Source organism: Rhododendron vialii, chromosome 4a (genome assembly GCF_030253575.1).
Source record: "Rhododendron vialii isolate Sample 1 chromosome 4a, ASM3025357v1".
Lineage (NCBI taxonomy): Eukaryota > Viridiplantae > Streptophyta > Magnoliopsida > Ericales > Ericaceae > Rhododendron > Rhododendron vialii.
The window spans coordinates 36548253-36691722 of record NC_080560.1 but is presented as its reverse complement, the minus strand read 5'-3'; the positions used below and the strand labels follow the sequence as shown (position 1 = coordinate 36691722).

The 143470-nt window shown below is 39.2% G+C and overlaps 9 protein-coding genes, 2 long non-coding RNA genes, 1 other non-coding gene and 2 pseudogenes across 17 annotated transcripts; 11 read left to right on the top strand and 3 right to left on the bottom strand.

Annotated features, from left to right (window-relative positions):
• The first annotated feature begins 1157 nt into the window (after positions 1–1157).
• Positions 1158–2105, top strand: LOC131324128 (uncharacterized). The gene is made up of 3 exons (XR_009199237.1): positions 1158–1573; positions 1653–1716; positions 1803–2105. It is a non-coding gene; the product is annotated as an uncharacterized LOC131324128 (long non-coding RNA).
• Positions 2106–2155: 50 nt separating this feature from the next.
• Positions 2156–3563, top strand: LOC131324127 (uncharacterized). Its single transcript, XM_058355956.1, has 2 exons — positions 2156–2981; positions 3083–3563. The coding sequence occupies exons 1-2, from the start codon at positions 2493–2495 to the stop codon at positions 3272–3274; spliced, it is 681 nt and encodes a 226-aa protein (XP_058211939.1). The 5' UTR covers positions 2156–2492; the 3' UTR covers positions 3275–3563.
• A 188-nt stretch (positions 3564–3751) lies between these two features.
• LOC131323969 (uncharacterized) lies at positions 3752–6913 on the top strand. The gene is made up of 11 exons (XM_058355802.1): positions 3752–3996; positions 4121–4214; positions 4289–4384; positions 4467–4565; positions 4658–4792; positions 4880–4987; positions 5101–5170; positions 5289–5312; positions 6285–6348; positions 6411–6500; positions 6760–6913. Exons 2-11 carry the CDS (start codon positions 4212–4214, stop codon positions 6911–6913), a joined length of 843 nt encoding a protein of 280 aa, XP_058211785.1. The 5' UTR covers positions 3752–3996; positions 4121–4211.
• Positions 6914–31625: 24712 nt separating this feature from the next.
• On the bottom strand, positions 31626–33819 carry LOC131323968 (uncharacterized). Its single transcript, XM_058355801.1, has 8 exons — positions 33331–33819; positions 33056–33229; positions 32772–32946; positions 32295–32646; positions 32077–32170; positions 31907–32002; positions 31727–31825; positions 31626–31643 (listed from the first exon to the last, which is right to left on the bottom strand). Exons 1-8 carry the CDS (start codon positions 33817–33819, stop codon positions 31626–31628), a joined length of 1497 nt encoding a protein of 498 aa, XP_058211784.1.
• LOC131324126 (uncharacterized) lies at positions 33411–34986 on the bottom strand. Of its 2 annotated transcripts, XR_009199236.1 has the most exons (4): positions 34739–34986; positions 34596–34659; positions 34201–34509; positions 33411–33966 (listed from the first exon to the last, which is right to left on the bottom strand). XR_009199236.1 is itself a non-coding variant. In XM_058355955.1 (3 exons), the coding sequence occupies exons 1-3, from the start codon at positions 34921–34923 to the stop codon at positions 34285–34287; spliced, it is 474 nt and encodes a 157-aa protein (XP_058211938.1). In that variant the 5' UTR covers positions 34924–34986; the 3' UTR covers positions 33979–34284. The 2 variants fall into 2 exon arrangements, 1 of the variants encoding a protein (XP_058211938.1); XM_058355955.1 differs by lacking the exon at positions 33411–33966 and having other exon boundaries at positions 33979–34509.
• Positions 34987–40298: 5312 nt separating this feature from the next.
• On the top strand, positions 40299–40407 carry LOC131324954 (small nucleolar RNA snoR100). Its single transcript, XR_009199535.1, has one exon. It is a non-coding gene; the product is annotated as a small nucleolar RNA snoR100 (small nucleolar RNA).
• Positions 40408–64417: 24010 nt separating this feature from the next.
• LOC131323966 (uncharacterized) lies at positions 64418–80188 on the top strand (annotated as a pseudogene).
• A 6920-nt stretch (positions 80189–87108) lies between these two features.
• Positions 87109–99820, top strand: LOC131324123 (1-aminocyclopropane-1-carboxylate oxidase homolog 1-like). 2 transcript variants are annotated; one of them, XM_058355951.1, is made up of 5 exons: positions 87155–87356; positions 91521–91617; positions 93079–93658; positions 97535–97856; positions 99317–99820. In XM_058355951.1, the coding sequence occupies exons 3-5, from the start codon at positions 93108–93110 to the stop codon at positions 99578–99580; spliced, it is 1137 nt and encodes a 378-aa protein (XP_058211934.1). In that variant the 5' UTR covers positions 87155–87356; positions 91521–91617; positions 93079–93107; the 3' UTR covers positions 99581–99820. The 2 variants fall into 2 exon arrangements, with proteins under 2 accessions (XP_058211933.1, XP_058211934.1); XM_058355950.1 differs by lacking the exon at positions 91521–91617 and having other exon boundaries at positions 87109–87356.
• Positions 99821–105465: 5645 nt separating this feature from the next.
• On the top strand, positions 105466–109511 carry LOC131324124 (1-aminocyclopropane-1-carboxylate oxidase homolog 1-like). Of its 2 annotated transcripts, none has more exons than XM_058355954.1 (4): positions 105466–105637; positions 106851–107404; positions 107819–108140; positions 108894–109511. In XM_058355954.1, exons 2-4 carry the CDS (start codon positions 106854–106856, stop codon positions 109155–109157), a joined length of 1137 nt encoding a protein of 378 aa, XP_058211937.1. In that variant the 5' UTR covers positions 105466–105637; positions 106851–106853; the 3' UTR covers positions 109158–109511. The 2 variants fall into 2 exon arrangements, with proteins under 2 accessions (XP_058211937.1, XP_058211935.1); XM_058355952.1 differs by having other exon boundaries at positions 105467–105637; positions 106825–107404.
• A 12-nt stretch (positions 109512–109523) lies between these two features.
• On the top strand, positions 109524–114837 carry LOC131324122 (1-aminocyclopropane-1-carboxylate oxidase homolog 3-like). Of its 2 annotated transcripts, none has more exons than XM_058355949.1 (3): positions 109524–111061; positions 112191–112512; positions 114288–114837. In XM_058355949.1, exons 1-3 carry the CDS (start codon positions 110487–110489, stop codon positions 114414–114416), a joined length of 1026 nt encoding a protein of 341 aa, XP_058211932.1. In that variant the 5' UTR covers positions 109524–110486; the 3' UTR covers positions 114417–114837. The 2 variants fall into 2 exon arrangements, with proteins under 2 accessions (XP_058211932.1, XP_058211931.1); XM_058355948.1 differs by having other exon boundaries at positions 114250–114837.
• LOC131324125 (uncharacterized) lies at positions 114466–116585 on the bottom strand. The gene is made up of 2 exons (XR_009199235.1): positions 115389–116585; positions 114466–114519 (listed from the first exon to the last, which is right to left on the bottom strand). It is a non-coding gene; the product is annotated as an uncharacterized LOC131324125 (long non-coding RNA).
• An 8222-nt stretch (positions 116586–124807) lies between these two features.
• On the top strand, positions 124808–127581 carry LOC131324121 (deacetoxyvindoline 4-hydroxylase-like; annotated as a pseudogene).
• An 806-nt stretch (positions 127582–128387) lies between these two features.
• Positions 128388–132228, top strand: LOC131324120 (uncharacterized). 2 transcript variants are annotated; one of them, XM_058355947.1, is made up of 2 exons: positions 128388–130459; positions 132093–132228. In XM_058355947.1, exon 1 carries the CDS (start codon positions 128437–128439, stop codon positions 130456–130458), a length of 2022 nt encoding a protein of 673 aa, XP_058211930.1. In that variant the 5' UTR covers positions 128388–128436; the 3' UTR covers position 130459; positions 132093–132228. The 2 variants fall into 2 exon arrangements, with proteins under 2 accessions (XP_058211930.1, XP_058211929.1); XM_058355946.1 differs by having other exon boundaries at positions 132050–132188.
• On the top strand, positions 131949–138773 carry LOC131323965 (uncharacterized). The gene is made up of 9 exons (XM_058355798.1): positions 131949–132578; positions 133359–133680; positions 133765–134008; positions 134128–134424; positions 134531–134587; positions 136030–136207; positions 136490–137059; positions 137890–138211; positions 138297–138773. The coding sequence occupies exons 1-9, from the start codon at positions 132025–132027 to the stop codon at positions 138540–138542; spliced, it is 2790 nt and encodes a 929-aa protein (XP_058211781.1). The 5' UTR covers positions 131949–132024; the 3' UTR covers positions 138543–138773.
• The last annotated feature ends 4697 nt before the right edge of the window (positions 138774–143470 follow it).

The window sequence follows — 143470 nt, the reverse complement described above, 5'->3', positions numbered from 1 at the left end:
CATTTATTTCAGATAGATAGGTGAAGTAGAGTGGTTAAAGAGGACCAAGTTTGTCTTTGCTCCCTAGTTCATGAAGAAACCATCAAGTGCAAATGCATACGAGACAAATGACAGTGGTGGTTTGAGTGGACACTATATTTTTGTTGAGGAAACAAAGAACTGAGTGGAGAAACGATTTTATGAATAAAGAAACAGGTTTATGCCTCTTGTTTTTAACATAAATTCGTTTCAAGTAACCATTTAAATCCTTGGAAGTAATGAATTGTTTTGTAGCTTCTATAGGTGTTACTAGCATAATGGTAATTATCCTTGACCATCCTATAGGAGTCTACGACGTATAGAATTTGTTTGAGCTTACTATGGACATTCTTATACTCATAGATCAACATCGAATGTATTTAAAACAACATTTTTTTGTTAAGCAGTGTTCTAAAACAAGGAATTAATCGGCAATTAATCACCGATTAATAGCTGGTGGGGCCTATCCGATTAGGTTCGATTAACGATTAATCGCCGATTACTAATTAATATACACCGATTAATCGTCGATTAATCCGATTAATCGCTCGAAGGTGGCTGACCGCCCGACTAGCGCCGAGCGACTTTTAGAACATTGTTGTTAAGTAACCTAATTAAAGCAAGAAAGAGATGGGGTATATACATCACACTATAGTATGTCCTACTACACTAGGTACCTCAAGAGCTGTTGCTTAACATCAATTATAACTTTGTAAATGAAAATTACTTGGGATAACTCTCCTTTCTATTAGGAGCTCAGCAACTCATTTCACATGGGATTTCGTGACAAGATAGGAGATCGCCCAGATAGTGAAATTATCAAAGCGTCTTTCATACAACTTGTATTAGGGTACTTTGCATTCCTAGAGACGACTGGTTCCAATATTTATTTTCTTCTGGACAATGTTATTGATCATATTTTTGTAAATATTTCTTGTTCCCAGTTTGTATTGATGGGAGTGTTTAGGCCTTTTGTAGGGGGCATGTCCTTAGTTCTTACTGCTATTTGCTGTGTGGATGCTACTGTTGTCTCTGTTATGGCGGCTGCTGCTGGTGCAATCAGCTGCAAACTGTTGTTCTGCTGTTCTGTATTTTCTGTTTTGGCAGCTCCAATCTCATATTTGCTACAACCTGTTTTGCTATCACGTTGATGATATTTTCTGCTGCTGTTTCTGATCATTTACCTCAGTCCATGCTGATGTTTGCAAATCAAAGTAGTTGATCCCGATGTTCGAAATTGCATTGCATTGTCTTCTTCCATTAACAATGCAATGCAATTTGGCTAAGTCTGAAATAGTTTTGGCTGGCCCTAGGAAACTAAGACGATCTGAAACATATTTTTAAGATTTATACTTCACAGGTTGCTTATTATGGTTTTATGTGTAAACTTCTTCGTTTCATGTGCAGTTATCTCTATGATGGTACGTTCAAAGGCCAAAGCTAGGAAATCAGTAGTACCACCTATGAAAGTGCAGGTCAAGATGGGTGCAATAGTTCATGAGGGAAGTAGTTCACACTAGAAGCAACAGAAACCTAGTTGTTTCGCTGTTTATGTGTGAGTTTTAATAGACGATATTTCATGTCTTTTGTTATCCCACTTACGTATTGACCACTAAATCCTTGGTTAAATGCAGGAAGGATTTTACTCGAGGTGTAAAGAAAATATTTCAAGAAGACAATATAATAAAACAAACAGAGGTTAGGATTGAGGGATGGAAAGAAGTTATATTTTTTTTATCAGTACCATTTTTTAATCTCGTCTATGATATTCATTTCCTATGTAGGTGATGGCAGCCATGTCGGAATGGTGGCATGAGGGATACTTGCGAAAGAACTACGACAAAACCTATTATGGATCAAGCAGTGAGGAAGATAATGATGAGGTCGATGTGAATGATGAGGAATCGAGTGAACAAGAGGGCGACAATTGTTCGCCCCATCCAAAGAAGAAGAAGAAGAAGAGTACAAGGGAGAGTAAAAAGAAGAAGAAAGTGCCGGTATGTCAATAACTAATGATGCTTTGTACCGTGCTTAGGAGTTGAAATGCTTAATCATGGGATTTCACCTTTATGTGCATTTATGTCCATATAGAGGTAGTTATGCCTTTGAATATGTATACTATTTCATTGTGGTCTTATCCAATTTGAGTTGAGCCCCACTTTAACACAACTACTTAATTCATTACCACAAATCGCTTTTTGATTGTTTTAACATGTACATGTTTCATACTAACAAAATTACCACCCAATACCTGCTATGTGTGCTACCTTTGTGATAATGAAATTACTACCATGCTAATATAATTTTCCGTTTGTTTATACTTACAGCTTATTATAAAGACAAGGTGTTCCTTTAGGAAATTTGTTTCCTTGATTGGTGAATTGACTCAAGACCAATGTGATGCAATCAAAGCATGTAATCCATTCCATTCATTACTTCATGTGAAGTGTGGCCATCTGCATAGAGTCTTTGCTATGCATTTGGTCCAATGTTTCAATCCAGAAACTTGTAGCATCGAATTTAGGAGGGGCCTAATTGTTCATATTACCGAAGAAGATGTTGCAAGAGTTTTAGGGATGCCAATAGGGGACACACCCGTGCCTACGGAATGCCTTGAATTACACAGAACAAAAATTGAAGAGGACTTTAAGGGAGGTTTTAAAGGGATTGAAATCGTGAAATTGGAAAATGTGATTAAGGAAGGCGATACTGATGGGAAGTTTCATAGGGCTTACATTCTATTTACATTAGGATGCTTGTTGTGCCCCACCACAAAGGAAGTTGCGGGGAATAGATTGTTCCCTGGGGTGATTGCCGATGACCTTGAAACCTTAAAGACGTATAAGTTGCCGGCCTTTGTGTTGGATTGGTTGGTGAACGAGATTCGAAATTATAAGGTTCGGGTAACCAAAGGTCGTGGACGGAAGGCGGAAGGAGTTGGTGGTAGTCTGTTCCTTTTGATGGTATGTTTACTTAATCTTTTGTAACATTCTATTTAACACTTTCAATAACAATATTATGGTTTATGTAGGAAGTTAAAAATTATGACTGATTTGTTTTGCAGGTCATATATTTTGACTTACATCCGTTGGATGTTGAAATTGGGAAGGAACCTGAGCCTCCTATTGGCTTATGGACAAAGGAATTGATCGATATTCGCATTTCCAAAGAGGCGGAGGACAAGCCATTTAAGGATTATTTTTTTTCTCAATTCCCTCCCTATAATTTGAAAATTCAGGTGATGGTATTGGCTTAGTTTCAATATTTCATATATTCATGGTTCTTTTAGATTGCCTCAATTAGTTTTCACATATGCTCATATTTTGGTTTATCTTATACCATTTCAGATCTGCATTGATATGTACAAAGATTTCATGCGTCAATTTATGAATAACTTAAAAAGGTTGCATGAAATGGATGCTGCTATGGGTGAGCCTGTCGTTGGAAGCCCTGTTCTTCGAAGCCCTCAAGATGGTCCACGGGCAGAACCTGTAGAAGATGAAGGCCATTCGCCACAATTTAGTGGAAATTTTGAACTACATGAATATGAGGATCAGGGGGAGTGGGAAGAGGAAGAGCAGGGGGATCAGATTCATAAGGGGGACGAGGGGGATCATATTAAGGAGCAGGGGGATCAAATTCATAAGGGGATCAGATTCATAAGGGGGACGAGGGGGATCAGAATCATAAAGGGGAAGAGGGGGATCATATTAAGGAGAAGGGGGATGAGATTGAGGAGGAAGGGGAGGTGGGGGGGACATCCAAAATCATGGATGGGTCGGCGTCCTGTAAGCAAAAGTAGGAAGCGGTGGCGATCTCAACTGATCCCACAAAGAGAAAACATCGAAGAAACGTGAAGCCGAGCCCATCTATTAAATCTCCTTTTGTTGCACAACCCTTTGTCAAGACAACAAAATTAAAGGAAGAAGAAGAATCAGTCATTAACTATCTTATTAGGGGACCGACAAATGATTTAAGGTACCTTTATCTTTTTCGCGACATATCATATTACTTGTAAGGGACAGACCATCGGTTACATTTTTGAAACCATGCTATCTCTTTCCCGATTTTGGTATACTAACAAAATATTTTGGCACAAGAGCGAGGTGTTGATCCGTATTGAAGGGGCAAAGTGGCCTCTTACTCACAAGGAAGTTGCTCAATCGTTTAAACCGAGGGGCCTTGTGTGTAATATGGTATGTTCCATACTTCAATTTCTGTTATTTGTGTCATAACGTAGAATAACTGTCATACGCTGGACTACACGTAGGTTATGTACACTTTTACGGATTGGCGAATGCTGAAGGAAAGAGCCCATGCGACCAAGGCTCATCCATCACGTCACATTTTCTCTCCAGCCTTTGCGGTAACATATCCTTCTTATTATGGTTAAATTTTTTTGTTTTTTGACTTTATTTCTGATGTATTTCAAAAAAAAAATTCCCCAGTCCAATCTACTTGCAACTGAAAGTGACAAGTACAGCAATGTATTGCGGGATGATTGCGACCCTGATAAACTAGGTTATGACGTGTTAAAATGTGACATGGTACGTAACTAATCCCAATATATACCGTATTCCATTGTTTATGATGTGTGCCCCAATGTTATTTTGACTTAATGGTGGCCTATTATTTTCAGCTTTTCTTGCCTGTGCTTGAAAGTGAACATTGGTTTTGCTTGTGCATATCCCTTGTTGAGTCACGCGTTTATATTCTTGACTCAATGAAGCACGCGGGACAAAACTTGGATCAATTGGAGCAAGTTAACATTTTAGTAAGTTGTCGCTGGACCTAATGCATTATATCTTGATTGGTGCACTTGTTATTATATTTACAAACTTGTATTCAATTTCGATTATAGCAAAAGAATCTATTTGCACTCCTGAAGAAGAGACGTACGCGAAGTTCACGAAAAGATTCCCGCATATTTGAAGTTGAATATGCGGATGTGCCACAACAGACAAACTTGGTAGTCATAACTTCCTTGACTTGTGCAACTTATTTTGTCATTCTTTTGGGCGTTGTAGTCATGTCTTTCAATTTTGTTTTTGTAGCCATGATTGTGGAATTTATGTCATGAAGTACGTGGACCGTTGGGATGGTCGAACTTATCCTTCGACTGAACTTCAAGGAGGTCATATTCCAACCATTCGTAAAAGGCTTTTGCTTCATCTTTTCATGGATAAAGCAAATAAGGAAAGAGACTCCATATTAAAAATCATCCCTGGGCGATAAACGTAAGCATATTACTCTTACCTGTGTTTTTATAGTTAATGATATAATTGTTTGTAACTGTGAGTATATTGGGATGCTATTTTATTTCCAATTCTGAGGTCTCGATCTCGACTGGGATTAAGAAAGTTGGAAGTCCTTGCTGGTTCGAAGAATATGAAAAAAGGGGAATTCAAAGAAAAAGGGATCCTGAAGTAAATATGTTATTACGGTATTTGTTTTGAAGATGTTCACATTGTGTTCAAGAACCTCTGCATGGACATCTTATTTCTGCCCTTTTTCTGAATGCATTTTGCATGTTTGAAAGGCTGGAATATATGTGCGGATATGATTTTTAGCTAGGAAGTACATAGGTTTTGAAACCTTTAAGGTAGCAGATTTCTATGTTGTTTTAAACAACATATAGGGTTGGCTTTTATATATGACACGCTCCATCAAACTTGATTTCTGAACGTGTGTGAAAATTAGAAATAAACTTGGTGGGTACATAGATTGTCTACTATTCCTCATAGACAACCGTATCCCTTTGCAGTAGCACTCTGAGTGTCCCTTCCTTAGCTTTACGGTTGAATGGCCATTTACCTTTTATAAAATGATGAATCTAGATGGGATATCCATGTTACGTCGTCCTTTTACCAAACCCCCAATGTCTTAATGAAGATTTGTTTCGGGAGAATGAGCATTCCATTCCTGCTTAATTCCATTGAACCAAAGGTTCGCAATATTTATGGACCGAGCTAGGACCTATGTGCGGAACTTACATGAATCCCTTAATTAGGTTGACTTGTGAATGATAGTAGTTGCTTTGTACAGCCAATTTGAGTTCAGCGAATGTGTATGCAGATCCTATGCTATACCATTAGTGAAGTGAAGGTTGAGTTCAATTTTCATATTCCTATTGCACGAAACAATGGCACTATTCGTTTGTGTCCATCACTTTTCACGGGTTTCTAATTTGTCACACTTTTTATGGTTTTCGTTTTGTGATATGCTATTCTACAATTTTCGTTTATGTTTTTTCTTTGTTTCCCTAGCTACATGGACTCTCGAAGATGTATCATTTAGCCTTGTCAATATTTCATTGTTGGAGATTATGGGGTATTGGTGGTCAAATTCATGTAGTTGATACTCCTGTGGATTGTGTGCAAGATACTTTGAAGTGATTTTATGGGTTCGTGGGTTCCTTATTGTTCGTGGGTTCCTGATTTGCTACCCAAACGGAGACTGGGTACTTCTCCTTTGTCAGTTAGGTTAATGCACAAATACAAACCCCCCAAATACTACAATTTTTTGAGTTGTAAGGTGCCAGTACATGTGGATGTGGATGGGGACAAATACTACAGTTTCATATATTCTTTTGTCATAAATTGTGACATCTTATATAGCTATTGTCCCATTGTTTCTTAGTTTTGAGGGCAGTTATTTCCTAAAGTGTGTAGCTATTGCATTTACAATGACGAATTATATGTCAGTTTTTGTGCTGTATCAATTCTGTTACTGATGTTGCAGCTGTTTGCTATTGTATTGTGTTGTTGTTCTGGCTGCTGTAATGAATAGTAACTGCCTGTTATCTGCTCTTGCTGCTACTGTATTGTGTTGCTGTTTTGTGTATCCTGCTACTGCTGTTTCTGCTGCTATATCAGTCCGGCAGAATATAACGTAACAACTTAATTTCCACAATGGGCTACTTTATTTCATAGGAGCAACATATGTGAATTCACAAAGCAGCTGTCTCTGACAACAAAACATAAAGTTCTTGCATAGATCCAACAATAATACTACCACAATTTATAATTACTAGAATCAATGTATGAATACAATTACTCCTATTCGTCATCAGAATAATCAGATACTTCGAGGTCGGATGCATACTGTGGATTCCTCTTAATTTCTCTAATAGACTCTCTGGGGTCGAAGCCGTCCCTTTCAGCTTCCCTCACTTTCTTTACTATCTGGACTTGACGGATTCGTCGCTTGCACATTGCATTAATCTCGACCTGCAACCTTTCGCACACGTCGTTATGGAGACGGTTTGGCCTTCTTCCGGCCATCATCTGTGCTGACCGTGCTTTAGGAACCTTAAGTAGGTACTTATGACATTTCGCTTCCAACTTGTTCCTCTTTACAAACATGTTAGGCCAGTTAAGTAAATCAGCGGCTTCACCCTCAAATGAAGATTGGTTCCAATCTAGTTTGAAATAAGCATTTTCACTTGCACCGTATTGCAACAAAGGTTCAAAAAAATTTCATTTGCCACGCCTGTCGTATATAGCAAGGGTATAGTCCAATCTAGGAAGAAGCCGTTGATCTTCACGTGGACTTACCGTTGGCAGTGGCAGTTCACTGCCTGTCCTCGGCCACTTGTGAAATGAATGGCGCGACATGACCCCTCGGTACCCACACATATGGTTTACGGGCAAATCATCACAAGTCCTTGCTTTGTTGTCGGCCAACCAAGCATCCACAACAGAAAGCCGTGAATGTCGACGATCGTCCCATTCTTCCATCTCACTTGGTAGTCGAAAATGACGAAAATGGGAGTTGTTCGGTACATCAACAGGTGGGGGGTGTACTGGTGGCGACACTTCGATTGGTAATCCACCATATTCGTCTATCGATCGTTCCACAACTTCCCCGTTTGTGAGAACTCTCATAGTTCTTGTTTGAAGTAAACGATGCAGTTCGTGATCTTCTGCCGAACCAAAGGAAGGCCGGGTGTTTGGATGATGAACAGGTGGGGGTATACGTGCCCGTGCCCGTGTACGAGAACCATAACTCTCTCCCTTTTCTAGTCTTCTTCCAAAATGATAGTTTGGATCCATATTGTAATTGTTTTGAACGCTTCATCAATGGCCGAGCAAGTGTGTATATAGACAGGTAAATTAGGTGATTTGACCATTCAATGGCCCTTCTTGTCGTGTATATGGTGTCACTAATTTTCATACACAGGGCAACATAATTTCCTGACAGGGCCATTTAATCTCATAAAAGGAGCCACATATGTGGACTGACAAAGCAAGGGTCATGGGTGAGAAAGCAATAAGCTGACATGACCATTCACTGGCCCCCCTTGTCGTCTATATGGTGTAACTAATTTTCATACACAGGGCAACATAATTTCCTGATAGGGCCACTTAATCTCATAAGATGAGCCACATATGCGGATTGATAGAGCAAGGGTCATGGGTGAGAAAGAAAGCAATAAGCTAACATGACCATTCATTGGCCCCGATAAGAGAGTTGTAGTCAGATTCTCTGAGACCTATTGAATAGTTGCCATTGACCTTATTTCTCATAAATCGCAGACCTTGAACACACCAAATCGCAGAGCAACTGTCATGGCCCTAATGCAGAAAAGGGGAAAGGAAAGGACCTTTGACTGCCCCCCTTGTCGTGATTATGTTGTAATTCATGGTCATATACAGGGCAACTTCTTGCCAGAATGGGCAACATTATTCAACAGACAGAGCCACTTAAGTGAATTGACATAGCAACTTTGACGGGCCCCCTAGTTGTGAAAAGGAACATTTGAATTATTACAAAATACATTATTTTATGTGGCCTTATGTCCTCTATAAATGACAATACCACCTGGTTCAACAGTCCATAGCACCACATTAACTTGTTAAATTCCATCTACAGAACTCTTCCATATATTCAGAAGTTCGTAATGGAAGATTTAGAAGAAGCTATCGATGCATGTGTTGATGCTGAAAGGGCGTTTGGAGCTGATATCATTAACAACATCCCTGCATGCTACATGATTTCCGTGGGGTACAAAGTCAAACAAGTTTCCATCAATGTGACAGTGCCACCTTATCGGCTGGGGCATTTAGATTGGGTGCCACAATATTATAAAGTAGGAGTCCATGCCGAAGGTTCAATAGAAGAACGAGAAAATGCAATTCGAAGTATAATGGGTTGGAACGATGATGCAATACTGCCTTACCATTCAACCAATGGAAGCTTTGACATCGTTGTCTATTGTTGCGATATGCAATGGGACAAACCACTCCCTAACATCGAGGGCGTGATTTCAAATTTGGTTGGCATGGTTAACATGGACTTAGTAATTATTTTGGGGGCCCCATATCCCATTGAAACTCATCGGGAATTTCTAACAAACATGGGCTTCGTAGGCCAACATGCGGTAGGGGGGGCAATATTCGTGACCGGCAATGCATGGTTCCTCTACACAGGCAAGAACGTAAAAGTGGAAATGGAGGTGCATGACAATGAGTAGATCAACGTGACAATGACCCGTAAAGGTTATGAGCGCCACGTTGTGAATCTGCTACAACGGAAAATAAGGGAAACAAATAAATTGTTTTAGTATAAATGTAGTTCGTGTGTATTATTTTACCTTTAAGTTTTCAGGCTTCTAGTTCAAATTATTGTACGAGGTTGTTGTCATGGGTTATGTCATTAATTATTCCTATTAACGCAAACTGGAAGAATTTTCGAAACTGATTAATTTTACTCGCATTTGCATGTGAACGGAGATGTTGTCCAGTGAATGGCAGCAAAGGGTAGTTAAGCCAAGGTAGTATATGGAAGCCACCATTCACTGCCCCGCTTGTCGTGTATATAGTGTAACTTATTTTCATACACAGGGCAACTTAGTTTCATAAAAGGGGCATCTTATTTTCATAAAAGGGGCAATTTATTCTAATAAAAGAGCCACATATGTGCTTATTTTGCATTCTCAGGTTAAAATCTCCTGGCTTGGTTAAAAGCACGTTGTATTATGGCTGTAGCATGAATGGGGTTTTGTTGTTGCAATGTTGGTAATAATGTTTTGTTTTATATATTACCATACAAAAAATAAATAACCAATAGTTAAATTTAAAAGGGTTTAGTACAATGAAGTCGACACAATTAGCAAAGGGGGCAACTTTATTTCAGAGATGGGGATTTTCATAAAAGGGCCATCTTAATTTCATAAAAGGGGCAACATAATCTCATAAAAGAGTCACATATGTGGATTGACAGAGCAAGGGTCACGGATAAGAAAACAGAAAGGAGATATGACCATTCACTGGCATCTTAATTTCATAAAAGGGGCAACATAATCTCATTAAAGAGTCACATATGTGGATTGACAGAGCAAGGATCACGGGTAAGAAAATAGAAAGGTGATATGCCATTCAATGGGCCCCCTTGTCGTGTATATGGTGTAACTTTTTTTCATACAAAAGGCAACATATTTTCCTTACAGGGCAACTTCATTTCACAGATAGGGCAACACAATTTCTTAAAAGGGGCATCTTATTATCATCAAAGGGGGAACTTAATCTCCTAAAAAAGCCACATATGTGGATCGACAGAGCAAGGATCACGGGTAAGAAAACAGAAAGGTGATATGAACATTCAATGGGCCCCCTTGTCGTGTATATGGTGTAACTTTTTTTCATACAAAAGACAACATATTTTCCTGACAGGGCAACTTAATTTCACAGATAGGGCAACATAATTTCATAAAAAGGGCATCTTATTATCATAAAAGGGGGAACTTAATCTCATAAAAAAGCCACATATGTGGATCGACAAAGCAAAGGCCACGGGTAAGAAAACAGAAAGGTGATTTGAACATTCAATGGCCCCCTTGTCGTGTATATGGTGTAACTTTTTTTCATACAAAAGGCAACATATTTTCCTGACAGGGCAACTTAATTTCAAAGATAGGGCACCAAAACTTCATAAAAGGGGCATCTTATTATCATAAAAGGGGGAACTTAATCTCATAAAAAAGCCACATATGTGGATCGACAGAGCAAGGGTCACGGGTAAGAAAACAGAAAGGTGATATGAACATTCAATGGGCCCCCTTGTCGTGTATATGGTGTAACTTTTTTTCATACAAAAGGCAACATATTTTCCTGACAGGACAACTTAATTTCACAGATAGGGCAACATAATTTCATAAAAGGGGCATCTTATTATCATAAAAGGGGGAACTTAATCTCATAAACAAGCCACATATGTGGATCGACAGAGCAAGGGACACGGGTAAGAGAACAGAAAGGGGATATGACCATTCAATGGGCCCCCTTGTCGTGTATATGGTGTAACTTTTTTTCCCGTCAAAAGGAAACATATTTTCCTGACATGGCAACTGAATTTCACAGATTGGGCAACATAATTTCATAAAAGGGGCATCTTATTATCATAAAAGGGGGAATTTAATCTCATAAAAAAGCCACATATGTGGATCGATGAGCAAGGGTCACGGGTAAGAAAATAGAAATGGGATATGACCATTCAATGGGCCCCCTTGTCGTGTATATGGTGTAACTTTTTTTCCTGACAAAAGGCAACATATTTTCCAGACAGGGCCACTTTATTTCACAGATACGGCAACATAATTTCATAAAAGGGGTATCTTATTATCAAAAAAAGGGGAACTTAATCTCATAAAAAAGCCACATATGTGGATCGACAGAGCAAGGGACACGAGTAAGAAATAGAAAAGGGATATGACCATTCAATGGGCTCCCTTGTCGTGTATATGGTGTAACTTTTTTTCATACAAAAGGCAACATATTTTCCTGACAGGGCAACTTAATTTCACAGATAGGACAACATAATTTCATAAAAGGGGCATCTTATTATCATAAAAGGGGGAACTTAATCTCATAAAAAAACCACATATGTGGATCGACAGAGCAAGGGTCACGGGTAAGAAAACAGAAAGGTGATTTGAACATTCAATGGGCCCCCTTGTCGTGTATATGGTGTAACTTTTTTTCCTGTCAAAAGGAAACATGTTTTCCTGACATGGCAACTGAATTTCATAGATTGGGCAACATAATTTCATAAAAGGGGCATCTTATTATCATAAAAGGGGGAACTTAATCTCATAAAAAAGCCACATATGTGGATCGATGAGCAAGGGTCACGGGTAAGAAAATAGAAATGGGATATGACCATTCAATGGGCCCCCTTGTCGTGTATATGGTGTAACTTTTTTTTTGTAACTTTTTTTCATACAAAAGGCAACATATTTTCCTGACAGGGCAACTTAATTTCACAGATTGGGCAACATAATTTCATAAAAGGGGCATCTTATTATCATAAAAGGGGGAACTTAATCTCATAAAAAAACCACATATGTGGATCGACAGAGCAAGGGTCACGGGTAAGAAAACAGAAAGGTGATTTGAACATTCAATGGGCCCCCTTGTCGTGTATATGGTGTAACTTTTTTTCATACAAAAGGCAACATATTTTCCTGACAGGGCAACTTAATTTCAAAGATAGGGCACCAAAAATTCATCAAAGGGGCATTTTATTATCATAAAAGGGGGAACTTAATCTCATAAAAAAGCCACATATGTGGATCGACAGAGCAAGGGTAACGGGTAAGAAAAAAGAAAGGTGATATGAACATTCAATGGGCCCCTTTGTCGTGTATATGGTGTAACTTTTTTTCATACAAAAGGCAACATATTTTCCTGACAGGACAACTTAATTTCACAGATCGGGCAACATAATTTCATAAAAGGGGCATCTTATTATCATAAAAGGGGGAACTTAATCTCATAAAAAAGCCACATATGTGGATTGACAGAGCAAAGGTCACGGGTAAGAAAACAGAAAGGTGATATGACCATTCAATGGGCCCCCTTGTCGTGTATATGGTGTAACTTTTTTTCATACACAAGGCAACATATTTTCCGGATAGGGCAACTTAATTTCACAAATGAGGCAACATAACTTCATAAAAGGGGCATCTTATTATCATAAAAAGGGGAACTTAATCTCATAAAAAAGCCACATATGTGGATCGAACGAGCAAGGGTCACGGGTAAGAAAATAGAAAGGTGATATGACCATTCAATGGGCCTCCTTGTCGTGTATATGGTGTAACTTTTTTTCCTGACAAAAGGCTACATATTTTCCTGACAGGGCAACTTTATTTCACAGATACGGCAACATAATTTCATAAAAGGGGCATTTTATTATCATAAAAGGGGGAACTTAATCTCATAAAAAAGCCACATATGTGGATCGACAGAGCAAGGGTCACGGGTTAGAAAATAGAAAGGTGATATGACCATTCAATGGGCCCCCTTGTCTTGTATATGGTGTAACTTTTTTTCATACAAAAGGCAACATATTTTCCTGACAGGGCAACTTTATTTCATAAAAGGAGCCTTATATGTGGAGTGACAGAGCAAGTGTCACGGGTAAGAAAACGTAATGATGATTTGACCACTCACTGGCCCCAATAAGAGACTTGTAGTAAGATTCTCTGAGACCTATTGAATAGCTGCCACCACCTTTTTTGTCATAAATTGTGGAAGTTACTTTTCTCATACCACATTTCATCTGTATTCAAAGAATTAGTCATTCCCAGTACCGGTACCCACTTCGCATAGCTGATAATCATAAATTCAGTAACCCAGTACCAGTATTGATTTCGCAGATTAAATAATTTTCCAGGCTCGTTTTCTCTGTCCTCCTGGCCCAAAACATTCAAGTCACTTTACTTGTTTCACCCCACGGTCAAAAAATCGAACCCTAACCTCCTAAACTTGAATCCTCTCTTAAATCCCTAACCAAATCACTTAAAATCTTCCATAAACCTCCAAAAAAATTCGAAATCTCACTCATTGTTGAACACTAATATTGGCCGAAATCCAGGGTTTGAAGGTTGGGCATCTTATTTTCATAAAAGGGGCGACTTAATCTCATAAAAGGAGCCACATATGCGGAGTGACAGAGCAAGGGTCACGGGTGAGAAAGTAGTAAGTTGACATGACTATTCACTGGCCCACCCTTGTCGTCTATATGGTGTAAATAATTTTCACGCACAGGGCAACATAATTTCCTGACAGGGCCACTTAATCTCATAAAAGGAGCCACATATGCCGAGTGACAGAGCAAGGGTCACGGGTGAGAAAGAAAGCAATAAGCTGACATGACCATTCATTGGCCCACCCTTGTCGTCTATATGGTGTAACTAATTTTCATGCACAGGGCAACATAATTTCCTGACAGGGCCATTTAATCTCATAAGAGGAGCCACATATGCCGAGTGACAGAGCAAGGGTCACGGGTGAGAAAGAAAGCAATAAGCTGACGTGACCATTCACTGGCCCACCGTTTTCGTCTGTATGGTGTAACCAATTTTCATGCGCAGGGCAACATAATTTCCTGACAGGGCCACTTAATCTCATAAGAGGAGCCACATATGCCGAGTGACAGAGCAAGGGTCACGGGTGAGAAAGAAAGCAATAAGTTGACATGACCATTCACTGGCCCACCCTTGTCGTCTATATGGTGTAACTAATTTTCATGCACAGGGCAACATAATTTCCTGACAGGGCCACTTAATCTCATAAGAGGAGCCACATATGCCGAGTGACAGAGCAAGGGTCACGGGTGAGAAAGAAAGCAATAAGCTGACATGACCATTCACTGGCCCACCCTTGTCTATATGGTGTAACTAATTTTCATGCACAAGGCAACATAATTTCCTGACAGGGCCACTTAATCTCATAAGAGGAGCCACATATGCGGAGTGACAGAGCAAGGGTCACGGGTGAGAAAGAAAGCAATAAGCTGACATGACCATTCACTAACCCCCCTTGTCGTCTATATGGTGTAACTAATTTTCATACACAGGGCAACATAATTTCCTGACAGGGCCACTTAATCTCATAAAAGGAGCCACATATGTGGACCGACAGAGGAATGGTCACGGGTGAGAAAGCAATAAGCTGACATGACCATTAACTGGCCCACCTTGTCGTCTATATGGTGTAACTAATTTTCATGCACAGGGCAACATAATTTCCTGACAGGGCCACTTAATCTCATAAGAGGAGCCACATATGCCGAGTGACAGAGCAAGGGTCACGGGTGAGAAAGAAAGCAATAAGCTGAGATGACCATTCACTGGCCCCTATAAGAGAGTTGTAGTCAGATTATCTGAGACCTATTGAATAGCTGCCACCGACCTTATTTCTCATATATTGCAGACCTTGAACACACCAAATCGCAGAGCAACTGTCACGGCCCTAATGCCAAAAAGGGGAAAGGAAAGGACCTTTGACTGCCCCCTAGTCGTGATTATGCTGTAACTCATGGTCATATACAGGTCAACTTCTTGCCAGAATGGGCAACGTTATTCAATAGACAGAGCCACTTAAGTGAATTGACATAGCAACTTTGACGGGGCCCCCTTGTTGTGAAAAGGAACGTTTGAATTATTACAAAATACATTATTTTATGTGGCCTTATGTCTTCTATAAATGACAATACCACCTGGTTCAGAAGTCCATAGCCCTTTTCTTTACCCACTGGCCCCCCTTGTGGTGTATATTGTGTTAAGTTATTTTCGTACACGTGGCCGACATATTTTCCAGATGGGGCAGCTTTATTTCTTAAAAGCAAGCAGACAATTATTTTCTTCACCTATAAATTCATCACACCTTCTCATCACTCATCAAACAAAGCAATGCCTAGACAAGGAAATCTTCCAATCCTCCAACATGACATTGCTACAAGTGCACCGTTAGAGTTTGACATAATTCCAAGGTTCAATCACGCCCACCTTATTACCTTGAATTACACTTTCAACGAGCTTTACTTAAATATGCACCTCCTGTAAAAGACCCAAAGCCACCTAAAATGTTCGTCATGCCCAGAAAGTTAAAAGAAGACAGCCACGCACAGATTCGCACATCCAGCAAACAGCCAGTATTCAAAAATTCATAACTAATTGTGTGATTATCGGTTTTGCATGATCTTGGTACCGAAATCTTTGTATTAAAACGTACTTGAACAGTTATGAAGACACCAAAAATTGATTCCTAGCAGAAGAGCCCCAAAATGGCAGATTACCAGAACCCACGAAATTTTCAGCATTCACTAGATTTATTCAAGACTCAAAATAGATGATCAAACTTAATCCTTGCACATCAAACCAACACTTAACACATATAAATAAGACAGGAGATCCCTACCTCGAAGGTTAGAAGCAACCCCGAACATGGTGGAAACTTCTAAGCACTCCGATCGTGAATTTTCTTGGATGGATAGAAAGCTCTCGTCGCAAAGAACAACTTTAGTACTTGGGATTTTTCCAAAATCTCATTCGTAGTAGATGAAATCGAAGAGAGAAGGTGAGAGGAGAGAGAGCCGAGAGAGAGAGGCGCCGGAAAAAGAAAAAGGGAAAAGGGAAAGTGATTTCCTGCCCCATTTTTTTTGACTTATATAGCACAAATAGCACTTACACCCTTTCACTACTATTGTGTTACAGCAACTCCCACGACTTACAAGTCATCTCACATTGACCCAACTCATATCTTCTGCATTATCCATACTTCAATAATCCAAATACATATTAAACATTTAAAATTTGAAAAAATAATTATGGGTCTCTACAAATATAGATGAAACGTGGTATGAAAAAAGTAACTTCCACAATTTATGACAAATAAGGTCGGTGGCAGCTATTCAATAGGTCTCAGAGAATCTGACTACAACTCTCTTATCGGGGCCAGTGAATGGTCATGTCAGCTTATTGCTTTCTTTCTCACCCATGACCCTTGCTCTGTCAATCCGCATATGTGGCTCCTCTTATGAGATTAAGTGGCCCGGTCAGGAAATTATGTTGCCCTGTGTATGAAAATTAGTTACACCATATAGACGACAAGGGGGGGCCAGTGAATGGTCATGTCAGCTTATTGCTTTCTCACCCGTGACCCTTGCTCTGTCAGTCCACATATGTGGCTCCTTTTATGAGATTAAGTGGCCCTGTCAGGAAATTATGTTGCCCTGTGTATGAAAATTAGTGACACCATATACACGACAAGAAGGGCCATTGAATGGTCAAATCACCTAATTTACCTGTCTATATACACACTTGCTCGGCCATTGATGAAGCATTCAAAACAATTACAATATGGATCCAAACTGTCATTTTGGAAGAAGACTAGAAAAGGGAGAGAGTTCTGGTTCTCGTACACGGGCACGGGTACGTACACCCCCACCTGTTCATCATCCAAACACCCGGCCTTCCTTTGGTTCGGCAGAAGATCACGAACTGCATCGTTTACTTCAAACAAGAACTATGAGAGTTCTCACAAACGGGGAAGTTGTGGAACGATCGATAGACGAATATGGTGGATTACCAATCGAAGTGTCGCCACCAGTACACCCCCCACCTGTTGATGTACCGAACAACTCCCGTTTTCGTCGTTTTCGACTACCAAGTGAGATGGAAGAAGGGGACGATCGTCGACATTCACGGCTTTCTGTTGTGGATGCTTGGTTGGCCGACAACAAAGCAAGGACTCGTGATGATTTGCCCGTAAACCATATGCGTGGGTACCGAGGGGTCATGTTGCACAATTCATTTCACAAGTGGCCGAGGACAGGTAGTGAACCACCACCGCCAACGGTAAGTCCACGTGAAGATCAACGGCTTCTTCCTAGATTGGACTATACCCTTGCTATATACGACAGGCGTGGCAAACGAAATTTTTTTGAACCTTTGTTGCAATACGGTGCAAGTGAAAATGCTTATTTCAAACTAGACTGGAACCAATCTTCATTTGAGGGTGAAGCCGCTGATTTACTTAACTGGCCTAACATGTTTGTAAAGAGGAACAAGTTGGAAGCGAAATGTCGTAAGTACGTACTTAAGGTGCCTAAAGCACGGTCAGCACAAATGATAGCCGGAAGAAGGCCAAACCGTCTCCATAACGACGTGTGCGAAAGGTTGCAGGTCGAGATTAATGCAATGTGCAAGCGACTAATCCGTCAAGTCCAGATAGTAAAGAAAGTGAGGGAAGCTGAAAGGGACGGCTTCGACCCCAGAGAGTCTATTAGAGAAATTAAGAGGAATCCACAGTATGCATCCGACCCCGAAGTATTTGATTATTCTGATGACGAATAGGAGTAATTGTATTCATACATTGATTCTAGTAATTATAAATTGTGGTAGTATTATTGTTGGATCTATGCAAGAACTTTATGTTTTGTTGTCAGAGATAGCTGCTCTGTGAATTCACATATGTTGCTCTTATGAAATAAAGTAGCCCATTGTGGAAATTAAGTTGTTACGTTATATTCTGCTGGACTGATATAGCAGCGAAAACAGCAGCATAGAACAACAGCAGCAGGATACACAAAATAGCAACACAATACAATAGCAGCAAGAGCAGATAACAGGCAGCTACTATTCATTACAGCAGCCAGAACAACAACACAATACAATAGCAAACAGCTGCAACATCAGTAATAGAATTGATACAGCACAAAAACTGACATATAATTCGTCATTGTAAATGCAATAGCTACACACTTTAGGAAATAACTGCCCTCAAAACTAAGAGACAATGGGACAATAGCTATATAAGATGTCACAATTCATTACAAAAGAATCTATGAAACTGTAGTATTTGTCCCCATCCACATCCACATGTACTGGCACCTTACAACTCAAAAAATTGTAGTATTTGGGGGGTTTGTATTTGTGCATTAGCCTAACTGACAAAGGAGAAGTACCCAGTCTCCGTTTGGGTAGCAAATCAGGAACCCACGAACAATAAGGAACCCACGAACCCATAAAATCACTTCAAAGTATCTTGCACACAATCCACAGGAGTATCAACTACATGAATTTGACCACCAATACACCATAATCTCCAACAATGAAATATTGACAAGGCTAAATGATACATCTTTGAGAGTCCATGTAGCTAGGGAAACAAAGAAAAAACATAAACGAAAATTGTAGAGTAGCATATCACAAAACGAAAACCATAAAAAGTGTGACAAATTAGAAACCCGTGAAAAGTGATGGACACAAACGAATAGTGCCATTGTTTCGTGCAATAGGAATATGAAAATTGAACTCAACCTTCACTTCACTAATGGTATAGCGTAGGATCTGCATACACATTCGCTGAACTCAAATTGGCTATACAAAGCAACTACTATCATTCACAAGTCAACCTAATTAAGGGATTCATGTAAGTTCCGCACATAGGTCCTAGCTCGGTCCATAAATATTGCGAACCTTTGGTTCAATGGAACTAAGCAGGAATGGAATGCTCATTCTCCCGGAACAAATCTTCATTAAGACATTGGGGGTTTGGTAAAAGGACGACGTAACATGGATATCCCATCTAGATTCATCATTTTATAAAAGGTAAATGGCCATTCGACCGTAAAGCTAAGGAAGGGACACTCAGAGTGCTATTGCAAAGGGATATGGTTGTCTACGAGGAATAGTAGACAATCTATGTACCCACCAAGTTTATTTCTAATTTTCACACACGTTCAGAAATCAAGTTTGATGGAGCGTGTCATATATAAAAGCCAACCCTATATGCTGTTTAAAACAACATAGAAATCTGCTACCATAAAGGTTTCAAAACCTATGTACTTCCTAGCTAAAAATCATATCCGCACATATATTCCAACCTTTCAAACATGCAAAATGCATTCAGAAAAAGGGCAGAAATAAGATGTCCATGCAGAGGTTCTTGAACACAATGTGAACATCTTCAAAACAAATACCGTAATAACATATTTACTTCAGGATCCCTTTTTCTTTGAATTCTCCTTTTTTCATATTCTTCGAACCAGCAAAGACTTCCAACTTTCTTAATCCCAGTCGAGATCAAGACCTCAGAAATGGAAATAAAAAAGCATCCCAATATACTCACAGTTACAAACAATTATATCATTAACTATAAAAACACAGGTAAGAGTAATATGCTTATTACGTTTATCGCCGAGGGATGGTTTTTAATATGGAGTCTCTTTCCTTATTTGCTTCATCCATGAAAAGATGAAGCAAAAGTCTTTTACGAATGGTTGGAATATGACCTCCTTGAAGTTCAGTTGAAGGATAAGTTCGACCATCCCAACGGTCCACATACTTCATGAAATAAATTCCACAATCATGGCTACAAAAACAAAATTGAACGACATGACTACAACGCCCAAAAGAATGACAAAATAAGTTGCACAAGTCAAGGAAGTTATGACTAACAAGTTTGTCTGTTGTGGCACATCCGCATATTCAACTTCAAATATGCGGGAATCTTTTCGTGAACTTCGCGTACGTCTCTTTTTCAGGAGTGCAAATAGATTCTTTTGCTATAATCGAAATTGAAAACAAGTTTGTAAATATAATAACACGTGCGCCAATCAAGATATAATGCATTAGGTCCAGCGACAACTTACTAAAATGTTAACTTGCTCCAATTGATCCAAGTTTTGTCCCGCGTGCTTCATTGAGTCAAGAATATTAACGCGTGACTCAACAAGGGATATGCACGCGCAAAACCAATGATCACTTTCAAGCACAGGCAAGAAAAGCTGAAAATAATTGGCCACCTGTAGGGAGGTATTCCCGAACAGATAGTTTTAGTTGCCGAACACGTGATATTTGGGAGCACGTGGTAAGTATGATAGGACTTATCGCCGAGCAGTATGGTGAACGGAGATGATATGGGAAGTCATTGATCCATACAGTTTGATCGGCTAATAAAGACAAAAGGCATGTGAGGTCGTTAGTCCAAGTAATTGATAAAATGACCAGTTACATGTGAAGTGACTGGTCCAAGACGTTTGTACGGCTTGAGATGGCCGAACAAGAGAAAGAGCTCCAATTAAGAGTAGGAGTAGAGGGAATACTCTGGAAGATTCCAGAATAAGTCATGTTCCGTAAGGGAATAAGATCCCGAGAATATAGGATCTAAGAAAGATACCCAATGAGAATGGGACGTTCAGCCAGTAATGGAAAAGAATCCTAAAAAGGACTCTTTTCTATGGAACTGATAAAGGAAACGAGAATCCTTGATATCCTGGTTTTCCTATACGAGATGGGAATCCGATGGCAATAGGGATGCTTGGGCAACAAACATATGAAAATCTATAAATATGAGGTAAACCTATAGGCAAACGGTACGCAATACATTGCATTCTTATTGCTTTCCTACTGATAATTAGGGTTTGACTGCTAGTACGTGATACTAACTTTGGCATCGGAGGGCCTTTGCCACGAAAGGCAAAGGTGCACTCACTCCTTGTACGTTTTGCAGATTAGGGCACAAACAACGAATTAGGGTTCCGGTGGAAAGGCACGAATAAGCCGTTGCAATCCAAGGTGATCCGAAGCATCAATTGTTTTCATCCCCCTACAATTGGCGCCGTCTGTGGGACACGAACAATTTTCCAGAAAAATAATCATGATGGAAGAAGATCCAGTTACTCCGTTTAGTCCGAAGGACTAGTTGGGTGGGGGAAGAGATAAATCCCCACCAGGAGCTCCGAGAAAGCTCACTGGTAGACATGACAGAGATAACTCCAAAGAAAAAGGAGATAAAACTGCTACTGGCTCCTTGAGAAGGAGTAAGTCTCATCGAAGAGATGAGTCAGTTACCCATTCAAGAAGTATACACAATGATAACGATGTCCTTGATAAAAAGAGAAGTGAAATCGAGGAGTACGCTTGCTTGATTAAAAAATGAGAGTACGAGATACAGGAATTGCAGCGGGTACGAGAGCACCCAGAAGATTCTGGACTTTCTCGTAAGAATTCCCAAAAGGACGGACGGACTCTGGTAGTCCATAAGAAGACTCATTCACGAAGGAGAACGAGCAGGAGTCCTAACAAAGGGAGATACGAAGCTTCTCCACGAAAAAGGAGAAGCAGAAGTAGAAGCCGAACACAGGTGAGAAGGGCTTCTTCACGAAAAATGAGGAGCAGAGACCGAAGTTCCACCTCCGAAGAGGAGGAAACAAGTAAACATCATCGAGATAGATACGAAAGACCAGATGCTGATTGGGACAAAGCTACGGCTTGCAAATCTAAGGAGATCGAGGATGGGACAGTGACTGCACGAGAAGTAGCACGCAAGGCCCTAAGTAATATTGCAGCCTCCCCCTTTACAAAGAGGCTACAAGAGGCTAGGTTGTCGAGCAGAGTGAAGCACGATACATTCGTACTTTATGAGACAAATACGGATCCCGTGGCTCACATACAGCATTATCAGCAGGCTATGTTCATGCATGAAGGGGATGATGCCATCTTATGCAAGATGTTCCCCTCCAGTATTGGCAAGGTGGCTTTAGCCTGATTTCATAAACTGGGCCCGCCATCCATACGAGGATGGAGGTAGTTGGCTAAGGAATTCATTGCTCGGTTCCTGACGAGCAGAAAGGCCCCTAAGACCTTTGAGAGTCTATCCACCATGAAACAGGAGGAGAACGAGCAGATCAGGGATTATGCAAAGAAGTACTGGGAAACTTTCAACAAGATTGAAAGTTGCAGTGAGGAGTATGCAATTGCCACCTTCAAGACTGGTTTGCCTGTTCGGGGAGAACTGCGTCACTCATTGAATAAACATCCGGTAGCCACATTGGCTAAATTGATGGAACGGATAGAGCAACACGCCAGAATGGAGGATGACATACTCCGTGAGGATGGCAGGACTGTCGCCGAACAGCCGAAGGCGCCTGCCAAAAATGTGGATAAGCCAGAACCCAAAACTTATAAAGAGAGAAGGGAATATGGGCAGGCTAAGAAAGAGCCATACAAGGATAAGCAAGCTCCTGACCCCAAATCTTTCTTTTCTATCACTACGGTTTGGAAGGAACCAATATACAAGATTCTTTATCGAATAAAGAATTAGCCATATTTTAAATGGCCCCCGAGTCTAGGCGGAGACAAGGATGCAAAACGTGCTACGAATCAGCACTGCAGTTACCATAAAGATTGGGGCCACATGACTGAGGATTGTGAGATGTACAAGAGACACCTTGATGATTTAGTCTCTCGGGGCTATCTCAAGGAATTTATCCAGGAGGATCCAAAGGAAAAAGGGAAAGCTATGGAACTGGGTTACGAGCAAAACCCTAAAGGAGTAATCCATATGATAGATGGGTTGGCCACACCTTATATGAGAAATGAGGTTAGGCTGTTACAAAGGCAAGTCAAGCACGATCAGTATGTGATGCGATTGGGAAACAAGAGAGGGCGAGAGAATGATGTGTGCAATGAGAGCATAGCATTCACTGATGATGACCTGGGAGAGGTCCAAATACCCCACAACGATGCTTTGGTCGTAACCCTACGAGTTGTGACATTGCGAGGATTCTAGTGGACTCAGGAAGTTGTACAGAGGTGATGTACTACGATGCATTCAAGAAGCTGTGATTGGCCCAAACAGACTTAGAGCAATCTACAACACCTCTGATTGGGTTCGGTGCAGGAGCAGTCTGGCCTCTTGGAAAGGTAACACTACCTGTTTGGGCTGGATCAGTGGTGTTGAGGGCTGATTTTTTAGTTGTCGATGTTCCTTCTTCCTATAACGCGATTATAGGAAGGATATGGTTACATAAGATGAGAGCAGTCTCTTCGACTTATCACCAGATGGTGAAGTTCCCAGGATCGAATGGGATTGAGGTACTTAGAGGCAATCAGAAAGTGGCACAACAATGTTTGATTTCAATCATTAAGAGAGCCCCAAAGGTCCACCACGTTCATACATTAGAAGTACCAGATCAACCAACTATCAAGGATGTTGGAAGGAGTCCGGCTGAAAAGGTGGTTGAAGGCTTGGAGAAAATCCAGATCAACGAGACTGATCCTGAAAGGTATTTCTTAGTAGGGGAATCACTACTAGCAGAGGAAAAGGCTGAATCAATAAAATTCCTGAAGGAATATGTTGATGTATTTGCATGGGTGCCAGAAGAAATGCCCGGGGTGGATGCAGGTGTGATCTGTCACCATTTAAATGTTGACCCTCAGCATAAGCCGATCATTCAGAAAAAACGGAAAGCAGCCATGCAGCATATGGATGCAGTAATTGAAGAGGTCGATCGTTTACTGGAAGCTAAAGCAATACGTGAAGTCTACTACCCAGAATGGTTATCCAACACCGTTGTGGTGAAGAAAAAGAATGGGAAGTGGCGTGTCTGCGTAGACTTCACAGACCTAAACAAGGCGTGTCCAAAAGATAGTTTTCCACTTCTAAGAATTGATCAGTTGGTTGATGCAACCGCTGGTTACGAGCGAATGAGTTTTCTTGATGCATATCGAGGATATCATCAAATTGCTATGTTTGGGCCTGATCAAGAGAAGACTTCATTTATCACACCACGAGGGTTGTACTGCTATAGTGTTATGCCGTTCGGGCTAAAGAATGCTGGGGCAACATACCAAAGACTTGCAACCATCATGTTCAAGAAGCTCCTTGGAAAGACTATGGAAGTCTACATAGATGATATGGTGGTGAAAAGTCAAGATAAACGGGGGCATATAACTGATTTGAAAGAAGTTTTCGAAATCTTGAGGGAGTACAAACTGAAACTCAACGCTTCGAAATGTGCGTTTTAGAATTGGATCAGGAAAATTCTTGGGCCATTTAGTGACCATGAGAGGGATTGAGGCTAACCCCGATCAAATTGCTGCCCTACAAAGGCTTCAGATTCCCAAAACCACTAAAGAAGTCCAAAGGTTGACTGGAATGGCTGCAGTACTTAATAGATTCATTAGCAAGTCAAGTGATAAGTGCAAACCCTTTTTTCAATTATTGAAAAAGAGGGAAGGATTTGAATGGCGAGCAACGTGTGAACAAGTCTTTCAGGACCTGAAGAAGTATCTGGCCGAGCCCTCGCTTTTGACAACTCCACAGCCAGGTGAGACTTTAATATTGTACTTAGCTGTTTCCGAGCATGCAGTAAGTGCAGTCCTGTTGAGGGATTTGGGAATCGAACAAATCCCTATTTATTATGTTAGCAAGACATTGCAGGATGCAGAGATGAGATATCTGTCTTTAGAAAACTTGTCCTGGCACTTAGGACAGCCACAAGGAAACTACCACACTACTTCCAAAGCCACAAGGTTGTGATTTACATGGAGTTTCCATTGAAATCACTGCTACGAAAAGCAGACTTCTCGGGAAGGATCTCGACATGGTCCGTCGAGTTGAGCCAGTATGATATCGATTATCAGCCACGCACGGCAATCAAAGGCCAAATGTTGGCTGATTTTGTGGCAGAGTTTTCTCCCACGGTAGCTCCCCTACCTCCTACGAGAAAGGAACAAGTGACTAAGACATCTCCCGAGAAGATTCAGTCTTCAGTCGAACAGGATCCTGTAGAATGGAAGTTATTCGTTGATGGATCAGCATGTAACACAGGGTCAGGGATTGGGATTGTGCTTTTTCCCCCTGATGAAGTGATGTTGGAGCCGTCTGTTCGGCTTGGGTTTAGTGCGTCAAACAATGTGGCGGAGTACGAGGCACTTTTAGCTGGCTTGAGAAGTGCAAAGACCCTAAAAGCAGAACGGGTTAGGGTGTATTATGATTCACAGCTTGTGGTTAATCAGCTGTCCGGCGAATATGAAACCCGAAGTGAAAAGTTGGTAGCCCACGTACAGGCAGCCAAAGACCTGCTTGATACCTTCGAAAGGGTATACATTGAACAGATAAGTTCTGGACAGAATGCACATGCAGATTCATTAGCTTGGTTGGCTGCAGCTGTGCCAGCTGAGTTCAAAAGGAAGGTAGCAGTCGAATATCTAAGTGAGCCGAGCATTGGAAGAAGTGTGGACTTGGTATTGGACGTGAACCAAGGCCCAAGTTGGATGGACCCAATCGAGGAGTTCTTACGAGACGTGATACTCCCTTCTGACAAAAAGGTGGCTCATAAGATAAGGATAAAATCTGCTAGGTTTTGGCTGTCCCCAGAGGGTAAGTTATACAGAAAATCCTTTACAAGCCCATATTTGCTATGCATACATCCTGAGATGGTGCAGAAGTTTCTTCATGAAATCCACGAGGGAACATGTGGGAGCCATGCTGGAGGCAGATCCATTGCCCACCGAGCAATTACCCAAGGCTACTGGTGGCCACACATGCAGGAAGATGCAAAGGTGTATGTGAAGATTTGTGAGAAGTGTCAAAAATTCTCACCAATGATTCGAACTCCCGCTGAGGATCTGGTGCCTTTGACAAGTCCCTGACCGTTTGTTCAATGGGGGATGGACATCGTGGGTCCACTACACAAAGCAACTGGGAATCGAAAATTCCTGCTAGTGGCAACTGACTATTTTACTAAATGGATTGAGGCAGAACCACTGGCCAAAATCACTGAACCTATGATAGAAAGGTTCGTATGAAAGAGCATCATCACTCGCTTTGGGGTCCCTTACTCATTGATCACAAACAATGGATCCCAATTTCAGAAGAAATTCAAGGCTTTTTATGTCCAGTATGGAATACGAAATTATTATTCCACCCCAGCCTACCCATAGAGTAATGGGCAGGCTGAGGCGTCTAATAAAACTATCCTTGACGGAATCAAGAAAAGGCTGGACAAAGCCAAAGGGAAGTGGCCGGACGAGTTACCGTTAGTTTTGTGGGCTCACCGCACAACGCCTAGGAGGTCTTCGGGAGAGACCCCCTATTCATTGGCATATGGAATAGAGGCTGTCATACCTCTGGAAGTAGGTCTGCTGACCAACAGGACCGTTTTGGTTGAAAGTGGAGGTAATGACAGGGCCCTTGAAATCGAGCTTGATCTCACCGAGGAGAGGAGAGAAAGGGCCTTGGTCCATCTGGCTTCCTACCAGGAGTAGCTAATGAAGAGCTATAATAAGCATGTTCATCCTCGAGAATTTGGTGTTGGGGACCTCGTACTACGAAAAGTGCTCGGCAACACCAAGGTGGCCAATGAAGGCAAGTTGGGGCCCAATTGGGAAGGCCCTTATCGAGTAACCGAGATTGTAGATATAGGGGCCTATAAATTGGCAGATTTGGATGGTAATCCAATTCCGAGGCCTTGGAATGTCCATAATCTACGAAAATTCTTTGTTTAAAGAAGCATTAAGTTCTGTTTTAGATTTGCACTACGTGATTGTGTGGGAATTACGAATATAATTCCCTTGTTCTAATTTTATTATTTTCAGTTGCAAGAGGTACGAATAACGCCCTCTTGAGTTTTACAGATTATGAATAAAATCACTTTTTGCCCTATCAATAGTATGTTCTTGGCATTTGGTTTAAAAATACGAACTACGGGCTTGGTTTCCCTCATTCGTATTGGGGAGCAGGGAACCGGCACCTATACATTAAGTATGCGAAACTTAACGGGTACAAGTACAAAACACTTGTATGGAATTTAAAGTACGAGGCACTTGTAAGTTTATATACAACAATTGACTTGGCTTAAAGCATAACGAGTATATGTTAGCCACAATTATTCAAGTACGAGAAACTTAAAACAGTTGGGTACGTGAAACTTTGCAAATACAAGTATGAAACACTTGTATGATTTTTTAAATACAAGTATGAAACACTTGTATGATCTTTGAAATACAAGTATGAAACACTTATATGATTGTTAAAATACAAGTATGAAACACTTGTATGATTCCCAACGTACGAGGAACTTAGAAACATAGAACGATTGTTTCTAAATACGTGAAAGAGTTCAAGCACAGATGATTCACAAGATTTGCTAAGTATTGAACACTTATGCACAAACATACATAAGTACGAAATACTTAAAAGATTAAACTATTTGCATCCGAACAGATGCAAAGACAAGAGTAGCCGAACAAATCATAAGGTTATGCCACAAAGGGCTGAATACCTGTATTATCAAAAGTACTACCATGCTAAGCGAAAGTACTGGTACCACGCAGGGTTGAAATACTATGGTCACGCAGGACCAGCCATATTGTTTAAATCCATAGAAGAAACACAAAATCCTACCTGCTTGCTATTTCAATCTAGGTTCTGAATCTCTGGAAGGATGTCAGCTCCAGCTAAACCAGTAGCAGCAGTATTTTCCTCTGGGATGACAATCTCGGTGGTCCCTTCCCGAACAGATAAGTGCGCAACGTCAGTTTGTGATTCCACCTGTATCTCTTCATCAACATCTGCAAAGTCGTCAATCTGCTGATCAACATCGTCAGTTGGGGCTGCAACTTGGCGGCTTGGTAGATCGTTCTCTACCCATAGGGAAGAATCCTCGGCAACACCTACCTTCGTTGGACACGCCTCCTAGCAAGCAGTCCAGATCTCATCTTGAATGATTGGCATCTGCTCCACGTAGCTGGCCGTCGTAGCGTCGAAACCTTTCTGGTAGCCATCTTCGAATGCAGCTTTTTTGGTTTGCTCTATTTCAACCAAAGCATGGTTGAGACTGTCTTCAGCAGTTCTAAGCTTGTCTTTTGCCTCTTCAAAGTCAACTTTGGCTTTGTCTCTCTCTCTAGTCTAGTGATGGTACGGAGCAGCCTGGTGTTATTGTTCAACAGCGTGATCCTTTCGTTATTAGCATCTTGGAACTTCTGGCCCAGTGTGACCATCTTTTGAATGAACTGGCAAAACACCGAACAGTAAGTAATGGGTGTAGCAATACATGATATGTGGTATACGAAATATACATAACAACTTATATGGAAAGATCAAGTCACATTACCTTGATACCACTGACGAGTCCAGTGGAAACAAGCCGATCAGGTGCGGCCTCAGACTTTTTTTGCATGTCAACAGGAAGCAATAGACCTTGTGCAAGGGCGAGTGCTGTCTCCAAAGAGCTGGCGCTATCCCCAATGTGAACAGGCCGATCACCCCTAATGAGATTGGGGGCCCAGCTTTGAGGAAACACTTGAATGCTCGATGAAGGAGGTTGCTGGACTGAAGCAGAGGCTTGGGCAGGGGCGTCTCTAGTTTCTTCGCTCCTGGGATGTTTGTCCCGATGAGCATCGATAGCCTTAAGGGAACTATTGTGTTCCCGAGGAGAAGAAGAAGATTGTGTTGATCCCCCCTATTATGACGAGATCGTGGGGGGGGGGGCGCTAGTTGATGCCACCCTATTGGCAGCACCATGCCCTCGTGTGGAAACAGTCAGAAGAGTATTGAGATCAACTAGTTGACGAGTCATCGTACCTGATGTTGGGGGAGATCGAGAGTAGCCCGAGGAGGATGACTGACTGGTAATGCAGAGAGGAATGGGCTGTTGTTCGGGGACGACTGGCATGCGTTCAGATCTTTTGAGTACCACACGTGTTTGAGGAATGCCTTCAGGGATAGCAACCTCACCCGGCTGTCCGGCAAGGGTAACACCGGCTTGCAGTCTTGAATTACGTGGTCGGGGAGCAGTGGAGGTGGAAGCGGTACTGATGCTTGGATGGGCGAGCCTTCTGTCGATAACCCCTCTGTACGACGGGTCGTATCCCAGTAATACTTCGGCGTTACGACCCCGACCAGCTGTTCGGGTACCAGGCTCGCCTGTATACTTTAGGATCTTGTTAATGTCCTCTGTTCGGACGTTGCTCGGTACACGTCTAGGACGCTTGTTAGCGTTTTCAGCTGCAAGATCGAAGTTGTAAAACCAAAATTAGACACATAGAAAAGCTACGAGAAAGCAGTAAACGAAAAATTACAAAGATCAAAAAATGAGGAGCATACGTGGGTATCCCCATATGTGGGGGCAGTGGAGACCCACCACCTGACCATCCTCTCCTAGTGGCTCAAAGGCTCCAGTGATGTAAAGGAAATCGATCTCATGATCCCGAGCAGAGTCTGGCAGGTTTAGCACGAGACGCTTGTCTGCCCTTCTAACTTTGAAATAGTAAGTGTTATATTCAGGGTTTAGTACAATGTTGTACCACCACTGAATGTCCCAAATTCCTAGCTGGGTCCCCAGAATCCTATTCAAAGCTATTACACCCATTATTAGCCTAAAAACGTTTGTTGATACTTGCATGGGGGTGAGACGGTACCACTTTATGATCTGGCGGAGTAGTGGGTGAAGGGGAAATCGGACTCCACCTTCGATAATGGCCACAATAGGGATACACATTCTATCCCAGGAGCCACCATCCCTATCTGCTCCTAGAGGGGCGAGTTCGAGTCCTACGTTATCAGGAATGTCATATTTCGTCCTAAATGCCGCCATGGCAGTAGGGGTTTCGCATAATTTCCTAAACTTACTGGGTTTAGGGGGGGTTCTCATTATCATCCGCCATAAAGATAAATCAAACGAAAACTATGAAGTCAGAAAGGAGTATGAATTAGCCCTAAAAACCAGCGGTTCTAAGATCTCAGAATTGACTAAAAATGGTGAGTAAGAACGAGGATCTTACAAAGATACTACGACGATTTCCTGGAACGCAATCGGATTTGTAGATGGCGGCGATGGCGGATGGCGGGATATTTTTGCCTGGTTTTAGAGAGAGAAGGAGAGAGTTTAAGTTTTGGTGAAAAGATCCAAAAGTATATTCTTTGGGGTTTAATGCCAGGGACGGAGACGAAACGTCTTGTCTCACACCGTTACCTAAAAAGTAACGGGAGGAAGGGAATGAACTAACGGCATATTAAACGTCGTTTAGACAAAGCGTCAGTTCACATTTAATGTAAAGCGTACGAGATGCGCCATGTGGAGTCATTGCCTCGAGATGGTACGAAGGCAAAGGCGCCAAGGCATCAAATGAATATTAAAACAATGACTGCACGGGATCAAAAGAGTCTGATCTAAATAATTTTTGTTTCTAAGCTTCATATATTGCCCCCGAACAGTGGTAAATAAATGAAACTGGAGAGCAATTGTAGGGAGGTATTCCCGAACAGATAGTTTTAGTTGCCAAACACGTGATATTTGGGAGCATGTGGTAAGTATGATTGGACTTATCGCCGAGCAGTATGGTGAACGGCGATGATATGGGAAGTCATTGATCCATACAGTTTGATCGGCTAATAAAGACAAAAGACATGTGAGGTCGTTAGTCCAAGTAATTGATAAAAGGACCAGTTACATGTGAAGTGACTGGTCCAAGATGTCTGTACGGCCTTGAGATGGCTGAACAAGAGAAAGAGCTCCAATTAAGAGTAGGAGCAGAGGGAATACTCTGGATGATTCTAGAATAAGTCATGTCCCGTAAGGGAATAAGATCCCGAAAATATAGGATCTAAGAAAGATACCCAATGAGAATGGGATGTTCGGCCAGTAATGGAAAAGAATCCTAAAAAGGACTCTTTTCTATGGAACTGATAAAGGAAACGAGAATCCTTGATATCCTGGTTTTCCTATACGAGATGGGAATCCGATGGCAACAGGGATGCTTAGGCAACAAACATATGAAAATCTATAAATATGAGATAAACCTAGAGGCAAACGGTACGCAATACATTGCATTCTTATTGCTTTCCTACTGATAATTAGGGTTTGACTGCTAGTACGTGATACTAACTTTGGCATCGAAGGGCCTTTGCCACGAGAGGCAAAGGTGCACTCACACCTTGTCTATTTTGCAGATTAGGGCACAAAGAACGAATTAGGGTTCCGGTGGAAAGGCACGAATAAGCCGTTGCAATCCAAGGTGATCCGAAGCATCAATTGTTTTCATCCCCCTACACCACCATTAAGTCAAAATAACATTGGGGCACACATCATAAACAATGGAATACGGTATATATTGGGATTAGTTACGTACCATGTCACATTTTAACACGTCATAACCTAGTTTATCAGGGTCGCAACCATCCCGCAATACATTGCTGTAGTTGTCACTTTCAGTTGCAAGTAGATTGGACTGGGGAATTTTTTTTTGAAATACATCAGAAATAAAGTCAAAAAACAAAAAAATTTAACCATAATAAGAAGGATATATTACCGCAAAGGCTGGAGAGAAAATGTGACGTGATGGATGAGCCTTGGTCGCATGGGCTCTTTCCTTCAGCATTCGCCAATCCGTAAAAGTGTACATAACCTACGTGTAGTCCAGCGTATGACAGTTATTCAACGTTATGACACAAATAACAGAAATTGAAGTATGGAACATACCATATTACACACAAGGCCCCTCGGTTTAAACGATTGAGCAACTTCCTTGCGAGTAAAAGGCCACTTTGCCCCTTCAATACGGATCAACACCTCCCTGTTGTGCCAAAATATTTTGTTAGTATACCAAAATCGGGAAAGAGATAGCATGGTTTCAAAAATGTAACCGATGGTTTGTCCCTTACAAGTAATATGGTATGTCGCGAAAAAGATAAAGGTACCTTAAATCATTTGTCGGTCCCCTAATAAGATAGTTAATGACTGATTCTTCTTCTTCCTTTAATTTTGTTGTCTTGACAAAGGGTTGTGCAACAAAAGGAGATTTAATAGATGGGCTCGGCTTCACGTTTCTTCGACGTTTTCTCTTTGTGGGATCAGTTGAGATCGCCACCGCTTCCTGCTTTCGCTTACAGGACGCCGACCCATCCATGATTTTGGATGTCCCCCCCACCTCCCCTTCCTCCTCAATCTCATCCCCCTTCTCCTTAATATGATCCCCCTCCTCCCCTTTATGAATCTGATCCCTCTGCTCCTTAATATGATCCCCCTCGTCCCCCTTATGAATCTGATCCCCTTATGAATTTGATCCCCCTGCTCCTTAATATGATCCCCCTCGTCCCTCTTATGAATCTGATCCTCCTGCTCCTCTTCCTCCCACTCCCCCTGGTCCTCATATTCATGTAGTTCAAAATTTCCACTAAATTGTGGTGAATGGCCTTCATCTTCTACAGGTTCTGCCCGTAGACCATCTTGAGGGCTTCGAAGAACAGGGCTTCCAACGACAGGCTCACCCATAGCAGCATCCATTTCATGCAACCTTTTTAAGTTATTCATAAATTGACGCATGAAATCTTTGTACATATCAATGCAGATCTGAAATGGTATAAGATAAACCAAAATATGAGCATATGTGAAAACTAATTGAGGCAATCTAAAAGAACCATGAATATATGAAATATTGAAACTAAGCCAATACCATCACCTGATTTTTCAAATTATGGGGAGGGAACTGAGAAAAAAAATAATCCTCAAATGGCTTGTCGTCCGCCTCTTTGGAAATGCGAATATCGATCAATTCCTTTGTCCATAAGCCAATAGGAGGCTCAGGTTCCTTCCCAATTTCAACATCCAGCGGATGTAAGTCAAAATATATGACCTGCAAAACAAATCAGTCATAATTTTTAACTTCCTACATAAGCCATAATATTGTTATTGAAAGTGTTAAATAGAATGCTACAAAAGATTAAGTAAACATACCATAAAAAGGAACAGACTACCACCAACTCCTTCCCCCTTCCGTCCACGACCTTTGGTTACCTGAACCTTATAATTTCGAATCTTGTTCACCAACCAATCCAACACAAAGGCCGGCCACTTATACGTCTTTAAGGTTTCAAGGTCGTCGGCAATCACCCCAGGGAACAATCTATTCCTCGCAACTTCCTTTGTGGTGGGGCACAACAAGCATCCCAATGTAAATAGCATGTAAGCCCTATGAAACTTCCCATCAGTATCGCCTTCCTTAATCACATTTTCCAATTTCACGATTTCAATCCCTTTAAAACCTCCCTTAAAGTCCTCTTCAATTTTTGTTTTGTGTAATTCAAGGCATTCCGTAGGCACGGGTGTGTCCCCTATTGGCATCCCTAAAACTCTTGCAACATCTTCTTCAGTAATATGAACAATTAGGCCCCTCCTAAATTCGATGCTACAAGTTTCTGGATTGAAACATTGGACCAAATGCATAGCAAAGACTCTATGCAGATGGCCACACTTCACATGAAGTAATGAATGGAATGGATTACATGCTTTGATTGCATCACGTTGGTCTTGAGTCAATTCACCAATCAAGGAAACAAATTTCCTAGGGGAACACCTTGTCTTTATATTAAGCTGTAAGTATAAACAAACGAAAAATTATATTAGCATGGTAGTAATTTCATTATCACAAAGGTAGCACACATAGCAGGTATTGGGTGGTAATTTTGTTAGTATGAAACATGTACATGTTAAAACAATCAAAAAGCGATTTGTGGTAATGAATTAAGTAGTTGTGTTAAAGTGGGGCTCAACTCAAATTGGATAAGACCACAATGAAAAAGTATACATATTCAAAGGCATAACTACCTATATATGGACATAAATGCACATAAAGGTGAAATCCCATGATTAAGCATTTCAACTCCTAAGCACGGTACAAAGCATCGTTAGTTATTGACATACCGACACTTTCTTCTTCTTTTTACTCTCCCCTATACTCTTCTTCTTCTTCTTCTTTGGACGGGGCGGACAATTGTCGCCCTCTTGTTCACTCAATTCCTCATCATTCACATCGACCTCATCATTATCTTCCTCACTGCTTGATCCAGAATAGGTTTTGTCGTAGTTCTTTCGCAAGTATCCCTCATGCCACCATTCCGACATGGCTGCCATCACCTACATAGGAAATGAATATCATAGACGAGATTAAAAAATGGTACTGACAAAAAAAATACAATTTCTTTCCATCCCTCAATCCTAACCTCTGTTTGTTTTATTATATTGTCTTCTTGAAATATTTTCTTTACACCTCGAGTAAAATCCTTCCTGCATTTAACCAAGGATTCAGTGGTCAATATGTAAGCGGGATAACAAAAGACATGAAATATCATCTATTAAAACTCACACATAAACAGCGAAACAACTAGGTTTCCGTTGCTTCTGGTGTGAACTACTTCCCTCGTGAACTATTGCACCCATCTTGACCTGCACTTTCATAGGTGGTACTACTGATTTCCTAGCTTTGGCCTTTGAACATACCATCATAGAGATAACTGCACATGAAACGAAGAAGTTTACACATAAAACCATAATAAGCAACCTGTGAAGTATAAATCTTGAAAATATGTTTTAGATCATCTTAGTTTCCTAGGGCCAGCCAAAACTATTTCAGACTTAGCCAAATTGCATTGCATTGCATTGTTAATGGAAGAAGACAATGCAATGCAATTTCGAACATCAAGATCAACTACTTTGATTTGCAAACATCAGCATGGATTGAGGTAAATGATCAGAAACAGCAGCAGAAAATATCATCAGTGTGATAGCAAAACAGGTTGTAGCAAATAGGAGATTGGAGCTGCCAAAACAGAAAATACAGAACAGCAGAACAACATTTTGCAGCTGACTGCACCAGCAGTGTACCAGCAGCAGCAGCCATAACAGAGACAGCAGTAGCATCCACACAGTAAATAGCAGTAAGAACTAGGGACATGCCCCCTACAAAAGGCCTAAACACTCCAAGGCCTAAACACTCCCATCAATACAAACTAGGAACAAGAAATATTTACAAAAATATGATCAATAACATCGTCCAGAAGAAAATAAATATTGGAACCAGTCGTCTCTAGGAATGCAAAGTACCCTAATACAAGTTGTATAAAAGACGCTTTGATAATTTCACTGTCTGGGCGATCTCCTATCTTGTCACAAAATCCCATGTGAAATGAGTTGCTGAGCTCCTAATAGAAAGGTGAGTTATCCCAAGTAATCTTCATTTACAAAGTTATAATTGATGTTAAGCAACAGCTCTTGAGGTACCTAGTGTAGTAGGACATACTATAGTGTGATGTATATACCCCATCTCTTTCTTGCTTTAATTATGTTACTTAACAAAAAAAGGTTGTTTTAAATACATTCGATGTTGATCTATGAGTATAAGAATGTCCATAGTAAGCTCAAACAAATTCTATACATCGTAGACTCCTATAGGATGGTCAAGGATAATTACCATTATGCTAGTAACACCTATAAAAGCTACAAAACAATTCATTACTTCCAAGGATCTAAATGGTTACCTGAAATGAATTTATGTTAAAAACAAGAGGCATAAACCTGTTTCCTTATTCATAAAACCGTTTCTCCACTCAGTTCTTTGTTTCCTCAACAAAAATATAGCATCCACTCAAACCACCACTGTCATTTGTCTCGTATGCATTTGCACTTGATGGTTTCTTCATGAACTAGGGAGCAAAGACAAACTTGGTCCACTTTAACCACTCTACTTCACCTATCTATCTGAAATAAATGCTGCTTGAAGACAACATATCAAGGTCACAGTTTCCTTTCAAAAAAAATAAAGGTCACAGTTTAAAACAATTAAGTTTCATTGTCCAATGATGGTCATATCTTAATGGATCAATGCATCTCAATGATTTAGAAGTACGCAATATCACTTCCAATAAATGAGCACCAACCTAAGTAACAACCAATATTTTACATGAACTAATGTGTGAGTCTTCGGTACAAGTTTGTGTTCAAGCGCATCAAGATTCATCTTATTTTCATCTTAACACTCAAAGACAAGGGAACTATACAAAGTACACATATTTCTGAATATAATTCATCAATTCTCTTAGGATTTTGTGTATAAAAGGTATCACAGGCCATTTCTGCTTAACTATGTATAAGAGTTTGATACATAGTTAACTAGTAACCAAGAATAGTAAACATATTTTGAAGAAGCACCTTACTTCCGCTCCATTTCTTCCATTTCCTCCTAAGTGGAGGGGAAGAAATGGGACAAAGAAATGGTTACAATTTTTTTACCTCCTCACAACTCCTCCATATCCCTCCCTCCTTACCCCTCCTAAAAATCAACCCAAACACGTAACTATTTTTTCACCTCTAACCCTTCACTACTCCTCCAAAGCCCGCATTCCAAACAGAGTGTAGAGTGTTCAAACTGCATAGTTCATACATTTTGATGAGTCATGCAACATTGGTAATGACTAAGTAAAAAAGGTTCAACCCCTAAACAACGTTCACAGTCCAATAATTTAGAAGTTGTTTTGGTCAACTAATTGAAAGGGTCTCATATAGTCTCATACATAACCATGAAAGAAGCCAATTGAAGTACCTAAACAACAATCATATTCCCAATTTAGCACATAAGGCAACCAAATGAGCAGTAAAATTATGAGCTCACGCAGATTTAGGTTTTGAATCAATCAATCAATAAAACATGTCGTTTCGGAAGCAAGGGGATTTCGGAAGTTCAAACCTAGATAAACAAATGCAAAAAAAATTTAAAATAAAGACAAAAAATAAGTAGGCTAACTTTTCAAATTTGGACCTAATAATTGATTCCTCTGAGAAGCTGAAAACAAATTTGGTTTACTCTCACTCCAGTATTGATTGATCTATGAGCAAAATTTGTTAATCCAACAAGGAGTAATGGTTGATTCCTCTGGTCGTTGGATGTTCTCGACCTATGCGCTATTCCCACCCCCACCCCCCGCAAGGGGTAATGGTTGATTCCTCTGGTTGTTGAATATTCTCGATAAAATTGAAGAATGTGGCAAAAACACCCATAAAGCACTGGCACAAATAATAGTAAGTACGTGAGAAAGAATTGAAGTTGTGTAGGTGAAGAACTCTTACCCAGAGCCCCTATCACCAATTATTCCTGCCCTCCTTGATCCGCCGATTAACACCTTTGTTTAGCTGCCGGGAGATACAAAAGAAAGTAAATCAGGGAACAGTAACACTATTACATAACATACTTGCATGTTGTTACAATAGAAAGCTTCAGATTTATCTTCAAGGTTTTGCAATGACCATAAATGTAAGCACACCATCGATGGCAATGCTTCGATTACACGAAAATGAACTATTCATGCCTATTATGCTAGCATATCATACTTTGCCAATTCGAACGACAGAAGAAAGAAAGAAACTAAACCAGTTGAAAAAAACATCAAGGAAGCCTATGTTTGCAATCTATGAAAGTTTCATGGAAGCCTCGATTGACAATTGTGGTTAGCTCCAAAATATTATTGAATAAGGCTAACAAAATAGAGGTTATGGATAAAAATATGCACAACATAGTGTCCGTCAATGGTCCTTGTCGTTTTAGTGCTTTCAGTGTGGGGACAAACAAAAAGCTATGACTGTAACTGGCTTATTTTTGGAGATCATTTTTACTGAAGTGTAGAGAACATAGTAAAAGCAGATTTAGTAGATTAAGTGGCACATTTAAATGAAGCTGTGGGAATCTAGTTTGGTATATAATCAAGTAATCTTGTATTTGTACAATCACTCGGACCGCATCTCTACAGTCCAAAATTGGATTGCAGACAAGCCTTGTGCATATGTATACACCTAACCCAAATTAAATTGCTGGATGCATGGAAAGAAAAGATAATTAACATTGTGGAATAAAGACGTTTCACCCAATAATATAAACAAAATGTTTATGCATATGTACACAATAACAAGTGGGACTCACTTTAATTTTATGTCAAAGATGACCAAAAACCTTTTTTTTTTTTCCAAACAATACCCATGCCCCCTGTATCTGAATGAGTTCCCTACTAGTATTTGAAAAGCTCAAGCTCAAGCTGATGTAAATAAGTCAAACTGTACCTCGAGCATCAAACTTTACCAAACAAGCCCGAACTAAGTATGATTGAGCAAACAAACCAAGTATGATTGAGCTTTGAACTCTTCTAACGTTTCACCATCTCGGTTCGCTTGCAGTCTCGTTGGGCTAATTACTAGTGAATGTGTTGCCCCATCACAAGACCACAGGACTTAGGTAAATGAATCTTGATTATAAGAAATTGAAGGGCACCACTAAATATGGTACTGGAAGTTTGAGGAACAAAATGATAATTGTGATCATATTGTTCATCGACTTTTCTTTTGAGATGAGAAAAAAAAATGCATTCGTATCTTTTGTAATCAAATTCCTTGAAAGCCTTTCCTATTGCTTTTTAAGCCCATTTTTACAACACAATGGGTCAAGCCAACTATAGGCTCTCAGGTTGGGCCTGAACACAACCCAAATATCATATGATGTGATGCATATAATACTGTAATTCTAGACCTCAAAATGATCAGTAAAGAAAGAGGGAAAATTTGGTGCTCTCTTTGGGGCAATACTTATGATGGTAAAAGTTGTTATATGGACAACTGGATATATACATTACTCAAAATCCAGGAGAAAAATCAGGATTCATAGGTTAGAAACAAATTTCCTTCGCAATTCAAAATCCAGCAGATTAAGAGAAGAACACAATTCTTGATAGAGAGCTTGGAAATTTATTCCTTCTGCCTAGGATGGGTGAAAAACGCATGTAACATCTACTACATACTCCTTCCGTCCCAAATTGTTTGTCTGGTCCGCAAAACGATAACTTAAAAATAATGCAATTTTTTCAAGTAAAAATTCAAACTTTTTTCATAAATTAAAAATACTCATTGATATCTAGTAAGTTGTTGAAATTTTTTTTATTTTTTCTTGCAAAAATTGTATTATTTTTTACACTCCGTTTTGCGGACCGGACAATCATTTTGGGACGGAAGGAGTAATTTCTATCGCTTTTCCAATTCGAACTTATGATTTAAATATCATTCAGAGTAACATAGACCTTGCTCACCCTTCTCAATAAGGGTTCTATCATTTATTCCCAAACACACACAACGGCAAAATGCTTTAAATTAAATAACCAAAGCACACATGCACCACAAATGGCATATGGAAAAGAGATGGGAAACTAAATATCAAAGTTCTATACATCCATAAACAAATAATCTATCATAAACAAAATACCTGTTACAAAGGGTAAGAAATAGTAGAAAAGATCTCCAACCCAGGGGATTTCGGAAGCAAATTAGTGCTGGAAGTTCAAACCCAGTCAATTCCGAAACCTGATAGAGGTCTCCGGTGGTCGGAAAAGAAAAGAGATGGTCGCCGAGTCCCAAGGTCGCCTGAGGTCAGCGGCTAAAGAAAACAACCGTGTCTGGAGATTCAAGCCCAATGACAATGTCAAGGAAGATCGACGAAGAGAGATGGGGGAATTGCTGGTCGTCGGTTGGCAAGAGAGAGAGGAGGAGAGAGGAGCAACGAGATGGATAGAGAGGAGCAACGGGATGGGTTACAGAGAGCAACAGCGAGAGGGAGGGCGGGGGGGTTTCAGAGCTAGGGTTTGGATGTGATTTGGGGGTGGGAGAGTTGCGTGTTTTGGGAAGGAGGGAGAGGGGTATTTTTGTCCATATGTGTTTTCCAGACCATGTATTGGGAAATAATTTTCTCCTTTCCATGACTTTGCAATTCCTAAAAACTAGTCCATGATTTGGGCAATATTTACTCCTCTTTCCACTGTTCTGCAATTTCCCCTTAAAAGAATTGAATGTCGTAGTATAATGATGTGCATTTTGTGCATACCGATGCTCTGGACTATCAATGAAGAAAGCATGGTAATGTGTACATAAATTGAATTGGGTCTCTAGGTCTAGCCTCTCTGATGTCATTTGGCTTTGATAAAAGGGGCATGATTCCACAGCAAAATAGGTATAAGGGGTCATTGTTTCAGTGGTATTCTGAGAACAACCACTTTATGCATATATTGCCAAAGGTTAGGTCTGTCTCCAATCTTTCCATGCCCATACTGCCAATGATTGAGGACTACACAAGTTATGTCGTTGTTGTAGTATAATAATGGGCATGATAACTACGTACGTTTAATTCTTTGGTGTTTCATGCTTTCTTTTTAAAATTATAGATCTTCCGCGCAAGCAACGAATAGATTATTATGTTAATGTGATATTGATAAGGTGATCTCTATTATAAAACAGAAGGGTGTGAGGACAAGTTGTTGCAACGACTCAGATTTGCTTGATTCAAGGGTTGACGTGTGTGTTTCAACTCTCTTAAGAAAGAGCCCACAATCTTTCAAATATTTCACAAAAATGTCATATCTTCTTTTTACCCAGCAGCTTCTGTCGATTGGGTCCTCTCCCCCCCCTGTGCCTCTCTCTCTCTCTCCTGTCATCTTTCGAATTCCTATCGAGATCTTCAAATCCCGTCAGAAACTAGGCCAAGAAACATTTTTTCGATTATCAAAAAAAAGAAGAAACATTCCTTTGGAATTTTTAATTTATTCCGGCGAGCTGGTTAAAGAAAGCTGCGTAAAAGTTGGGTTTAGAAAGTTCCGTGAAAGCAAAGGTAATTGGTCTAACAAAGAAACCATTTTTTGAAAGCCGTGTGAAACATTCTTTTGGGATTTTTTTTGAGAGTTTTTGGTGTCTGTTTCTTTCCAAGGTGCAAGTAGTGTTTAAATTTCAATCTAGCTGCTGTTTCAGGTGGAATTTGTGTCTTTTCCGAATATTCAAGAAATTTGGGTGATTTTTTTGGTGTGGGTGGGTGGGTGTGTTGTTAAATGTTACACATAATCGAGTTTTGTTATTTTGACTCCTCTTGACGTTCCGTTTTGAATAATAGTTTAGTAGTGTAGTCTACGAGCTAGGTCCATATGTTTTCAGGCCCTTCTTTTTCTTTTTCTTCCTTCATTTTTCTGTTATCATGGGGGTAGTGCCGTAGGCACAAGCAAGCACTATGCATCCGGTGATCGCTTACACTGAGGTATTTCAACCAAAGCCTGAAGCTTTTTTCGATAGCCTATTTTTTTCTTGCGGTCCGAACTAATTTTTTTTACTCCTTATATGGTTAGTTTATGGCGTTTGATAACTATTAGTGATTGAAGTTACATTGAGATTTTTGATTTCTAGATTCTAATATGTTCTTTCATTTTTGCAAATGAGTTTAATGTATGTGGTGGGGGATCCATTATAGTGCTATTTTAACTTTTTTACTTGGTATTTACTGAGATTCCATAAGCAAATTGATAGTTCTTTATAGCTAGCTTAAAAGTTTAGTTGGGGGAGTGTCGTACACACGGGTAATTTTCTTTCGTGCCACTAAGAAAATGATCACATATTACACATTAATGAATTGATTTAGTGTTTGAGCCACTAACTAGCAAGTGCCATAGGCACGGACAATTCCAACCGGGGTGCGTAGTGCCGTAGGCACGGGTAAACACTAGTCTTTGTATATTATAGTATCAATTTCACATGCCTATACACATCATGTCTTCGGTAAGAAATAACAGTAACATTTTCTCCTGACAAAAATCCCCAAGGGGCTTGACTAAATAGTTATGAGAAAGCAATAAACGCTCCTCTATAAGATCATAGGTTCCATTCCAACGGAAGTCAAGTATTTCAAACCTTTGGGCCACTGGGGATTATGCCCGGTCGTTATTTTCATGGCCCTGGAATTAGTCGAGGTGCGCGCAAGCTGGCCCACATCCTGTTATGAAAAACAAAAAAGAGAAAAAAAAAACAAAATCATTTTCTCCTAACAAAATACTTTACTGGTTTTAACAAAAATTGCATTACTAGTAGTTAATGACTATTCCAAATCCCGAATCGTTGACGGCTTGCTGTTTTACACGCCTTTTCGGTTTGAGGAGAAAAGAAAAGAGAACCACTTGTTTTAATTCACTTTTGGAAATAAATAAACTAGCTCAAAGAATGAATGTTTTATTTCAGCGGTTTATTTTTTATGTTTTTCCCCTTCACACAATACATAAAACTACTTAAATAGAGAAAACAAAATCGTGATTACCATTTTACCCATTCATGTCCATAATTGAGGCTTTTCTATTTTACCCCCTAAATTTAGAAAGAGAGATGCTACAACCACACCCAAATTTACACACCCAAATACACACCCTCTCACAAAACACTATGTGTGCAGTGTGTGTGGGATCCTTGTGTTTTGTGAGAGGGTGTGTATTTGGGTGTGTGATTTTGAGTGTGGTTGTAGAATTTTTGATTTAGAAAGCATTAATCTCCCCTTGTACCTCATGGAACTAGATAGTAGCCGGCCCTGTATACAGATCAAAGTTGCTATTGTATTTAAACTTCCTCGTCACATCACGCGAATAAAATCCCTTCTTCACCTCAGTATCTTGCTCGTGAAACCTCAGAACCCCGTCGATCATATCATCCATAACGTACTCGGCAATTCCGTGATTCACTACCTGAAAAAATCCAAATTTTTCACAGGCATCTCTAACTTAATTTGTTGATGATTCCAGCGCGTTGAGCTGAACCTTCTTCGTCTACGCCTTTGAAATCAATGATTGGAACACTAAACAGGGAGGCAACAGAGCTTGTCCTCGAAATGTCATTAATCTGGATTTTGTCATGGATGAATATGCGCGGGATTTTCATCTTAGACCTTTTACACCGATTTTTCTGTCCAGGGCCGGCCCCGGGGTGAGCCCAACAAGCCCCCGGGCTTGGACAACCCCGGCTAGGGCAACTAAAAAAAAAACTTCTAAAAAAAATTCTAACTCCGTCGCTGATTTGATTAAGAGATCTGAAAATGTCATCATGATGCTGGTAAGTAGGCAATTTTCACTTACCCAAAAAAAAAGTAGGCAATTTTCTCAACTTACAATTGAGATCGAGGTTGTTTCTTTATAGAAAGCTGTCTTAAACTTTAAATTATTTTGATCCTCTTAAGCGAAAATCCCGACTCGGTCACTGATTAGTGATCCCGCCTTATCAAAGTAATGGTATATGTTTGGGGCAGGGAATAATTTCGCACAGGTGACTATTATTTTCGTACTTATTACAAAAAGTGGGTACCCTCTATATGAGCCTCATCATGAGTTCAAATATAACATCCGAATCGTTCACTTAGTTGTGTTCCTAACATTAACATTACCGTACATAAAAACCATAGCGGGTGGTGTTTGTCTATTTTTACTTGCAGTCGACGAATCGACTAAGAGTTGTTGAGTGTGCTGGAAATGTGGGTGTTTGTGATGGTGGAGTTTGGTTCCTTGCCGTATTTCAGGACTTCTCTGGAAGCAAACTGAATGAAGTGAAATGGAGATGAAAGAAGAACAACAAAATGGACTTTATTATTCCTCGGTGTAGAAGTCAATCGACTATGAGAACACAATCGAACAGACGGTTAAATTACAAGCTACTCCTAGAGCAAGAAATGTAAAGTACAGATAAAAGTAGAAGCCTTTGGGCGATTGATTGGGGGGTTCTAAATGTCTTCTATTCCTGTATTTATAGGCTGTCTTAGACTTAAAATTCAAACCAGATGGAATTCCCTCCTTCGATTTGAATTAAGTGGCTCCATGCTCCCTATTCTTGCTCCACCATCTGCACGAGGCGGTTACTTCTCCACGATCTCACATGTTCCCAATGTGGTAATTACTCCAACTGCTTGCTTGGATTAACTGTCATGCCCACAATCCGTGTGTGATGCATATTCTGAAACGTGTTCAGTCGAATATCAACCGTCGATCAGTCCACTTGATTTTTCCTTAACAGGCTTCATACTTCATTTTGTTTAATCAGTCTAACACGTGTAACGTTTTGACCCAATTGATCATATTAGACTAAATACCAAATTATGGTGTAAACAATGCCCCCCTATTTACCTGAGTTAAATATTAACTTTGGTAAATATTTCTCTTAGTAACTTACCGCCTATATAAGGCAGAACGCTTCAAATTTTAGGGCACGATTTCGAGCTTCTTCGCGCATAAAATTCTGAAACAACTTTCAAACCCTAGAGTAGCTCTCAAATGGCACCGAAATCCAAACTACAGATTGTCAGTGATCCAGTTGAAGATCCGGCTACCGAGTTAGCGGTGGAGGATTCCTTCCGATTCCTTGAGTCGTACCGAAATGGGGTTAATCAGAGCACCCAAGTCCTGATTCCTGACGATAATGTCAGTTCTCACTGTATATTGGGTTCAGTTTTCTCGTCAGCTCTTCCGGATGGCTTTCCAGAAGTTTATCCAATGGGAGAACGTGACCCACTCCTCCTACAGCTTCCATCGCTGGAATGGTCAGGCTGGGATAAGAACACCTGCCTTCGTTCCTGGCCTTACACCGTCGAAATGGGATGGGTAGACTGGGTAAGGCGCATGATGAAGTTTCTTTTTGAGGATTGGAAAACAATGGGGATTCGTGAGACAATCGAGCTCTCACAATTCCCTTTGGACATGAATCCTGAACTCTTAGCTGCTGCCGCCTGTTTCTGGTCCAAATCATCCAATGCCCTAGTTCTACATTGTGGCTTATTGTCTCCGACAATTTTGGATATCTCTCATTTGACCGGCCTCCCTTCCTTAGGCCGTGAGGTAAATGCCCTACTTTCTCCTGATCCATATGATCCCCCATTCATTGTTCCATCAGCTGGGGTTAGTTATTCGAAATGGCTTAAGATTCATTTCAAAGCCAAAGCATCTGGACCCTGTTTTCATGAGAAGATTGCATTTTATCTGTTTTGGATTTGCCGATTTCTTATGGCAGTTCTTGGGCTTAGGGTTACCAAAGAATACCTTAACTTGGCCATCTGTATGGCTCAAGTAAAAAGATTGGCCCTTGCCCCATTTGTTCTAGGATCCCTGTATAAGGGTTTATTCACCTTTGTTGACAAGAAGATAGCAGATTCTTGTGGTGGCCCTTTTTGGATTTTCCAAGCTTGGTTGTATGCATACTTTCCCCAACTAAAACCGAAGCTAAATAATCCTCTTCGATCGGATGACGCCTTACAAGCATGCCGTAGTTATGCCAAATACTTCTTAGGTTTTCTGACTCAGACAGAGGAGTCATCCTTTCAAAGGTACTTCACCTTCTTCTATGAAGATAACAAAAAGAATTGGCCTGTTTTCTATCCCTTCGATAAATTCGAATATGCATCTGAACGATTAAGGCCATGTTTTGAGGATATTCCTCCAGCCTCTCCCCAGCTTACAGAGAAAATGACTCAATCTAAACGGTTATTCTGGGCCAGCATCCTTCTTCCAAGACTTATCTCGGTTGGCTTTGCCCTAAATAACACTCCTTTTGGGAACTGTGGTTTTGAAAATTATTCTCCTTGTCAATGTGCCAGACAATTTGGCCTTGCACAAGGCATTCCAATGCCCTTTGTTCATCCCAACATTGCTGAGATGGCTTCAAGCAGGCCAACGATTAAGGCCAAGGACTCGCAAATGATATCCTTGATGGTCAGCAATTTTCAATATCGCGTGAAAGCCTTTCAGTTCATCGACTTTAAGACCAATAATGTGACCCTGCCTGTTTTTGATGAATGGTGGTCGACTATGAGAGCCCTTTATTTCAGTGCTCCACTTTCAGACTGCCTATACAGGCTTGATCCTGAATACAAATACCTCCAGGATAAGGCTGGTAAGCACAGCTATTCATTGATTTGCAATTCAATTAGTCATGCTTCTACTAATCATTGAGATATTGTTTCCTTGACAGAGATAACAGCTCGACTGCCTGATGAACCTTCTAAGGCCATTGTGCCTCATGCAGGAGCAGTTCCCATATCATTTGTGCCAAGTGGGAATACTAGGAAAAGGAAAGCTGAATCGATTAAGGACTCCGAAACCAGGCCACGGACGCGGACTCTCAAAATCACGTCAGGTGTGAGCTAAAAGGTTTCTAAAAGTCCTATCACTGGTAGATTTAAAAGACAAGTTGGTGAAGTATCTACCCCCACAAAGCAATCAACAAGAAAACCCACCAAAAAACAAAGCTCGAGTGACAAAGAGTTGGCTCCAAGGGTACATTCTTATCTTCTCTTTTCCCTTATGTCTTTTCAAAAGCCTTTCTATTCTCATTTTCTTTCTTTTACAGAAAGGCAAGGGAACCAAAATTGTTGATGCCTTTGAAGAAATGGAAGAAGAAGAAGAACATTCTTCAAAATCCTCTCAAGTTCAGAAATCCTCCTTTTCAGCAGGAGAGACAATTGACACCGAATTGGCAATCGATCAATATGAATCTTTTGATACAGCAGTATCAGACCCTTTGGGTCAGGCTGATTGGTTGCCAGAGTTACAGGAACAACTGCTACACCAAGAAAATCCTTTGCTGCAGGATGACAGTCCTTTTATGCAGGTTGGTGAGGGCTCGGTTCTGATGCCAAATGTTGCTGAGCTTGGTGTACAATCCATTCGACAACCCATTGTCACAACAACTCAGCATGCAACAGATGTGGTCAATGCTGTACCAGGACGGAAGACCACTGTTGACCCCAATCCCCAACAAGCTCAGAAGATTGATCTAAACCAACAGGGCGACGGTAGGGAGGAAACGATTTCTCCACGGGTGGCAAATGTACCTAATTTGGAGGTTCCATCAGCACCAATCGAAAGGGATTTGGAAAAGAAAGGACCAGTTGAGGGTCCTGTTCAGATTGCCCCCATTGCCCAAACTAGTCCTAACCAAGGAGGTGGACAAGGGGCAGAGGATGTGGCCTCTAGTCCTTCTGGCAATCCCTCTGGGAATCAAGTCCTATCACCAGCAGGTATGATCCCTGCAAGTTTTCCAAAGGCCATTGCTCTAAACACATCTCCTCGCTCAGTGAACAAAACGGCAACAAATCCTGTAGGTGTTGAGGATTCTGCTCACGTTAAATCTTTTAGTGATTCACTGGACCATCTGATGGAGGAGATAGAGTCGACTTCTCAAGTCTTTCGATCCCTCACTGAAGTTTCAGAATCCAGTAGCTCTTTCTTCTTCCTTCAATTCAGTGCAGAGACCCAGAAAGAAATTCAAGTATTCTTTGACTTCCTAAAGCTTCCTTTCGAGGAGTTAATGATAGTAAAGTCCACAGATTTTAGTGCCTGTGTTGAATCCCTGTCACAAAGGCATGTTTTCCCCCTCAGGGAACAAATCATCCTGGAAAATTATGCATCATCATTAGGTGACAACATCAGCCTCTTTCGATATTACCAGCAGGAAATAAGTCAAAAGCAGGACTTGATTGGTAACCTTTCCAATTTGACGGTAAAGTTATCGAATATGCATGCTGATGCTTCGACTTTAAAGTCGAGACTCGTGGCTATTGATCAGGAAGAAAAGGAATTGTTACACTGATTGGGTCGACTGCAGACTAAGAAAGGAAATCTTCTGGTAACAGTAGGTCAACTTGACAAAGACTTCAAACACTTAGCAGAGGAAGGCAAAGGAGTCTCAGTACATGTCTCTGCTGCCCATGAGGACTTGCAGAGAAACAGAGTTAAATGTGATGAACTTGTAGTTAAATGGGAGGCTTTTAAGTCCTCTTTTCTGCATGATTGACTTTAGTTTTGCAGTCAGTCGACTAGTCTTGTTAGTACAAAATTATAAGTACTTTTGTTTGCTGTTTATTTTCTACCTATCAGCAGGTGGTATGCCAGAACTTATGAATGGCAACTTGGAACGGGTGCTAGGCCTTCCATGGCCCTTCTCGTACTTATTGTTTGGGATGATTTTTCTTACACTAATGTTTTGATTGGATCAGGGAAATACTCACATGTTTGAATTAAGGACTAAACTCACAAAAACATTCACATAAGAATAAATAGGAATGAATAGGAATAACCTTACATAATTGGTTCGTATTCCTTCACTTACAAATGTGATGTGAGCAAACCATACAATCAGAACCCTTGATCCCTACATATCCGGATCGTGGGCACCTATAATCATGGTAATACCACGTTATGATTATGGTGACGTTTTCCCTTCACTTTTAGGGAACACGCACAGTAATAAATGATGGTTAAGTACAACAAATAATGCCGTGCTGCAGCATTTCAGCCGCCTTACTTTGGGAAACTACAATTGAGAGCCCACCAACCCTATCAGCTGTCACGTCTCTTAATTTCCCTCGGGGTAACCGTCCATGACCCACGTCTTTGGATCTTTCTGGTCTATAAATACTAACACTGAGGACAAGTTCAAACACTTGTGCTTCTACATTATGGCCACCAACGTCTCATCTACTCCTCTTTCTGCACAAATCACCCCTGCTCACATCAAGCAATTGGCCACTGAACTCTCGTGGGCACTCATGGAAGATCATAATGAGTGCAAATGAAGGATTCAGGCTATCCACGATCGAGTGGAGGGTATGGCGCTTCGACTGGAAAAAATGGAGTCTGCCATCAAGCTTGTGGTGGCCAACTGGGACACCATCGACTACAAGCCTCCTTCGATTGATCCTGCTGACATCAGGTCCTCCATGGCTGGTACCTCTGGTCAGTGGAAAGAATGGCCTAAAGAATAGGCCTTCTTTTTGTGGGGAAGTCATGGTGTGGTTTTCTTTGTTAGATCTCACTTGAGATCTTTTCCTTTTGTAGGTTGGTTAAGGGTTTTTTTTTTTGTTAGATCCTTCCTGGGATCTTTTCCTTTTCTGTTAGATCCTTCTTGGGATCTTTTGCTTTTGTTTGGACTTTCTCTTGTAATGCTGCCTACTCATGGGCAGCTTTTGATTATGAAATGGAAGATTTTGTTTTAACTCATGTTCTCCCACATAGACGGAAAATAATGCTTCAAATATTTTCCATTAATGGTCCTTTCATGGAGGACCCCTTCGATTGATGCCAAATGATATGCACCTCCCCGTAAGACTTGGGCAATACGGAAAGGACCTTCCCAATTTGGAGACCATTTCCCAAATCTTCCCTTCTTTCTTTTTGAATCGATTGGGAGGATTGTTTTCCACACTAAGTCTCCAACTGCGAAAGATTTTTGTTTCACTCTTTTGTTGTAAGCCCTTTCTACTCTTTTCTTTTGGGCTTGAATTTGGTTTAGAGCATGTAACCTTTTTTCTTCCAATCCGTCGATGTCCAAAAACATTGCTTCCTCATATTGCAACTCTGGATCATAATGACGTGCCACCCTTAGAGATTGAACATTAATTTCGACTGGCAAAACCGCTGCGTGCCCGTAGACTAATTCGAACGGAGTTACCCTAGTACTATCTCTTTGTGACGTTCTATATGCCTACAATACTCTGGGCAACAGATCATGCCATTCTCTTGGGTTATCATCGATTACTTTTGCTAAGGTGTTCTTTATAATTTTGTTTGTCGATTCGACTTGCCCATTGGCTTGGGCATAATACGGAGTAGAATTCAAAATCTGTATTCCATATTTTTGTGCATACTCGATAACTTCTCTACCATTGAATACAGATGCTTGATCAACAGTAATAGTTTCAGGAATTCCAAATCTACACAAAAGATATTCCTCAATAAAATCAATCACTTGTTTTTGTGAAACACCTTTTAAAGGTATTGCCTCCGTCCATTTTGTAAAATAATCAGTTGCTACTTCCATAAATTGGTGCTGTAATGAAGACGCTGGGTGGATTTCTCCTATCATATCGATTGCCCAACCTCTGAACGGCCAAGGTTTGATAATCGATTGCAACTGATAAGCCGGTATCCTTTGGATAGGTCCATGCTTTTGACACTGTTGGCAACCTTTAGCATACTGAAAACAATCAGCTCGGATGTTTGGCCAATAATACCCGTGTCTCTTAATTAACCATCTCATTTTATCACCAGCTTGATGGGCACCACAGGTTCCTTCATGAACCTCTCCCATGATCCTCATCGATTGATCTTTGCTAACACACAACAGTAGTAGACCATCAGAAGTTCTTCTATACAAATCCTGTCCTAACAGAACATAATTGATGGACCTGCATTTGACAATCCTTTCTACCTTCTCATTAGGATTCAGAAGATAATTCTTTATTGGATCCATCCAATCATCAGAAACGTCGATTACCAATACATCCAATCGATCTTTTTCCCTTTCCTCTGAGAAGGGTAAAAACCTTTTTTGGATTCTGATCACTCTTTCCGTGTCTCCTTCAGGAATTTTAACTCCCGAAGCTGCTTGGGCCATTTGATTGGCTTCACTATTTTGAAGTCTCAAGATATGCTGAAAACATACCTCGTCAAAGTCTTGAGTAAGACGTCGAACTTTTTCAAGCTGCAAATTCAATAATGGGTGATTGCACTTATAATGCCCCGTAACTTGTCGAATGATCAATTGTGAATCCCCAGAGACTTTCAGATATCGTACCTTCAAATCTTTTGCTATTTCCAAACCTATGATTAAGGCCTCATATTCTGCTTGATTATTCGTCAAAACTCTACTCTCATCAAGTTGGAAAGAGAATTGCAACATTTCTCCCTTTGGAGATGTCAAAACAACACTTGCCCCAACTCCATTGTCTGTTTTCGAACCATCAAAAGACAATTTCCAAGGTTTGAGTTCCAAAAAATGCACCTCAAAGGTATCCTCTTCCAGGGGTAAATTTGGATGCTCAAATAGGAAATCTGCCAATGCTTGTCCTTTTACTGCCTTTTGAGGCACGTATTCAAAGTCGTGCTCGATTAGAGCTAATATCCATTTCCCTTGTCTCCCCCTTAAAATAGGCCTAGACAAGATATACTTTATTATATTGGTTTGGGAAATGATCTTTACCCTAGCTGGCAAAAGGTAATGCCTTAACTTAATTGCTGAAAAATATAATGCCAAGCAAATCTTTTCAACACATGAATACCTTCCTTCACAATCATTTAACCTTCTGCTTAGGTAATAAATTGATTGCTCTCGGCCTTGTTCATTATCTTGGGCTAACAGACTTGCAATCGAACGGTGTGTTGCTGATATATATAACTTCAATGGTTTGCCATTTATTGGAGGCATCAGAACGGGAGGCGTTACCAATGATCGTTTTAAAATATCGAAAGCTTTCTGATGCTCTTGTTCCCATTTGAAATCCTTTTCTGACTTCAATTTTAATAATGGGGAGAATGCCATTGTTTTTCCAGATAAATTGGCAATAAATCTTCGAAGGAAATTAATCTTTCCCAAGAACTGTTGGAGCTCTTCTTTATTGGTTGGGGCTTGTGCTTATCAAGATAGCATCAGCCTTAGTTTTATCAATCTCAATTCCTTTTTGATGCACCAGGAATCCCAAAAAAATTTCCTACTGTAACACCAAATGCACATTTCAAAGGATTCATTTTTAAATTGTAAAGCCTCATCCTTTCCAGAGTCTGTTCAAGATGATGCAAGTGCTCATCAACTGAATTTGACTTTACGACAACATCATCTATTTAAACTTCCAGGAATTTATGTAGAAAATCATGAAAAATCAAATTCATAACTCTTTGATAGGTTGCTCCTGCGTTTTTTAATCCGAAGGCCATAACCACCTACTCGAACGTCCCTATGTATCCAGGACATCTAAATGCTGTTTTATGTGTATCTTCTTCTGCTATATGTACTTGATTATAGCCAGCATTACCATCCATGAAGGACAGCATTTGGTAACCCACCGTTGCATTGACTAGCAAATCAGCAACAGGCATTGGATACTCATCCTTTGGTGATGCGGTATTTAGGTCTCTGAAATCAACACAAACTCTATCTTTCCCATTTTTCTTTAAAACTGGGACCACATTTGAGACCCATTCAGCATATTTGACCAGTCGAATGAACTTTGCCTCGAATAAACGTTCCATTTCTTTTTTTACTTGGGGAAGAACGTCATCTTTCATTCTCCTGGGTGCTTGTTTAAAGGGTACATAATTCTCTTTTATAGGTATTTTGTGCTTGACTAAAGATCTATCTAAACCTGGCATTTCATCATAACTCCAAGCAAAGCAATCTTTAAATTTACGCAACAAATACTTGAACTTCTCCTTTATTTCATCAGGCAAAGTGGCATTTACATACGTGATCTTAGGATCTTCTGGAGTTCCTAGATTTACTTCTTCCGTGGGATCTTTCACTTGGGCCCCATCATCATCCAGCTTAGCTGGTGCTGGTTTCAAGTCTGCGAGACCTAACTCTTTCATGTTTAATGGGCTATCATCAAAAACACATTCAGCCCAATTACAAGAAATAGGCTCGTCTGCCTGCAACTTTCTGTCAACAAGAAAAGAAAACAACCTCCTAAAAGTGGCTTTAACAGTAGCCAACTCTTCACTTCCTGTATTGAATAAATTTCTAAACATTAAAAACTTTTTGGTCGCTTTTGACAGGCCTTGATATAATGTTAGGCCTGGTGAAATCCTTGCTTAGCTCCTGGAATCCTTCTTTAATGTATGTGAGGAATTGACTCTCAGTTACCCCAACTTGGTTAGATCTGACTTCTGAGTCTTCTATCCTTGTTGGCCATAAATGTTCGTTGTAGAGATCTGCTTCGATATTATTGGTCTCTGCTTTGAATGGATGTCGGTCTGCCCAAAAGACCTCCATTCCTGTTGCTTCCTCTTACTTCAGAAAGATCAAAGCCTGATGCAAAGAAGATGGTACACAACTATTTATATGGATCCAATCCCTGCCTAGTAAGGCATTATAATTAGATGAAGAATCGATTACAAAAAACGTTGCATTCATCTTCCTAGTTCCAATTTGCAGTTGTAAAGATATAACCCCCTTAGCAGGAGAACACCCTCCAGCGAAGTTGCCCACTGTGACTTCTGTTGGGATCAAATCATCATCAGTTTTGTTCAAGACTTTCAACATCCTAGAGGGTAATATATTGACTACTGCCCCATTATCGACCAACACTTTTGAAATAGGCTGGCCATTCATATGCAGTTTAATATATAATGGTCTCAAATGCCTTATGGAGGCATCATCAGGTGTTCTAAGAACCACAATACTGTTCCCGTGTTCATCCGTTTCGACGTTAATGGGCTGTGACTGAGAATGCTTCTCTTTATCCATTATTTTTACAATCGATTGGGTGGTATCTTCGACGTCACCTGCCAAGTTCATAGGCTGATTCGGTTTTGCCTTGAACTGCTTTGGCAGAACTAAAATCATATTACATTGATAATTTATAGGTACTGACCCGAATTGGATTGCGGCCAGACTTTCACCAAAGGTTGCAGATCTCTGCGGAGATGGGGAAGCATCTTTGATCAGGTCTTCTTGTTCTGAACCCTCGTCAAAGAGATCATCATCATCTGCTTCCATGAGCTTCTGGAACTCCTCCATTTTCTTCTTTAAACTCTGCTTTAACTCTTTCCTACCCTTCGGTTGGGCAGTCGACTGGGGAGAAATTGCAGCATCACTTTCTTGCCCCCCATGCTTGAGAGTTGGTTTTCTCTGCGCACTGGCCTCTCCTTGCTCTCGGGTCCACACCATGTTCGAAACCTTCGATGGTTCCATTCTTTCTCGTGGTTCGAAAACATGGTCCCATGGATCACCATAAGCCCTGGCTGTAAATTTCCTTTGAAGCCTCCTCTTCTGTGAACTGGATACTTTGGTATACCAACCCTCTGCTGGGAATTTTGGGTGGTTAAGTGTGCTCCAATCCTCATGATCATGATTAGGCGGCAATATCATCCTGGGTTGGTGCAACCCACGTTCATAAAGTCCTCTTCCTCGTGGCCCAAAACCTCTTCTGGAACCAACACCCCTTTGATTAGGGTATCTCCCTCGATTGGGAAATTGATACCCTACTGCTTCAAGGTCTTGGCAAGAAGGTACCCCGGGCCTTGCAGGCACCACTGGGTGTCCTCTGAATAAGAATGGTCCATCATCTGGCCCATAGCAATGCTCTGACTCTATTCTGTTAAAAAGCCCTGGATCTATGCCTTCATAAATCAATTTGGCTCCAACATATATTTGAAGATCGTTTCCCCCCATTGTGTTGAACCTCAGTCCGACTTGGAGAATGCACTTTTCTGCTCCTTTTCTGCTATGATTGCTTCTCCATACTGGACCTCATGTCCACACCTGATACAGAGGTAATCGTTTGGGAATCTGGAAGTATGAGACTTTGCTGACTCTTCTTTAGTCTGCATTTGATCCTCATCCCTCTGCTTTTGTTTCTCAATATTAGAACCCAACCTTTTAGCTAGGCCGGCCGTTACCACATTCACTTCAATCTTTGGAAACGGATTGGATTCAATACCCATCTGGTCCTTGTCACCTTTAGCATATTGTACTTGAGAGAGTGGCATCAATAATTGTGGGGTAATGCGATTATCAAATGATGGGGGTTATTGTGGTTTGGGAGTTGTAGAGGTCAAGGGATAGTGTTGGTGCTATGGACGCCAAAATTTTGTTTCTTAAATGTATAAGCCTTGTGTATTAGGTGAATCTCGATGATAAAGCTGGTTTGTGTTGTTTAATGAAGTGTAAAAAGCCCTATAAATTCTCTGGAGCTCATTAGTAATGAACGAATGCCATAGAACTAGGAATGCGAGTACTGAATGGAACATAGAATCATTGGAAAGGCATGAAAATATGTTTCAGCCATAGTGGCTCCGATAATCTTTGGATTGTTCTACGACTTTCGACCAACTTTCGGAAAACAAAAATCTATTATTTTTATGGTTCAATGCCACCATATTTTAGAAATATAAATACCCTCATGCTCCATATAAAATAGGTTTCAATCTGGTTTAAAGTTAGTGTGATTCAATGATTTTTCCAAAATAATTTATCTTTTTGATCTGTTCAGGGTAAAAATGTCCAATCTTCTGGTGTATAAATAATATTTGAGTAAAACTAATTCTGTTAGAAATTAGTCTAGAAAAGTTTTTCAACGGTTCAAACCACATCCAAATTGGAGTTCGGGAGTGTCAATGGCAAAATTGCAAAGTTTGGTTGGTTTTGAAATACATAAGATGCACCCGGGCGCAATGGATGGCGCCTAGGGAGCATTGTATTGCGCCTGGGGCGCATTAAGGCTCCACAATTGCTCAAACTTTTCGGGTATGTTCCGAACACTCCCGAACTCAAATTTTTGCAAGGTTTGAACCATTAAAAAGCTCGTTAAATCTAATTTCTAACCCAAGTAGTTTGAATCTTAAAATATTTGTGCAACAATAGACATGACAAATTTACCCTCAGTAAATCGAAAAGTAAATCATTCAAGTAAAGAGCTCGCATCTCCCGCATCTTAAATTTGATAAAGACCTATTATATATTGATAAAAAGAATTTTCAATGTATTAGAAGATGGTGAAATACAATCATAACAAAAGTGGTGTTTAACTTATGAAAAGTTGGTAGTATAAGTAGACCACTACAAAGATCATCGGAGCGGCAGCACCCCTTTGCCACACTAGCTTCACCACCAACATCACTTCACCACCTCTACCACCGCAATTCCACTTTGCTTCCACCATTGACACCACACCTCAACCCTACCCGCTCTACATTCATTTAACCCAGCACCACTTCAATGCCATGACTACCACTCCTCTACTGCGCCACATGGAAATCAACCTCGACTACTACACCTCCACCAGCACCATCATTTTCGCACCACATAATCACCACCCCTCCCCTCCACCACCACGGCCAGTATAGAGGCGCCACAAAAGGGGTGGGTTCTGAGATACAAATTTTGGATTCAAAATTATTTGGACATCAAATGATATGACGACTTTCTTTGCAATTGTGAGGTAATTGTACTTGAGGTAGTGGCATCAATACTTCTGGGATAATGTGGTTATCAAAAGATGGTGGTGAAGCTGGTTTGGGAGTTGTAGAGGTCAAGTGATATTGTTGGTGGTATGGGCACCAAATTTGGTTTCTTAAATGTATAAGCCTTGTTTATCAGGCGAATCCCAATGATAAAGCTTGTTTGTGTTGTTTGATGAAGTGTAAAAAGTCCTATAAATTCTTTGGAGCTCTTTAGAAATGAACGAATGCCTTAGAACTAGGAATGTGAGTACTGAATGGAACATAGAGTCAGTGGAAGGGCCTGAAAACATGTTTCAGCCTTAGTGGCTCCGATGATCTTCGAATTGTTCTAATTTCAACCACCTTTCAATAAACCAAAATCTATTATTTTTTGGGTTCAATCCCACCCTATTTTAGAAATCTAAATACCCTTTTTATCCATATAAAATAGGTTTCAATCTGGTTTCAAATTAGTGTGATTCAATGATTTTTCCAAAAAAATTTATCTTTTTGGTCAGTTGAGGGTAAAATTGTCCAATCCTTTGGTGTATAAATAATATTTGAGTAAAACTAATTTTGTTAGAAATTAGGCTAGACAAGCTTTTTAATGGTTCAAACCACGTCTAAATCGGAGTTCGGGAGTGTCAGTTACAAAATCGCAAAGTTTGGTTGGTTTTGAAATACCTAAGATACACCCGGGCGGAAGGGATGGGGCCTGGGGAGCATGGTATTGCGCCTTGGGAGCATTGAGGCTCTACAATTGCTCAAAATTTGCGGGTATGTCCTGAACACTCCCGAACTCAAATTTTTGCAAGGTTTGAAGCGTTAAAAAGCTCCTTAAGTCTACTTTCTATCCCAAGTAGTTTGAATCTTAAAATATTTGTGCAACAATAGACATTAACCAATTTACCCTCAGTAAGTCGAAAAGCAAATCATTCAATTAAAGAGCTCGCATCTCCCTCATCTTCAATCCGATAAAGACCTATCATATATTGATATAAAGAATTTTCATTGTATTAAAAGTTGGTGATATCCAATCATAACAACAATAGTGTCTAACTTATGAAATGTTGGTAGTATAAGTAGACCACTACAAAGATCATCAGACCGCCACCACCCCTCTGCCATCCTCACTTCTCCACCAACATCACTTCTCCACCACTACCACCGCCCTTCCACTATGCTACCACCATTGACCGCACACCTCAACCCTACCCGCTCTACATTCATTTAACCCTACCACCACTTCAACGCCTTGACTATCACTACTCCATTGCTCCACATTGAAATTCATCACGACGACTACACCTCCACCAGCACCATCATTTTGGCACCACATAATCACCGCCCCTCCACTCCACCACCACAGCCACAATTGAGGCACCACAGAAGGGGTGGGTTCAGAGATACAAATCTTGTATTCAAAATTATTCGTACAACAAAAGATATGACCATTTTCTTCGCAATTGTGAAGTGATTCTACTTGAGGTAGTGGCATCAATACTTGTGGGGTAATGCGGTTATCAAATGATGGTGGTTAAGGAGTTGTAGAGGTCAAGTGATATTGTTGGTGGTATGGACACCAAAATTTGGTTTCTTAAATCTATAATCCTTGTGTATAAGGCGAATCCCGATGATAAAGCGGGTTTGTGTTATTTGATGAAGGGTAAAAAGCCCTATAAATTCTCTAGAGCTCTTTAGAAAGGAACAAATGCCTTAGAACTAGGAATGCGAGTACTGAATGGAACATAGAATCAATGGAAGGGCATGAAAAAATGCTTTAGCCTTTGTGGCTTCGATGATCTTTGAATTGTTCTACTTTCGATCAATTTTCGATAAAAAAAATCTATTATTTTTATGGTTGCATCCCACCATATTTTAGAAATCTAACTACCATCCATATAAAATAGGTTTCAATCTTGTTTAAAGTTAGTGTGATTCAATGATTTTTCCAAAATAATTTATCTTTTTTATTTGTGGAGGGTAAAATAGCCCAATCCTTTGGTGTATAAATAATATTTGAGTAAAACTAATTTTGTTAGAAATTAGGCTAGACAAGCTTTTCAACGGTTCAAACCTCGTCCAAATCGGAGTTCAGAGTGTCTGTGGTAGAATCGCAAAGTTTGGTTGGTTTTTAAATACCTAAGATGCGCCCGGGCGCAAGTGATGGCGCTTGGGGAGCATGGTATTGCGCCTGGGGTGCATTAAGGCTCCACAATTGCTCCAACTTTGCGGGTATGTCCCGAACACTCCCGAACTCCAATTTTTGCAAGGTTTGAACCGTTAAAAAGCTCGTCAAGTCTACTTTCTAACCCAAGTAGTTTGAATCTTAAAATATTTGTGGAATAGTAGACATTAAACAATTTACCCTCAGTAAGTCGAAAAGTAAATCATTCAAGTAAAGAGCTCGCATCTCCCTCATTTTAAATCCGATAAAGAACTATTATATATTGATTAAAAGAATTTTCAATGTATTAAAAGATGGCGATATCCAATCATAACAACAAAAGTGTTTAACTTATGAAAAGTTGGTAGTATAAGTAGACCACTACAAAGATCACCGGAGTGCCACCACCCCTCCGCCACCCTCACTTCACCACCAACACCACTTCACCACCTCTACCACCGGACTTCCACTTTGTTACCACCATTGACCGCACACCTCAACCCTACCTGCTCTACATTCATTTAACTCTACCACCAATTCAACGCCATGACTATCACTCCTCCACTGCGCCACATGGAAATCCTCCTCGACTACTACACCTCCACCAGCACCATCATTTTGGCACCACATAATCACAACCCCTCCACTCCACCACCACTGCCACAATAGTGGCGCCACAGAAGGGGTGGGTTCTGAGATACAAATCTACGATTGAAAATTATTTGTAAATGAAAATATATGACCATTTTCTTCGCAATTGTGTGGTAATTGTACTTGAGGTAGTAGCATCAATACTTGCGGGGGTAATGCGGTTATCAAATGATGGTGGCGATGGTGGTTTGGGAGTTGTAGAGGTCAAGTGATATTGTTGGTGGTATGAACACCAAAATTTGGATTCTTAAATGCATAAGCCTTGTGGATTAGGCGAATCCTGATGATAAAGCTGGTTTGTGTTATTTGATGAAGTGTAAAAAGCGCCATAAATTCTGTGGAGCTCTTTAGAAATGAACGAATGCCTTTGAAGTAGGAATGCGAGTACTGAATGGAACATAGAATCAGTGGAAGGGCCTGAAAACATGTTGTAGCCTTAGTGGCTACGACGATCTTTGAATTGTTCTACTTTCGACCAACTTTTGATAAACCAAAATCTATTATTTTTATGGTTCAATCCCACGATATTTTAGAAATCTAAATACCCTCTTTATCCATATAAAATAGGTTTCAATCGGGTTTAAAGTTAGTGTGATTCAATGATTTTTCCAAAATAATTTATCTTTTTGATCTGTTGAGGGTAAAATGGTCCATTCCTTTGGTGTATAAATAATATTTGAGTAAAACTAATTTTGTTAGAAATTGGGCTAAACAAGCTTTTTAATGGTTCAAACCACGTCCAAATCGAAGTTTGGGAGTGTCTGTAACAAAATCGCAAAGTTTAGTTTGTTTTGAAATACCTAAGATGCGCCCTGGCGCAAGGGATGGTGCCTAGGGAGCATGGTATTGCGCCTTGGGCGCATTAAGGCTCCACAATTGCTCAAAATTTGCGGGTATGTCCCAGACACTCCCAAACTCCAGTTTTTGCAAGGTTCGATGAGTTAAAAAGCGTGTTAAGTATACTTTCTAACCCATGTAGTTTGAATCTTAAAATATTTGTGCAACAATCGACATGACCAATTTACCCTCAGTAAGTCGAAAAGTAAATCATTCAAGTAAAGAGCTCGCATTTCCGTTATCTTAAATCCGATAAAAACCTATTATATATTGATAAAAAGAATTTTCAATGTATTAAAAGATGGCGAAATCCAATCATAACAACAATAGTGTCTAATTTATGAAAAGTTGGTAGTATAAGTAGACCACTACAAAGATCATCGGAACGCCACCACCCCTCCGCCACCCTCAATTCATCACCAACATCACTTCACCACCACTACCATCGTGTCAGTTTTTTTGGCACTTTCTGGGGTTGTCTAAAACGCACCTTGTTTCATTGGTATTTCTTTCACACTTAATTGTAATAGGGTAGGTTATATAGGGGGTAGTTTCTCGCGTGATGCTCCTCCCCTTGCTTTAATTTCGCCAATTTGATCCGGTGAAGCCAATCCGTTTATCAAAGGTAAAATCATTCACGGCATATCATGCATAACATTTTATTTGTGTTCAAAATGCTTAAATTCGATTAAAATTGTGTTGTGCTTGTTTGGATCAATTTTTTATATTAATTGGATTTTGTTACCAATTTTAGAGTTTTGGTATTGCACGTAACCTTCCTTTGATAATCACATCTTTAAAGTTTTTTTTTTTTCTCTCTGAGAATAGAAAAAGATTGGACACTAGGATTTTGTTTTTATATGGGATGTTATTTCCTATTTTGATTCGGGTTTTGTTTTACTTAGAAAATTATATAAATACATCCCTAATCATGTTTTGGAACCTACCGAACCTTTGGCCAAAACCTATCATGTTTACAAGAGTTTGGGTTTCCGTAGTTTTTATGAGTTGAGAACTGCATCAACTCACATTGAGTGTGTGTGACGATCCTGTCTCAACTTTCTTGCATCTTGCATTCATCCTGTTGAAGAGAAGGAGGAGATTTGGGCCTAATATGGATTGATTTGCCCGGAAGATTTGACGGGTTCCTATTAGGAAATTGGTTCCAATCTTTGGAGAGATTCGAAAAATCTATGAGTACCGACCATTGGGGGAGAGAAAACGTACCGACGGCCGCCGGCGGGCCGTCTCCGGCCACCGGACGGCCGATCCGAGCCGTTCAAAAATTCTAAAAAATAAAACCGAGGGGGTCAACGCGGGAATCAAGGGCATCCGAGGTGTTTAGGGTGCTTGATCAAAGCACCCTTTTTTCGTGTATATATGTGTGTGTACATATATACACGAAAAAAGGGTGCTTTGATCAAGCACCCTAAACACCTCGGATGCCCTTGATTCCCGCGTTGACCCCCTCGGTTTTATTTTTTAGAATTTTTGAACGGCTCGGATCGGCCGTCCGGTGGCCGGAGACGGCCCGCCGGCGGCCGTCGGTACGTTTTCCCTCCCCGTGGTCGGTACATATAGCAACACTCGGAGAGATTTACTCCTATGTGGGTATGGATTGTTGACCACATTAGGACTTGCCTTCTATGGTTTTTTCTTCAACGTTTTAAATACAACTGATTGTATTCATCCATTCATTCATTTTGGAATAAAAGATCCATCTCTCCTCTTTTCCCCCGTGCAGTAGGCATACCGCCGAAGCACGTAATTCGTGTGTTCTTTATTATTTTTTGTTTCAACACATCCGAACGTTTTTTGGACTGTCCTGTTTATACCGCACATCATCTATAATTCATTTGGTGATCTGTTCGTGCCTTGTTGCTGTTGGCCGGATTGACGAGAAGTCTATTCGAAGTTGGTTGATTCCGGAGATCGAACTTGAGGTTCGTGGCAGACTATTGAATCAGAAAGAAGCTCTGGGAGCATCGTAAGTTGGCGAGCATAGGTAACGCTTAAGGTAATTTGTTTCGCAACTTGTAACTCTTTTTTGGTTAATAGAAAACAGTGGACTAGGCCGTGGTTTGGTCTTAGGGTTGTTCGGACCCTAAGGTTTTCCACGTATATTGTGTGTCTTGTCTCTTATTTATTTTCCGCTATTTATTTTGCTCAAGAGTGTGAGTGTGACACTTTGGAAGAAGAGGTTTTAATTTGGCTCAAACATAACTGTTTCTTTTGCTCAAGTAAAATAGCCTTTTTATCTGCACGAAAATTTGCTCTACCAATACTAACGTATTAGTTCGTTCACGATGGCTGTGTCAAAATAAACCAATCACACAACAAAAGGTTAACTTCAGGAGTACTGCATTTAAAAAAAAAGGGTATAATTTATATATATATATATATATATATAGAGAGAGAGAGAGAGAGAGAGAGAGAGAGAGTCCTATTCACCCCCCTCTAGGAATTGTAACACCCGCTCCGGATATTTCAGTATTTCAATTACTTTTAATTGAACTATGTGTTTTAGGGGTTTAAATCGTAAACAATAGAACTTGCAAGGGTCCTGTGTATGATTTGTGATTGGAGCATAAGTTAGGACGTGGTTCCGCTTGCATGTGATAAATTTCCTTGTGCCCTTATATAGCAAAATATCTTGGGGATATTTATCTTTCTCCATACGTATCTTGTTTCTACGTAGAGAGAGAGAGAGAGAGAGAGAGAGAGAGAAAAAGAAGAGAGAAGGGGAGAGAGAGAGAGAGAGAGAGAGAGAGAGGGAAAGAGAGAGAGAGAGAGAGAGAGAGAGAGAGAGAGAGAGAGAGAGAGAGAGAGAGAGAGAGAGAGAAGGCAGAAGAGAAGGAAGAGGAGGTCAGAGACTCTGATTTGTTCTTTACGAAATTATTCAAGGTACCTAGAAAGCTTTTAAATTTTTGGTATTTTTTTTGAAGGTTCATTATTGTGTCTTATGTATCATGTTAAATTTTCAGAATTTTCTGAGAAGTGTAGAAAAAGATAAAAATCATAAACCTAACTGTGGTCAGGATCCTATTTTTTAGAAGACAGCTTACAAAGCTGCATCTTTTATCAATTTTTTTATAGTTAAGAGATCCTCCTGATTATGGGTTCTTATGAGTCTGAAATATTGATAAGTTGGTGATGTTTTGGGGTTGGAATTACTAAAAAGTATTAAGTATTCAATTTTTAATGAATTTTCGAACACAGACTGTTCTTCTGGAAATTGTGCTTCGCTGCACAGAATTTCTGAGTTTGGAGGTGATTTTGACTAGGTTTCTTTATTTTGAAAAATCTGGGAAAAATCAGGGATAAATGTTGGTGTGTGGTAATGGTGTGTACCAAATTTAGGGTTTATTAGATGCATATTCTAAATTTGGCAGATTTTACAAGTTGGTGTGTCCCTGCTGAGTTTTGTATTTGCTGCATTGACACATTTTGAGAAAATGATCATATCTTTTAGCTCGGGTATCGGGTTAGCGCACGAGTTGTTGATTTTAAAACTAGACTCGTATGTCTTTTGGAATATGTGAAGGTTGTGGCTTAGTTTGTATCAGGTTAAATCAGTTTTTGATTTGAAGTTGATAGACGTGCAGAATCTGTGATTTTGGACAGATTTTTGTGTAACTTTGGGCGGGCATAACTTTGTCGTTTGGACTTCATTTTTAACAATTTTTATATCAAAATTCATATACCGGAGGTGTACTTTCTAATGGTGGTAGTTTCATGATCTGGTTTTAACCCTATAAGAAGTTATAGGCCGAATACGACAGGTTGGTTGTAGATTTCAGACCAAATGTAGAGGTGATGTGGTGTTTGAGTGGTACGCTTGTTTAGGGACCCTTATAAACCTTTAAGATGGACATGCTTGTATGCGTTAAGCATCGTTAATCTATTGTTTGTGTTATAGATTATTTTAAGGAGTTGGTGGTAACATTTAAGCGTTCAATAAACTGATATGGTTAGCTTGTGACTAGGTAACAAGCCAGTCAATTGGAGAGGTTCCGAAATCGTAAGTTTGGCGTATCTCGGTCGATACAAAGGTGAGTGTGTTTGATATGATTTTACTCCATATAATATTGTTGTGGTGGTGGGTGTATATCTTGCTAATCATAGTTAGCTTTTGATATGGTTATTCTTACTGAGATATTGCTGTAGTGGTGAGTGTATATCATGCTACTGTTGTTTAGCTTTGATATGTCGTGAATGTGTGCGTGTGAGGCACACCATGTCGTAAGCCATATCGTTCAATAGATGATGATTAAGGCGGGACCACTAATCACTAATCAGTGACCGAGTTGGGATTTTAAATTAAACCTTAATCTATTGAGATACACTAAACCTTAATCTATTGGGTCTTAAAAGAAATCTATTCGCGGAGGTGGATCCGGGCTACTGGATCTTCCTCCTCCTCCTTTTTCTCTCTCTTCAAACTCGTGCGAACCAGATTTTTTTTTTCCAATGGTGGGGCCCACCGTGTCACGTAGGCAGTGGTGTGCCGAGGGGTGGAAAAGAGAGGCGGGAGTAGACTTTTTTTTTTTTTTTTTTGGATCAAGCGGAAATATAGGTGGGGTAGACTTATTGCAAGACTTTTGACACTGAAAGCGCAAGGGCTGCCAACCAAACCATTTTCATCCTGTGGACAAGAAAATGGTGGTCACAAGCAATGGGGTAGAAATTCAGGAACAAACCAAGCCTGAATATGATCGGAAAAGTGAATTAAAGGCTTTCGATGACACAAAAACTGGTGTAAAAGGTCTCGTAGATGCAGGGGTGACGAAAATCCCTCGCATATTCATCCATGACAAAAGCAAGCTTAATGACATATCGACGACAAGCTCTGCTGCCTCTCTGTTTAGTGTTCCTATCATTGATTTCGAAGGGGTAGACCAAGGATCAGCTCAACGGGCTGGAATCATCAAAAAAGTTAGAGATGCCTGTGAGAAGCTCGGATTTTTTCAGGTAGTGAATCACGGAATTGCCAAGTACCTTATGGATGATATGATCGACGGGGTTCAGAGGTTTCACGAGCAAGATACTGAGGTGAAGAAGGGATTTTATTCGCGTGATGTAACGAGGAAGTTCATATACAATAGCAACTTTGATCTGTATACAGGGCCGGCTACTAACTGGAGGGACACCTTTTCTTGTGTTATGGCTCCTCAGCCTCCTGATCCTCAAGAACTGCCTGCAGTATGCAGGTATGATGATGCGCTTGATGTTAGGACTATTATCCGAAGTATGTGCGAATCTTATATCGAAGTAGGGACCCTGTTTTGTGGTAAAATTTGCTTAATTCCTTTCACAGGAATGTGTGTGTTGTTAAATTTATGTGAAAGCAAAAATTAGAGAGAGTGTACAATACATACCCCTTAAAAAGGTGTACCATATGCACCTATTTTATAATTCATTCATAACATTTTAGTGTGTTTCGTAACTTTTATTCTAGATTCATAACCTTTCAGCAATATGATTTATAACATTTTGGGCAAAGTCCACTTTGACCCCTTATGATTATCGCCATGTGCGGATACCCCCCTCGTGGTTTAAAAGTGAGCACATAACCTACCTGTGGTTTCTAAAAATGAGCAGATAGATCCTTTTCTGTCTATTTTAACGGGAAGTGTTATACACTCGCCGTGCAAGCGTGTGAGACAGTGAAAATACATGGATTTAGTACCATTTTTCCCTCAAATGTCTACAAAAATCCACTCTCTCTCTTCTCCATAATCTTCCCGATTTCTTCCGCCCACCACATGTTTTCACCATTTTTTCCGGCGAACCTTTAGCATCATTACAAATTCCAAATGATACCCAACGGCCACCCAATTAGAACCTCAACTTACCATGGCGGACTCGCCGGAATTGGTTGCCAACGAGGTGGACGCCCATCTTTTCTTCTTTTTCAATTTCTTCTGGTTTTTTGAGAGGGTTTGACGTCGCCGGAATTGATACAGACCTCGCCTCAACTCGACTCCGTCTCGGATCCCGCCCTACCAGTGCAATCAACTACAGATTCCCCCATCCCCATATTCCCCACGGTGGTGATTCCCACCCCTGGATTACAAATACAGCCTTGCATTACCCATCCCCAGATTCCCCCACGGTGTCCTCAACCTATCTCTCTCTCTGTTCAATTTTTTGAAAGGCAAAACCCAATTTTTTTGAAAGGCAAAACTGTGTGTGTATAGATATATACAAGGGCATATTAGACATTTCATCCTTTCCGTTAACGGCGTAAGCGTTGAACCCCCTTTTAGAAACCACGGGTAGGTTATATGCTCACTTTTAAACCATGAGGGGGGTTTCTGCACATGGCGATAACCACAGGGGGTCAAAGTGGACTTTGCCCTAATATTTTGATGTATCTCGTAATTTTTACACAATTCGTAACTTTTTAGTAATACGATTCGTAACATTTTCTCTATAATTAATAACATTTTGAGGGTGCATATGATACATATCCAAATAAGGCGTGTGTATTGTAATCTTCTCTAAGGAATTATGCAAACTAGCAAATATGTTGAAAACGAGAAGAAATTCCAAAACAAACCTGGACATCCGTTGGAGAAGACAGTTATGATTTTTACTTTTTAGACTTTCCCCCCTTGCATGGCAAAACATGTTGCACCAAATGTGTTCATACATATGGTTGAAAATTTGAACTTGCAGAGATATACTGATGGAGTATTCGAAGCACGTGATGAGATTAGGACTGGTGCTGTTTGAAATACTCTCAGAAGCCTTGGGCCTTAACCCAAATCACCTAAAAGACATGGATTGCGCTGAGGGGCTTTTTGTTCTGGGCCATTACTACCCGGCATGCCCTGAACCAGACTTGACTTTGGGCACCAGCAAGCATGCGGACAACGGCTTCTTTACCATACTTCTACAAGACCAAATGGGTGGCCTACAAATCCTCCATGAGAATCAATGGGTTGATGTGCCTCCTCTGCCTGGAGCTCTAGTAGTGAACATTGCTGATCTACTGCAGGCAAGTCCTTACAATTGTGATGATCTATTTGGGTATCTTTTTCTCTACTTTAACATGACATTTGTAACAACTCGCACAAATTGATTGGCTAACTCTTAGTCTTAGTCTAGCCATGTGGCTCAAAGGTTTTATGTTAGATAAATAGTAGTTAGTGGGCATTACCTTATTTACTACTCAACATTCACATGTAACCGATGTGGAACTAGTGAGGGATTTCGCAACGTGCTCCTCAAGCTCGTCTCAGATGGGACATGCCCAAGCATGACCATCACCACAAGCTTGTCCCTTGTCGGGTCCACCCAAGCATGTCTCCTCACGATTACATGTCTCACACTTTCGGTTGGTGTATGCTCTGATACCACCTTGTAGTGACTCGCGTTCTAACCATATGACTCAAAAGTTACACACGTTAACACCTAGAGAGCATTACATATGCTATACAATATTCGCTCATCTAACTGATGCGGAACAAGTGAGGAATTTCCAAAACTCTAAAATTTAAGTATCACTAAAAAAATTCAGAAGTGGGTATACCAAACCAAACCAAACCGAGCCTTATGTCCAAATCACTTGGGGTCGGCTACATGATTCATTTTCCTCCATGGAGCTCTATTAAGGGCTACTTGTTCACACAAACCTAATATACTCATATCGTTGCGCACTACAACATCTAATGTCAATTTAGGTCTACCCCTCTCCGTAGCATTGCTATCCAAAGCTATCATATCCGCTCTCTTAACTACTGCATCTTCTGGTCTACGCTAGACATGCCCAAACCACCTTAATTAGTCTATTTTTCCCTCAACTTCTCTTCTATGGGCGAAGTGGGTATGTATCAGAAAAATAAAAAGATTTGAACTGAAGTCTGTATGCCAACTCTGGAAATTTCAATAGGCAGATTTCAATGGCATTTTCTTAGTGTTCATGCCTCATGTTCAAGTGATTCAATATTCTCAGGTGCCTTAAAATGCCCCAGCTTTCTGATGTTTTCTAATGTAATAACTCGATTTGTTTTTCTTTAACCGTGAAATTGTAACTGGAATAATGAATCTGATTGAAGCTGGACAACTTTTACCAGGATGCCTTTGTGTCCGGTGGCTGAGCCAAGCAACTAAATTACGGGGATACCTTTTGTATTGAAAATTTTCACATACATTGGAAAACATGTATGCGTATGGATACAATATAAGTTTGAACCTTTTGTTTAATTGACAACAAATTGTATAAAGTCCATTTTCAATGCATGTAAGAATTACGTTAAAAAGACGGTACAAACCATGGAGATCGATGTTGCTGGGGAAAAAGGAAAGAAACGAAATATTTGTAGAACTTTAGGAGCTGTAGATTTTCAATTTCTTTATAAAAAAATGCACTCGCTCCAGAAAGTTCTTGCAGTTGAACACTTTATATGCATCTATTATAGGTGTAAGTATCTTCAGGATTCTGTTATTCAACGTAGAGGGCAGATTCATCAGTTTGTCAATGTCTTATTTTATGCAGCTCATCACAAACGACAAGTTCAAAAGCGTCAACCACAGAGTGCTAGCGAAAAACGTTGGTCCAAGAATTTCGGTGGCGAGTTTTTTCAGGACCCATTTTCATGAAGGAGTTTCAACGAGAGTGTATGCTCCAGTCGAAGAACTACTGTCAGAAGAAAATCCCCTGGTGTACAGGAGGACAACCATTAAGGAATACATCACGCAGTACAGTAAGAAAGGGCTTGATGGAACCTCTACACTGTCCCATTTCAAGTTGTGCAAGTAGCTTATGGTATTCTTGGTTTGGTCATACGGCCACATGCCTTGTGTCATTAATCCAGAAGTACTCGGGTCGCCTAGGCCTGCGGCTCTCTAGTCTTTCCTTATTCGCCTCTGTCCTGCAGCTCTGTTGTCTTTCCATATCCTGAACCTTACACTTTGTTGAGCATGTTGTTATTGTGATGAACGGATTGAAATTCGACATTGCCTGCTCCAAAAATGTGATGTTGTCCTAAATAAAGATTATTGGTTTGTCAAATCTATCTGATTTGTGCCAGACTGCCAGTCAATGGTTTGTTTGTAAAAGTTTTCATAATTAATATAAGAGAATGATAGAGTGGGTGAAGTACGGGCAAAGAGTGACATATTGGTGGTATCGGTTTGCTAGCCAACAAGACTGTTTACGTTGTACTCACCGCCACTATCAGACCTCAATTTCTTAATCTTCCTCTCTAACTGATTTTCGACTTCCGCTTTGTAGGTCTAGCATCTCGGTACTGAAGACTGTAGCAGGGAAACTGTCCTTGCGGCTCCTGCTTCTGAGCTAGCACCGAGAATCGAAACTGTTCATCTCATAGAACTCGCAGTTAACTATGTCATGAAAAAATTAGATTCATCGGACATTCATAAATTTGTAAGCCAATCACATTTTGTTTCAATCACTGAACACTTCAATTTTATATTCCATTTATGACCAAAATACGATTTGTTTGTATGCATATTTAAATATCCGATGAATTTGATTTTTCAATGAAGTAGATAAGTGCGGATTGTATGAGATAAATAATTCCGATCCTTGGAATTAGCTCGAGAGTGAAAGCCACAAGGTGAGTGTGGAGAGGAAATTTTTTTTTTTTTTTACTTAGCAAAAAATAAAATACCTTTTTTTACCACACATTTTTGTGGGCCACGCACTTAGTGGTTGAGTCCACATAAATATGAGATAGAGAAGGCCCTGGATGCTCCAGGAGCAAGTAATAATTTTCAAGTTTAAAGTAAAAAATTATGAGAACGAACAGCCTCTCAATTGGAAGTTGATTATTTACTAGTTAGAGTTTAAATTCTTTCCACCTAAAGTGGAAACCAGTGCAGCCACTTGAGGACTAGTGGGAGCACGGTCCCCCACTGAATACTACCCCCATCCCTACCCCCACCCCCTCCCCCACCCCCACCCCCAATTAATTGGCTTATTAAATTATTTTTTGTTTAATCACTTTAATACATTTTGTATATCATTTGATTCTCAACTTTTTATGTCAAATATTACAACAATTTCAACGGAGTGATGTTTAATGAAAAAACAGCCACCACTTACCATTTGAAACTCTCCAATGCATAATGTCCAAATTCGTAAGTGGCTAAACCATGGGTTATATGCATTACACTTTAATAATTATTCACAAATTTAAAAGTAGTCTTGTCTTTCTCGATAGAACCCACAACGCATGACGAAATTAGAGGTTTAAGAATAAATTTGATAAGAAACTACCTTTCTTAGTAAATGTGTTAGCTTATTATTATTATTATTATTATTATTATTATAAGCACAAGCATTCTTTTATTATCTTGGTGTTGCATATTACAAATTTTTTTGTTGAACAATGTTTAAAAGGTGTCCCACTATCGTTAATTCCTGGCTACGCCATTGGTTCCACCACCCATTGCAGGCCCCACCGTGCATTTTTTGCAGTAATCTGAACCATTCATCTTGTAAGGCCTGCAAAGTATAACATCCATGCAAAAAATTAGGTTGATCGGACATCGATAAGTACATCAAAAATTAAATTTTGGTTTACAAAATGGACAGTTATGGATAGTTTACTTAAAACTTATCTACCATTGATTTCATAAATCAAAATTCAAATTTTCATATATCTATCGATGTCCGATAAAACTTATTTTTTTCGAGGTGTACTACTCTGTGGGTCCTACAAGGTGAACTGTTCAGATTACTACAATGTACACACGATGGGGCCCACAAATTATGGTGGTGGAAACCCTAAGGTGGATAGAATTAAAACTCTACTAATTATACTTATTTATTACCAGCATCATGAAGAATTTTTTGGATACCTTGTGAGCCCGTTCCAGAATCGAAATAAGAACTTATTTTTTGTTTAATAAGAAGCCTTGTTCCGGAAAATAAGAAGGTTGGTACTTATTTTGGAAGAATTTATATAGGTACCGACTGGCCGGGGAGGGAAATCATACCGACGGCCACGCCAGGCCGTCTCCGGTCACCAGATGGCCGATCCGAGCCGTCCAAAAATTCTTTAAAAAAAAACCGAGGGGGCTTGCGCAAAAAAATGTGAAAGGAACTTTTTATTTGGGTTTTGTGGAATGACCCTTCTTATTTTTTAATGAGAAGTTCCAAAATAAGTACTTATTTTTTAAGAAGGTTTCCGGAACGGAGCCTAGTGATTTTCTAGAATCAAATCAGTGACGGAGTTGGATTTTTCTCTAGTCAACTTTTCATATTTAAATCAACTTGGAGATCTGTAACAACATTATTCAACTCTCTATCTAAGTGAACGATTCGCATCATACATTTGAGCTCAAGACGAACCTCATTTAGACCCCGATCCCGTTTGTTTTGGGATTTTGGATTTAGATTTGTAGGTAATGAGTGTAGAGAGAAATAAAGTAATGATTGAAAATAAGAGTAATGATTGGAGAAAGATAGAGAGAAAAATGAGAGTAATGATTGGAAAGAAATAAAATAATGATTAGAATCCAAAATCCAAAACCCTTAAATGAACAAGGCTCCGTACCAGTTTCTGTAATCAATGCGAAAATATAATCACTTGTGCAAAATTATTCTCTGCCACAAAAATATACCATTACTTCGACGAGGCGGCCGGGACCACTAATCAGTGACCGAGTCGGGATTTCCCTTACGGCCCGTTTGGATGGAGGATTTGTTTTGGGTGGATATAGAATGAGGGTGGATTTGATGGTGGATAAGTAATAAGGGGTGATATGTTAAGGAGGGTGGCCCCACCTCTTAAGAATGGTGGATTCGTAATGAGGTGTTTGGATAGTTTTTTGAGAAGGAGGATATGAAAGGTGGATATGATGGAATTAGATGTTGAATGACTTAATTGCCCCCACTTTGATTTTTTAATGCTCAATAAGTCAAGATTGGTTTATTTTATACTAATTAGAATAATTGATATTTATCTTTAATATTAGAAAATAATAATTTCATTTTAGAATACAAAATGTTTTTTTAATGAAAACTACAAAATGTTGAAATCATATTTTTTACCCGAAAAATTACAAATGTAGTAATTAGTAAGTGAAAAAATGGAAAAATCAGCATGCATTAGAAAAAATTACATGTGTATATGTAAAGGGGTGTAGATGTACACAGATTACTTTCACTCCCCATTTCCCAAAATAAAACCCCCCACCCACAGATCCACTACCACCGCCTCCGCCTCCCTCACTCCCCCCAACCCCTTCCTCCAGCCTCTACTTGACAAAACCCAGCCAGGGTCGCACGGTCCTCGCCCACTCCTGGTCCGATTACTCCAACGCCGACGATCGTCAACCTCCTTCTTCTCTGACGCCGATGTTCTCTTCGAGGTACCACTCCTTCACCTCTCCTCTGTCTTCGATCTCTCTGTCTGTCTTCTCTCTCTCTCTGTTAAATGAGATGAGAATAGATAAACCAAAGGGGGATTTGGAGGGGTAAAACCGTCTCAAAACCTCCCGGATTTGCCAACGACGAGATCTGAGCTCCCCTTCACAAATCCAGCTTCAGCCGGACATGAAACCTCTACAGTATTTATCTCCACCTTCCAAAAATCTGAACCAAACACCGGATTTGGTCGACGCCCGGAGTACAAATCAGGGGGGCTCACATATCCCCATTCATCTCCTCCATCCAAACAGGGCGTTAAGAGGAGCAAAATTAATTTAACGTTTAAGTCAACTTTCTACAAAGAAACAACCTCTCAATTGTAAGTTGATGTAAAATTGCCTACTTACCAGCATCATGATGACATTTTCGGATCTCTTATACTCTGATTTTGGCTTTCTTTAGGAGTAAATTTTTTAACCGTTGAAGTCAACTTGTTAATTGTCACTGAGTACTATAAAGAAACAACCTCTCGAACGGTTAAGTTGATGTGAAGCAGCCTACCTACCAGTATTGGGTAGGGACATTCACTACAAGAAAAATTATATTAGGTGACGAATGAAAATCGTCACAAATTGCATGTTTTTCGTCACAAATAATATAGATGACGAAAAAAAATTTGTCGACTAAAAGTTGTCGAGGATTCCTACCTAGTGACGAAATCTATTTTTCGTCACCTATAGTGCCTTTTGATGACGAAATATTTCATCACCAAAAAGTGAGCATTGGTGACGAAATTTTTTTCCTCGCTTATTGTGCTGTTTGATGACAAAAAAATTCGTCACCGATGGGTCACATCGGTGACGAAAATTTTCATCACCAATATAAGAAATTGGTGATGAAATTTTTCGTTACAAAAGGCATTTTCATATGGGAAAAAAATCCTTCATTCTTGCTCCTATTCATCACCAATATAAGAAATTGGTGACGAAATTTTTCGTTACAAAAGGCATTTTCATATGGGAAAAAAATCCTTCATTCTTACTCCTATTGGGTTTCGAACCCGAGTACCTTGAGTTTATGGCATAAATCCAAACCAACTACACCACACACACTTTTCAGTAAATATTTGAAATATCTAATATATAACATATGTGTTTAACATGAAAATATATTTTGAATGTAATTTTGGACTTTTAAACATTAAAATTAACAATTTTGATAAACATGAAAGTTGTAGGCAATTGAGTTATTGTTCAGACCCAATTTGAATTATCTCAATCGGAGTTTTTAGTAAAGAGTTATGTTCGAAATATATTTAGTGACAAAGCGCAATTCATAAATTTCGTCACGAAAGGTACTCATTTAACGACGAAATATATTTTTCGTCACTGAAAGTGTTAAAATGGTGACGAAATTAATTTTCGTCACCAAATGATTATCTTTGGTGAAAAAAAATAATTTCGTCACATTTTTTAAGCTTTCGGTGATGAAAAATGTATTTCGTCACCAAATGGGTACCCTTTGGTGACGAAAATATTTTTTTCATCGCTAAACAAGTACAATTGGTGACGAAATTATTTTGTCACGGAAGTTGTTAAAATAGTGACGAATTTATTTTTTCGTCGCCAAATATACTCATTTAGTGACGAAATTAAATTTCGTCGCCACTTTTTCGTCACAAATTTTCATTTTTCTTGTAGTGATTTTTGGGATTTTTTTTTAAAGAAAGCAACTGCTTTCAACTACTTTTAGAAAAAACACATGGACTTTGAACAATGAAAAAAACACACTTGAACTTGTCATTTCGTTGACAAGTAGGCACCTGACGTCCCATTTAGTCAATTTTGTGACATATCGATGAAACTAAACGAAAGGAATTGACTTGAGAAATTTCAAAAAAACCTTGAACGTTCGGCCAATTCTAAAAAAACACCTAGACCTTAAATAATGTCAAAAAATATTGAATGTTGCTTTTTGAATGAATGATCGATGAAATGGATGTCATGGTGTAGTGAAAGGTCTTTTTAGACACTGAAAGTGTTAAAAGACTAGGTGTTTTTTTTTTAAGAATTGGTTGAAAGTTCAGGTGCTTTTTTGAAAATTTCCTATGTTAACTCCTTTTGTTTAGTTCCTTCCATTACAAAATTGGTAGAATGGGACGTCAGGGGCCTATTTGTTAACAAAATAACAAGTTCGGCATGTTTTTGTTATTATACAAAGTTTAGGTGTTTTTTCAAAAATAGCTAAAAGTTCAGGTGCTTTTTTGAAAATTTTACTTTTTATCAAGGCCTTCTAATCTATAGGCAGAATAGGCTGGTGTAATGTTGTGCCCTCCAACTAGGCTTTTTCCTGAGCCGAAAATGTGATCCAAATTATTTACTTTCTAGGACTTCGATTCATAACAATAGTCTTCTGGAGAATCATTTCGATCTAAAATCATTTACCCAAAGATCGAAGCAAATTATCTTGCGGCGTATTTTCAAATTTTTACTTGTCATTCATTTATTCAATACAAATTTGATTCGCTCACTACGTTTCCGATATCCGAACAACTTGATTTGTTTACATGTTTATTGTGCTAGTGGAGTTTAACTAAGTGAACATATCGGATCACGTCTTCGAGCTTGAGCTCAAGTGAAAATTACCCTCCTTGTCATTGATTGAAATGGTGTAGGGACCATAGAATCGAGTGTAGGGACCACAGAGATCTTGTTGTCCTTGCACCAAAGAATGTAATGATTTTGTGATCTTTACACCATTTCAACCAATGAGATGGAGGATAATGTTCACCTTTTTTTAGGAAGGGTGAACAAAATCATTCTCATGCAGACTTGATTGCTTGGGTGTACAAGGATCAACATGAAAGAAAGACAAAGGGTAAAATAGTAAAAAATTATGGGGGATTTTTCTTGAATCGAAATATCATGAAGTCCTCCAAATCTGATTTGATTTGCTTTATCTTTGACTAGGATTTTTTCAATGACGCTTGTTTTGGCATATTCTAAGAAATCTGTAGGAATCAATAATATTTCTATTTCTAGTAATGGTTTTATTTGGTCAGCAAGAGCTACCTTTTGATTGTTTGTTTCCTAATATGTTTGGGTCCTACTAGCCTATAAACAAGTGCGAGCGGTAAGCATTAGGGCAAATTAGTTGATGAATAATATTGTGTTCTTTTAGAGAGAGTATCTCTGTTTTCCTCTAGACTTGGCAATCTTAGGATTCAACAAGTAATAGAAGAAATGCCTTCATTCGTTATGGGAGGCTCTCGTCTTGTTAAGTTGCGTCGCAAGTCGAGGCTCATTTAGAGGGTACGATAGCCTTCACAGATACCACTTTCTTGAAATAGTCCAAAAATATTCTCCACCACTAAAATATTTCAATACTCTTAGAGCATCTCTAACAGTAGAAATGCTATTTGCATAGCTATTGTTATAGTATAGCGACGAATAGTTTCAAATTGTTATGATATAGCAATGTTGCTCCAAATGGTGCAAATGCTATTTCTCTTCCAAAAAATTAAATTAAATCACATTATGTCAATTTAAATTGCTATTTTCGGGTCGCATGGTGTGAGAGGTAGAAACAAATGTGCATGATTATAGCAATAGCTATATATATACCTTGTATTATGTTTAATTGGCACGAATAGTTATTATAGGTATATTATGGAAACTTTATATCCATCTCAAAACCAATTGGTAATGAGTAGAGAGGTTCCAAATGATATTAACTGATCACTCATTTCACTCACAAGCAATGTAGGACTCCATTTCCTTAACATCCCCCTTCATGTGCAACCGCGTTTGAGGTCTGTCACATGTGACAACTTTTTGGGTCCTATCATCGTGCAGCCTTTTTGCTGGTCTGTCAACGTGGCGTGTAGATTGTGAATTTTTTAAAATGTAGGGTGGAATGAGCCCCGCTTTGATATCATGTGAAAATTTTATATCCATCTCAAAACCAACTATGGACGAGTAAAGAGGTCTCAAATGTTATTAAGTATCACCCATTCCACTCCCAAACAATATAAGCCTCAATTTCCTTAACAAATATTGTGTGTGTTTTACCTCACTATTGCAGAAGGAAATTTAGAGCTTTATGTCATAAGAGTGTCTCCAATGGAGATAGCAAAATGAAAACTAAACTATATTTGAAGAGCCATATCAGCAAAACAAACTCCAAAAGAGATTGCACACTTACTACACTATTTTGGTGTAGTTCTCTCAGCCACCAAGTTTGAAGAGAGAGATGATTATTCAAACTAACATATATATCATCAAAACCTAATAATATGACTGGCGAATTTCTTTATTTTTTGGCAAAGTGGGCCCCGTAAAGTCAAAAGAGTAAAAAAGTTTAAATATTGAAGAGTCTCTTGGATTAGACTTGTTGCGACTTGTAAATGTCGCTTCAACTTGTCACGCGTGTCACCAAAGCTAAATTCACTAAAAAAATTTGCTACTTCCCTTGGAGATCTAATATAGCAATAGCAACACATATAACACGACTAGTCCAACTACTTGCACAACAAATGTGCACATCAATCGTGCGATGTGAGGCCCACTCCGGGTCCAACACAAACAATCCGAGCCGTTCATTAGATGTTTTCGAAGGCTCCCTCAGAAAAATCACCTCAATCCGATACCTATAGGTGCTTAATCTATTCATCTAACTTTTCATTTAGTTTTCAAGATCCTGAAAAGTTAAATGATTATGGATCGAGCACCTATATATATTGAATTGAGCTGATTTATCACGAGGGTCTTAGAAAAAATGTTATACATCTAATGTATGACTCGGATTATTTGTGTGGGATCCAGAATGGACCCCACACCGCGATTTGTGCGCCATGAATTGCTGTGCACATTTGTTGTGCAAGTGTCATTTCTCTAACATGAGAATGGAGATGCTCTTATAAGGTAGGATCATAAATAGGTATTTGACATATGTCCATATGCGGAAATCAATTTTTAATTTTTTTTTTCCGGTAAAGAATTAAGAAATAAATTTTGTTACTACATTTGATTGATAGCGCGCTATTTTCATCCTGCAGACAAGAAAATGGTGGTCACAAGCAATGGGGAAGAAGTTCAGGAACATATCAAGCCTGAATATGATCGGAAAAGTGAATTAAAGGCTTTCGATGACACAAAAACCGGTGTAAAAGGTCTCGTAGATGCAGGGGTGACGAAAATCCCGCGCATATTCATCCATGACAAAAGCCAGCTTAATGACATATCGACGTCAAGCTTTGTTGCCTCCCGGTTTAGCGTTCCAATCATTGATTTCGAAGGCGTAGACGAAGGTTCAGCTCAACGCACTAGAATCATCAAAAAAGTTAGAGATGCCTGTGAGAAGTTCGGATTTTTTCAGGTAGTGAATCACGGAATTGCCAAGTACGTTATGGATGATATGATCGATGGGGTTCAGAGGTTTCACGAGCAAGATACTGAGGTGAAGAAGGGATTCTATACGTGAGATCTTACGAGGAAGTTTGGATATCTTAGCAACTTTGATCTGTATACAGGGCCGGCTACTAACTGGAGGGACTCCATTAATTGTATTATGGCTCCTCAGCCTCCTGATCCTCAAGAACTGCCTGCAGTATGCAGGTATGATGCACATGACATGATGTTATAACTATTATCCAAATTATATTATTTTATCACAATAATTATTGGAATACATATACATAGAAACACAACAAGTAAATCAAGATTTTGTCATCTTTGGAATATCTCTCCTCGAATTCTGGGTATTACCACTTGTTAAGAGTGGTTTGATTCTTTTGTAGTTTGTAATAGGTTTTTCTTTGTACAGTTTTTTTCCTGTGTAGTGGGGTTATTCCCGTGGTTTTTGGTTGGTTGGTTATAAAATGCATCATTTACCCAAAAAAAAAAAAACAAGTAAATCAAGAGACTATGGAAATAGTGAAAGTAGGAAAGATAATGCCCTGTAAGAATGAGAGTCGTACTAGCCCCAAGATTAAACCTAAGTGCTCACAAGCATTCCATCCGATATTGACGACCAGTGGGAGGTTTGAACCAGTCACGAACTGAGTTGCCCAATGAACAAACGAGATACTCCATCTGTGTATGTGTAGATATTATGACTTACACAAACACAGTTGTTTTCTCTCCTTGTACACATCTAACAGTATCCATGATCCATCAATGTATGTGTATACTCTACATAAATTTGAAACGTATATATGATTAATTTTCCGTTTTCAACAAAATGCTGTTAAATATATGTGAAAGGAATTAAGTAAACAAGCATGCAAATATGTCGAAAACGAAATGAAACTCCAAAAAAAAACCTGGACATCCATTAGAGAAGACAGTTATGATTGGTATCTTTATACATTCCCCACCTGCATGACAAAACATGTTGCTGCTAATGCATTTCAGAGAAGCCCGAGTGTTCATCTCTTTGTAGTGCCAAATATAAATGTTTATACATATGATTGAAAGTTTGAAACTTGCAGAGATATGCTGATAGAGTATTCGAAGCAAGTGATGAGATTAGGACTGGTGCTCTTTGAAATACTCTCAGAAGCCTTGGGCCTTAACCCAGATCACCTAAAAGACATGGATTGCGCCGAGGGGCTTTTAGTTCTGGGTCATTACTACCCGGCATGCCCTGAACCAGACTTGACTTTGGGCACCAGCAAGCATGCGGACAACGGCTTCTTTACCATACTTCTACAAGACCAAATGGGTGGCCACCAAATCCTCCATGAGAATCAATGGGTTGATGTGCCTCCTGTGCCTGGAGCTCTAGTAGTAAACATTGCTGATCTACTGCAGGCAAGTCCATACAATTGTGCTGATTTATTTGTCTTCTATTTCGGCATCTATTCTGTGATCTATTATTTGTCTTCTATTTGGGCATCTTTTTTCCTACTTTAACATGATATTAACGACATGCACAAGCTGACTAGCTAACTCTTAGAGCATCTTCTTGGAAATAAGCAAAATTTTTACATCAACTATGTACTTTCGTAACCCATGTGGCCAGTTGGAGAGTTATGCACTCCAAGGGACTATTCAAATTTTCATTTTTTTAGAACTTTGGACTCACTTTACCCAAGAAATCAACAATAAATTCCATTCCCGATGTATGTAAGAAAGTTAAAAAGCTGGAGCAAACCCATGAGATGTTGCTGGGAAAAAGAAAGGAAACGAGATGTTTGTATAAGTTTAGGAGGTATATATGAACTTTTTCTCCTTTATCAACAAAGACAGTAACATTACAAGAGAGAGGAGATAAGGATTACAGATCAAACGACAATATAGTGTGAACCACAGGACGGAAGCATATGCAAATTCCACTAAAAAAATTGGAAAGAAACCAACCAAAAGCCTCTAATTCAGCCTCCGAATCAATATATGTTGCCGCCAAATCGCTGCCCAAAAACAGCCCCCAAAGGCCAAAACTGCTCCTTAGATGACCCCCCATCGGCCCACCCAGTTGGCTTCATCCTCTGCCGCTGCATTGATTCTCCGGCTGGCTTCTGTATATGAACGTTTAGGGTGTAAATTTTCTACTTCTTTAGTGTACCGTATAAAGTTCTTGCAGTTGGAACATTTTGTATGCTGTCATTACAGGTGTTATGTATCTTCAGGATTCTGTAATTCAACGTAGAGGCCAGATTCATCAGTTTCTCTATGTCTTGTTTTATGCAGCTCACCACGAACGACAAGTTCAAAAGCGTCAACCACAGAGTGCTAGCGAAAAAGGTTGGTCTGAGAATTTCAGTGGCGAGTTTTTTCAGGACCAATCTTTGGGAAGGGGTTACAACGAGAGTGTATGGTCCAGTTGAAGAACTACTATCAGAAGAAAATCCCCCGGTGTACAGGGGGACGACCATTAAAGAGTACGTATCACACTACCATAAGAAAGGGCATGACGGAACCTCTTCACTGTCTCATTTCAAGTTGTGTAAGTAGCCTGTTAGACTCTTGGTTTGGTCATTCAGGTCCAGGGCCATGGGCAATGTCATTCTTCCAGATATCGAGTTGCCTCTGCCCTGCATCTCTGTAGTCTTTCCGTGTGCTGAACCTTTACATTTTTGTTGAGCACGTGTGATGCCACAACTTCATGAACTTGATGTTTTTGTGATGAACTTATAGTATTATGAGATTGTCCTTCTCCAAATGTGATGTTGTACTGGAAAAAGAAGATTGGTTGTCAAACCTATCTGGTTTGAGCCGGTCTTTGGTATGCGTGAGTTTGCAGACCAATGATAATGGGCTGATGGGAATATATTATGTGCGGTTGTCGATCAAGATTAGGTCACCTATCCTAAACCTCTAGTACTAGTTCGGCTGCCGGGTTCACCTAGCCTTCTTGTCCTAACTTGTCCTAACTTTCTTGTCCTAACCTGCACAGATAGCACACGACTAAAGGCCAATCCAGTCGGACGTACACCAGGATGACCCTCTGATGGTCAAGTCAGAAAGTGTTGGAGAAGGATGAAAGGACTAGAGCCTTTGGGTGGAGAAGATTTGTGTAGGGTTGCATCCTTTACGTACATGTGCCAAGCACGGTTCGGCTAACGTCATCCTAACGTAGCAGATAAGGCGGTTAACAACCACGCACATGAATTGTCACCCATGTGTGTCCATGATTATATCACTCTATGACCGCTTCCGATGATGTCATATCTGTCACTATAGATAAGGTAGTTATGCGCACGTGGGTGAGCTGGCACGTAAGGTTTTCCCAAGCATTGGCGCCCGAGCCACGGTCACTGAACCATGTTAGAGCATCCCCATTGTAATAAGCAAATGAGTGTGAATAAACAAATTTAACAACAATGCTCAAAAAATACCCCACATTGTAATAAGCAAATTTACAAGTCTTTTAGCAAATAACCAAATTTCACTTATTCCATAACCAAACTTAACAACTTTTACCAATAACCAAAACTCAATAACTCAAAAATACTCCACATTGGAATTGTCTCATAGAGACGAATAATTTGGTATGGTCGGGTGTGTGATTGAAACTCGTTTGTAATTGGACAAATGTGCATTGTGTATTGTGAGATTTTTTTTGGTTAGGGATGCAAAAATAACCAATGTTGATTTAGAGGTTGTTAAGTTTGATTATAGACTAAATGGATAATAAAATACTGACATGACACATTTTGATTATTGATTTTGATTATTACCATTGTGGATCCTTTTAGGCTGAACCTAGAAGTTTGGCCATCTCCCTGACCAAATCAGATAGGATCAAGGGGTCAATGCCAGGCATAATATCCATGACCGAACCGTCATATTCGGCCCTTTACAAGACCGAATGATCATTACCAAATCTCGTGGCTCGGTCGTAACACAAAGTCTTTGTAAAAAACCGTTGAAAAATGTTTACCATTACAAATATTTAAATGATTAGTTTGGCTTTATCCAAGATTTTTTTGCAATGAATTCTGTTATGTAAGTGTCGTTGGGCTAATATCAATGCATCTCACCTTTGTCAAAAAAAAAAAAAAAAATTCATAATTAGAAAGAAACAACCACTCGACGGTTAAATTGATGTGAAAAAGCATAACTACAAGTATCGGGTGTGAGAAACCAAACTTGTCAAGTTGGTTATCTCATCTGCCTCCCCAATGGAGGCTTGAGCAGTGTCGGTGAGAAACCAAGCTTGCAGACCAATGATAATGGGCTGATGGGAATATATTACATGGGGTTGTCGATCAAGATTAGGTCACCTGTCTTGAAACTCTTGTTTGGTTGTTGGGTTCGCCTAGCCTTGTTGTCCTAACCTGCACAGGTAACACACGACTAAAGACCAATCTAGTCGGACGTACACCAGAATGACCCTCCGATGGTCAAGTCAGAAAGTGTTGGAGAAGGATGAAAGGACTAGAGCTTTTGGGTGGAGAAGATTTGTGTAGGGTTGCATCCTTTCTTTTATATAGAGGGTTGAGACTTGCTTTCCAAGTTCGTACATGTGCCAAGCACGGTTCGGCTAACATCACTCCTAATGTAGCAAATAAGGCAGTTAACAACTGTGCACATGCACATGAATTGTCACCCATGTGTGTCCATGATTATATCACTCTATAACCGCTTTCGATGACGTCATATCTGTCACTCTAGATAATTAAGGTAGTTATGTGCACGTGGGTGAGTTGGCACGTAGGGTTTTCCCAAGCCTTGGTGCCAAGCCACGGTTACTGACCCGTGTTAGAGCATCGCCATTGTAATAAGCAAATGGGTGTGAATAAGTAAATTTAATAACAATGCTCAAAAAATACCCCACATTGTAATAAGCAAAGTTACAAGTCTTTTAACAAATAACCAAATTTCACTAAATAATTAAACTAACAATTTCCAAATTAACAACAAAAAAGCACCTCACTCGCGTATAAATGGGTTATGTCTGTAGGTCTAGGATGGAAGGAGTACAATTTGTGAAACAAATTAATTTTCTACAATTAAATGCATGTATATACAGTCAAATATCTTAGCAGTGATTCAGCTGGAGGTATGGTTCCGTCATTGCTAAAGGTTTAAGAGGCAGTCGAAGAGAGGGAGGGAGAGAGGCAGAGAATGGAGACACTGAGGGAGGGAGTCATGGGGAGAGGCGGAGATAGAATAGAGAATGAAATGAGAAGTTAGGGACCTAGGGTTTTTACTTTGTACGTTTAAGTTTTGTTTTTTTTTTGGGCAATGGTCGGTTCAGTTTAACTGAACCGACTTGCCAATATTAGGGACATTAGAATCCGTATCCGCTATAGATGGAAGCATTCAATTGGTTTTTGTCCATATATTTAGTCTATTGAAATGGGAAAGTGAATCAAGTCAGTCACACATTCAAAACACTTTTCATTGATTCCAAACACCACCATTACATTGATTCAAGTACATACCATTCACTACATCATTACATCCATTTCTTCATTCATTCAAAAAGCACCATTCAGTATTTTTTTGACATTAGGTGAAGTCTAGGTGTTTTTTTTAGAAATTGGCAGAAAGTTCAGGTGCTTTTTTTAAATTTTAATTCTTCGGTTAATTCCTTCTGTTTAGTTTCATCTTTCACAAAATTGGCAGAATGAGATGTCAAGAGCCTATTTGTTAACAGAATGATGAGTTCGGGTGTTTTTGTCGTTATTCAAAGTTCAAGTATAATGTACATGATGTTAAAATCAATAAAGTTTTTTTGTTAATTAAGAGAAAATACTATTTCTTACCGAAGACATGATGTATATAGGCATGTGAAATTGATAACCTTATCAATATCACATCAACATAATAATCTATTTGTTGCTTGCGCGCGCGAAAGATCGATAATTTTAACAAGAAAGCATAAATCACCAAAGAAACGTAGTTATCATGCCCATTATACTACGACATTCAATTGTTGTAAGAAAGGAATTTAACTAGAGGAAAATCAAAACAATACGTCCCACTCGCTATGGTTTTTATATTCAATAATAATAATGTTAATGTTAGTGTACCCAAATAATAATGTTAATGTTAGGTACATATATCCACGAGTTGCCCTAGGGGTTCGGGCGAATGCCCAGGCTTTGGGAATACTCCTCAAGGTATGAGGTTCGATCCCCATCAGGTGAGTTGTAAAGACCATAAATTTTATTTATTATTTTATCAATTTTTGAATGTGGTTAAATGGTCTTTCAATATTAATACACTTACCATGTCGGCTGTCACGTGTGTTTATGTGCGCTTTTGTACATAATTGGCAACCAAAAATGCTACTTGCACAACCGTTGTGTTGGTTGTGTGCGTAATTCTGACCGTCCAGATGTATTTGGACGGTCTAGATTTTAAAAAAACTCTTCCAAGGAAAAATTTAACTTTTATGGGGAAGAGTTTGAACGAATCCTGGCCATTTATTACAGCAACGGATGGCTAGAGATTGGTTGTGTATTGTATTTTCAGAAATGCTAGGGACAAAGAAAATTTATCCCGAAACTACCCCGAAAAGATCAACTAGTGGTTGAGATTCACTTTGATGTGTGTGATACAATCATCAAAGTGATTTTCAACCATTGATTGCTATTTTCGGGATACTTTCGGGGTAAGTTTTCTTTGTACCTAGCATTTCCCTTGTATTTTACACAACCGTTATGTGTGTAGCACTTTTGATTTGCAAGTGGATGTGAGTATGAGAGGTCATTGGTTAACAATTGTGATACCGACGAGTATGGTGGGAAATTATTGGTGGCCTTGGTAGTGAAGAATACGTGTTTGTGTTTTATGATCTCAGGGATTAAATTGTATTGTTGTTGGAGTGTGTGGCGTTAGGAGCAAATAAAAATAAAATTAAAGGATCTAGAGTGTAATTTCCAGTTTTTACTATATAAAGAGGAGAGAGAAGATCTCTTTCTTCCGATTTCTGAGTTTTTTATGAAAGTAATCCTTTTTTTTAAACAATTGGTCGAAGTACTCTGATTTTCAAACAATTTTTAAAAATAGTCGGTAGCGCCACTTCAAGAGCCGCTACCCAACTGGCGCTACTCCAATTGGCGCTATATGCCATGTGGCGCTGTCCCAATGCCACGGTGGACTGGACTAGCGCTATTTTAAATAACGCTAGCCAATCGGTAGCGCTAATTGAACAAGCGATACTCAATCAAGTAGCGTCATCTCAACTAACGCTACCTCTTTCGATCAGTCAAACCGTTCAACATTCATGAAATGCCTTTTTGAGCCTCATATGATTCAACTTTTTCAACCATCCAATTCATATAACTTTTTTCAGCCTTTATTTTCTTAATAAATTCGTACAGCATTCAAAATAAAATTTCTAATTATCACTTGTTAAATATAGTTAAGTTTCTCAAATTTATTTCAAATATTCTCATTATAATGTTAACTTCCCTTCAATTATGTGATACTAATTTTGTTATTTTAATAGGTAATTTAACAATTGAACACTCAAGCGCTACAACGAATCCGTGACTCGACCCGACGAATTCTCATGCTATCACAATCATCCGACCGTGTGCGCTGAATTAAAGTAATTAAAGGTTACATCGACGAATTTATAAATAATGAAATGAAGTACAACTATGCTCTACATTTTGGAATTGTAAATGCATTAACTTACGTCAGCATCCCAAACTTTCTGGGAGCGGTGCTGCTGTTGTAAAACAAGTATCGACCCATCTATGGGCCCTGGGTCAGCACTATGAAGCAAGTCAACGTCCAAGTCCATAGTCAGGCTGCTAGCAAAGCCATAAATTGATTAACAAAAGGACATCGATCAACAATAACAACAAAAAATACTTAAGTGCAACATCGTTCCTCTAGGTAGAACACTCAAAAGAAACCACATTCTAACCTCAACACCCAAGAATCCACATTCAAATAGTGTCATCGTTCCTCTATGACACTGATGTTTTGTGTTGGACAAGCGCACAAGAGAACGCTTTAAAAACAGGTGCATTGATGGTGGGTTTTTTTTTTTACTTGAGAAAAGCATCGGTTGTTAAACATGTACTATATCTTTAGTCTTTCTAGGGAGACAAATAATGACACTCTGATTTTGCCTTGATGAGAAAAGAAACAAGAAGAGAGCCCCTGACTGGATTTTGAGAAGTTGATCAGTTCATTTGCAGCCTAAACTTCTAGTTACTAGTATTATTCATCATGCTAGCTCATGATTGAAGTAAAAAGACTGTATGATAGCAACCATACAATGCCTGCATGAAAGAGTGTTGCGTTTATCCTGCTGATAAAAACTAATGACCAGACATCTCAAGGAGTCGATTCTTTAACATAACAAAAATTGAACTTGGCGTAACTCAAGCCAGAGAATGAACAACAAAGCAACAGAAAAGCAAATATCACAAGCATGACATGACAAAATTGGGACTGTGTTTGCGATTTGCTATCCGAACGCAGCATCTATGTTTGGATCTTAGAGTTAAACACGTAAGGTTTACATCAGAGATGCCAACGCTGGAGGATTAAACACCCAATCCTCGGGAAGATTTCTCAGAGATGCCAACGCTGCTACGTGGTGGGCTGCTCTGTTCTTTGCTCTTGGAGTCCAGGAAAAAGTACTTTGTGAATGAAAAGAAAAAAACAATGGACTTGGTGAAGCTAATTCATTATGTTCACTCTTTTCCTATGCTTTTGTGTATGTGTGGCTGTACTAATCCCACAAGTCCAAGATCTTGACACCATTAACCAAATAAATCAGAAGTTACAGCCCTATCAATAAACTCGTAGCGTGCCCTCAGCAAGTCCCACTACATGGAAGTATTTTAATTTCAATGTGGATCGCCTGATCTGCATCCTACATCTCAACCAGGTCCACACATAGTCCCATCGTCTGAGTTTTGAGAAGCAGCACACAACCCACAAAAATGAGAGAGAGAGAGAGAGAGAGAGAGAGAGAGAGAGAGAGAGAGAGAGAGAGAGAGAGAGAGATACGGTGATTAAGAGAGGCCGGATTTGACAACCAGTGCTTAGTGCAGTTGGTCAGTCATTGTCTTCCCTTTGTGGAAGGTCTTGGGTTCAAGCCCCACAGAGGGCAGGCCTTTTAGGGGACCAGGGCTATGGATAGCTACTGGTCTTTCCGTGCTAACTCTAACATCCCCACTAACCCCCGCTGATGTATATCGCCGTGGCCAAAAAAAAAAAAAAAAGAGAGGCTGGATTCTGCGACGGTGAGTTCGCAGGGAAGAGAGTTGAGATCGCCAAGCCCTAGCACAGAGGGAAAGAGGAGAGAAGTAACGAAGCGTCTTTTGAAAGAGCGTATATAAAGCCCTAGCTAGCACTATCTAAGAAAGCACTAATTGCTTGTGTGGACATTATTGCCACGCAAGCCAATCAATAGCGTTAGTCGAACTGACTCTTCTCTGGTAGCACCGTTTCAAAAGCCGCTACCGAGTAGTTTTAAAAATAGTTTCAAAACCAGAGCACTTCGACCAATTGTTTTTAAAAATAGATTAGTTTCATAAAAAACTCCCGATTTCTTCTTCTTCCAGCCCCTCTCTCTCTCTCACAAACTTCATGGTTTTCTTTTTCTCTCAACTTCTCTCTTCGATTTCATCAACTTGAAGTGAGATTTTGGAAAATGTCAAGTATGAAAGTTGTTCTACGCGGCAAGAGCTTTCTACCCATCCAAAAAAAATGATCATCGGACCACTTTGGAGTTTCCTAGATTTTCGGGATGCTTGATTGAGGTGGGGTTTCACTAACCTAGCTAATTATTGTCACATATTATTTGATTTATATGAGTTGAATGCCTATTTGAGTGAGTCTATACAAGGGATTTTGAGAAACTTTAACTTTTGGCTTGTTTTCTTAGAATGGATACACGAACCATGTTTATAGTTATGTGAGGAAATTTTGTAGTTGTATGATGTGCTATTTGTGTTAGAAAGGTATCACGTAAAAAGTATGTGAGGGTTTTAATTTTGTGAATGTGAACTTGAACTGTATTAGTTTTTGCGAAAGATTAGGTTAGACTAGTGATGTTTAAGAGTTATAAAATGTTCCTAGAGTGTTTGAATAAAGACAGGAGACGGTATCGTGAAAAACTTCTACGTTATAGGACAAGTACCTGATGCTCACCAAGTGTTTGTAAGAATGTTGGATAAGAAATACCATGGTGACATGAGTACGTTTTGTCCTTGAGTTTTGTAAAATTTATGCCAAGTATATTCTCGGTTTTATGGTGCATGACGTCTTACATTCAAGAAAAATGACAAATGGTTCAAGAGAAAGGGCCAATATATGACTTGGAAGTATTTTGTTTATTAGTATGAACTTTAAGTGATTGATGAAATACACGTGACAAAAATAAAATAAAACCCATTGATGTTAGGCATTTGGAATGACTTGAAAGATTAGAATACATGGAGTAAGCATAGGTATTTTATGGCTCTGTCTGAAATTTATGGTGTAGTGTACACTTGATTTTTTTTTTTTAATTTTTTTATCTTGGATTGAATTGATAATAATTTTATGGCTAGAGCCCACGAAGTGAGCTTGATCTGAACGTGCATCAGATAAGATAAGTTTGATTAAAGAAAAGAAAAGAACACTATGAGTGTCCTTGTGTTAGTAGATGATAGTCAGGGAATTTTTTTAGTTTAATTGTGTTTGTCAAGAGAATATATGTGGTGGTTTATGTTTTCGGATATAGTCTAGACTCTTGTTGGAGTTTTTCCTACGATGAAATTATTTGTGGTTGCAAAGTTTGTAGTTGGTGTAAACTAAATACTTTCAGCATTGGTAGCTAATACTCCTAGTTGAGATGAGACCGATGTTTGATTTGTATCCTTGAGGGACAGATTATGAGGTTACTGTTATGAAGTATGCACCTTATATTGGCATCAGTAACTGTTTATATATAGAAAATGTTGAGGATTCGAATGTCTGTGGTGATAGAATAGGAGTTCTCACTTCTTTTATGCGTTTATGAGTACATTTGGTGCCTAAATCTTGCCTTTGATCATTGCTTTGAAGTGTGGTGTTAGCCCTTGAAAATTGTGTAATCGCGCTGAAATTTCCTGATGCTACCCGTAGCCCATTTTCGGTTCTACCCGTAGCCACTGCAGATTTTTGTGAAACAATTCCTGTTTCCACATTCTAAGGCCGTGGTTCATTCCCATGAGTTGTGTTGTGTATCTTTATGAGTTTGAGGACTCTAATTTAATTTAACATGGAGTATGATGATAACTTCATGCTATGAAGCATCGACACCTCTAGAGGTCGAGGTATCGCAGTGTCGGACACGGAGACACCACGGGGACACGCCTGAATTTTTCATGGGGACACCGCAGGGACACCGATGGGGACACGGCAAGGGCCAAACTGCAATTTTTTTAAAAAAATTGGGGGCCAAACTGTAATTTTAAAAAAAATTGGGGTCAAACTGTAATTTTTTTAAAAAAAATTGGGGCCAAATTATAATATTTTTAAAATTTTTGGGTGCCAAACTTCATGTATATGTCCCGGTGTCGGTTTCGGTATCTGTGTCCGTGTCAGTGCATCATAGACTTCATGTATATGATCGCCGACTTCATGTATATGATCGCCGAATGTCGAAAGGAGAACTTATGACACTTTGGGTGAGGAATATGATTGAAATAGAACACATGATCATTTAATGCAATTTGTGAATACATTCAGGAACCACCAATGGGTGAGGTGCCTGGCAAGGGGTATCGGGATCCCTTAACTGGCCCGGCAGGAGCAATAGCTCGTATTATATATATTCAGGACCCGCCAATGGGTGAGGTGCCCAGCAGGGGGTATCGGAATCTCTTAACTGGCCCGGCTTGAGCATTCGCTCAAGACACTTTGATGTTGAAATGGAAATTATATGTGGAAATGATTGAATGGTCGATAATGTGGAACTAAGAAAGTAATGTGTGTTCATGTAAGTATTGGATTCTCAAAGTTGTGGTTGTACCTTTTCATATGGAGTTGGAGCACTCATAGCTACACCATAGCTAGACTTGAATATAGAATTGTAGCAATGAACCATGCACGGTTATGGTTTACTAATGTGCTGAACATTTGGTTGGGTCACATTTCTTGTGTGTCTATGGTATGGTATTGATACGGGAATACTTACTTTGTTTAAAATGTTAGTCGTATAGACTATCATGACATAGAGTTTTGGGTAGTATCTCGGTTTCAAGTTTCACATGACATTCGTAGAAATTTGATAGTCACTTTAAGTCGGAATTTGTGGTGTTTATTATGGTTTTGCTTGGTATTCATGCTTTCGTGTCCTACATTTGGGTTTCCCTAGAAAGATAAGAATATCTACCAGGATATTAGTATTAAGGATGGTAATGGGAGTCCGCAAACAAAAAAAATAAAAAGGGCTTGGGGGGGGGGGGTGTTGGTGGTTGGGAATTAGGATATTAGTATTAGTCCGCAAACAAAAAAAAATAAGGGGGGGGGGGGGGGGGGGGGGGGTTGCAATTTTTCCTGATTGTGGTGAAGTTATTTTATTTTTCCTTCTATTTTTATACTTATAAGATACTTGCACATGCCACCGTGTCAATTTTTAGTTTTGTTAGTGTTATCCCTACGGGCTTTTGTGCTCACCCTTCCATCCACAGGTGCATGAATATCAAAGACTTTAGGAGGTCACGCGGATTTGAGAGGTTACTTTGGTTTATTTGCCGATTCAATGTACTTTGCAATTGAGGAGCTGTATGATTCCATACTCTTTTGTGGGGGATTATTTGTGGACTTATGAAGGGAGGTATATATTTAATTTCTAAAATTTTAAGTTTGAAAGTTGGATTTTTGATGACGGACTTGCATGTGTGTTGTATGATGTTGGGAGTTTAAATTAACTGTTTTGGAGGGTTGAACATATGTTTTAAGTGGTATCAGTCCAGATAAGGTATTCAAACCATTCAAATTCACTGGCCATTGAAAAAAAAAAAATTCAATTCCCTTTTAATACTTCTCTTCCATTTATTGAACATTTACTAAGGGAAAAGCTAAACTTTGCAACACAGAATATTCGAAATTATTTTAGTTCGTGTTAAATAAAAGTGGGGAGTGACATGAGTATCCTGAAGTAAGTGGGGGGCCGTGACTGCTGTGGCCGCGCTAGCTCTCCTAGAGGTTTGGATTGCACAGTTGGGTCCGTATAGTGGCCTAGTTGTAGGGTTGTTCCTCCGTTACCAAAAAAAAATTGTTAATGTTAGGAACACAACTGAGTGAACGACTCGGATCATATATTTGAGCTCAAGACGAGGCTCGTTTAGAGGGTACCACGTCTTGTATAAGTGTGAAAATAGTCACCTGTGCGAAATTATTCCCTGTCCCCAAAATAACACTTACTTTGATAAGGCGGGACCACTAATCAGTGACCGAATGGGACGTCAGGTGCATTTTTTAAAATTTTCTAGGTTAACTCTTTTTGTTTAGTTCCATTCGTCACAAAAGTGACGGAATGAGACGTTAGGGGCCTATTTGTTAATGGAATTACAAGTTCAAGTGTGTTTTTGTAATTATTCAAAGTCCAGGTCTTTTTTTAAAAGGTAGCTGAAAGTTCAGGTGCTTTTTAAAAAATTTTTCTTTTGTTTTGGGCCTACCAATCTAAAGGCCCAATAGGCTGTTGTAGTATTGTGCCCTCTAGATAGGCTTTTTCTTGAGCTGAAAACATGATCCAAATCGTTCACTTTGTAGACTTTGATGCACACAATAGCCTTACAGAGAATCATTTCAATCTAACATCATTTAACTAAAGATCGAAGCAAATTATCTTGGTGGCGTATTTTAAAATTTTTACTCGTCATTCATTTATTCAATACGAGTGCTAGTGGAGTAAAAACTAAGTGAACGTTTCGGATCACGTCTTCGTGCTCAAGCTGATGCAGACTTTGATTGCTTGGGTGTACATGGATCAGCATGAAAGACAAAGGACAAAACAGTAAAAAAAATATGGTGGATTTTTCCTGAACCGAGGTATCCCTGAAGTGAGAAGTCCTCCAAATCTGATTTGATTTGCTTTTATCTTTGATGAGGAATTGTTTTTTCCAATGACGCTTGTTTTGGCATATTCTAAAAATGTGTAGGTATCAATAATATTTCTTATTTCTAGTAATGGTTTTTCTTGGTTAGCTAGAGCTACCTTTTGATTATTTGTTTGTTTGGGTCCTACGTACTAGCCTATAAATAAGTGCTGTAAGCATTAGGGCAGATTAGTTGATGAATAATATTGAGCTCTTTTAGAGAGAGTATCTCTGTTTTCCAATCTATAGGTCTGGTAATCTTAGGATTCAGCAAAGTTATAGAAGAATTGTCTTCATTCATTACAGGAGACGCGAGTCAAGGCTCATTTAAAGGACACGATAGCCTCCACAGGTACTTGAAATAGTGCAAAAATATTCCCTGCTACTGAAATATATCAATACTCTTAGTCCTTAGAGTATCTCCAACGGTAGAGATGCTATTTGGATAGCTATTGCTATAATGTATGATGAATAGTTTCAAATTGTTATGATATAGCAATGTTGCTCCAAATGATGCAAATGCTATTTCTTCAGAATTTTTTTCACAAAATGTCAATTTGAATTGCTATTTGCGGGTCCCATGATGAGAAAGATAGAAACAAATGTGCATGATTTTAGGAATAGCTATACCTTGTATCATTAATCCAGGCACAACGTACAAATAGCTTTAGGTAAATATCGCACGCGTGTGTTTTGCCTCATTATTGGAGAAGGAAATTTGGTGCTTCATGCCATAAGAGCATCTCCAAGGGAGATAGCAAACCTACTACACTATTTTGGTGTAGCTCTTTGAGCCTCCAAGTTTGAAGAGAGAGAAATGACTATTCATCAAATTGACATATCATGAAATATAAGAAAGGTGGTTGGTGAATTTCTTGATTTTTTTGGGGCAAAGTGGGCCTCGTGAAGTCGAAAGAGTAATAAGAAATTTAAATATTGAGGAGTTTCTTGGATTAGACTTGTTGCAACATGCAAATGTTTCTTTAACTTGCCACAACTGTCACCACAGCTAAATTAGGTACAGAAATTTGTTATGATCCCTTGGAGGTAGGATCATAAATAGGTATTTGATTCCAAATGAGGAAATCAACTTTTTTTTTTTTACCCGGTAAAGAATTAGAAAATAAAGTTTGTTAGTTGTTTGTCCGTTGTAATAATGTAGTAGTACTTGGTATTTGCCTGTAAAGAACTTTCTCAAGGAATCCATGTGTAATAATGTAGTATGTTTTCTAGGTAGGTGGGTTGTTTGTCATCATGTTTGTAGGATTCCTCCTGTCTAAAATAAAAGGGAAAGCCTCTCAATGTTTGGATCAGACTTGTGCAATACTATTCTCTTGTGTATTCTTTGTATCCTCTCTTTTCTTTGTGATTGTACTCTCTTAGTGATTGCATTTGTACGACATTTGATTGGTAGCGTGCTATTTTCATCCCGTGGACAAGAAAATGGTGGTAAAAAACAATGGGGAAGAAGATCAGGAACAAATCAAGCCTGAATATGATCGGAAAAGTGAATTAAAGGCTTTCGATGACACAAAAACCGGTGTAAAAGGTCTCATAGATGCAGGGGTGACGAAAATCCCTCGCATATTCATCCATGACAAAAGCAAGCTTAATGACATATCGACGACAAGCTCTGTTGCCTCCTTGTTTAGTGTTCCTATCATTGATTTCAAAGGCGTAGACCAAGGTTCAGCTCAACGGGCTGGAATCATCAAAAAAGTTAGAGATGCCTGTGAGAAGCTTGGATTTTTTCAGGTAGTGAATCACGGAATTGCCAAGTACCTTATGGATGATGTGACCGACGGGGTTCGGAGGTTTCATGAACAAGATACTGAGGTGAAGAAGGGATTTTATTCCCGTGATGTAACGAGGAAGTTCAAATACTTTAGCAATTTTGATCTGTATACAGGGCCGGCTACTAACTGGAGGGACACCATTTCTTGTATTATGGCTCCTCAGCCTCCTGATCCTCAAGAACTGCCTGCAGTATGCAGGTATGATTTTAGAACTATTATCCAAATTATATTATTTTATTACAAGAATTATTGGAACACATATACATAGAAACACAACCGGTAAATCAAGAGATTATGAAAATAGTGAAAGTAGGAAAGTGACGCAGTGGAATTAATGAGAGAATAGTTAGTGTACTATTCCAAATGAGATAAATACTCGAGTCCACGAGCAAACCCCCAAGAGAAATAGAGAGAAACTGTGTATATTATTGATGGAAAAATTGAATACGAAATGAGGTTACAACCCTGATGAATCGGTTGATGGCGGGTCCAGATCAGGTCCTGCAAAACAAAGGACAACAATGGACACCGGTGTAGTGGCTTGTCAACACCGCTCCGATGCCTAAGTCAATCGAGATTGCAGGGGATGTGGTGAGTACTCAAGTAATTGATTCACAAGAGTTTCATACCTGGTATTGGTAACTTGTAATTGCATTTATAGGCATTCTCAAGAGGTTGAGTCCTTGTACAACTGTGTTTCATAGAGTTTGGGTGCAGGATCAGGACTCCGTAGAGTCCTACTTGAGTTGGCCAAAAATAGAGTCCTGAAATTTGGGGAAACTACTAAAATTGAAAACGGGAAATAAAAACAGGACTTTTCCAATTGAAACCAACTTCTACGGAATTATACGGTAAGAGTTATTAATGAATTAAAACTTTTATAAAATAGCAAAAACTTCCAATTGAAGGCTTAAAAGGAATTGGGCTGAAATCCACCATCAATCACGACTTTAGGATCATGAGTTTTGATTGCAACGCGATTTTAAGTCAGCCCATCAAGTTTGGATTCAATCCACACTTGTACGAATTTTGCCAAAGGGTAAATTTCAAACACACCCCTTGTACTTTGACCAATTTTCAAGTACACCCCCTTTACTTCATTTTTAAATACTCACACCCCTTCTACTTCAGACTAATTTGGAACTGTTAAAAATTCCGTTAAAAGTAACGAAAAACAGGTAATGGCCTATTGGAGGGAACTTTTCCTCTTAAAACATATTCTATAAGACCAATTTGCCCTTTAAGAACCATTTACATCATATATCTCCTACTGGTAGGACTAAAAAAACAAAGCAACCATGCCCACACCACAACCCCAACCCATCCTCTGCCACCCCCTCATCTTCTCCGTAAAAATTGCCAAGTTGGACAAATTTTACTACTTTCCTCCGCATATCTCTCTCTCTCTCTCTCCAAAAGAATGAAACGCCGGTGCACCTCAAACCCTACTACATAAAAAGAAAAAAAAAAATAAAGATCAATGTTAGAGAGAAAGAGAGAGAACAAAACCCAACAAAAGTTCTCTCCTCTGTGTACAAAATCATTCTCCGACGCCCACATGTGTACTCACCACTGACATCTCTCTCCACCTCATTTCAATCTTGATTTTCCTCCCATCCCGATCTCGATTTGTCCTCTTCGTCTTTGATGGAAGATTTTTTCCTCTGGGAAACTGGAAATGACTACTGCTAATAGGATTGATGAATCTCTAATTGGATCAAATTGAGGTTGAGGGTAAAAGTTGGCTACTTCTTGTTTTGATTTTCTTATCAAAGTCCACTTTCCTTTTGCCATTGGAGCAATATTTCAAATGGTGATGTTGAAACTAGCCAAAAAAAATCTGTAAATTTGTGATGCTCGCACATGAAAATTGCAAAGCACTCATTTCAACTACAAAAACACTTGACTCCGTCTCCTCCTCCTCCTCCTACTAATTTGTTTGATTAATTCCTACTTCATCAATCCAATACCTTTTTTCAGTTGATGAATCGAGAAATCGGGTAATAAGAAACTGGGTTCATCTCGGGTCACCAAAAATCAAGATTCGGGGTTGACGTGGTTTTATCGATTTGCATTTGGGGGAAAACAAAATTGAACCCTATCATTGTTCATGAGATAGAAATAGCTCAAGATGTCGAAATCGGTGGGCACAAATTGGGTATGACTCGAATCGCTCAAGGAGTGGGAACAATGAAATTGAGAATCTAATTGAATAGAGGAATATTGGATTCGGGGATCGAGCATCCCAATCCGCCCCGTTGCCATTCAGACAACCAGACAATTTGCAATCTTCCAAATCCTAGCTTTCTTTCTCTAACACTGAAGAAGAACCAGAGCAATTGGTAGAGAGAGAGAGAGAGCAAAAAAAATATGCAAATGATGATGAAAGGGAATGCGAGTGGGTATTTGAGTCTTTCCGTTACTTTTGATGGAATTCCTAACAGTTCCAAACTAGTCTGAAGTATAAGGGGTGTGAGTGTTTAAAAATGAAGTAAAGGGGGTGTAGTTGAAAATCGGTCAAAGTACAAGGGGTGTATCTGAAATTTACCCTTTGCCAAATCGGGTAATCTGTAATTAAAGCTTGTTTGGGCGTTCGATGCTTTGACCGGTCCAATTGATCTATGAATTCAGCTGCTACTTGTTCTACATTGGAAAGTTATTGCATGCTTGTGAGAATGAGAGTCGTGTTAAGGACTGTCTTAAGGCTAATATTCCTCCCCTCCGAAGTGTAGTAGCCCCAAGATTAAATTCAAGCGCTCACAAGCATTACTCATCTGATATCCACGAACGTGTCACAAACTAATTATTGACCAGTACTACAAGTATAGAACGTATACTTGAATTTTACCTACTGAGAAATACGAAGTACTTTCTTAGAAAGTACTCCCTCCGTCCCTTTTTAAGTGTCCTACTTCGTAACTCCAACTTATTAAAAAAATATCATCATTACACCTTTCACATCAACTTTTTCCTCCACTTTCCCTACTTACCCATCATCATTACACTTTTATTCACTAACTTTTCAAAATAAAATCTACTTTTAAGGACAAAATGGACAATGCACCAACTTTTACCCCCCTAACTTTACAAAATGGACACTTATTAAGGCACAGCCCAAAATGGAATACTGGACACAAAAAAAGGGACGGAGGGAGTAATATTTTATCAGAGAGACGGTTCATGAAAGACAGTTTTTAAAACACTTGAATATCAAATTAAGCAAAAAACCCCAAGGATCAAACCTATATATATATATATATATATATATATATATATAGTCCGCTTCAGGTAAGGGCGTTTGCATATATACAATCTGCAGACGTCGAGCACCAGCTATTGGATTGAGTTTTCAATGGTCCGGATCTGCGGAATGCGGACATGTGATCCTTGTCGTTGGATTGTGTTTTCAATAGTCTGGATCCGTAGATGGTTTATAACCGGTCCATAAACTATCCGCGGATCCGGACCATTGAAAACACAATCCAACGACAAGGATCGCATGTCCGCATTTTGGCTATTTAGGGGCATCCGTAGGAGAAGGCTCGTGTGTGTGTGTCTATATATACACACACACAATTTCGCTAGCTATGTACGCCACAACCAAGTACCATCTTATCAAAATGTTATGCAAGTTTACGTCCGAATCTTATATACAGTATATAGAAGTATTGACCCTATTTTGTGGTAAAATTTGGAATTCTAGCAAGGGCGGCTGCAAGGTTTTAGTTCAGTGGTGACAAAAATGTATTATAAATTTTGTTTTGGTTCTAGAGCTATCGGTATGCTATTCAAATTTGGACATAGAGACTACGATAAGCTATGAAAACTATAACCAGAAAGAGTCTTGCTGGTCGGATTTGAAACCTCTCTAGATACAAGACCAGATAACCCGACAGCATTTCTTAAATACTAACGTTATTTTTGCTGCAGAGAAGACAAAACAAACAATAGAAAATCGCATCTTTATACTTTAATTCCCCCCTTGCATGACAAAACACGTTGCCCGATCGAGTGTTCATCTCTTTGAAGCACCAAATGTGTTTATACATATGATTGAAAGTTTGAAACCTGCAGAGATATAATGATAGAGTATTCGAAGCACGTGATGAGATTAGGACTCGTGCTCTTTGAATTACTCTCTGAAGCCTTGGGCCTTAACCCAAATCACCTAAAAGACATGGATTGCGCCGAGGGGCTTTATGTTCTGGGCCATTACTACCCGGCATGCCCTGAACCAGACTTGACTTTGGGTACCAGCAGCCATGCGGACGATGGCTTCTTTACCGTACTTCTACAACACCAAATGGGCGGCCTCCAAATCCTCCATGAGAATGAATGGGTTGATGTGCCTCCTCTGCCTGGTGCTTTAGTAGTAAACATTGCTGATCTACTGCAGGCAAGTCCTCAAAATTGTGATGATCTATTTGTCGTCTATTTGGGTATCTTTTTCTCTATTTTAACGTGACATTTGTAACGACCCGCACAAGTTGACCTGCTAACTCTTAGAGCATCTCCAAGAGAATAAGCAAAATTTTACATCAAATAGGTGCTTTCATAACCCATATGGCGAGTTGGAGAGTTATGCACTCCATGGGACTATTCCAATTTTAATTTTTATAAACTTTAAAGGACCCACTTTGCCCATGAAATCAACAATTCACCGGTAATAAGCATTAAATTTGATGAGGTGGTAATTTAAATAGTGCTTTCTCTCTCTTCAAAGTTGAAGAGAACGAGTTACACCAAAATAGTTGGGAAAATTTCAAAAAAACTTCTAAACTTTCTGACAACTTGCAAAAAAATACTTGAATTTTCACTAAACAAACCTAAACTTAGCATTCCGTTAATAATTAGGCCCCTGCTGTCCAATTCCGTTTCTTCCTAACGGATGGAGCTAACGGAAGGCATTAACTATTTATTATTTTTTTTTTACATTAAAAAATTACTTTTAACTCTTTCTTTTTTTATTGGTAAATAAATATGCAATAAAGTTCTTTTTTTTTCTTACTATATATCAAAAATTACTTTAACTCTATTTTTTACTATTCACAAAAATAACTTTAACCACCAACTATTTACAAAAATAACTTTAACCACCATCTTTTTTGTTACTTTCAAATTTTATTTTTCCCCTTCTCTCTCTCTCCCTCTTTTTTTTTAGAACTTTAACCCCAAACCACCAATCAATCCTACAACAACTGCCAAAGCTGTATCCACGGAATGCTAAGTTTAGGTGTTTTTTTGTTAATAGTGAAAGTCCAAGTGTTTTTTCGTGAGTTGTCAGAAAGTTCAGGGGTTTTTTTGAAATTTTCCCAAAATAGTATAGCAAGTTTGCTTTCTCTCTTGGAGGGTGTTAGTTTATGTGGCTCGTCAAATGTAGTTTAATTTTGGTTTTGCTACCTCCCTTAAAGATGCTCTCAAGCATGTCTCCTCATCCTCACGGTTACATGTGACACACTTCCAGTAAGTGTAGGCTCTGATATCACCATGTAGCGACCACACTAGTTAATCTGTTACTCATTCTCTTATTCTAACCATTTGGCTCAAAAGTTACACGTGATCATACCTAGAGGGCATTACTATATATGCAACTCAATATTCACACATATCTAACCGATGTGGGACAAGTGCGGGATTTCCCAAGTTCAACAAATTCTAGTATCATTACAAAATTTAGAAGCAGGCATGTGTCACAAAAAATAAATAGATTTGAAATGAAGTAGGTATGCCAACTCTGGAAATTTCAATACGCACAGGCAGATTTCAACATTTAGAAGTAGGTGTTATGTATCTTCAGGATTCTGTTATTCAACGTAGAGGGCAGATTCATCAGTTTCTCTGTCTCATCTTATGCAGCTCATCACAAACGATAGGTTCAAAAGCGTCAACCACAGAGTGCTAGCGAAAAAAGTTGGTCCCAGAATTTCGGTGGCGAGTTTTTTCAGGACCCATCTTCGTGATGGGGTTACAACGAGAGTGTATGGTCCAGTTGAAGAACTACTATCGGAAGAAAATCCCCCGGTGTACAGGGGGACGACCATTAAAGAGTATGTAACACACTACCATAAGAAAGGGCTTGATGGAACCTCTTCACTGTCTCATTTCAAGTTGTGTAAGTAGCTTGTTAAGACTCTTGGGTTGGTCATTCAGCTCCAGGGCCCTGGCTACTGTCATTCACCCAGAACTCGAGTTGCCTCTGCCTTGCATCTCTGTAGTCTTTCCGTGAATTGAACCTTTACATTTTGTTGAGCATGTGATTGTGGTGCCACGACTTCATGAACTTCTTGTTTTTGTGATGAACATATAGTATTACGAGATTGTCCTTTTCCAAATTAATGTGATGTTGTCCTAGAAAAAGAAGATTGGTTGTCTAACGTATCTGGCTTGAGCTGGTCTTTGGTATTCCTGAGTATGCAGACCAATGATAATGGGCTGATCCGAATATATTATGTGGGGTTGTCGATCAAGATCAGGTCACCTCTCATGAACCTCTAGTTCGGATGTTGGCTTCGCCTAGCCTTCTTGTCCTAACCTGCACAGGTAGCACACGACTAATGGCCAATCTGGTCGGACGTACACCAGAATGACCCTTCGACGGTCAAGTCAAAATGTGTTGGAAAAGGATGAAAGGATTAGGGTTTTTTCGGTGGAGAAGAGTGTGTACCTCATTAGGGTACCATCATTTCCTTGTTGTGACTTGCTCTCCAAGTTTGTACATTTGCCAAGCACGCTTCGGCTAACATCACTCCTGACGTAGCAGATAAGGTGGTTAACAATCGTGTACATGAACTATCACCCATGTACATCTATGATTATCTCACTCTATAACTGCTTCGGATGACGTCATATCCGTCACTCTGGATAAGGCAATTATGGGCATGTGGGTGAGCTGGCACGTAGGGCTCGAGCCACGGTCACCGAACTATGTTAGGCCGAACCTACTATTGATGCAATTTTTGTTAAAACCAGTTAAGTATTCTGTTAGGAAGAAATGTTACTTCTTACCAAAGACATGATGTGTATAGGCATGTGAAATTGGTACTACTACTATATACAAAGATGACCTTGTCAATTATCACATCAACATAATAATCTATTCGTTGCTTGCGCGAAAGATCTATAATTTTAAAAAGAAAGCATGAAACACCAAATATAATTTTAAAAAGAAAGCATGAAACACCAAATATAATTTTAAAAACAAAGCATGAAACCCCAAAGAAAGGTACGTAGTTACCATGCCCATTATTATACTACGACATTCAATTGTTTTAAGAAAGCAATTAACTAGAGGAAAATTAAAACAAACCATTCCCACCCGCTATGGGGTTTTTTTTTTTTTTTGATAAGTGCAAATCTTATTAAGCTCAAACAACAATAACCAAAGTCTAGGAATATAGTCCCTTACAACAACCACTAGAAAACAACTCCAAACTAGCAATTAAAACTAACAAACAAGAACCAAGAAAACTAAACAGGTAGGAAAATCCTACTAGATAAGCCCCAATTCCTGCACAAAGATTGATTCTCCAGAGACTGTTTCATCTTTCTTCTTGAGCTAAGGAAGTCCCGAACATCAGCTACAATGCGCGCTTCTCATCACATGATCATGCCCCATCACTTTCCCTTGGAAAATTCGACAATTTCTCTCCCTCCATAGGCCATAGACAGTTGTTGCTAGGGAACATTGAAGACTAATAGATTTCAAACTTTTACCATTGACCTGCCCACAGTACTAGACTACCGGTCAAGAACCTCCACCAGGCTACCAGGCATATCCAAAATCATATTTTTGGTAGCCATATGCTGCCACACAACAATGGAAAAAGAACATTCAAAGAATAAGTGTTGGTGAGTTTCATCAACAGACTTACAAAGAGGGCAAATGCCATCCAACTGCATACCCCGGCTTCTCAACCGATCTTTGGCGCTAAGTCTTTGAAGGACAACCAAGCAAAGAATAAAAGGCCGTCGAGGGACAGTATTGATAATGTTCGGATATTGTTAGGAACACAATTAAGTGAACGATTCGGATCATATATCTGAGCTCAAAACGAGGCTCATTTAGAGGTACCACTTTCTGAAATATGTGGGAAAGTAGTCACCTGTGCCAAATTATTCCCAGCTGCCACAGAAAAATACCATTACTTTGAGAGTTTTTTTTATTTTTTCTCTCCCAAACTATGCACATTTTCTCTACTTAGTCACTAAACTATCAATTTGACGATTTCATACCCTCAACTATCATACTGTTACCTACTTAGTCTAATAGATAACGGAAGTTAGGAATTTGGACGGAAAATGCCATGTAAGGCCTGTTTGGGATCCTGTAGAGCAGATACTTGATTATGAGAGCCTTAGATATAAAAATTAATTATGACCCTTTAGGATAAAATGATCAGAAAAATAAGACCTTTGCATCGGTTTCAACATATTGAACATTGGAACACTTAATTTTGAAACCATATTTTTTAGTATATAAACCTTCTAAAAAAATTAAATGCTCGAATTTTCAATCCATTTGGAACGGTGCGAAGATCTTATTTTTCTGATCATTTTATTCTAAATAGTCATAATTAATTTTTATCTATAGGGCTATCATAATTAAACATCTTTTTTTATTGGGAACCCTTTAGAGTAGATACTTGATTATGAGAGCTATAGAAAGAAAAAAATTAATTATAACCTTTTTAGCATAAAATGATCAGAAGAATAAGATTTCTATATAAAGAACTCAATTTTTTTATAAAAAAAAAATATGTATGTGTTATTCTCTATAAAATGCCACATAAGATTCTAATATATGAACCTTGTAAAAAAATTTAAGTGCTCCAATTTTCAATCTATTTGAACCGATACGAAGGTCTCATTTTTTTTATCGTTTTATCCTAAATGGTCATAATTAATTTTTATCTCTAAGGCTCTCATAATCAAGTATCTGCTTTACAGTGTCCCAAATAGGGCCTTACGTGACATTTGCCGTCCAAATTTCTAATTTCCGTTATCTATTGGACTAAGTAGGTAACGGTATGATAGTTGAGTGATGAAATCATCAAATTGATAGTTCAAGGACTAAGTAGAGAAAATGTGCATAATTTAGGGGATAAAAAGAAAAAAATCTCTTTTCTTTGATAAGATGGGACCACTAATCAGTGACCGGGTTGGGATTTTCCCTATCAGAGGAGCAAAATGAAACAACCTCTCAATTGTAAGTTGAAGTAAATTGCCTACTTTGGTGCATCATGATGAAACAACCTCAGATCTCTTATACTCTGATTTTTGGCTTTCTGGAATCAAATATGAAATTCCCATTCCATTAACAAATAGGCTCCTGATGCTGTTAAAAAAAAAAAAACAAATAGGCTCCTGACGTCCCATTTCGTCAATTTTGTGACGGATGAAAATTTCAAAAAAATATCTGAACTTTCAGCCAATTCTAAAAAGAAAACCTAGACTTTAATGTCAAAAAAACACTGAATGGTGCTTTTTGAATGAATGATGAAATGGACATAATGTTGTAGTGAATCGTAGGGACTTGAATCAATGCAATGGTTAGGGTTGCTCGCGGTTCAGTTCGGTTTTGGCGGTTCGGTTCGGATCCCAAACCGATCCACTCGCGGGTGGATTGTCATTTTCTTCATCCGCACCTGTCCATGAGTGTTGTCCGGTTCAATCAGTTTGGATGCAGTTTGGGCCTTAAATCTTTTTGATAGACTAAAACTAAAACAAACAAGAAGCTATACTCTGTTTTTTTTGCTTTGCTCTATTTTTGATCCCCAAATAATTAAACTAACAATTTCCAGATTAACAACAAAAGGCACCTCACTCGCATATAAATGGGTTATGTCTGTAGGTCTAGGATGGAAGGAGTAAAATTTGAGAAACAAATTAATTTTCTACAATTATATGCAAGTATATACAGTCAAATACCTTAGCAGTGATTCAGCTGGAGGTATGGTTCCGCCATTGCCGAATGTTTAAGAGGTGGTCGGAGAGAGGGAGGGAGAGGGGCAGAGAATGGAGAGCCTGACTACCTGAGGGAGGGAGTCATGGGGAGAGGCGGAGATAGAATAGAGAATGAAATGAGAAGTTAGGGACCTAGGGTTTTTACTTTGTACGTTTAAGTTTTGTTTTTTTTTTTGGGCAACGGCCGGTTCGGTTTAAACCGAATCTGTAACCGAACCGAACCAATCGACCTGCCAATATTAGGGACATTAGGATCCGTATCCACGTATAGATGGAGGCATTCAGTTGATTCTTGTCCATAGAGTTCATTGATTCAATCAATGGGGGAATGGGAAAGTGAATCAAGTCAATCACACATTCAAAACACTATTCCCTGATTCCAAACACCACCATTACATTGATTCAAGTCCCTACCATTCACTACATCATTACATCCATTTCTTCATTCATTCAAAAGGCACCATTCAGTGTTTTTTTGACATTAGGTGAAGTCTAGGTATTTTTTTTTAGAAATTGGCCGAAAGTTCAGGTGCTTTTTTTAAATTTCAATTCCTTGGTTAATTCCTTCCGTTTAGTTTCATCTTTCACAAAATTGGCAGAATGAGATGTCAGGAGCCTATTTGTTAACAAAATGATGAGTTCAGGAGTGTTTTTGTATTTATTCAAAGTCCAGGTATAATGTACATGATGTTAAAATCAATAAAGTTTTTTGTTAGGAGAAAATTCTATTTCTTACTGAAGACATGATGTATATAGGCATGTGAAATTGAGAACCATATCAATATATATCCCATCAACATAATAATCTATTCGTTGCTTGCGCGAAAGATCGATAATTTTAACAAGAAAGCATAAAACACCAAAGAAACGTAGTTATCATGCCCATCATACTACGGCATTCAATTGTTGTAAGAAAGCAATAAACTAGAGGAAAATGAGTATCCTGAAGTAAGTGGGGGGCTGTGACTGGTTTAGCCGCGCTAGTTCTCCTAGAGGTTTGGATTGCACAGTTGGATTCATATGGTGGCCTAGCTGTAGGGTTGTTCCTCCGTTACCAAAACTGAGTGAACGACTCGGATCATATATTTGAGCTCAAGACGAGGCTCATTTAAAAGGTACCACTTTCTGTATAAGTGCAAAAATAGTCACTTGTACGAAATTATTCCCTGCCCCAAAAATATACAGTTACTTTGATTAGGCGGGACCACTAATCAGTGATCGAATGGGACGTCAGGTGCATTTTTGAAATTTTTCCAGGTTAACTCTTTCCGCTTAGTTCCATCCGTCACAAAATTGACGGAGGGCCTATTTGTTAACGGGATGACAAGTTCATGTGTGTTTTCGTAATTATTCAAAGTCCAGGTCTTTTTTGAAAATTACCTAAAAGTTCAGGTGCTTTTTTAAAATTTCCATTTTTTAGGCCTACCAATCTAAAGGCACTATAGGCTGTTGTAGTGTTGTGCCCTCCCGATAGGCTTTTTCCTGAGCTGAAAACATAATCCAAATCGTTCACTTTGTAGACTTTGATGCACACAATAGCCTCATAGAGAATCATTTCAATCTAACATCATTTACCCAAAGATCGAAGCAAATTATCTTGGTGGCGTATTTTCCAATTTTTACTCATCATTCATTTATTCAATAAAAGAGCTAGTGGAGTTTAACTAAGTGAACGGTTCGAATCACGTCTTTGAGCTCAACCTGATGCAGTCTTGATTGCTTGGGTGTACATGGATCAGCATGAAAGACAAAGCGCAAAATAGTAAAAAAATTATGGTGGATTTTTCTTGAAATATCCCCAAAGGGAGAAGTCCTCTAAATCTGATTTAATTTGCTATCATCTTTGACGAGGATTTTTTTTTTTTTTTTTAATGACCCTTGTTTTGGCATATTCTAGAAATGTGTAGTAGGTATCAATAATATTTCTTATTTCTAGTAATGGTTTTTCTTGGTTAGCTAAAGCTACCTTTTGATTATTTGTTTCCAAATATGTTTGGGTCCTACATACTAGCCTATAAATAAGTGCCCTAAGCATTAGGGCAAATTAGTTGATGAATTATATTGAGCTCTTTTAGAGAGAGTATCTCTGTTTTCCTATCTATAGATCTGGTAATCTTAGGATTCAACAAAGTAATAGAAGAATTGTCTTCATTCGTTACAGGAGACTCGCGTCACAAGTCAAGGCTCATTTAAAGGACACGATAGCCTCCACAGGTACTTGAAATAGTGCAAAAAATATTCCCTGGTACTAAAATATATCAATACTCTTAGTCCTTAGAGCATCTCCAACGGTAGAGATGCTATATATTTGGATAGCTATTGCTATAATGTATGATGAATAGTTTCAAATTGTTATGATATAACAATGTAGCTCCAAATGATGCAAATGCTATTTCTTCAGAAATTTTTTCACAAAATGTCAATTTGGATTGCTATTTGTGGGTCTCATGATGAGAAAGATAGAAACAAATGTGCATGATTGTAGCAATAGCTATACCTTGCATCATTAATCCAGGCATAACGTACAAATAGCAAAAGGTAAATATTGCGCACATGTGTTTTACGGTTTTACCTCATTATTGGAGAAGGAGTTTTGGAGCTTCATGCCATAAGAGCATCTCCAAGGGAGATAGCAAAATAAAAACTAAACTACTTGAAGAGCCATATAGGAAAACGAACTCCAAAAGGAGATAGCAAACCTACTACACTATTTTGGTCTAGCTCTTTGAGCCTCCAAGTTTGAAGAGAGAGAGAGACTATTCATCAAATTGACATATCATGAAATACAATAAAGGAGGTTGGTGAATTTCTTGATTTTTTTTGGGCAAAGTGGGCCTTGTGAAGTCAAAAGAGTAATAAGAAATTTAAATATTGAAGAGTCTCTTGGATTAAACTTGTTGCAATTTGCAAATATTTCTTTAACTTGTCACAATTGTCACCACAACTAAATTAGGTATAGAAATTTGTTACGATCCCTTGGAGGTAGGATCATAAATAGGTATTTGAATCCAAATGAGGAAATCAACATTTTTTTTCCTGGTAAAGAATTAGAAAATAAAGTTTGTTAGTTGTTTGTCCGTTGTAATAATGCAATAGTACGTGGTATTTGCCTGTAAAGAACTTTCTCTAGGAATCCATGTGTAATAATGTAGTATGCTTTCTAGGTAGGTGGGTTGTTTGTCATCATGTTTGTAGGATTCGTCCTGTCTAAAGTAATGTAAAGGAGATTCCTCCTGTAAAAAGTTAAGCCCCTTTAGGCCTATGAAAGGGAAAGCCTCTCAATGTCTGGATCAGGATCCAGACTTGTGCAATACTATTCTCTTGTGTATTCTTTGTATTCTCTCCCTTCTTTGTGATTGTACTCTCTTAGTGATTGCATTTGTACGTCATTTGATTGGTAGCGCGCTATTTTCATCCTGTGGACAAGAAAATGGTGGTCACAAGCAATGTGGAAGAAGTTCAGGAACAAACCAAGCCTGAATATGATCGGAAAAGTGAATTAAAGGCTTTTGATGACACAAAAACCGGCGTAAAAGGTCTCGTAGATGCAGGGGTGACGAAAATCCCGCGCATATTCATCCATGACAAAAGCCAGCTTAATGACATATCGACGACAAGCTCTGTTGCCCCCCTGTTTAGTGTTCCAATCATTGATTTCGAAGGCGTAGACAAAGGTTCAGCTCAACGCGCTGGAATCATCAAAAAAGTTAGAGATGCCTGTGAGCAGTTCGGATTTTTTCAGGTAGTGAATCATGGAATTGCCAAGTACGTTATGGATGATATGATCAACGGGGTTCGGAGGTTTCATGAGCAAGATACTGAGGTGAAGAAGGGATTCTATACGCGAGATCTTACGAGGAAGTTTGGATATGTTAGCAACTTTGATCTGTATACAGGGCCGGCTACTAATTGGAGGGACACCATTACTTGTATTATGGCTCCTCAGCCTCCTGATCCTCAAGAGCTGCCTGCAGTATGCAGGTATGATGCACAAGATGTTAGAACTATTATCCAAATTATACTATTTTATCAAAAGAATTATTGGAAGACATACATAGAAACACAACAAGTAAACATGTTGTCAGGACAGAGCGAGACTACTTTTACTCATCTGTGAGGAAATATGATTAATTTCCTTTTCGACAAAATGCTGTTAAATTTATGTGATAGGAATTAAGCAAACCAGCAGCACATATGTCAAAAACGAAAAGAAACACCCAAACAAACCTGGACATCCATTAGAGAAGACAGTTATGATTTGTATCTTTATAGTTTCCCCTCTTGCATGACAAAACATGTTTCTGCTAATGCATTTCGGAGAAGCCCAAGTGTTCATCTCTTTGAAGCACCGAATATAAATGTTTATACATATGATTGAAAGTTTGAAACTTGCAGAGATATACTGATAGAGTATTCGAAGCACGTGATGAGATTAGGACTGGTGCTCTTTGAATTACTCTCAGAAGCCTTGGGCATTAACCCAAATCACCTTAAAGACATGGATTGCGCCGAGGGGCTTTTTGTTCTGGGTCATTACTACCCGGCATGCCCTGAACCAGACCTGACTTTTGGTAGCAGCAACCATGCGGACAACAGCTTCTTTACCATACTTCTACAAGACCAAATGGGTGGCCTCCAAATCCTCCATGAGAATCAATGGGTTGATGTGCCTCCTCAGCGTGGAGCTCTAGTCGTAAACGTTGCTGATCTACTGCAGGCAAGTCCTTACAATTGTGATGATCTATTTGTCTTCTATTTAGGTATCTTTTACTCTACTTTAACATGACATTTGTAAGAACAAGTTGACCATCTAACTCTTAGCCTAGCCACGTGACTCAAAAGTCTTAAGTTTGATTAATAGTAGTTACTACTCAACATTCACATGTAACCGATGTGGGACTAGGGAGGGATTTTCGCACCTCAAGCTCGTCTCACATGGGACATGACCAAGCATGACCATCACCTCAAGCTTGTCCCTTGTCGTGTCAACCCAAGCATGTCTCCTCATGGTTACACGTCCCATGCTTTCGGTTGGTGTATGCTCTGATACCACCTTGTAGCGACCTGCGTTCTAACCTGTTCTAACCATATGGCTCAAAAGTTACACACGTTAACACCCAGAGAGCATGTATGCGTATGGATACAGTCTAAGTTTGAACCTTTTGTTCAATCGACAACAAATCATATAAAGTCCATTTTCAACGTATGTAAAAAATTGAAAGGCCGGTACAAACCAAGGAGATGTCGCTGGTAAAAAAGAAAGGAAACGAGATGTTTGTAGAAGTTTAGGGGCTGTACAAGTGTATATGAACTTCTAGGGTGTACATTTTCAACTTCTTTACGAAAAAGAATAAACTCCCCTAGAAAGTTCTTGCAGTTGAACGTTTTTTATGCATCTATTATAAGTGTATGTATCTTCAGGACTCGGTTTTTTTTTCAACGTAGTTTGTCAATGTCTTATCTTATGCAGCTCATCACAAATGACAAATTCAAAAGCGTCAACCACAGAGTGCTAGCGAAACACGCTGGTCCAAGAATTTCGGTGGCGAGTTTTTTCAGGACCCATTTTCGTGATGGGGTTACAACGAGAGTGTATGGTCCAATCGAAGAACTACTGTCGGAAGAAAATCCCCCGGTGTACAGGGGGACAACCGTTAAGGAATACATCACACAGTACAATAAGAAAGGGCTTGATGGAACCTCTACACTGTCCCATTTCAAGTTGTGCAAGTAGCTCATGATATTCTTGGTTTGGTCATTTAGCCACATGCCTTGTGTCATTAATCCAGAACTCAGGTTGCCTCTGCCTGCGGCTCTCTGGTCTTTTCTTATTCGCCTCTGCCCTGCAACTCTATACTCTTTCCGTACCCTGAACGTTATGTTTTGTTGAGCATGTGATTCTGATGCCACAACCTTGTAAACTTGTTATTGTAATGAACATGTTGAAATTCGACATTGCCGACTCCCAATCTGTGATGTGTCCTAGGTAAAGAATAGTGTTTGTCAAACCTATCTGATTTGTGCCAGTCAGTGGTTTGTGTTGTAAAAGTTTTCTTAATTATTATAAGAGAATGATAAAGTGGGTGAAGTAAAGGCAAGATCGCACATCTCTCTCTCTCTCTCCACTTCTTGCGTGATCGCACACACATAAAAGCACATACCCAACTTCCATGGAGCTGCAGAAACGCACCTTTATTTGGGTTCGCTCTCACTCCTAACTCAACTAGTTTTTGCTACTTCTAATTAAAATTGATTTTCCAACACACCCCCTAATCATAATGCTCTCATCAATCATGTCGAATACTCGGTCCAAACAGAGCTTGAATCTCATCTTCTTGTCACGTCTCACATTGCATCTCGTCTTCTTGTCACCCACAGTCGTGTTCGCCTCCGAACAATTGCAAAACGTGCGTGCAGGGCGCCAAATGTCCTTTCCGCATCCTTCCCACATGCTTCTTGCATCCTTGCAAATAGTCTCTTGTGTACTTGCGGTTGAAAAATTGTCTCGACGATAGTTGCCCACTTCGGATAACTACCATCAACAAAAAACATGTTAATGGTATATTCATATTTCAAAAGAAACATGTTTTGTGAGGTTTTTTTTTTATTTATAGATAGAGATGAATTGAGAATGGTAGATGGTAGAGTTAAACGGTTGATGGAGAAGGGTAGATTAGATATGGTAAGTGAAAATGGTAGATGGAGTTAATCGATGGAAGTTAGTTAGAAAAAGGATAGAGGCCAACTTCGAGTAAAAAGAATACTAAGAAAAGAATTAGTATCGGTAAAAGGAAAAGAAAGAATCTTCAACACTACTATGATGTTCACGAGGCTAAAAAGTATTCTGACATTCTTACTGAATGCTTTCACGAGATTTTTGTAGAAAAAACGAGGCAATTCTACAACATTATAAAAAAGACCTGCAAGAAAATGGTGTGATGTCAGCAAAGGAAGCCCAAAGATTAATGAGGGAAATTATTGAAAAAAACGAGCCTGCAAATGACAATGCACTATTGGTTTTTTATTTTGGTCAAATGACACAATTCGTACCCAGTTTGTGGAAATGGATCGTCAAAATGACTTGCTTCGGACAAGAAACCACCCTTTCAGCAAAGAACGCTTCCAAATGGCCGAATTAACCTCAACTAAAACTCCAACGGCCTACAACCGATTACAAGAGCTAAAAGCCTTCGACGACTCAAAATCCGGCGTCAAAGGCCTGGTCGACGCCGGCATCCAAACCATCCCCAAAATATTCGTCCGACCCACCGACGACCTCGCCGCCGACTACCCAATTTGCCAAACCCACCTCGCAATTCCAATCATTGACCTCGGGACTAAGGGACCCACAACCGTCGACGCAGTCCGGCAGGCGGCGGAGACTCTGGGTTTCTTCCAGGTGGTGAACCACGGGGTACCCGGGAGGGTGTTGGAGGAGATGTTGGCGGCGGCGCGTGGGTTCCACGAGATGGAGAAGGAGGTGAAGCTGGGATTTTACTCGCGTGAGGCGGAGAGGAGGGTGAAGTTTGGGAGTAACTTCGATTTGTATCAGTCACCGTTTGCTAATTGGAGGGACACCTTTCTCTGTGCTATGGATCCTGAGCCTCTTGATCCACTTGAGTTGCCTGAGGTTTGCAGGTATATTCCACTCTTTTTTCCTTGATAACATTTTTAGGACGGGTGGGGATAGTGGAGTGGTGGTTATGGTGGGAGGTTCTAAATTGATTGCTATTTCCCCATAGTAACAACTATTTAATGGTAAGTTAAACATAGTCATAAGTACTTAATTTTTAGAGGGGCATTATGAAAATGACAGGACTTCACAAATGAGACACACCAAACTGGTGGTCTCCCTTTATATATTAGAATAGGTTTAGAGCAAGTCCAACGGGGGATGGATGGTTTTTTTCCATCCCCAAATGCACAAAATCAGCTAGCGCTCCAATAGGGATGGAAAATGGCAAAGATGGATATGGAGATGCCACATCATCAAACCCAGTTGTAATTACCAGATGGCTTGATAGGGTATATGAATATCCATCCCCAATTGGCTTGATAGGGTTTCACAGTCGATCGGTGAGAGAGAGGGAGAGAGAGATCTCGTCGGTGAGAGAGAGAGATTGATGGGTGAGGAACAGGAGGGGAGAGAGACATGGGAGTTAGGGTTTGGTCTTCGGCGTTTCCTCTTCCCGACTCCGGGGAGAGAGAGAGAGAGAGAGAGAGAGAGAGAGAGAGAGAGAGAGAGAGAGTATATTACCATTGAGTTGTAATCTAGTGTGGACAGAGTCGTTGGTGTATTTTATTTTACATCCCTTTGGTTCTATTATAGAACTCACCATTGGAGAGGGATGAGTTCTATTATCCATCCAACTAATTTTTAACAACTTTTTCATACTAAAATAACTATCCATCCCCTCATTTTCCATCCCACCATTGGACTTGCTCGGGTGTGTTTTTCCAAAATTAGGTTGACAGATTGAACAGATTTGGAGTTCTTCCTGAACTGAGATATCGGAAACACCAATGCAAAATATGGGAGATGTACAAGCTGCAATTGGCTTACTTCTAAGCCAAATGGTTTTAATAGTTAATGGGTTAGGTAAACTGATCCAAATGTAGAAATTTTGTCCTGGCGTAGGGAGAAGTATATGAAGACAAGTTCTTATCTTTCTCTTTCAGGAGATACTCATGTCTAGATTGGACACATATCCTGTTCATGAATTAAACTTGTTTAGGTCTGATATCTTTTACATATATCGACATGTAGAGATATAACAATGGAGTATTCAAAGCAAATAAAGAGACTAGGCAGTACTTTATTTGAACTACTATCAGAGGCGCTTAGGCTCAAACCTGACCACCTAATTGGCTTGGATTGTACAAAGGGGCATGCAATCCTGTGTCACTATTACCCTGCTTGCCCAGAGCCGGAACTGACCATGGGCACAACCAAACACTCAGATCCAGATTTTCTCACAATCCTACTTCAAGATGATTTTGGGGGACTCCAAGTTCTCCATCAAAACCGGTGGGTCAATGTTCCTCCTGTTTCTGGAGCTTTAGTTGTGAATATTGGAGATCTCTTACAGGTAACCCCTTTATAGTTGTTCTTTTTTTCATTCTTCACACATCTATGTGTTTCTGTCATCCTTCTGCATATGTTGTTTATCAAATATCTAAAGTGGAAAAGGTTAGTCATTTCCAAGTTCGTAGATTGTATGACAAGTATATGACTTTATGTTATGCCATAATTAATAAGATGGTATTTTAGATGTTTGCTTTTTATGTGTGTGTATGTGTGTGTGTGTTTTGCTTCATGCACTGTTAATCATCCAACAGTGGTCTTTGCATCCTAACTAAATGATGCAGTCCATGATAAATGCAATAGGTAGTTGGGTAGTTTTAGAGGATCCAATGTTTTTGAGCAATTCCATCATTTTAACTCGCTGGGGAGAGTTGATGGAACATGGAAGCAACCAGTAAAATTCTATAGAAGTCGTGGACTAGATGGTTCTAACAAGCCTTAATCTGGCATATGCTGTGCCTACTTGGGATTATTAACTAGACATTGGCTAGAACATTGAAGGCTGTGAGCCTGTGACGTTCATGAGCCTTGTGACTTTTAATTTGGGGTGCTTTGAGCTCATATTCAATGTATTTAACCATCACCAACACATTCATCGTATCTAGCCATGTAGGGAATATGAACATTCTTTGTATTAAACACATTAGGAGCATATAATTGATCTAATCCCAAGAGCTTGAATTATGATTGAATGAATAAGAATTTACAAGAGCTTAAAGCTTTAAAGACTGGAATGCAATTCTATCTTTGGAGGGATGCTAAAGAGGCCTTAGGTGTGATGCCTTTGGTGACCTAGGTGTGAGGCCTAGATCTATCTTCGTAAAACCCTTCTACTTCTATTCTATTTCACTATTCACATCACCTTTTCACAGGCCCAAAACAGCCACTGTTTTTGTGTTTTGATTATACTCGGCCTTATTTCAATCCCGTCCTGCATCACTAACGCCTGGACAGTAGTCTTTCTCTGAACAAAACTTGGAACTATGTCTTCTGCATGATAAATGATTCTGTCTAGGCAATCAAAAGGAATATTCATTTTTCTGTGTCTGAACCTGGGGCCGGGGGGGGGGGGGGGGGGGGGGGGGGGGTGGGGCAAATGGCATGGGGAGTCCTCTTTTTTTTTTTTTCCAACAGCGGGGAGTCCTCGTTTTGAGTGGATCAGGTGAGAAAGTTATATTCTTGTTGGCAACGTATGAAAGAAAGTGGTTAAGTCCTTCCAATTGGATTTTTCCGCTCAAATTAGAAGACTTTACGTATCCAAGGATCTTTCTATCTTTTCTTGGGGGGATGGCTTTCTCAACCAAGCCATTTCCTCGTTGAAATCGGTTCGCCATCCATTTAACAGTAATCAAGAAAGGTTGTTAGAGATCAGTAGAAAGGTTTTTAGAGAGGCAGAAATTACTGTTGCTGGGGTAAAATTGTGACCTGCCCCTTTCCCCTTTGTATAAATTATTGCAGAACAAATGAAATTGAATCACAGATACACATTTCATGTTTGATGCAAAATAATTCTGTATCCTTGAAAGAAGTCGGTGCACAGAAGAAAGTGTGAAGGACCAGTCCTTGTAACATCTTGTTTAACATTGAAGAAAAAACTTTCCGTATTCTTGTCACAGTTTGTTCTCATGATGGTTGCTCATTTTACAAATACCTAGACACATTTTATAAGGAACAAGTTATGGTTGCTGTTTTTAATTGCACCTAGCAGTATTGATGGGTTATTGTTCATGTACTTTCACAGCTTGTATCTAATGACAAATTCGTAAGTGTTGAGCACAGAGTCTTGGCAAACCATGTGGGCCCAAGAGTGTCCGTGGCATGCTTTTTCAACACACATGGTTATCCGTCGACAAAGATGTATGGCCCTATCAAGGAACTGTTGTCAGAAGACAATCCGCCTGTTTATAGAGAAACGACGGTGAAAGACTTCGTTGCATACTACGATTCAAAAGGGCTTGACGGAAAATCTGCTCTCACTTATTTCAAGTTGTGAAGATCCCAAAGCAGTTAACTATGGCTGCAACAATACTTTAGGGCTGCCTTAATTCCAAGTTATGCTTTCATGTTTAAAAACAGTATCGGGTACCAATAGAAGATGTTTACTTTGTCATCTCCTCGGAAATCTACTTGCCATGTATTGAGCAACATTTGAGTGTGTCGTTCAGATTTGAGATTGTGGAGCACAATTCTGCTCCTTATTCACAAAATGTAATATTAATAGTGGGGTAGTACATGAGGATGTCAACATTGTGCTCGTAAGATATGTGCGCGCTTTAGTTTTCATTGTTGATAGATCTAAATGATGTTCTGTGTTCTGGTGCATTTGAATGTTTTGTGACTTTTTCTTCCTCATTTTGTTTGGATGGGGTGTGACTCTATCAGTTGAAGGATGCGAACGGTGAGGAGAGCCGTTGATATCGAGCCCCCAGAAAAGGTGGCAGCCCACGTGGGCCCGTGGCCCATAGGACAGGCAAGAAAGCAGAGCTGTGGCCCTACGTTCCTTACGGTGTGGTCGCACACCACCCCACGAACAAGGTCCGTATGATAGGAAGGCCCCCGCTGGGTATGCGTGGTATTCTGAGGACCCACAGTTGAATCAGTTGGCATGTGCGAGTTCCATTGAAGTGCGGTACACCACTGCATTCAGCGATGGCACTTGCGAGTTCTCCATTGAGGTGCTGAACACCACCGCTTTTAGCGATGAAAACACCGCTGCTTCTCATGTGATCATGTTCACTAAACATACGCACAAAAATCCTCGAAATGTGCTACTGCTGTTTTGCCTGTTTAATTTTTTTGTGAATTATGTCATCAACTGTTAAATTTTTTATTGTTTCAGAAGCTAGTGTGTAATTTTTGGCCTTCTTACTGTGCTTTTACAAGATCAAATTGGTGGTCTACAAGTTCTTCACAAAAATGAAAGGATCGACGTCCCCCCCTTGGCTGGAGCACTGATAGTAAACATTGCTGATCATCTACAGGCAAATCTCTATCACTTTGTTATCTTTCATTGGCTCCCTCACCGTGACACCGATTTTGTTTTGATCTGTTTGGATACATTTACTTACCCCGGAAAAAAAAGAGGAAGAAACAGTTGATGTTTGTAGAAACTATGTTTTCAACAATATCTCAAATTCCATCTACTTGGTTCTCATAACCCGGTACCAATAGTCTGACTGATTAACACCCTACATTTTATCTGACTTGATGCCTAGGATTGCGGTTTTTTGTTAAGCCCTTGATCGTATTCTAGGGGTTTGTATGCAAAATATTTATGGATATTGTTGACTCTTATGTTCTCTTTTCAAATGTGCCCCTACCAATATATCTTCGCGACTTTAAAGTGGAACAACTTATGTTCTTGTTTTTTTTTTTCCCTGAACTTGTTTCTGTTTTCTCGATTTCTTGATTTGTCATCACAACTCCCAAGGACATCTTTGGCATGAGGGTTACGAGCCAACCAAAGAACACTTGGAAATAAGTTGAACGCATTAGTTGTCTAGTCTCAAACTAGAATGTCAGATGCAAAGATAAGAAAATACTCATTTTTAACACGATATCACAAAAATTTTAGATGCAAATCCTTCAAGTTAAAATTGTTGGCATCAACTTGTCCATGGCGAATTTTGTGAAATTTGTTGTACACCCACCACAAGTAGTAACTGATGATCTGATTCTTATACATTTGCAGCTTATCGCCAATGACAAGTTCAAGAGTGTCTTTCATCGGGTACTAGCGAACAAAGTAGGACCTAGAGTTTGTTTGGGTTGCTTTTTTCAGAACACATGTCCAGAAAGGAATTGAATCAAGGTTGTATGGGCCGATGAAAGACTTGGTATCGGAGGAAAATCTCCCAATCTACAAGGAGACTACTTTGGAGGAGTATGTCACGCTCCGCTATCAGAAAGGGAATGATGGAATCCACACACTCACGCACTTCGAGTTGTAATTCAAGGATTCGGACACAGAAACCGACCACGCAACGAGCCATAGAAAAGTGAATGGATGGACTTCTGTTTCAAAAGCGATTCCTGTCAATGCATCTTTTGAAATTCTGCGCATTCATTTAAATTTATTTATTTATTGGGGAAATTATACTTTGCCCCCTTAAACTATCACCCGGCCACATTTTGCCCCCTCCAACTACTCAATCGAACACTTAACCCCCTTTAACTATGATTTCGCTGCCACCCCTTTAACTTTGTTAACGTTTTGAGCTAAGTTATGTAAATACCCTTACACAATACAGGTAGATATACATACACAATACTCCTACAGATTTCCCCAACCCTAAAAGCTACAATTTCAGTCCATACCAATTTTTTTATTTATAAAATTTAGTTTTTGTTAAAAAATTAAAGTGTTCCGAATTTCAATCCGTTTGAACCGGTGGAAAGATTTTCGTTTTCTGATCATTTTATCCTAAATGGTCATAATTAGTTTTGACTCTAGGGCTCTCGTTGATTAACCCTAAGAGATATTTGATTCTACGACTTTCTTAGGGTTAATTAACGAGAGCCTTAGAGTCAAAATTTAATTATGACCATTTAGAATAAAAATGATCAAAAAACTAAAATCTTTTCACCGGTTCAAACGGATTGAAATTTGGAACACTTAATTTTTTAACCATATATTTTAATATATAAACTGTCTAAAAAGGAAAAAAAATTAAGTGTTCCAAATTTCAATCTGTTTGAACCGGTAGAAAGATTTTAGTTTTCTGATCATTTTATCCTAAATGATCATAGTTAAATTTTGACTCTAGGGCTCTCGTTGATTAGCCCTAAGAGATATTTGATTCTACGACTTTCTTAGGGTTAATTAACGAGAGCCCTAGAATCAAAATTTAATTATGACTATTTAGGATAAAATGATCGAAAAACTAAAATATTTCCACATGTTCAAACGGATTGAAATTTGGAACACTTAATTATTAACCATATTTTTTAATATATAAACTGTCTAAAGAGGTTAAAAAATTAAGTGTTCCAAATTTCAATCCGTTTGAATCGGTGGAAAGATTTTAGTTTTCTGATCATTTTATCCTAAATGGTCATAATTAAATTTTGACTATAGGGCTCTCATTGATTAATCCTAAGAAAGTCGTAGAATCAAATATCTCTTAGGGCTAATCAACGAGAGCCCTATAGTCAAAATTTAATTCTGACCATTTAGGATAAAATGATCAGAAAACTAAAAATTTTCCACCTATTCAAACGGATTGAAATTTGGAGCACTTAATTTTTTAACCAAAAATCGAATTTTATAAAAAAAAAAATTTGGTATGGATTGGAATTGTATTCCGCTAAGGGAAGAAGAAAATGAACTGGTCAATGGAGAGAGAGAGAGAGAGAGAGAGAGAGAGAGAGAGAGAGAGATGGGTTTGTGTAAAGTCTAGAAAATTTCATCTTTGAGATGGTTGTGTATGCTAGAAAGAGAAGGAGAGGGTAATTTTGTCATTGGGTTTCAAAAATAATGGCCTGGAAAATTTTTCCATCCAAAACCCTAACAGACAACAAACGGAAGGGTTAGGGTGGCAGCGAAATAATAGTTAAAGGGGGTTAAGTGTTCGATTGAGTAGTTGGAGGGGGCAAAGTGTGGCCGGGTGATAGTATAAGGGGGCAAAGTATAATTTCCCCTTATTTATTTTTGGTTGTTGATTGTGGAATCGGTTATCATGTTCGGGGAATTACTAAAATTTCCCACTGCTTGTTTTGGGTAACCATTGATCAGTTTGTTTATCTCTTTGCTTGAGACTTTGATTGTGGGACGAATGTGGCAAAACAACTCTTCACTTTAAAGCCTGTGATCATTTAGCAATGAGTTCTCTCTACTTCTGCAGCTGTGTATATTGTTGTCAAAGCTATAAATTTATGTTTTCGTCCTGCTTTTCTTTCTGTTCTTACACAAAAACTAGCGTCAACATCACACGCGTAGCACATGGTCTCTTGCTCATTGCTCTGTGATGGGTACGCATAAAAATTTCAAAAGCGAGTCTTATTCACTTAGCTTACACTAAAGTGCCAAAGTGGCATCAAGAAGGGCTAAGCAGATCCTTCATAGGTCGAATAAACATCTCTAAAATGTTTGGCCAAGTTCGTTGTGGCCTATCAGTCATTAAGTAGGCATTTATCAAAGTTTTACCAGGCTTTTTTCGCAGAGGTAGAGACCTTTTTATTTTATTGGGCAGGCCAAATTACCATCATAAGAGTTCCAAGCAGAGCTTCGGGCCTTTCAATATATTTTTAGTCCTTGTTAGACTTTTCCATGATTCTATGGTTTCTCTACAACCAGGCTTTGACATAAGCATTATATTGGTGTAGACAGGTCTTTCTGCAGGTGAGGAGGTTCTTTTGTGCTCTTTAAATAGGCCTGAACCAATATTATATGCACTCCAAGCAAAAGTTCAGGCCTTCAAGTGTATTTCTAGGCCTTTTTTAAGGTGTTTTTTATTTTATTTTTTTATGGTTTTGTAGTTTGTCTACAACCAAGCCTGCAAATTTAAAAGGCCTTTTGTTGGTGTAAGCAGGCCCTTTTCGTAGGAATGAAGGTCATTTGAGCTCTTTGACTAGGCCTAAACCACCTTTATAGACATTTCAAGAAGAAGTTCAGGCCTTCTAACGTATTTCTAGGCCTTTCACGGTTCAGGCCTAAAGACAGATAGGTCTTAATGGAGCATGAAAAATGCTTATGCCTACTAAGTTAAAGTCCAAAGGCAAGGAAAACCAAAGAAGATATGTTAATTAAAAAGGATTTGAGGCCTGTTTGGGTGACAAAAATGATTTGTTTTTTCATACGCGTCTTGATCTTTAAAGTAAAAAATCAAGGCAACACCCATTTTTTACACCAAACCTTGGGCAAGTGCTGGAGGAGCATTTAATTAGATATTAATTAAATTAGGCCAATATTTCATTTTAAACATCCTTAAAAAGGAAACCATTTTCATTTTTAATCCTTGTTCAGTAAAGACTACTATGCGGCTTATTAGGATAATGCTATGGTGTCTACCTTCTTTTAGGGGAATACGGGTATAATATACTGTAATATATTATGCCATTGTGTGGTTTATGTTATGTCATTTTACCACTTAGCAACCATTTGGCATTACATAAACCACACGGAGGACATAACATGACATAACATAAACCCAAAAATGACATAACATTTTTAATTTTTTTTAATTCATTTTTTTTGGTGTCCCCCGTTATGCTTTATATATATTTATATATATAAAATTAACCACAAAATGGCATAACATTGGACCAACACAAAGGCATATATAATGGGGGACACCATAAGAGTAGACACCGTAGCATTTTCTGACTTATTAATATACTACTCCCTCTGTCCCTTATTTATAGGCCGGTATTCCATTTTGGGCTGTCCCTTAATAAGTATCCATCTTGTAAAGTTAGTGGGTAAAAGTTGGTGAATTGTCTATTTTGTCCCTAAAAGTAGATTCCATTTTAAAAAGTAAGTGAGTAAAAGTGATTAGATGATGGGTAAGTAGGGAAAGTGGAGGAAAAAGTTAATGTGAAAGTTATAATGATGATGTCTTTTTAATAAATTGGAATTATGAAGCAGGACACTTAAAAAGAGACGGATGGAATACTACTAGTGTTTTAGCAGGCTCAAACATCATGGAAATAAGTTCCCCAGTAAACCCATTAACACGAGTTTTTCGCCTCTTATGCCATGTAACGATCTGTCTCAGCTGACCTACTAACCCTTAACCTAATCACGTCACTCAAAACATTAAGCTTTAATTATACAATAGCTTGTCATGATTCGTTATATATCAAATCAATTTTCCTTACATAGCCGATGTGGAATCTTGACACGTAAACTTGCAACTCAATCTTCAACTACTTGCCCAAAAAAAACTCAATCTTCAATTAATTAATATGTTGGTCTCGTTTTTGGATGCGGGATAAAAATTGGGAGTATTAGTTATGAAGAGAAAAATACGATAGAATGAGATATTATATAAGAATGGTGGATCCACATTGATTGTGACGAGAGATTAAATAGTACTTGATTTAGATGGAGAATAAAATCAGGAATAAAGTTGTTTTGTAGTTGAAATGGAGAAAAGATGGGATATTATCCGATGGTATTATGTAATAACACCTCATAACCTCTCCATAAATAATCCCCCCACCGGGCCATTAGGAGGTACAAGAGAATCCGAAGCTTAGCTATAATACCTCCGATGAAATATGTTCCTAAACCATGACTTAACTATGGGCTCACGATCTGAAGAAGAGGTATTATCCAATTTTCTGAACATTTAGTATTTCTCATTACGCCTTTGGTAGCCCCATCCAAACAGGCAACAACTCGTACCGTTGCCACCCATGTACAATTAATGCCAACTTGTACCCCTACCGTTGCCACTTGCCACCCATGTACAATTATTGTCAATCTTCAATGAAATATTAGTGTCGGTGTACATTTAAAAATAAATAAAAAAGAAGAAGAAAAGGAAAGTAAGTATTAGTACTGTTGGTGACTTGGTGTGAAAGACAAGGGGATATTCGAGAGTCTACTTTTTGACTTTTTGAATTATTGTCAGAATATATTTTGAATCTAGTAGAATGTTTGGATGATATGTGCAGAATATATTTTACAACAAGAATAGTGTTTGGAAGATATGTGATGAAAATAAATTATGGTTTGATTTTTACCACGTTGCCCTTGGTTATTTATTATGGTATATAATATGTATAAATAATATTTTAAAGTTATATTGTGAAATTATTTTCTTCTTCGTTAATTGAAAGTCTTGCACTAATTTTTAATTTTGTTGGTAATTAGGAAGAAATATAGTAACGATATATATGGAATAACAATTATGTTTTTTGGGTTTGAAGTCTTTTTTGTTATTACTTTATTTTTTGATAATTGAAAGCCTCCAACAATGTACTCCCTCCGTCCCAATTTAAATACTCCCTTTAAAAATATGTGTAATTTTGAACCCCCAAAAAAATATTTCTACATATTATTTTTTTATTTTCTTAAACAATTTAAAGTATTCAAATGAGTACTTTAATTTGGTGTAAGAAAATAAAAATAAATAAAATGTAGAAATATGTTATTTTTTTGTTCAAAATTGCTCAAATTTTCATAAGGAGCATTTAAATTGGGATGGAGGGAGTATTTATTTATTTTTTATCAAAATAAAAATTAAGATAAATCCAATAACTTGAAATTAAACTATTCACCTTACATACAAGAGAACACATTATTTCTATGCATACAACTTTTAATGAAATGCCTATGAGGAGTTCCAAAAGAAGTTTAAGACAGAAGTAGGTAGGATTGTAATTTTTTGAAAAGAGTAGGGGCACATATGTCTTTTTTCCATGTACCAAATCGAGAATGCAAAAAGGAGAAGTTGAAAAACTCCTCTTGGTCTCTTTTTCCATTTCAGCCTCAATCCTCAAAATCTGAGAACTCATTTGTTGGGAATGAATTCTGGTGGAAGGTTGCCAAACACGGAAAAGGTAAAAAGCAGAATTGGAAAATGCAAAAAATAGGTAGCCAAACACCCCCTAATAATTCTTCCATAACCAAAAATTGGTTACTGGAACCATTCATTCACCAAATTGTGTACATTTGATTGGGATACCCCAAATAACACATCTCACAGCTACCGCCTCTATTTTGAAACAAGGATAAAAGTTATTCGTTCGGGGTATCCCAATTCGTTATACATAATTTGGTGTAAAAATACACTTGCAGGAGAGTGGCGTTAACAAAAAATGGAGTGACAAAATCAACAGCCTTGATTTTTAAAGGTGTTCGATCAGAGCCCGAACACAATCAAAATTCGTATCGCGATGGCGCAGATAAATACGACGAAGTCGGCGTCGCTCAGCGTTGCTTTCAAATTGGATTTGCAAGTGGTGGGAGTCCTAGTGCTGCAAATGAACCGAGCTGCTCGCGAGAGACTTGCAGCTCGGCTCGTTCAAACTCAGCTCGGAAGTTAAACGAACGAGCTCGAGCCAATTTTTTCAGCTCATTTTGTAAACGAGCCGAGCTCAAGCCAAGATAAGCTCGTTCGAGTCGGCTTGCGAGCCGGGGTATATATACTTAATTTTAGGATTTTTATTGTTATTTCATAATTTGTTCTTTCTGTTTTTACTTTCTAGTCAACCAAGAGAGGCTAGAACACACGCACGCCAGTACACCCTTGCTCCATAGGAAAATGAAAGATAATATACCTTCACAATCAAAAATATTTTTGGTTGTTTTAGGCCTATGAGAAGATATATATACATTTTTTGTTGGTTCGTTGAGGCTCGTGAACAAACTCGAGCTCGAGTCAAGCCAAGGCCCGCTCGGCTCGAGCTCGACTCGTTAAGTTTTCACTGAGCTCGAGCTCGAACTCGTGTTCGTTAAAAACTTAATAAATAAGCTTGAACACCGTAAAACTCGGCTCGGCTCGGCTCAGCTCGTTTGCAGCCCTTGGTGGGACAGAATCGAGTGTCAACAAAGATAATCTGCCCACATGCAATTCACGTGGAAGACAAATGTGGTGAAGTCATTGCATTACTAATTTTGGTAACATATTTTGATACGTACTCCAGTCCGGATCTGGTCAAGATGTTCCGAACGGAGCTTAGGTCCGGACTTCTTCCACAGCCGTCGGATTGTATTTTCAATGGTCCGGATGCATGAATAGTTTGTTCGCACGAATAAACTAACCGTGCATCCGGACCATTGAAAACACAATCCAATGGCTGAGATCGTGGTCCGGACCTAAGCTCCGGTCAAGACGTCCTGACCAGATCCGGACTGTTTGATACTCTGTATAAAAATATCACCAAATTCCACCAGCTAGTTCATTTCTAGCAATGTAGTAGACCGGGACGGAATCAGTATTTTACCCTATCAGTGGCGAAATGTAAACTAAAAAAATAAACAAAAATGCATAACAATATTAATTGTCATCAGCTCCATAAAAAATTAAAATAACATAACAAAAATTATAGTAAATGATGTTTTTCACATGGAGTATGAAAAAAGACTAACTTTAATTTTGGGCATCCATAATGTCACCCCCCAAATTTATAAGAGCATCTACAGTGGAATAACCAAAACCATAAAGTTGTAGAGTTAGCAATGTTTTTTTTAAAAAGTGTTCATAGTGGCATAATCAAATTTGATAAGCTCTTAACAACTCATCAAATTTGTCCCTTGGATAATTAAAACTACCAATCTTTTGTCAATGACCACACACACACACACACACACACACACACTCTCTCTCTCTCTCTCTCTCTCTCTCTCTCTCTCTCTCTCTCTCTCTCTCATATTTTTAAAATAAACACACACACACACACTCTCTCTCTCTCATATTTTTAAAATAAACACTCTCTGTCTCTCTCTCTCTCTCTCTCTCTCTCTCTCTCTCATATTTTTAAAATAAGTTTTTATTTTTCTTGCAAAAATAGTAAAACTATTTTTTATTAAAAATAAATTTTTTAAAAACTGTCTTCTACTTTTTTTTTCAAAAACTGTTATTTAAAAAAATGTATTTTTTTTAAAGTTTTTCCGAAAAGGTTTTTTCAAAATAAAACTTTCAAAAAATTATTTTCTATTTCTAATGACCTATTTTTATTAGTTTGAAAACTATTTAAAAAAAATTGTTTTATATGGTGACAATTTTTAGATTTTATAGGTTGAAAATGTGATGTGGCAAGTTTTGATTATTCAATCTTGATTATGTCATTGTGGACATCTACATTGCTAATCTTAACAACCTCTTAAATGAATAACCAAAAGATGATGTGACAACTTTTGATTATTCACTTTTGATTATTCCACTGTGAATGCTCTAATGTCATTCCCCAGATCCCTATATGTATTTTCCTAATTGATAACCGCATTCTCTTTTTGGGAGTGACATTATAGATTTGGGGAGTGAAATTATAATTAAATTCTCTTAAATTTCTAGGTTAAGTTGTTAAAGGGTCAGAGTGTGGAGTTTTTTTTTGTAATTACACATCATCATTTATATTATTTCATTTTGGCCCATTGAATTTAGTTTTGAAATAGTTTTTTGGGTCTCCTTTCTTAAAAAAGAAAATAGAAGATTTATGATTATTTTATAATAAAAAAATAAGGAAAAAAAACCTAGCAGTAGCGAGACTATATAAGTTGGGGATAGAATTATTTTTTTACATATAATAATTACATTTTCTAAGCCGCCGCCGCCACTAAACCCCATTGATTCCATCCTTGGACTGGTAGGCATTGCTGGTGAAGAGTCTTATAAGAGACACCTATATGGTGCATACGGGATTCTCAAAATTTTCTGCATCCAATCATATCACATAAACAAGTTTTGTTCTGATACACCGGAGATAAAAGATCGAAAATGGCGGCAACAAGCACCGGTGAAGTCGAGGGAGCAATCAAACCCGTATACGCTTGGAGAAGTGACTTGAAAGCCTTCGATGATTCGAAAGCAGGCGTGAAGGGACTCGTTGATGCTGGGGTGGTGAGGATTCCTGAGATGTTTGTCAGTAATCCAAATAAGGATCATGCAAGGGCCCGTTCAGACGGATCCAAGCTTATTAACATTCCAATCATAGACTTTGAAGGAATTGACGGAGACCCACATCTGCGTAAAGAGGCCGTTGAGAAAGTTCGCGTTGCTAGTGAAGGATTCGGGTTTTTTCAAGTGGTCAACCATGGAGTTCCAGTTTGTGTAATGGAGGGTGCGCTAGATGGGATAAAGAGGTTTCATGAGCAAGACACTGAGGTGAAGAAACAATTCTATTCACGCGATAACACGAAAAGCTTTGTGTACAATAGCAATTTCGATCTCTTCCAAGTGCCCACAGTTAACTGGAGGGATACCGTTCGCTGCGTTATGGCTCCTAATCCTCCTGACCCTGAAGAATTGCCCGTCATTTGCAGGTGTGCTTTTTTACAACTTTTCAATTTTTTTCGTTTCCCATTCAGTTTGATGCATGTGGACATACATACCTAGGTGCATCAAACAGTTCCGAACACAATTGTGTCTAGACTTCAGAGTTTTCCAAAAAACACAGTAAACAAAAAAACATAAACAAATACAGACAATGTTCTCCAAGATCCCTTTCCAAATGGTTATAATCTCTTCTGCTTGCCTCATGGATTTGCAACTTCTTTTTCTTCATGCTCATCGTCATGTTTTACCAAATAGACATCCCAATTTGTCTCCATAACTTGTCGAATTTCGCAGGGACTCACTGATCAATTACACTGATCATTTGCGGACATTGGGGCTCACTCTATTCGAACTACTCTCGGAGGCTTTGGTACTACAACCAAATCACCTGAAAGAGATGCATTGTGCTGAGGGGGCTTTTGCTCAACGGGCAATACTACCCGCCTTGCCCTGAACCTGAGTTGACTTGCGGCCTCACCAGCCATACAGATACCGGCTTCCTTACCGTGCTTTTACAAGATCAAATTGGCGGTCTACAAGTTCTTCACCAGATTGAATGGATCGACGTCCCACCGTTGGCTGGAGCGTTGATAGTAAACATTGCTGATCATCTACAGGTAAGTCTCCATCACTTTGTCAACTTTCGTTGGATCCCTCAGCGGATCGAACACCAAAGTTTCTTGATTTGTCATCACAACTCGCAAGGACACCTTTGGCATGAGGGTTATGAGCCGACCAGAGAACACTCATAAATAAGTTGTACGCATTAGTTGTCTACTCTCAGACTAGACGGGTAGATGCATGCGAAGAACGGAACTCATTCTTTCAAGGGCAAAGTCTACTTTGACCCCATGTGGTTATCGCCATGTGCAGATACCTCCCTCATGGTTCAAAACTGATCACATAACCTACCTGTGATTTTGAAAATGTGCAGATGGACCCCATGTCATCATGTTTTTCATCCATATTAACGGACACAACATTAAAAGACCGATATACCCTCATCATGTCCCTTGATTCTTCTTCTTTTTTAAATCTAACCACATCATCCCTATACCAAAAATTGAATCCAAACCGTTGATATTGTAAATTTTGATGAGTACTACATTTATGCCAAAATTCAAGTCAATCAAAAAATAAAAAGCTCATGGTCGAATCGATTTTGTTATGAAATTAAAATTTCAAATTTGAATTTACTAAAAATTAGATCACTGGGTTATTGATGCCTAATCGAGATGATTTTTTTACAGAGATACTCTATTCTTTATTTAATACATTATGAACGACTCAGATTACATTCTAGAGGAGTGTAAGATACACTTCCGTTAATATTGATAAAAAAACATAACGAAAAGGGGTCTATTCTCATATTTTCAAAACCACAAGTAGGTTTATGTGGTCAGTTTTGAACCAAGAAAGGGGTATCCGCACATGGCGATAACTACCGGGGGTGAAAGTGGATTTTGCCCTTCTTTCAAGTTTCAACCATATGACAAGGTTGTTGATGCAAATCGTTTTAACGTAAAATTATCGGGATCAAGTCGTCCATGGTGAATGTTGTGAAATTTGCTATACCCATACCTAGTGACTGATGATCCGTTTGTTATCCTTTTGCAGCTCATCACTAATGACAAGTTCCAGAGTGTCTATCATCGGGTCCTAGCAAAAAAAGTAGGACCTCGAGTTTCTTTGGGTTGTTTCTTCAGAACACATTTCCAGAAAGGAATTGAACCAAGATTATACGGGCCGATTAAAGAGTTGGTGTCGGAAGAAAATCCCCCAATCTACAGGGAGACTACTGTGAAAGAGTACATCACGCACCGATTTGAGAAAGGGAATGATGGAGAACACACTCTCGATCATTTCAAGTTGAAAATTTAGGATTCGGACTTTTGTTTCAAAAGCGATTCCTACCGATGCATCTTTTGAAATTCTATCCATTCATTTTTTTTTTTTGGTTGCTGTCGATTGTGTGATCGGTTTTCATGTTCGGAGAAGTACTGTATTTCCAACTGCATGTTTTGGGTTACAATAACTTGTTCAGTTTGTTTATCATTTATGATTGAGTTCTCTCTACTTCTGCAGCCTTGTATAACAATTGTCGAAGCTATAAATCTATGATTTCATCATGTTTCTTTCTGTTCTTATAAATCTATGAGTTCTCTTGGTCATTGTTCATTGATATTGTGCTAACTTTTACTACTTTTTTCTTGGATCTGTATGCTTACTCCTTACCTCTCGGTTTAGGAATGTGATTTACTTGCTTCCGAAGTCCAGTTCGGACAGCCCCAAGGGCTAATTGGGTTGATTAGTATGTTTGCTCCCCACACAATTGACCATGGTTCAATTCTTGTGGGGCTGTAAGAAAATTTCTTACTGGGAATCCCTTCATCCTGTGTGAATGACCTACTTTTGACCAGACCAATAAGAAGATTAGCCGAGGTAAACTTGCCCGAACACTCTTGACAGTTACGACCAAAGTTTTGAATCTCGTACCTTGCTAGTTGGTACATTTCGGTATTGTCCAAATCTAGTACCCGACGCATTAAATTTCGTTCCAACTCAAATACCGGTCAGTACTAGTTCATACCGAACAATATCGAATTTCGTAAATAATTATTTTTTCCTTATAATACCGGTCAAATAGTGGATAGTAGCGACCTATTTTAAAAGTTATGTTCATTTTTAATGAATGAATGTGGGTAAATAACATTACTAGTGATAAATTCAAAACGATATCCGGTATCTTACCGATACTAATACATACCGTATCAATAAAAAAAAATTAATTTACTAAATCAGTATTTCAGTCGGTATAGTATTCAAAACCTTGGTAGGAAAAAGGAAACAAGCACTTGCGCAAGTTACAGAGGGAAAACCTGACCGACATAGGATGCGAAAACTATAAATACGACCCGAATAAACAAGAGCACTTCACAATCCCAACCCTAACCCCGTTCTCTCTCTCTCTCTCTCTCTCTCTCATGGCGAAAGCGGAGTTGAGGGGCCGACCGGTTAGGGTCAAGAACAAGACCCCCGCACCCATCCAAATCACCGCCGAGCAAATCCTCCGCGAAGGCCTACAAGAACAGGCTGCAGCGGACTCCCTCGTTCGCCCACCGGCATGCCAAATCACCGACAAGATCGAACTCGACCAGTACCTCGACAAGAAACGCAAGAGCTTCGAAACCCTAATCCGCCGAGCTGGGCCAACGAACCCCGCCGCGTGGACCGGCTACGCCCGCTGGGAAGAGTCCCGGCGCGACTTCGCCCGCGCCCGGTCCGTCTTCGAGCGAGCCCTGTCCGCCCACCGGAGCGACCACACCCTGTTTCTGAGCTACGCCGCCTTCGAGATGCGGAACGAGTTCCTCAGCCACGCGAGGAACGTGTGGGACAGAGCCGTGAGTGTTTTCCCCAGGGTCGATCAGCTGTGGTACAAGTACGCCCACATGGAGGAGATGATCGGGAACTTTCCTGGCGTGCGCCGGGTGTTCGACCGGTGGATGCGGTGGGAACCGGACCAAGAAGCCTGGCTGTCGTATGTCCGGTTCGAGCTCCGGTACAAGGAGATCGAACGGGCCAGGTCGATTTTCGAGGGATTGGTTCGGTGCCGCAACAGGGCGTGCGCTTGGATTGCTTACGCCAAGTTTGAGATGAGGAATGGGGAGATTCTCAAGGCGAGGGAGTGTTACGAGAGGGCAGTGGAAAAACTCGTGGGTCAAGAAGAAGAGGCTGTGGAATTGCTTGTGGCGTTTGCGGGGTTTGAAGAGATTTGCAAGGAGACAGAGAGGGCGAGGGGTATTTACAAGTTTGTCCTCGATCGAATACCGAGAGATCGCGCGGAGTACTTGTATGGAAAGTTTCTTGCCTTTGAGAGGCTATACGGGTGTCAGGAATCGATAGAGGACGTGATTATGGCGAAGAGAAAGTTTGAGTACGAGGATGAGGTGAGAAAGAATCCTTTCAATTATGATGTGTGGTTTGACTACGTTCGGTTGGAAGAGAGCCTTGGGAGGAAGGAAAAGGTTAGGGAGGTTTACGAGAGAGCCATTGCCAATGTTCCTCCGGCTGCAGAGAAGCGATTTTGGGAGAGGTATATTTACTTGTGGATTTGGTATGCTTTATACGAAGAAGTTGATGTGAATGATGTAGATCGCGCTAGAGCTGTGTATAAGGAGTGTCTTGCGCTTATTCCTCATGATAAGTTCTCATTCTCCAAGATATGGTTAATGGCAGCGGATTTTGAAATCCGGCGGTTGAATCTCAAGGGTGCACGAGTTATCCTTGGCAACGCGATTGGTAGGGCTCCTAAGGGAACTATTTTTGAGAAGTACATTGAATTAGAGTGGCAGTTGGGGAACGTTGACCGTGTTCGAAGGATTTACGAAAAGTACTTGGAGTGGTCACCTGAAAATGCCTCTGCTTGGATGAAGTATGCTGGACTGGAGATAGACTTGGAAGAAATCGATAGGGCTAGAGCAATTTTTGAGGTTGCTCTTTCCCAACCAGCATTAGACAAGCCAGAGGATCTTTGGAAGGCCTACATCGACTTTGAATCAATCACGGACCATGAAAGAGCCAGAGAACTTTTCGAGAGGCTTTTGAAGCTAACAAAGAACGTGAAGGTGTGGATTAGCTATGGGGAGTTTGAGACTTGCGCTGATAAGGGAGACAATGTTCATGAATGCATTGATCGTGCTCGAAAGGTTTACCGGAGGGGAATTGATTATTTCAAAATACATGCCCCTGAACTAAAAGAAGAGAGGGTTAAGCTTTTGGATCACTGGTTAACAACAGAGGATAGTTTCGGTGAGCTGGGTGATACAGATTCAGTGCATGCCATGAAGCCCAAGAAGATCAAGAGGAGGCGACATGTAGAAACTGAAAATGGTGTAGCTGTTTACAAAGAGTACAAAGACTATCTATTCCCAGAAGAGTTGGAGGCATCAAATATCAAGCTTTTTCAAGCTGCATACAGGTGGAAGAAGCAGAAAATTGCTTCTTGAGGTTTAGCAGAGCTCTTTCCTCAGTATTCCTTGATACATACCTTATCCCCTTTTAATGTCTTGATGATGTGGTGTTTGTAATTTCATTTTTGTGGCTTAATCCCCTGATCTGTGCTCAGGAAGTTCTATATAAACGTTTTGGCATGCTATATGATTTGATATAAACTCTTCATGTGTTCAAATTCAAAACAACATACAAATAAGCATAAATCCATTAAGCCAAAGTGACAATGATTATTCAGCAAGTCATTGGAGCAGATATGAAGTATCACTTAGGCCTTCATAGTTTGCATGCACTAGGTTCTCCTTTTCATTTGGGCAGCAAAATGTAATTTCGTACTAGATCATGAGGGATTCTAATAAACCATTATTCATGAGTGTGAATCCAACAGACATAAAAAGGCATATCAGACATGAATATTCTTGAAAATATTTGAGCTCGTTATTTCAGCTTAAATCCCGGTTATTTAAAGTTTCCATGATCAAATCATAAGAAAAATGAGCTCAAGTAGTGGAGTTAATGTTTCACTGATTATTTCCTATCAAATAGTAGGATTTATTATTGCAACCAGAGAATGTATAAACTCATATCTCAATGCTATTTAGTAAAATCAATTTACGACATTCTTGAAGAGAAGTTGTCAATCTATTGTCAATCCTGAAATTTGAATTTCAAATGGTACGAGTCTTACTAGAAAAGTTATGAAATGGAAACAAAAACTTACGTTTCATGGACCCCTAGAAAACAAAAACATGTCTTATGGTGGAAAACATGTTATACTACCGCACTTTATTCTGATCACATATTATGATGGTTCTGGAAAACATAGATGATAATGTGGTTTGAACTTTGAAGGCTGTTTGTATGTCAAATTTCACCTATTTTACATGGTCTTGAGTACCGGTATTGGGTGCAGGTATGTGTCTAAGAATCCACTTTTCATCTGATTTCAATCCCAAAGGCACGGGGATATTCCTAAATATTCAAATTTCTTAGAATATTTTTTTTATTTTTCTTAAATAACTAATGGTTACAAAGTGCCTTGTGACATTTTATGCATCATATAGGAGTTTCACATAGTTTATATTAGACAAAATATGTCGGGCACGGATCCTATACCCTTATCCGAGTTTGACACAGGTTTTTTTTTTATACATTTAGAAGGATACATGCAACATAGCATTCCACAAGCCCTGCTTTAAGCGTAATCCTTAGACCGGCATCATGTAGAAAGGGAACATTTCGAATCGTTTTGTCCAAGTTGAATTTCAGAATCGTTTTGGTGATTATAATGATTGGAGTGGTGGTAAAGTTCCTTTATTATATACTCCTTTAAAATGACCACCTACCTACTGGTTAAACAATAGAACATGGTGTTTAAAAATCTGGGGCTTCAAATAATTGACCCCCATCTTTTCCTCGTGGATGGAATAAAAGATGGATGTCTCAGGCCTGAAAGAAGGGCTAAAGTTTCTTTATTGTAAATATAATGACTAAACAACAGAACATGGTGTTTTAAAATCTTGTGGACTTCAACTAATGGATCCCCATCTTTTTTCTCCTGGATGGAACAAAAAATGGACGTCTCAGGCTTCAAAGAATCCTCTGCTGAAATGGAAATGAATTACAACAGGGAAGAAGAGCTAAAGGCTTTTGATGATTCAAAAGCTGGTGTAAAAGGGCTGATTGATGCTGGTGTGGCAAAAGTGCCAAAAATATTTTTTAGACCACTGGATGAGCTTGCTGAGGAGTTCAACAGTTACAAGGCCAATGTACAGGTTCCTGTTATTGATCTCAGTTCAATTGGTGGAAGTGATGGGCGTGAAAAAGTTGCAAATGAAGTCCGGATAGCATCAAAGGACTGGGGATTTTTTCAAGTTGTCAACCACGGGATCCCCTTGAACGTGCTGGAGGAAATGATTCATGGAGTACGTATGTTTCACGAACAAGATCCCGAGTTGAAGAAATCATGGTATACACGTGATCCAACAAAAAGAGTGAGATATGGGAGTAATTTAGATTTGTATGCGTCGAAATCTGCAAATTGGAGGGACACCCTAAACATCTCTATGCTTGTTTCAGATAAACTTGACCCTGATGAAATTCCCATTGCCTGCAGGTATGTTGTCCATGAAGCCCGATTTATTGTTGTTGCTGATATATTGAGCAAGCCTTTAAGTATTTACTATGTCAAACTAGTCCGTGATGTTATTGCTAGTTTCATTAGTATATCTGACAATAGGGTTTGGACTGAATGGTTTAAGTAATCTTATGGCTGCTGAATTGTAAGGGGTCCAGCATCTGAGGTGCGCTATTAATTAGAACTATCCTAGTTGAGCTTCTTTGGATACTAACCATCAACGTTAAGGTTGTATTGATACCTATCAAAAGCTCTGAAATCAGAGTCACGGTTAATGTTAGTCTAATTCAAGAAATGTAACCATTATACGAAGAAAGTTTGGATCCCCTCTTTAGATCCTAGGGTTTTTTTTGTTTTTTTTTTCTATTTTAGGCGTTAGACAATTTCATTTCGTAGAGTTTGTGATGATATACTACTAGATTGGGTTTGTCTTTGAGCAATACTGTGTTATGTGATCCAAAGTTGAAGTTCAATACTACATCCTAAAGCTTCAATGTTTTCTGAACTGTGTGGAAGAGATAAAATTCATGCATGGCATTTAACATACATATACCATTTGGAGGTTCTTCTCCAAGCTTTGCCATTATTTCAACCATTCTATTTGATCTCATCCCCCGAAAGTAAACCAACCATCGAGATGATTGTGATATCAATTCCCTTTGCTAAATCAGTATGAATGAAAAAACAATTGAAATTCGATCCATTGTAAATCTCAATAATGCAAACACTCATAGCGTATTTATAATCTTCAATTTGCAGAGCTGCGACAATTAAGTATATGAAGTATGTTACTGACCTTGGGACTACTCTATTCGAGTTGTTGTCAGAGGCTTTAGGACTCAAACATGGCCACTTAAACATCCTGGAATGTGGTAAAGGCCGCACCCTTGTTTGCAACTACTATCCAGCATGCCCTGAGCCAGAGCTAACTTTGGGAATTAGCAAGCACTCAGATCCTGTATTCCTCACTGTACTGCTGCAAGATCAACTTGGAGGTCTCCAAGTCATGTTTAATAATCAGTGGGTTAATGTTCAACCAAATTCCGGAGGTTTGGTAGTTAACATTGGGGATCTTCTCCAGGTTTGTTCCCAGTTAATATAACTTGCTAATTGTATTTGCAATAGAATAACTATCAAATCTAACTTTTCCTCATGTTGATTTTAGATAATATCGAATGACAAGTTCAAGAGTGTTGCTCATAGAGTGTTGGCCAACCTTGCTGGACCAAGAATATCTGTGGCATGCTTTTTCAATGGTGTTGTTGTACCTCCAAAGTTATACGGCCCTATAAAAGAACTGTTATCAGAAGAAAGTCCTCCCATATTCAAGGATTTTGTAGTGAGTGATTATAGGGAAAAGTTCTTTTCCAAGGCTTTCGACAACTCTGGCCCCGACGATTTCAAGCTATGAAACCGGGAGGATTTGTATCCACAAAACCATATCATCAAGAAGTAAACGAATAGAGTTAATGTGTGAAGCTGTATTGTGTTGTGCTGTTAATTTTCCTTCTTGTATGAATTATTCTAGGTACATCATCATATATATTTTTCTCTCTGTGCGAGTTTGTGGAAGTTTTCTGTATATATATATTTGTGTCTGAATACAATGAGAACCGGAGTTACAAAGTTTTTCGTTCCTGGGTTTTGGTTTTCCATTTTTTCCCTCAAGATGTGTTCCCAACCTTCAACAAGATTCACTCTGTGTGGGTCCACCATAAGGCGTATTCTGTTTGGTCACTGACTCAAACCATTTGGGATGCGGCTGCCATAAGCCCAAAAGAAGGCGGTCACTTTTGCGCGCTCTTTGGTACTCTCATTTCAGCCAGTACATGGAACGTCTGAGGGGTCAAGTGTTATTGGACCATACAATTAAACTCAAAGATGGAATAGTGAACTATACTTGAAGCAATACATAATTGGGATTTTGAAAGGTAAAGAGCTAAGAGAATTTGCAGGGAGAGTTGTTGTCTTTTCGTTGTTTATAGGAGGTAAGAAATGGGAAGGGAAAAAAAAAACCCTTTCCTTTGGTGCACCAAATTGAGCCTATGCTGCCAAGTATTGCTTCAAATTTCCAATTAAACCTCTACATGGCATACACTTGTTTCCTTACTTTTAACATCCCTTACTATAACCCTTATTCGAGTGCAGAGTGTCTGACTCGCGTACACGAGCATAGTATATATCTAGAATGATCCATATTACATAGAATTTGCATGCCCTTCTCCAAGTGAGATCCTTCGACCGGCAGCATGTAGAATGGGGACATCGAAAACATATGATGTGAAGATGAATATATTGAGAGGGGGGAATAGCTTAAAATTAAAAAAAATGCTCGCAACATGTCCCAAGGACCCGAGAAATTTTTTTTTTTGGTGGGTCGGGAGACCGCGTCATTTCACCGAAATGACGGTCTTCCAAGCCCATCGAGTAATTCCTCCAGGTACAGAGCTTGAGGTTCATGTAGTACTTATGCACCCTTTAGATTCCCATTTATCTATGTGTTGTGCCCCAGGGGTCACTCACGCACACAATACACACTGATTTAAGAGGGAAAACTCGATTTATATATATACTCGCACAATATATACAAACTTGAAAAAATCTGTCCAGGGAGAGCCTGTTTGTCGTTTGTTTCACTTGCTATCGATGATCGATAGAGAAATATTCTAAGCATTGGAATGTGGATGTTTGTGGTGGTGGAGTTTGGTTCCTTACCGTATTTCAGGACTTCTCTAGAAGCAAACGTAATGAATTGAAGTGAATGGAAATGGAAGAATAATAACAAATGGACTTTATTATACTTCAAAGTAGAAGTCGATCTACAATGTAAACACAGTCGAGTGGACGGTTATGTTACAAGCTACTCCTAGAGCAAGAAAAGTAAAGTATAGATAAAAAGTAGAAGCCTTTGGGCGATTGAGTGGGGGTTCTAAACATTTCTGTTCTTGTATTTATAGGTTGTCTACTCGACTTGAAATTTAAACTTGACGAAGTTCCCTTTCTTAAATTTGAATCAATCGGTTACTTCTCTTGTTCTTTCTCTTCTTTCTCCACATTCTGAGACGAGTAGTTATGAGATGGAATGCCACATCGTGCACACCTTTATCAACTCTCTTTATCGATTGTCTCATCCACGATCTAGATGTTCTTTGCTTGCTTTCCACTATCTGACATGTGTCCCTGACTATAAAACACATTTTAAATAGTCGATCTGTCCATTTGATTCTTCGCCATGCATAAATTATGTTCAAACTAGTTCGAATACTCTTGACAGAAGTCATGATTTGACCTAGTCAATCAATATTGACTAATTTGCAAAATTATGTTGTAAACAAAGCCACAACCGGCTCCCCCTTTCAGACATCGTCCTCTCAGACTCTCATCAGCTCAACCCACTCTTCTACCTCTCAAATACAACATGTATTTATAGGGAAACCAGGGGAGAAAATCCAAAGAGCATTGAATGCTCTTTTCATGCGTGAGAGAGAATCAAGATTTGCATGCGGCAAATCTTCTGCAATCCCAGAAAATCCAGCAACCCCAGCCATTAATGCTGCCAAGACTTTCACAGGGGGTCAACAATGGCTGCCAAAGCCATTCACTCTTGGGTAGAAATCAACACTATGTAACTATAGCATCTATATATAGTTGACTATGAGAAGTATTTTGAGACATTATTACAGGATTTTGAGTGATCGCCAAGTTTTCCTTTTATAACAATAAGGGATTGATTAAACAACTATTCCATCTACAGTTGGCTTTGATAGACTTTTTGGACATTACATTAATATTTTATCTTACAGCCAAGTTCTTTTATATTATAATAAGCTGGTGATTAAAGCACATAAAATGGACTTTAAAAATCTTGTGGACTTCAACTAATTGATCCCCATCTTCTTCTCTTGGATGGAACAAAAAATGGACATCTCAGGCTTCGAAGAATCCTCAACTGAAACGGCTGTGAATTACAGCAGGGAAGAGGAGCTAAAGGCCTTTGATGATTCAAGAGCAGGAGTGAAAGGGCTAATAGATGCTGGGGTGGCAAAAGTCCCAAAAATATTTGTTCGCCCACCGGATGAGCTTGCTGAGGAGTTTGACAGGTACAAGAACAATTTACAGGTACCGGTTATAGATCTCAGCGCTATTGAGGGCTGCGATAGTCGCGAAAAAGTGGTGGATGAAATCCGGATGGCATCAGAGGAGTGGGGATTTTTTCAAGTGGTCAACCCTGGGATCTCCTTGAACGTGATGAATGAGATGATTGATGGAGTACGCAGGTTTCACGAACAAGATCCCGAGGTAAAGAAATCATTGTATACGCGTGATCGGATGAACAGAGTGAGATTTGAGAGTAATTATGATTTGTACGAGTCAAAAGCCGCGAATTGGAGGGACACCTTGAACATCTCTATGCTTGTCTCGGATCAACTTGACCCTGATGAAATTCCCACAGCATGCAGGTACGCAGTCCTTTAAACTTTGATTATCCATTGTTGCTGATATGAGCAGTAAGCCTTTAGCCATTTTCAAATTTTTTTACGCATTCCTGGCCTATGGTGAAGTTTTAACTCTTTCGCACATCAAGTAATTATGTGGTTGATTGATCTGCCATCAAGAGGAAAAAATGAATCATATGGACATGACTGCTGGTTTATGAGGCGTTCAGGTGCGGAGGTTCTCCATTTTACAACTATTCTTTCTGATCTCCTCTGAAACCTAAACCATCTGCGTTAATGTGTCGCATATCAACTCCAGTTGAAATCAGAGTCACTGTTAACTGTCCAATTTTTTAAGAAGGTAACTATTAGTACAAAGAATGGTAGAATCCCCACTTTTTATCCTAAATTTCTTTTACGGCAGCTGAAAATTTCACTTCGTCAAGTTGGCAATCACAGTGTACTATACTTGATTGGGTGAGTATTCTATCAATTCTGTGTTAACGATAGAGAGTTGACGAGGTTGAATACTACATCCTAAAGCCTCAAATGTGTTCTAAACTTCTTGAAAGAGTTGAAATTCGTACATTTCATTTGGCATAAAATAAAACCATTTTAAGGTTTCTTTCTTCTCCATGTGATGAATTTACCCTCTATGCTTATCCATATTCAACCCTCGTAGTTGATCTCATCCCAAAAGGCGAAAGAACACCACCCATGTAGATGTTTGGATGTCAATTCCCTTGGCTATTTCATTGCACATCTAAAAGTTTGAAATAAAATTCACTGGAGTTATCGCAATCTACACTGACAAGAATGCAACTAAGACCATATTTCTGCTCTTAAATTTGAAGAGCTGCAGCACTTGAGTATATAGAGCATATTACCAACCTCGGGCGTACTCTATTCGAGTTGTTATCAGAGGCTCTTGGCCTCAAAGATGACCACTTCAACGGCCTCGAATGTGGTAGAGGTCGCACCTTTGTTTGCCACTATTATCCAGCATGCCCGGAACCAAAGCTAACTTTGGGAGCTAGCAAGCACACAGATCCAGCATTCCTAACTGTACTGCTGCAAGACCAACTCGGAGGTCTCCAAGTCATGTACAAAAACCAATGGGTTGATGTTCAGCCAATTTCCGGGGCTCTGGTAGTTAACATTGGGGATCTTCTCCAGGTTTGTTCCCAGTAAATATCACTTCCTAACTATGCTGCTATTCAGTAACTATAAAATCCAACTTTTTTCGTTATTTTGATTTCAGATCATGTCAAACAACAAGTTCAAGAGTGTCGATCACAGAGTCGTGGCTAACCTTGTTGGACCAAGAATTTCTGTGGCGTGCTTTTTCACTGGTGTTTTTGTGCCTCCAAAGTTGTACGGCCCTATCAAAGAGCTGATATCAGATGAAAATCCTTCGGTATACAAGGATTTTCTAGTGAGTGATTATATTGAAAAGTTCTTTTCGAGGGCACTTGACAAGTCTGGCCTCGACTATTTCAAGCTTTAAAGGTAATAGGAACTTAGGGGATGCATTCTCCAAAACTATATCCTCAAGAAGTGAACAAATAAAAGTTCCTGCGTGGAGCTGTATTGTGTTTTCGCGAAAACTTTTCCCCTTTCGTATGAGTAAGTTAAAACATTGATGTTAATTAGTTCAAACTTTTCCCTTCAATGTGTTTTCTGGTCGTTTAGTAAATGAATTAGGCTCGGCTCGTTATGGGCTTAGCTTGTTTACAGTTGGGCTGAGCTTGAGCTCGAGTTTTTGACTCGTTTAGTGAACAAGCCGAGTTTGAACACTGTAAAGCTCTGCTCGGCTTGATTTATTTGCAGCGCCATCAGTTCTTAAGTCGGTCTCCCACCCAATTCTAATATTACTCCTTCCATTCGCTATTATTTGTCCATTTTGGCACGTTCTGCTGTCACAAAAGAATTTCACTCTCTTTGATACCAAATGAGAGTTTCCTAGGGTAATAACGGAAATTCACTGCCTATAGAATATAACGATGATGTTGCCTTCACAAATTAGAATCTCTGTAAATACTCTCTACGTTCCGATTTGTTCATCCCTCGTTCTATACAGTAACCGGATAGAAAATTGGTTATGTTGTTCAATTGGCAATACATTTTACATGTAAGATGGATATTATTTGATAAATCACAATTAGTTCTATTAAAAGATTTCAAAATCACAAAAAAAATATTACCCCATAAATTTTGAGATATAACCAAATTAAAAAGTTGCACGAAGTTCTGTTTGGCCCGAAGTACCTCCATGGATTTAGTTACACAATGTCACTAACTAACATCAATTTGTTTTAGAAGAGAGGGTGAAAAAGCGGCCCGACAAGTTTCAAAACGGCCTAACAAACAGGGACGGTGGGAGTACTCAACAATTAGCAACGGAGGAGCGTATGATAAAACTGTTGCCATCCAAGTCATCAACTATTGCGGAGAAGAAAACTAGGAGTTCACCTTCCATATATTGAAAGAGAAGAACAAGAAAAGTGCATGTTAACATTGGGAAAGACTACATACACATTCCTTATTTGGGTATATATCATATATACCCCCAAAATGTTATGATTCGTAGAGAAAATTTTACGAATCGTATCGCTAAAAAGTTACAATCGATTTTAGTATAAAAGTTACAAATCCTAAATGTTACGAATTATATTGCTAAAAAGTTATGATTTTTTATTATAAAAGTTACGAGATGTACCAAAATGTTATGAATCATAATAAAAATGTTACGAATCTAAAAAATAAAAAATTACGAAATGTTATGAATCATAATGAAAATGTTACGGATTATTGCTTCGTCATGACGAAATGAATCTAAAAAATAAAAAATTATGATCGAAATTCAATTTTTTTTGAATGAAGCCAGATACATTGGCTTATTGGCTTATTTTTGTCTTTATCCAAAAAAAAAACAAGTTTCGTTTCTAATTTTTTATTTTTTAGATTCTTTTCGTCATGACGAAGCAATAATTTTCAAAAAATTGACGAAAAACTAACAAATACGAAATTTTTTTGAATAAGGCCAAAAATATTCCAAGACAGATTATTTAACCGAACAAGTCGTTCATACTTCATATCATTCCAGATACTGTACATAAAGCTCCCATTAACTTATTCAAAGCATACAACAGAGTCTATTGTGACTCCTTCGTGGTTAATGAAGATGGAATTATTTCATTTCGGGTAGGTAACATTTCAGAACCAAATCCATCGCACTAGAAATATATGTTCGGAGGGAAGTGTATTTTTTGCTTTCTTATGTAGTTGGCTTGGGAGCTTGATCGGTAGGGAGCTAGGCAAGAGAAGGGCTGCTCAATGACGGAGGGAATTGTATTTTTTGCTTTATTTCGTTTTGTCTGATTTAGTCAAGTTTTTGTCCGAATTTAGTCCGGTGATTTGTTGGTCATGTGCTTGATATTATTAGTTTTATTTTTTGTGAACCTGAGCTCCCAAGGCGAATTTGAAATAGGCTGACTGCCCTCTCTAATGGACACCCATTTGCCCCCATGGGATTCCTCTCCGTTGTGTAAGTTTTCGGCTCACAGTTCAAAAAAAAAAAACGACTCCATCGGTGCCCCTAATGGAATACCAATTGTAATTGTCTAATTCATGGGATTCGGATCATCCATCTCAACAATCAATGGTCTGAATGTGTTTGCATTTTTGACCAGTACAGATGGACGGTCTATACCGGTCAAAAATGCAAATACATTCGAACTATTGATTGCCGAGATGGATGGTCTGGATGAAAACCCTCACACGATCCTCACAAAGAGATCCTCATAGAAAATTTGGATCCTCTCGGCAATCAATGGTCCGGATGTGTTTGTATTTTTGACCGGTAATAGTTGATGTGTTTATATTAACTATTACCGGTCAAAAATACAAACACATCCGGACCATTGATTATCGAGATAAATGGTCGGGATGAAAGTTCTCACACGATCCTCACAGAGAGATCCTCATAGAGGATCCGGATCCGTAGTACTATGTGGTAAAACCGGGGAAAAAAAGGATGCAATAGTCATTTGTAATACCCTCTTACATAAAAGAGAGCTGATAATGGTACAGCAGCCCAGTACAGATGGGTTTTGCGCCCGTCTCGGGTCCCACAAAAATTATCGGAACCGCTCATTTTGTTCAAAACATATTGTTTACGGCCCTTATAAAACACACCGGTTCCTTACGAATACACGAAGCCTTTGTCCTCACCCCGAAGTCAACCTCTCACCATTGGATTAGTACCTGTTTCACTCTTAATAGTTTGACAAAAATGTTACATGCACAATTGTTGTGTCGGTTGTGCAATTAATTTTTGGTCATCCAAATGTGTTTCGACGGTCTGAATTAAAAATAATCTATTAACGCTTTAGGAACTGTCATAAATGAAATGAATCTTGACCATTAATTACAATAATGGACGATCAAAAATTAATTGGGTAAAGAGTTTGGCATAACGATTGTGCGTGTAACATTAATTTACTACTAGAATTAATTTACATCATCAATATATCTCACATTAGTCGTCACAGGAACATATACCAATCCTTTTCATCTAATCCTCGCTCACCACCAAAACATACCATGCACCCGATGCCACGTGCGGATGGGATTTTTTTTTTCATTCAATTGTCTAGAGAGTTCTTTCATTGTCTTATATAAGAAAATTTTGTTTACAAAGCAGCTGTAAACACGAGCTCAATCTCGGCCGTTCAAAAGTGTTTTGGACGATTCGGATTGAAAATAATCTCTAACGGTAATAGATAGTCTCTATTACTGTTAAGACCGTTAAGAGATTATGTTCAATCTGGGTCGTCCAATACCGAAACGAACTACTGAGATCACTCAACTCTGTAAAAAGCTACTTTGCAGCTGCTCCGTAAATAAGGAAATGGGGGATGATGCTGTGCAATGGTGTGCGTAGACCATACTGCATCTCCAAGCCGTCGGATCGTGCATCCAACGGCTCAGATCTCATCTCGGCAATGAACAGCTTTCAATTGTTGGTTGCCGAGATGAGATCCGAGCCGTCAGATGCACAATCCGATGGCTCGTAGGTACGCAGCACGGTGCTGTGCACCTTACTGCACCACACCAACCCGAAGTCCGTAAAATAAGTATATCTCGTCTTATATATAGATACAACTTTCGACTTGGACCATACTTCCAATTATTACTCTCATTTTTCTCTCCACTCATAACTCCAAAAAAAATTTTCAAAACTCATCCAAACACAACATTAAAATTACTTGAGAGTGATATTGTAAATGAATGATACTCCGAATAAATTAGGTTACATAATGCGTACAAGTCAGGACGATGATATGCAAATATCTTTAGAGTCTCTTTCGAGGGAGGGAATAGGGATTTGGGATCCTTAATGAGCGACCCATCATTTCTTGAAATCATATGTGGCGATCCTCACGAGTCTCACATTACTTCAAGATTTTAGGAACTTGGAGAAGTCCCTCCACGCGACCCCTAGCCAAGCAGATTGACCGAAACGGGCCGAGCTCTACATGGCGATCGTCGATCGGTAGCGTCGGTAGTCAGTTTGGCCGTGCTTGGAAGCCATAGATTTCGTTTCAACCTTTGATTCAAGTGTAATTTCAGTTAGCTTTTTATAACCTGAAAGCAATCATTCATACAAATGACGCCATCCTGATGAAACCTAACATCGTGGCTGCATTGGACAGTTGGGGAGGCTCCGGCAAAACAACTTGGGATTAAACTTGGCCGCCGCTATTCGCAACCTTTTATTTTCTCTCATAGTTCACTACATTTCGGTAAATGGTTATTAAAAATCATAAATAACATTTCGGTAAATTGTTGTTGAAAACAAAATTATATTTCGGTAACTACATGTCGAAAATATGTTCAACTTTCGGTAAACAACTGCCGAACATACATTTTCGGAAAATATCTGTTGAAAAAAATATTATATTTCGGTAATTAGATGCTGAAAATATATCTCAATTTCGGTAACTAACTATCGAGTACAATTGAAAATTTTTAACGGGCTATGGGAGAAAATAGAAGGCTACGAATAGCGGTGCCTTGAACTTTTATCCCTTCATTTTATTTATAGGATAAATCTCAATGACACCCCCTCGATTTCAGACAAAACACACTGCACACCCCTTTACTTTTTGAAACCACTCTAAAGTTTTTTTGATTAAAACAAAAAAATAAGTCAAAATAACATTTTTCTTTTATTTTTATCTTTAAAAAAATTTGAGTTTGGATCATAATTTTTTACTTTTATGATTCCTGACGTCAAGACAAATCACTAATGCATAAAATTTTGACGCAAAACTAACAAATGTGATATTTTTTTAATAAAGACAAGAGTCCCCTAATTATGGGTTTGATAGGATGATTTCAGAGCAGTGCCAACACCACAGCGTTGGAGCA

Excerpts from the sequence above, each read along its gene's own strand:
- LOC131324123 (XM_058355950.1), top strand. The coding sequence starts at position 93,108 with ATGGTGGTAAAAAACAATGGGGAAGAAGATCAGGAACAAATCAAGCCT. Across the intron at positions 93,659-97,534 it reads GAACTGCCTGCAGTATGCAG|AGATATAATGATAGAGTATT; the intron begins GTATGATTTTAG and ends TGAAACCTGCAG. Across the intron at positions 97,857-99,316 it reads ACATTGCTGATCTACTGCAG|CTCATCACAAACGATAGGTT; the intron begins GCAAGTCCTCAA and ends CATCTTATGCAG.
- LOC131323965 (XM_058355798.1), top strand. The coding sequence starts at position 132,025 with ATGGAACAAAAAATGGACGTCTCAGGCTTCAAAGAATCCTCTGCTGAA. Across the intron at positions 133,681-133,764 it reads ACATTGGGGATCTTCTCCAG|ATAATATCGAATGACAAGTT; the intron begins GTTTGTTCCCAG and ends TGTTGATTTTAG. Across the intron at positions 134,009-134,127 it reads CCCCGACGATTTCAAGCTAT|GTACATCATCATATATATTT; the intron begins GAAACCGGGAGG and ends GAATTATTCTAG.
- LOC131324122 (XM_058355948.1), top strand. The coding sequence starts at position 110,487 with ATGGATCGTCAAAATGACTTGCTTCGGACAAGAAACCACCCTTTCAGC. Across the intron at positions 111,062-112,190 it reads GAGTTGCCTGAGGTTTGCAG|AGATATAACAATGGAGTATT; the intron begins GTATATTCCACT and ends ATCGACATGTAG. Across the intron at positions 112,513-114,249 it reads ATATTGGAGATCTCTTACAG|CTTGTATCTAATGACAAATT; the intron begins GTAACCCCTTTA and ends GTACTTTCACAG.
- LOC131323969 (XM_058355802.1), top strand. Across the intron at positions 4,385-4,466 it reads TTTTCTCTCCAGCCTTTGCG|TCCAATCTACTTGCAACTGA; the intron begins GTAACATATCCT and ends AAAATTCCCCAG. Across the intron at positions 5,313-6,284 it reads TGATATAATTGTTTGTAACT|CTACATGGACTCTCGAAGAT; the intron begins GTGAGTATATTG and ends TTGTTTCCCTAG.
- LOC131324126 (XM_058355955.1), bottom strand. The coding sequence starts at position 34,923 with ATGGTTTTATGTGTAAACTTCTTCGTTTCATGTGCAGTTATCTCTATG. Across the intron at positions 34,660-34,738 it reads AGTTGTTTCGCTGTTTATGT|GAAGGATTTTACTCGAGGTG; the intron begins GTGAGTTTTAAT and ends GGTTAAATGCAG. Across the intron at positions 34,510-34,595 it reads ATATAATAAAACAAACAGAG|GTGATGGCAGCCATGTCGGA; the intron begins GTTAGGATTGAG and ends TTTCCTATGTAG.
- LOC131324124 (XM_058355954.1), top strand. The coding sequence starts at position 106,854 with ATGGTGGTCACAAGCAATGTGGAAGAAGTTCAGGAACAAACCAAGCCT. Across the intron at positions 107,405-107,818 it reads GAGCTGCCTGCAGTATGCAG|AGATATACTGATAGAGTATT; the intron begins GTATGATGCACA and ends TGAAACTTGCAG. Across the intron at positions 108,141-108,893 it reads ACGTTGCTGATCTACTGCAG|CTCATCACAAATGACAAATT; the intron begins GCAAGTCCTTAC and ends TATCTTATGCAG.
- LOC131324127 (XM_058355956.1), top strand. The coding sequence starts at position 2,493 with ATGCATTTGGTCCAATGTTTCAATCCAGAAACTTGTAGCATCGAATTT. Across the intron at positions 2,982-3,082 it reads GTAGTCTGTTCCTTTTGATG|GTCATATATTTTGACTTACA; the intron begins GTATGTTTACTT and ends TTTGTTTTGCAG.
- LOC131323968 (XM_058355801.1), bottom strand. The coding sequence starts at position 33,819 with ATGCATTTGGTCCAATGTTTCAATCCAGAAACTTGTAGCATCGAATTT. Across the intron at positions 33,230-33,330 it reads GTAGTCTGTTCCTTTTTATG|GTCATATATTTTGACTTACA; the intron begins GTATGTTTACTT and ends TTTGTTTTGCAG. Across the intron at positions 32,003-32,076 it reads GGGGCCTTGTGTGTAATATG|GTTATGTACACTTTTACGGA; the intron begins GTATGTTCCATA and ends GACTACACGTAG.
- LOC131324120 (XM_058355947.1), top strand. The coding sequence starts at position 128,437 with ATGGCGAAAGCGGAGTTGAGGGGCCGACCGGTTAGGGTCAAGAACAAG.